Genomic DNA, 129,482 nt, shown 5'->3' with positions numbered 1-129,482 from the left:
GTGTTGGAACGGTTCGGTATGGTTTGCTTTTCCACTAAAGTAAAGTTGGTGGGATAACAACGATTCTCTGACAAATCAGTGGCTTGTAGTGACAAACAGTCAAGGCTGCATGCAAAGGATTGTGGGATATGGTACCGGTACGGCCCTCTTGGAACCACAACTGAGGTGGTACTGTTTAAGCGAGCCGTACCGTTCGGTTCCATGTAGTGGAAAAGCGCTGCCGTACCGTACCGAACCTCTCCAACACCGTACCATGCGGTACAATGCCGTGGAAAAGCGCAATAGCGAGCCGAACCGTTCGGTTCCATGCAGTGGAAAAGTGTCAATAGAGAGGCTGAATCTCCCTGAAGTGGACATAGGCATCAATAAAAACCTGGCAGGGGTTTCTAATCTCTCTCTCTTCTATCTAAAACAAGTTTGGGCTTTATTTTAACAAAAAATATATACAATATAATAAATTAAAAATAATAAAGTTTTGCTTTACCTGAAGAAGCATCCAAGGCATTTTTGGCTCTTGATAATTAAAATTAAGTAGGCAATTCATTCAGAAATAAATTATGATATCACGTACCTGGAATGTGCTTCCATTGGTGGTGCTTGAGTCAGATATGATGTGAATTATAGCGATTCAGAGTTTTCCCTTTGCTTCCAAAAAAAAAAGTGGACCGGCTACAACTAGCAGAACTATATACTTTTGTTACATTTGAAGAACTTTTTTATCTGGCCATTTTTTCTGGTCTAAAGTTTTTAGTGTTAGGGCCAGTTCACACCAGAATGTGGTGTGGGAAACCCAAGTTCCATGCAGTTGCAATCTGCAGCGGGTGTCAATGTTAACCTAACATCACCCCAAACGCAGGATGCAAATGCAGTGTGTTTGCCTGCACAGAGTTGCTTGGTACAGTAGTATCATGATATCTGATTACTGTGCGTTTTTTAAAGTAGTGCATGCACTACTTTGTTGCCGTCTGGAGTGATTTCAGCCCATCAAAATGAATGGGCAGAAATGGGCGGAAATCACACTGGGCAGATCCCATGTGAATTGCACAGGAACGCACAGTGTGGTCCTATGTTTAATGGTGTGAACTGGCACTTAGGCTCCATTCACAGGCAAAATTGCAGCAATCCCAAACTGCTGCACAACGAGCGTTTGGGTACCATTATCGCCCCTTTAAAAATTGCATGAAACTTGTTGCGTTAAAAAGATCAGGAGCTTCTTTTTGGGTGACAAACTTGCGTAGGACAGCCCATTCAAGTGAATGGGCTGGCCCTATGTAACACACAATATTGCATGCAAATTGCTACAAACAAAACAAAAAAAAAAACGCAAGCCGGAAAATTTGTTCCTGTTACGCAAAAGTGTGAACAGGGTCTCACTTTTTGGAATGATGTTTATTACTGTGTAAACTGAGCAGATGTTTTTGAGAATTTTTCATTAAGGATCCTAGCCAAAATCCTTTTATTTTCAGAAATATAGGTTTAATTGTGCTTTTAAATAGAACCTGTCACCCTGATTCTGGCTTCACTATATAGTGATACACTGACCTGAATCAGCAGGCATCCAGTGACGTCTCATAATTCTGAATTTCATCCTGCATGCTTGTTCTAGGGTTGCAAATCACTAGGCAATGATGCCAGGATCAGAATGACAGTACTGGAGCCTGCCGTTTAAGGTGGAACCAAAGTCTCTTTACAAACAACTGCTCAGAGGTAAGGTTTTCTGTTGTCAGAAGTGACATGCAAGTGACATGCAAAGTCCCTTCTGCTGAAAAACATCTTCCTATTTTGTGTACACTGGCTGCGCTGGGAATGGAGTTGGGTGCCGGGATGATGTAACTCCAGCACACATGCACTGGACTATACTATCTACAGTTGCTCAATGGCAAGTCCAGGATGAAGACCAGCAAAAGATGTCAGTGGCTGTGGACATAGTGACAAGGGGGGAGTGCATCACTGAAGGATGGCACTCTAGCAGGTAATTACACAGGAAAAGTGGTAGTAAAGTCTTCTTGGTGACCTTATTATAGACTGTCTATATAATAAGGCTTACCTGTGGTCCCATGAATATCTCCTAAATTTGCACTGTTTAGGAGATATTCCCACTGTATGCAGCTGGTGACGTCACCGGCACATGCGCTCTGAAGGGACGGCATGCTCATTCCATCCCTTCAGAGTCACAAATCTGCTAACGCGCACAGTTTTGCAAAAATGTCAGGGAGTTATTTAATGCTGTTTTTTTTTTGGGCTGCCCTATATGTGACACAGGAAAACTCATAGAAAATGTGCATGCGCTCCGTCACACCTGCTTGGTGTAAACCGCTCATTAAAACCAAGTCACAATTGGCAGCTTCACGCAGGTCTCTTTTACATGGCAAGTGTAGCACTGTCCCTGTAGGGCTTGCTGTATGAGGACTTGTTGGACCTCCTTTGATTACCAGCATACAGTCACTTTGGGTACAGCTCACATATTCATCCTTACTCCCAATGGCTCGTTGCTTAATAAAACAGTCCAGGGGTGTTGGTTTTTAGTATTTATTGTGGAAGGGAATAGTGGGATACTTCAATTGGAACTATATACATTGGATAAGGACAACTCTCACTTGGCCTCACCAGGTTGCTTGTGGAAGCAGTCACACTGCTTAATCCATAATACCACATGTATGGAAAGGGTTAAGTCTCCTTGCTCTTTCTCTCCAGCAGTAGACTTGGTGATCTACATTATTTTTAAGACACTCACTAGCATCCCCTTTACTGATACCCATCCCCTGACTCTTCTAGTTGCAGGGGTGGCCCCCCTCAGGTCAGGCCCCTTGACACAGACCTGTACTCACTGTACCTGCAGATTCAGATCCTTCAGTGTCTTCCCTTTCAGTCAGCTTTACAGGACCAGTTCCTCTCTAGCTCTTTAGGCCCTCAGGTTGACCACCTGAGGCAGCATGGCACCTCTACAGAGGAGGAGGCAGCTGTCCCCTCCCTCTGGGACTCTGCTCTCCAGCTAAAAGACCCCAAGCAAATGTGCTCCTGGCATTTATACAGTATCCCAGCATGCACTGAGACATTTTCCTCTGCCAAATCACCAGGGCAGTATCAAATGCCAGTGCACTCATTTGTCAGGTTTCCTCTCACTGTCCAATATGCCTCCCTGAAACACTCTTTAGACAGACTGAGTTGCACCTGAGCACATTAAGCAGATCCTGCTCTCTGGTAGGCAGAGAACAATATAGATTTACCTGCAATCCCTCTGGTAAGCAGAAAAGATAAAAACTATATTCTCTCTCTAGCACCTACCCAGGAGGGTACTACACAAGTTAAAGTGATATTAACCTCTCACATCGCGCCTCCCGGCTCTTTAAATGGTTTAAGATGCCGGGAGGTGGGGCATGGCTTAAGATCATGTGACTGCCATGATTGGCTGTCACGGCAGTCATGTGATCCAAATACTCCCGATTGCATGCAGCGGTCCAGAGTTTTAAGGTAGACGCTGGTCACTGTGGAGGAAAGCGCGCAGGGCACACGCTCTCTGCACAGCGCTATTGATCGCAATTCATGCAAATATGTGGCCTCTCTCACCCAAACAGGCTTACTCCAGAACCACTGCCCTGCGTGTCCATTCACACACAAAACCGTGGCTTGGCCCCATCCCCTCTCCCTATTAGCTCACTGGATGGCTCCAATGGCTCCTGCTGCTGTGAGTAGTAAGAGTAAAGTCTTCATGCACAACGCTGAATCATGATGGGACTCTGATACTGTAAGTATTAAGGGAATAGGGCACTTCTGTATAGAGAAGGTTTTTTTAGCAGCATAAACTCAAAAGCTTCACTCTGCAGACCCGTTCCATTCAAGCTCACTTACTTCCTCTTCTACATACAGGTACATTTTATGGAAATAGATTACTTTGTTTTTTTAACCCTTACAGAAGCCTGCAGAACAATGACCTCTATTCTCTATCCCACTTTAGACATACACTATACTTCCAAAAGTATTGGGACGCCTGCCTTTACACGCACATAAACTTTAATGACATTGCAGTCTTAGTCCGTAGGGTTCAATATTGAGTTGGCCCACCCTTTGCAGCATTACCAGCTTCAGCTCTTCTGTGAAGGCTGTCCACAAGGTTTAAGAGGGTGTCTATGGGAAAGTTTGATTATTCTTCCAGAAGCGCATTTGTGAGGTCAGGCACTAATGTTCGACAAGAAGCCTGGCTCACAGTCTCTCCTCTAATTCATCCCAAAGGTGTTCTATCAGATTTAGGTCAGGACTCTGTGCAGGCCATATATACAATAACAAGTGCAGTGCTATAATAGCAATATATAAATATTAGTGAAATTCTCAAAAAACATATATATTAAGCATCAATAAAATGCAAGTACTGAGTGTTCCAAAAAGGAAAAACAAAAATCTGTTTATATATGTGAACACAAAGTCCAAAAGTAAAGGGGTTCCAGTGTGCTCAGAGTAATTGTAAATGGCAGTGTAGACAGTCCATGTATAACCCCCACATGTGAATATCCACCACGAATATGGGTATTGTGCTTACTGGAACATATAGACTCAGATACCGTAGTACTGAGTCTATAAGGCGTGTGATCCTGATCCTGGTCACTGAAGCAATTTGAAAAGTCTAACATCACCACCTCCCAATAAGAAAGCTGCTCACTCAATTGTTTTGTACAGTCTAATGGACCATGAAAACACAAAAAGGCCCCCACAAAGTGTAAAACTGTATATATTGTGTTTAAAAAAAAAAAGAAAATTAGAACAATTACATCATAACCAAAAGGTAAAAAGCTTGCGTTAGGGAATCCCCGTAAGACATCCGGCGCATATATATGCGCATGCGCATGGTATTTCCCGAAGAATGACTAACAGGCACGCGAGAATACGCGAACGCGCAGGGACAGTCCCTCATGGTGCCAGACGGGCTATTTAAAAGGGAGCTTAATCCCATTTCCTTTGCTGACTGACCTTCAGCTGTGCCCTGTGTCATGATTGATCCTGCATGTTTTCCCTGTTGCTGACCTGGCATGTTCTTGACCTGACCTTGGTTACTGCCTTGTTGTTTACCCTTGACCCGGCTCTGTTCCTGACTTTGGCTCTGTACATGTCTTGGTACCTCGCTGCCTGCCTGTTGACGACCCTGGCTATTTCTGAGACTCTGCTTCTGCCTCTGATCCTGGCTCCCGGTACTACTCTAGTGCTTGCCTGGCTGTCTGCTGCACCAGCTCTGTACACCGCTGTATATTCCAGCCTGTATGAGTCCTGACAAGCTGCCTATCCAGAATCCTGAGCATAAGTGGAGTGCCCCTTTAGTTTGGACCAGTCCTCCGAACATTACTGCTGTTCCTGCTCCTCTGGTTCCACAGTATCCTCGTAGTTGCATTCCCTGCTGCAGGTTCTGCAATCAACACCCACAGGCACTCGTGTCCCTCCTGTCCTTCGGCACCCTCTGTCTCATCCTCAGTGGGGCCAGGGCGGGAGATATAAGAGGCCGACCTTATTAATTACTTCTCCTATCAGGTATCAGGTATGTGACAGTTTGTCACAAACTCCAATAGAATATGGACTCGATGCGTTTCGTCTGATAGGACATCATCTGGGCAGACCAATTAAGTTCCCCACCCCACTCGCTCATCCATGCCTTTGTGGACCTTGCTTTGTGCACTGGTCCAAATCATTTGGTGGAGGGGGGATTATGGTGTGGAGTTGTGTTTCAGGGGTTGTGCTTGGCCCCTTAGTTCCAGTGAAGGCATCAGCATACCAAGACATTTTAGACAATTTCATGCTCCTAACATTTTGGGAACAGTTTGGGGATGGCCCCTTCCTGTTCCAACATGACTATGCCCCAATGCACCAAGCAAGATCCATAAAGACATTAATGAGCGAGTTTGGGGTGAAGGAAATTGACTGGCCTGCACAGAGTCCTTACCTCAACCCAACAGAACACCTTTGGGAAGAATTAGACTGGAGACAGTGAGCCAGGCCTTTTCCTCCAACATTAGTGCCTGATCTCACAAATGCGCTTCTGGAAGAATGGTCAAACATTCCCATAGACACACTTCTAAACCTTGTGGACAGCCTTCCCAGAAGAGCTGAAACTGTTATAGCTGCAAAGGGTGGGCCAACTCAGCATGTAAAGGCAGATGTCCCAATACTTTTGACAACATAGTGTAGTTAGTTGGTGCAACTTCCAAATGTTTTGTAGTTCATGGGAAAAGAAAGTGCAAGTGCATTTGAATTAAACCAGAATTCCAGCCAAGCTGCTTATTGCACAGTTGAAATATATGGGAGCTGTCTTATAACTGTCTGTATAATATAGCAACCCTTCCACACAGCTAGATAAAGGACTTTCACTACAGCATCAATTCAGCTTGGTCAAGAACACACTCCCAGCCTGTTGATTGGACATTGAAGTGGCAGCAGCACTTAGGTGAGGTCATCACTCTGGTCACTGCTCTCTCCTTCTATCAGCATGTTACCAGTAAGCCAACGTGAGTCTAGTGTTGGCCTCTAGTGTTTTCAGGCCTAGTGCAGTTGCACAGGGTAATACAAGAGACCAATATCAAAGCAGGTATGTACACTAATTTTATTTAAACACACATTTTTTGTTTTTTTTTTTTTAATTATTGTTTGAAGTCAAACTCTGGGCTGGCAGCAAAAATAATAATAATAATGATTATTTATTTAGGAAGCAGTGCAACCCTTTTAAAGCAATCCGGTGATCACAAAGGCTGAATAAGGGTGACATCATACTGCAGAGCAGGCACTTTCACAATGGATGGATGGACACTGATAAAGACAGGAGATGGATGGGTTATCCTACAGCTGTAGTCACTATGTGTGTTTTGGGGCTTCTGGGGCCCTCTAAAAGAAAGTCGGACAAAAAAAAGTAACTTGCACTTTATGTAAGTGCCTACACAAAGTCCTTTCTAACTGGATTCAGCAGGCTTTTCACATTGCCCCTTGCTGTTTCATCTCACCCATTATCTTCAATGGGTGTCAGTATAGCTGCGGTGGACTCTGAGTGAGGGCTATGCATGAAGCTGTAAAAGTAGCTTTTTTTATGCAAGATTAGTTTCACAGCCATTCAGAATAGGAGAATATTGGCAGCTACTGAGATTTACTTAACAGGGCTGCCCAGCATACATAATGAATGCCAGGAGGAATGTTTTGGGTCAGTAAGGCTGGCCATACCTACATAGTTACATAGTTAGTCAGGTTGAAAAAAGACACAAGTCCATCTAGCTCAACCAATAAACCATACATTATACAATTTTCTTGTATAATTTTCCTTTAGATTTACCAAAACCATATAATGGGCTCCATTCACAGAATTAATTTGCATGATTTGTTTAGTTGTCAGGACACATTTTGCCTAAATATTGCATGTGGTTCTGAAACTGCACAATTCACTACACTGTTTAGCCGTATTTACCGAGAAACACTGAAAATGCATGAAAAGGCGTTAAAATACATTCACAAAAGGAAATATTTAAAATAATAAATGCATGTAGAAATTAAGTAGCGGTCTAGGCATGTGGTATTTGTGTACTGGCTGTAAACAACATGGTTGTTAACCACTTATGCCCCGGAAGATTTTACCCCCTTCCTGACCAGGGGGTATTTTGCGATTCGGCACTGCGTGACTTTAACGGACAATTGCGCGGTCGTGCTTACGCTGTACCTAAACTAATTTGATGTCCTTTTTTTTCCCACAAACAGAGCTTTCTTTTGGTGGTATTTGATCACCTGTGCGATTTTTTTGATCATGCGCTATAAACAAAAAAAGAGCGTCAATTTTGCAAAAATAACCACATTTTTCACATTTTTTATATGAAATTCCCCCCCAAAAAAATGTAAAAATCAAAATTTTTTAACATTTTCGGCCAATTTGTTTTATGTACATATGTTTGGTAAGAAAAAAAAAAATCGCAAAAAGCGTATTTTGATTGGTTTGCGCAAAAGTTATCGCATTTATTAACAAAGGGAAAGTTTTTTGTAATTTTTTTTAACGTGTAATGGCAGCGATCTGCGATTTTTTTTGCGGTACTGCGACATTGGGGCGGACAGACCTTGACTGACATTTTTGACACTTTTTGGGTTACCAGTGACATTACTGCAGTAATCAGTGCTATACATATGCACTGTTACTGTAAAATGACACTGGTAGTGAAGGGGTTAACTTTATTTGAGAGGGAGGGGCTGTGTGTGTCCCTAGGGGCGTGATTCTAACGGTGATTGGCTGTGGCTTGAGGTGTAGGAACAGTGATCAACGGTCACACCTACGCCTGCCTTTCTCCCGCTGTCACGGACGATCGTGAGTGAGAGGCGGACATTGGTTCCGCCGCTAACACGCGCGGGGGGGGTCCGTGACCACGCGGGAGCGCGCCTCCCGCGGCGCGCGCTCGCTCCCCAGAACCTCACAGGCTAGTGACGTACCGGTACGTCACTTTGCCTGTGAGGGGCTGACCGCCGCAGTATATGTACTTGCGGCGGTCGGCAAGTGGTTAAGGAGCAGGCAGCTGCCGCGTCCTTAACCACCAATAAGTCATTAGCTGGCAGCGGGATTCCCTGCTGACAGACAAAAGACAAAAAAATTGCTGGCAATTAAAAAATGTGAAAAAAAAGTGTGGGTTCCCCCCCGAATCTATACCGGGTCCTTTGGGTCTGGTATGAATTTTGAAGGTAAACCTACGCCAAAATTAAAAAAAAAAAAAATGGTGTGGGGCCCCCAACCAAATCCAATCCAGGCCCTTATCCAAGCCTGCAGGTCAGGAAAGGGAGGGGATGAGCGAGCGCCCTCCCCTCCTGAACCACACCAGGGGGGGGGGGTTTTGGGACAGAGGGGCTCTGCCCCCCAAAAGCACCTTGTCCCCATGTTGATGGGGACAAGAGCCTGAGGGCTGTTCCCCCCAACCCTAACTGTTGGTTGCCGGGGTCTGTGGGCAGGGGGGCTTATCAGAGTCTGGAAGCCCCCTTTACCAACCCCCCCCATGTGAACGAGTATATGGTACATAGTACCCCTACTCATTCACCCAAAAAAAAAAAAAGTGTAGTGTAAAAAAAAGACAGACAATTTTTGACTTATTTAAAAAAAAAAAAATTTAATGTCATCATGTACAGTGCAGGGCTGTACATCAGATCCTCCTCTTCTCGGGTCCCTCTTTGGTGCTCCTGGCCCCTCCCTCCTGTTCAGTGCCCCCACAGCAAGCAGATTGCTATGGGGGCACACGAGCCGAGCTGCAGCTCCTGGTGTCCATTCAAAGTGACTTTGATTGAAAGCAGTGGGAGCCAATGGCGCCACGCTGCTGTCTCAGCCAATGAGGAGGGAGAGTCCCAGACAGCCAAGTCTCTCTTGCAACATCGCTGGATCTAGATGGACCTGAGGTAGGTATTAGGGGGGCTGAGGGAGGCTGCTGCACACAGAAGGCATTTTATCATGCATAGAATGCATTAAGATGAAAAACCTTCTGCCTTTACAGCCACTTTAACCCTCACAGTGGGTTTTTTTTTTTTTTTTGTGCCTGGAGCTGAGCTGTAATATAAGTCTTTTTTACATTTACGGTGAAGTGTGTTGCCCTCTGAAGAGTTTGGAAAGTTGCTTTCATCAACATTTATTTTGTGCTTTCATTATTTATTACATTTTTTATGCACTTGCACTTTTCATTTGTTGGCAGTGCAACACAATTAGGTTAATTGCTGTTTATATTTTATGTGTGGATATTTAGTGAATGCAGCTGCCTCTGAAAATTTAGACCTTTATATTGGTGACACTTTAGCGCAACTACTTTTGGTTATTTGTACAGAGCTAGATGTTTGCTGGAGCTATATAAATGGCTAAATTAGACCATAGAAATCATTGGTGACGAAACATGTCGGGTGTGGTCTGGAGGATACGATATCACGTACGCCTTAGTTGCTACCCAGCGGTCGGTTACGAGCCATCAGCTTGCTGGAACATATACTGATTTTTACACAAGCTGATCACAAGCCATGCCAAGGTAATTGTTGCTACTACTTTTAATAAAAGTTTTAACATCTAATGGGCTTCACTATGGGAGTATTTCTTTTTAAAAAATTTTGAGTCACCCCTTGGGACCCGTTGCTGACTGCTGCTCTCCACTGGATGATCATCTGTTTATGCTTTGTCCTGGGCATTTCTGACCATTATAATCCACGGTTTCTGCTTATCTGATAAGAGGCGTATGTCAAGAGGGTGTTTTTGGTGGCCGATCCCCTTTGCTGGTTTACATTGCACCTTTTTGGTTGGACTGATTTACTTTACTTTTGGATTGCTCACCATTTATGGACTTTCACCGTTTGTTTTGTTAATTTATACATGCCGATAATTTGCATGCCGGTAACTTCATCATTATGTTTGCATGATTGCACTTTACATATTTCTTTGTTTGATCACATATATTTATAGCACTGCTCATATTTTGTTTTGTAAATGGCGAACATTAAAAAAAATAATAATAATATATCTAACAATAGTGAATAAACAAATTTTAAAAAAATCAATAGTTACAAAATATATATTGCAAAAGGGTTACTAACGTATCCAAAATATTCTAAAAATACAAAAATCTTTAGTAATGTAACAGACAAATCTCAAACATTTACAAAAGCCTTTTGTCCTGGCTGGTGTATTATAAAACTTGGAAAGAGATAGCAGTTGTAGTTGAAAACATACTTGTCACCATTTATGTAATGTGAAATACTAGACAGATTGTTATTCTTATTGTCCTCATATGAACCTGTCTATTGAAAATTCCTTTCGCTATATATTTCTATGGAGAAAAGCTAGACATACCTTGATAGTACAATCTGTGATGTGGACAGCGGTGCAGTCCGGAGTTGTTTGTCCATGTAAGCTGCAACTATTGGGAAAAAAACTACAACACCCTCCACTTCTGTGCCAGCACAGGCTTCAATACAGTATGCAAGTTTGCTGGGGGAAGGGTTTTGTCTTAAAGCTGTAGAAATTTACTAAAGTATAAAAAATTAATAGAAAAAAGCATAATAAATGTAAAGCAATGATAATTATTGTACCAAAGCGGGCATGTTTATACTTCTTATGACTATAATGCTTCATTCAAACAGTTGTAAAAAAAAAAAAAAATGCATAAACAAGTCTTTTTTAACCTCTTCCCACCTACATACGCATATACAGGTGCATCTCATAAAGTTAGAGAATCAACAAAAAGTTAATTTATTTGAGTAATTAAATTCAAAAAGTGAAAAAAATATTTTATATAGATACGTTACACACAAAGTGATATATTTAGGCATTACTTTTATTTTGATGATTATGGCTCACAGCTAGTGAAGACCCAAAATTCAGCATGTCAGAAAATTAGAATATTACATACGACCAATAAAAAAAAAACAGAATTTTTGTAAAATCTTACCTGTAAAATTCCTTTCTCTGAGTCCTCCCACAGTCGCCGCCTCTTCATATTCGTCACATATGGGGTATTAGACTTTGCTCCGAAGGAGTAGCTAGGCAACAGAATATGTTAACATTAAACCTTTTAACATATCCCACCCTCAAGGGGTGGTCCCCTCAGTCAATACCCTCCTACTTCCTGCGACCATATCTCAGTTTCAGTGGAATAGCAGTAGAGTATACAACCAAACCCCAAAAGAGGGGCGGGGGCGGCGACTGTCGGAGGACTCAGAGAAAGGAATTTTACAGGTAAGATTTTACAAAAATTCAGTTTTCTCTTACGTCCTCCGACAGTCGCCGCCTCTTCATATTCGTCACATATGGGGACGTCCCAAAGCAGTGCAAACATGAGGGGTGGGAAACGCATCCGCGCCGAAAGGCAACGCAGTCTCCGCATCAAAGAAAGGAACCTTACCAAAGGAAGGAAACCAGCTGGGCTACAGGAAAAATAATTGCTCAACTGGAGCAACAACCCAGGAAAAGACAAAGAACCAGGGGATAAAAAACTTATCCCAACAGCCAGAGGTCCCCAACAAGGGACCCTAGGGAATTGCCGCACTAAGAACCTTGCGGCCAAAAGAAGCATCCGCCGATGCCTGGACATCTACTTTGTAGAATTTTGTGAAAGTGTGTACGGTCGACCAGGTCGCCGCCTTACACACCTGGGCTACAGAAGCCCCATGACGACAGGCCCAAGACGTACTCAGAGATCTAGTAGAGTGCGCCTTCACAGGCACAGGGGGAACCTTCCCCTGCAAGGCATACGCCTGTTCAATGGTCTGCCTGATCCATTTGGCGATGGTAGAGGCCGACGCCGCCATGCCCTTCCGAGGACCCTCAGGAAGAACAAACAAGGAGTCCGTCTTTCGAAAAGACCCTTATCGCCTGAACAACATCCAAAGAATGTAGTCTCACCTCCTTTGGATGTTTAGGCTTCGCGCACAGCGAAGGCAAGACAATATCCTCATTAAGATGGAATTCTGAAACTCGCTTCGGAAGAAAAGAAGGATTAGGTCGCAAGACCACCTTATCCAAATGAATAACCAGATACGGAGACTTGCAGGACAAAGCCGCCAGCTCCGACACTCTGCGAGCCGAAGTGATCGCAACCAAAAAGGCGACCTTTTTGGACAACAGACAACGAGATCTCCCTGATCTGTTCAAAAGGAGCACGTTGTAACACAGATAGAATGAGATTCAAGTCCCAAGGGGGCAGAGGATCCCTCCTAGGAGGAACCAGATGCCGCAGTCCCTGAACAAAAGTGCCAACCAAGGAGTTGGAAGCCACGGGACGTTGAAACAGAACGGCCAGCGCAGACACCTGACCCTTTATCGTAGCCAGCGCCAAACGCTGATCGACACCTGTTTGAAGGAAGGACAGCACTCAGGAAACCGAGTACGTGCGGGGTGAAAACCCCCTGGACTCACACCAGGCAAAATAGGCCTTCCAAGTACGGTAGTAAACCTTCCCCGAGGAAGACTTCCTCGCGTTGATCAAGGTATGAACGACCTCTGGGGAGAGACCCTTCTCCTTCAGGACCTCGGTCTCAACAGCCAGGCCGTCAAAGCCAGAGACTGTAAAGCAGGATGGTATATCGGCCCTTGAGACAGGAGATCGTCTCGAAGAGGCAGACGCCACGGGGCGTCGACCGCCAGATTCACGAGATCTGCGTACCAGGACCGGCGTGACCAATCCGGCGCCACAAGAATCACCGTGCTGCGTTCCGAGTGTAACCTGCGAAGGAACCTGGACAGCAACTGAATCGGTGGAAACGCGTACATCAGCTTGTACTGATGCCACGGGGCCACTAACGCGTCCGACGCGTCTGCCCGAGGGTCGCGCGTCCTTGCCACGAACCTTCTCACCTTGTTGTTGAGACGAGACGCGAACAGGTCCACATCTGGAAGACCCCACTTCGCGCACAACATCTGGAAGACAGCCGGGTGGAGAGACCATTCCCCCTGATCCAGGGTCTGGCGACTCAGATAGTCCGCCTGCCAGTTCTCCACCCCCGGAATGTGCACCGCCGTTATCGCCGGGACATGAGTCTCGGCCCAAGACAGAATGTCGGCCACTTCTCGAGCCGCTCGGGCACTCCTGGTGCCCCCTTGGTGGTTGATGTAGGCCACCGCTGTGGCATTGTCCGTCTGCACCCGAACCGGGCAGCCCTGCAGCCGGTCCGTCCAGCGATGAAGACAGAGATTTATCGCACGCAATTCCAGAATGTTGATCGGAAGGGAGGACTCCCCCTCCGACCAAGTTCCCTGGGCGGACAGAACGCCCAGAACACCACCCCAGTCCGACAGGCTGGCATCCGTGGTGATTACCGTCCACGAGATAGGACGAAACGACTTGCCCCCGGACACCATTGGGGACTGGAGCCACCACAGAAGGTCCCTTCTGGTGCGGTGACTCAACGAGATTTGAAGATCCAGAGATTGAGGTCGCCCGTCCCACATGGACAGGATCTCCGCTTGGAGACCCCGCGTGTGAAACTGGGCGAAGGGAATCGCCTCGAAGGCCGAGACCATCAATCCCAGACATCTCATGCACGTCCGCAGAGACGAGTGCGGAACGTCCCTGAAGGACCTGACTTCCTCCTGAAGAGTCCTGAGTTTGTCTTCCGGCAGGAAGACCTTCGCCTGCACCGAGTCCAGGATCATTCCCAGGTAGGGAAGACGAACCGACGGACTCAGTGTCGACTTTGGAAAATTTATCGTCCAACCAAACTCCTGCATCGTGACAGACAGGTCCTTCTCCAGACCCTGGCTGGTCGCAGACCGAACCAGAATGTCGTCCAGATACCCCAGGACAGAAATGCCCTGGGCTCTCAATAATGCCAGAACCGGTGCAAGCACCTTGGTGAAAACCCGCGGAGCCGAGGCGAGACCAAAAGGCAACGCCACGAACTGGTAGTGATCCTCCGCAATGGCGAATCGAAGGTACCTCTGGTGACCCTCGAAAATGGGGATGTGAAGATACGCATCCTTCAAATCGATGGAGGCCATGAATTCCCCCGGAACCAGGGCAGCCACCACCGACCGCAGGGATTCCATGCGGAACTTGCGAACCCGCACAGAGCGGTTCAGAGCCTTAAAGTCCAGAATTGGACGAACCTTGCCCTCCTTCCTGGGCACGGTGAACAGATTGGAATAAAACCCCCGAAACCTGTCCCGATGAGGCACCGGAACCACCACTCCCTGAGCCCTCAGGTCCCGCACCGCCAGGTGCAGGTCCCGTAAACGCTCTGGAGACAGTTGAAGATTTGAGGGGAAAAATCTGCTCTCCGCCCGAGAGAGAAACTCGATCTTGTAACCAGATCGAACGATCTCCTGAACCCATCTGTCCCGCACGCGGGCCAACCAGGGTTGAAGAAAACCGAGCAAGCGTCCCCCCACCCCAAAACTGGGTGAGGGCGCCCCTTCAGGCCGCACTGTTATAGGCAGCGGATCCGGACTGACCGGACTTCTGTTTCCCAGACCAGGGCTTCTTTTGAGAGCCTTGACCTTTGAACGGTTTGCCCTTGTAGTGCGACCGAAAGGCACGAAAGGACCCCTGAGGGGGCCGAAAATTAGCATGCTTCTTCCCAGAAGCCCCCTTAGCCTTGGGGAAATGGGGCAAGAGAGTGCTCTTACCTCCGGTGATCCCCTTAATCAACACATCCAAGGACTCCCCAAAAAGGCGAGACCCATCATAAGGAAGATTGGCTAAGGTCTTACGTGAAGATTGGTCCACCGACCAACATTTCAACCAAACCAGGTGGCGAGACAACACCGCCACGCTGTGCACACGTGCAGCCAACGGGACTAAGTCCAAGTCCGCATCACACAGATACATGACACCCTGGTGGATTTGATCCACCATATCCAGGGTCGCCGGCGAGGCCGAATCGGCCACTAGGACGCGCCTAAGCATCTGCGTCCAACTTGCGACAGCCTGGGCCGCCATGAGAGAGGCAAACAGAGCCTTAAGCATAGAACCCGTAACAGAATAAGTATGACGGGCAAGAGACTCCAATCTCCTATCCGTGGCATCACGGAACACTGGGGAATCCTCTGCAGGAATCGCAGTGGATTTGTTTAAAACCGCAATTGCGTGATCCACCGGGGGTGGCACACACCACCGTTCATCAGTGGAAGGCGAGAAAGGATAACGCAGCTTGAACCTACTTGGTACAGCAAAAGGTTTGCGTAGATTGCGTCATTGTTCCTTAACAGCGCGCTGAAAATCATCATTGCAGGGAAAAACCTGCGGCGTCCTGCGTTTTCTCTGCGTCCCATAAGCCGCCAAGGCAGCGGGGGGACACACTTCATCCTGCAAACGCAGCGTTTTTTTTATGGAAGCAATCAATTCATCCATGATTGCAAGCTCTACAGGCGAGCCAGGGGGAGAATTATCAACCCCTTCAACTTCAGCCTCCACCTCGGACCCCACTAGATCCAGGGAGGAGCGGGACCCCGATAAGGAGACCCCCGCCATAACAGCCCCATCACCTTCACCCTCAGAATCAGAGGAAAGAGAAACTCTGGGTCTCTTAGTAGATTGAGCAGCCACCAGCATCTGCACCTGAGCAGCAAGGCCAGCCACAATAGTGGCTAAATCCCCCCCTGGGGGGGAAACAGCGGTCCCCTGGCTTTCCACCAAGGTGGCAGGAAATTTGCCCTTCTGAGAATCCATTGCCCCAATATGAAATGCCGGATAATAAAGGGTTAACTGCCCCTTTAACAAGCGCGGTGAGCGCAGCCCACCGCACCACACACAAGCACAATGAGACCCCCACAGGGACAATAAAACTGACACAGGCAATGGATATAGCAAGAATAGAAGGATAAAACCTGAGGAGACCCTCGCCGCTGCTGCTGCCTCGATCGGTGTACCCAGGAGAAGAGGAAGTGATGAGACCAGGGCACTCTATTAAAGCCTATGGGAGGCTACAAGAAAATGGCCGCCATGCATGTAGAACATGCGGCCGGAGCGATTGTAGGCAAAATGGCGCTGCTTATCGCCGAAACCGCCGCTCCACAGTACAGTAATGCACACATTTCATCCATATATAAAAAACATGGTAGATCGCCGCAGCGATCGCTGTATAGTGCCCAAACATGCCACAAAACATGCCCCACAGCACACAGCTTCTCACACTGACAAAGCTGACACAGATAGTGTCACACAGCTCCCCCCCCCCCCTTGCAGCCCACAGCATGCAGCCGAGTGATAGGGAGACAAACAGTGAGAACAGAGGCAGGTTACACAGTCCCAGACTGACACCCCCCCAGACAGACAGGTCCCCACATAGATACACTTACCTCACAATGGCGTGGGGGACCTGCACAGGCGAACAAGCCGCTGCACATGAGGCAGGGAGAGTCGCATACAAGACGCACAAAATGGGGGTTAAGAAACCGCACAGCGTCCAGTGAGGTAGCCACCTCACCAATCATCCCTGCACCGAACAGGGATGGGTCGTTCACTGTGCCAGGAGCGTTACCTGGCTGAACGCTCGATGGCAGGCTGGGAAGCCACTGACCCACGACCTGCGACCAGGGGGATCAGCCCGAGACCCAGCCCGCATGATCCTCTTCATCAGAAGAACTAACTAATGCTGACAAAAAGAACAGCTAAGTAAAGGTAGAGAGAAAACTCAAACAAAAAATCAAAAAAGAAGAAAGAGTCTGGGGCACAAAGCCCCAGCACAGAGAGAGCCAGCCACTCCTGACAAGCTAGACATTGAAACTGAGATATGGTTGCAGGAAGTAGGAGGGTATTGACTGAGGGGACCACCCCTTGAGGGTGGGATATGTTAAAAGCTTTAATGTTAACATATTCTGTTGCCTAGCTACTCCTTCGGAGCAAAGTCTAATACCCCATATGTGACGAATATGAAGAGGCGGCGACTGTCGGAGGACGTAAGAGAAAAGGATTTTTAATACAGAAATGTTGGCTTACTGAAAAGCATATCCATGTACAGTATAGTATGTATTCAATACTTGGTCGGGGCTCCTTTTGCATGGATTACTGCATCAATGCAGTGTGGCAATGAGGGGCAATCAGCCTGTGGCACTACTGAGGTGTTATGGAAGCCCAGGTTGCTTTGTTAGTAGCCTTCAGCTCGTCTGCATTGTTGGGTCTGGTGTCTCTCATCTTCCTCTTGACAATACCCCACAGGTTCTCTATGGGGTTTAGGTCAGGCAAGTTTGCTGGCCAATCAAGCACAGTGATACCATGATCATTAAACCAGGTATTGATACTTTTGGCAGTGTGGGCGGTGTCAAGTCCTGCTGGAAAAAGAAATCAGCATCACCATAAAGCTGGTCAGCAGAGGGAAGCATGAAGTTCTCAAGAATTTCCTGGTAAAGGGCTGCGCTGACTTTTGGCCAGCAAACTCGCCTGTCCCAAACCCCATAGAGAATCTGTGGGGTATTGTCAAGAGGAAGATGAGGGATACCAGACCCAACAATGCTGATGAGCTGAAGGCCACTATCATAGCAACCTGGGCTTCCATAACACCTCAGCAGTGCCACAGGCTGATCGCTTCCATACCGCATTGATGTAAAAATCCTTTTTTTATTGGTCTTATGTAATATTCTAATTTTCTGAGATACTGAATTTTGGGTTTTCACTAGCTGTAAGCCATGATCATTAAAAATAAAAGAAAGAAATGCTTGAAATATATCACTCTGTGTGTAATGCATCTATATAAAATATATGTTTTTTTTTTTTTTTTTTTATTAAATTACTGAAATAATTTTTTGCTGATATTTTATTTGTTCTGAGATGCACCTGTATATGGCCTCTCAGCTGGTGGGCTTTAAGGCCTGAGAGACCGCATTTATGCGGCCCCGTGTAAACATCTTTCTGTGCTGAAAGCACGTGCCCTGCACACTCCCACCACAGAGATGGGCGGGTACCGGAAAGCTCCAGATGCATACTTGCAATTAAGAGCTTTCCGATCATGTGACCGCTGTGATCACAGCTGGCATTCACGGTGGTCATGTGATTGGAATGCCCGCTTCTATCTCCTGGCATTAACAACCACCTTTTAGGTCCCTTTGATACGGGTGCCTCCTATGAAGAGCGGACAAAGTCACACTCTCCTCCATGGGACAATCAGATGAAAACAGACCACCTGTCCTTTTCCATTGATCCAATCCAGGTGGGGAATAGGATCACCATCTGACTGTTTTTTGGTGGACAGGATCTGATCGGATGGCGGCGGGTGTCCACTGACATCTGCAGCTCCATAGAAGAGACTGGAGAGTCCGATGAGGTCAGCCTGAAAAACTCACAGGCGGACCTGATCAGACAGCCATTGTGAAAGGGGCCTTAAAGGGCTGGGAGGCGGTGATGGGAAGGGGTTAATTACAGACCTGAATACAGCTGTGTTGTTTTTAATAGAGACATTCACACGGGTGCAAAAACATTCACTGCTTTTAGATCCATTACACAGAATCCAAAAATATGCATCTGTGAACATGTGCTCTACCCACTAACAGGTATAAACACATGTATATGCAATTGTGTGTAAAGAAAACCTAAACAAAGGGGAAAATAAAAACGTATGCATACGCATCTTTGGGCGTTTAAATGTATCGATACGTGTCAGGGTGCCAGGAAACCAGACCAAACCAAGATTCAAGTAAAATAAAGCAGTTTATTAGAGCAAACAACAATAAATGAACAGCAAGAGTGAGGAGTGAAATCAAGAACAGCCGTGTCAAGTCCAGAAGCGGGTAGTCCTCCAAGCCGGGGTCGAGTCCAGAAGTGGGTAGTCTGCCAATGACGGGTCGTCTGCCGATGCAGGATCATTTGCTGATGTAGAAATGGAGAGCCAGGAAAGTTGTCAGCCAAGCCAAGTCAAGCACGGAGGAACACAGAGAACAGAAGACTGCTAGCAGTGTTGCACCTTGGAGCACAAACACAAGGGCAAGGACTGCAACCCATCAGGTGATGTATATAGTCAGGTGTGAGACATCATCACTGTGCAACACCCAGGCAGCAGGCAAGTGATGATGCAAACAGGGTTTATAAGAGGCAGCAAGTCTGCGCATGTCCAAGATAGCTGCCAACAGGAAGGCAAGGTAAGACCTTGACAATACATTAGTAGTTTACTGATCATTGTGCAGGAACTTTTTCTCCTAGAAAACGTGTAATAACATTAGTAAGTCTGTGAATGAAGCCTATCCTGAGACAAATCAAATTAACCACCTGATGACCAGCGACATACCGGTACGTCACTGGACTTCAAGTGATTATACTGGGATGATGCCTGGGTTGTGAGTATGCAAAGTGCAATACAAAAAATGTGAGCAAAATAACTAAATGAAATTAAGTGCAAATTTAAGAGGATGGAAGAAAGAAAGAGAAAAAAGAAACAAAGAATGGAAAGGGAACAAGAAAGAGGGGAAAAGAAGAAAATAAAAGAAGAGAGACTGACCGAAGGCCTGCCTCTGCTGCCCACACTCCTCAGTCAGCTGGAAGTTGGAGATACTTAATCCAAGGATAGGCGTGTGCAGTTTTAAAGAGTCATATGTTTGGAATCTAGTTACTTGGCGTAAAATCATCTTTTATATTTCACAAGAAAATTGGGTTATGTATTGTTTTTTTGCATTAAAATTCAAAAAAGTGGAATTTAAAAAAACAACTGTGTTTGAAAAAATGCTGTGCAAATATCTTGTGACATAAAAATTTGCAACACCCACCAAACTATTGTCTAGGGTGCCCTGGAATAATGTCTAAAAATTGTATATACAGTGGGTACGGAAAGTATTCAGACCCCCTTAAATTTTTCACTCTTTGTTATATTGCAGCCATTTGCTAAAATCATTTAGGTTCATTCTTCTTCCTCATGAATGTACACATAGCACCCCATACAGACAGAAAAACACAGAATTGTTGACATTGTTGCAGATTTATTAAAAAAGAAAAACTGAAATATCACATGGTCCTAAGTATTCAGACCCTTTGCTCAGTATTTAGTAGAAGCCCCCTTTTGATCTAATACAGCCAGGAGTCTTTTTGGGAAAGATGCAACAAGTCTTTCACACCTGGATTTGGGGATCCTCTGCCATTCCTCCTTGTAGATCCTCTCCAGTTCTGTCAGGTTGGATGGTAAACGTTGGTGGACAGCCATTTTTAGGTCTCTCCAGAGATGCTCAAATGGGTTTAAGTCAGGGCTCTGGCTGGGCCATTCAAGAACAGTCACGGAGTTGTTGTGAAGCCACTCCTTCGTTATTTTAGCTGTGTGCTTAGGGTCATTGTCTTGTTGGAAGGTAAACCTTCGGCCCAGTCTGAGGTCCAGAGCACTCTGGAGGTTTTTGTCCAGGATATCCCTGTACTTGGCCGCATTCATCTTTCCCTCGATTGCAACTAGTCATCCTGTCCCTGCAGCTGAAAAACACCCCCACAGCATGATGCTGCCACCACCATGCTTCACTGTTGGGACTGTATTTGACAGGTGATGAGTAGTGCCTGGTTTTCTCCACACATACCGCTTAGAATTAAGGCCAAAAAGTTCTATTTTGGTCTCATCAGACCAGATAATCTTATTTCTCACCATCTTGGAGTTCTTCAGGTGTTTTTTAGCAAACTCCATGCGGGCTTTCATGTGTCTTACACTGAGGAGAGGCTTCCGTCGGGCCACTCTGCCATAAAGCCCCGACTGGTGGAGGGCTGCAGTGATGGTTGACTTTCTACAACTTTCTCCCATCTCCTGACTGCATCTCTGGAGCTCAGCCACAGTGATCTTTGGGTTCTTCTTTACCTCTCTCACTAAGGCTCTTCTCCCCCGATAGCTCAGTTTGGCCGGACGGCCAGCTCTAGGAAGGGTTCTGGTCGTCCCAAACGTCTTCCATTTGAGGATTATGGAGGCCACTGTGCTCTTAGGAACCTTAAGTGCAGCAGAAATCTTTTTGTAACCTTGGCCAGATCTGTGCCTTGCCACAATTCTGTCTCTGAGCTCTTCAGGCAGTTCCTTTGACCTCATGATTCTCATTTGCTTTGACATGCATTGTGATCTGGAAGGTCTTATATAGACAGGTGTGTGGCTTTCCTAATCAAGTCCAATCAGTATAATCAAACACAGCTGGACTCAAATGAAGGTGTAGAACCATCTCAAGGATGATCAGAAGAAATGGAAAGCACCTGAGTTAAATATATGAGTGTCACAGCAAAGGGTCTGAATACTTAGGACCATGTGATATTTCAGTTTTTCTTTTTTAATAAATCTGCAACAATGTCAACAATTCTGTGTTTTTCTGTCAGTATGGGGTGCTATGTGTACATTCATGAGGAAGAAGAATGAACTTAAATGATTTTAGCAAATGGCTGCAATATAACAAAGAGTGAAAAATTTAAGGGGGTCTGAATACTTTCCGTACCCACTGTAAGCCAATAGGTGGATCAAGCCTGACTTTTAGTTACACAAAGCTACAGGTTTCCATTGTGCACCGTTTAGCCACTGGCGTCCTAACAACCGATGAGGACGTTAGGCACCTGCACACCCTCATTGTTTGCCTCTCTCCATAAGCCCTGGGGTCAGATTAGCTGAATGAGGGAGAGAAACTGAGGGAGAAGTGAAACACTGGGATACTAGTCAGCACCAGTGTGCAAAGATGTGTATGATTTGGAAAAATAAATAACCTCGAATGTTGGGTGTCCTACATGTGTGGATGCTGCGTTAAGTAAAACAGTTTTATACATTTTAGAATGGGGTGCCTTAAGATTGTGCAGAATTTTAAAGGATGCCTCGACTTAAAAAAGGTTGAGAAACACTGCTCTGGGGCCTCTGCTTTAAAAACAATATATAATGTTTGGGGAAATTTCCTAGCAGAAAAATACTGGTTGTTACACGTAAACAAAAAGTGCAAGAAAATGCCTGGGGGTCAAGTGTACCCAAATGTGGTGTTTTAGTTATAGGTGGAACCTGGTGGTATGAGTCAGCTCCTGGATTTTTGCATGTCTTGGGCACTCTAGTATCTCGTCATATTTCCAAATTCTGCACGTTTTCCACCTGGTAGTTTTATGTGCTCCTTCCAGTTTTGTTCCAGCTCCTCCTGTTGCTTTTGCCATAATATCAATTTTAAAAAAATCAAACAGTGGAATTAGTAACACCTCATAATGGCCACAGCAGCTGTATAGACCCAGGAACAGAGATGCCACCAAATCCAAAAAAAAAATAAAACCCTTCATTCTGCCAATGAGGTGGAATATCCCCCACAAAAACTTGGCAAGAAACAAAATGGATGTAACAAACAACGCATTACATTGATAAACCACATGAACATACAAAGCTGTAAAATGGACCATAGCTAAAGCCTAGGAATCACCAAGTGATTAAAATACAGTCATGGCCAAAACATTGGCACCCCTACATTTCTTTAAGGCTACATTCACACCTGAGCGTAGCGTTTTTTTACCGTGATTTTACCGCTTTTTACAGGCGTTTTTTGTGCAGGCGTTTTTTGATTGAATAGATACCAATGGAAAACGCCTGTAATCTGCCCAAAAAGAAGCTCATGTACTTTGAGCGTTGGGCGTTTTGTATACAGCGTCAAAACGCTCAGATGTGAACAGGGGCCATTGAAATGAATAGGATTTGTCTTGTTGGGCGTTTTGAGAGCTGATCCTAGAGCAGAAAAACTCCCCAAAAACGCCCCAAAATGCCTAGATGTGAACGGAGCCTTAGATAAAGCACCACTTTGCCCAAAAACGTGTTACAATTACAAATGTTTAGGCATTCTCATGTTTATTTCTTTTGTTTATATTGGTATGACACAAAAGAGGAGAAACAAAAAACCAAATCTGACACATTTCACGCAGAACTCCAATATTGGACTGGACAAAATGATTGGCACCTTCTCAAAATTGTAAGAAATAATTGCATTCCAAGTTTGTGATGCTCCAGTTATTTTCAATTAAATTCAACTGTATCAATTAGCAGGTGCTGACATCATAGAAATCACATCGGCAACCAGTTAAAATGGTGAAAAATGTGCTCAACGTTTCTGTTGTCTCTGTGTGCCAAACAGAGCATGGAGAAGAGAAGGAGCAGCAAAGAATTGTCTGAGGATTTGAGAAAACAATTTGTGGAAAAGCATGGACAATCTCATGGTTACAAGTCCATCTCCAGAGATCTTAATGTTCCTGTGTCACTGTGCCCAACATTGTCAAGAAGTTTACAGCCCATGGCACTGTAACTAATCTCCCTGGACGTGGACGAAAGAGAAAAATTGATCAAAGATTGCAACCAAAGGATTGTTCGAATGGTGGATAAGGAACCTTCCAGACAAATTCAAGCTGACCTTCAGGCACAGGGCACAACTGTGTCAGCTTGCACTATACATCACCAACTGAATGAAAAAGGACGCTATAGTAGGAGACTCAGGAAGACCCCACTGCTGACACAGAAACATAAAAAAGCCAGATTGGAGTATTCGAAAACGTACTTGAGGAAGCCAAAAATCTTTTTGGGAGAATGTGCTGTGGACAGACAGAACAAAATTAAAGCTTTTTGGTAAAGTCCATCATTCTACTGTTTTCAGAAAAAGAAATGAAGCCTTTGAAGAAAAGAATATAGTCCCTAAAGTCAAACATGGTTTCACTGATGTTTTGAGGTTACTTTGCTGCTTTAAGCACTGAATGTCTTGACCATGTGCATGACATTATGAAATCTGAAGACTACCAAAAATTCTGGGATGTAATGTAGGGCCAGTGTCAGAAAATTGGGTCTCGTCAGAGGTCATGGGTCTTACAGCAGAACAATGAACCAAAGCACACGTCATAAAGCACCCAGAAATGTTTTAAGACAAAGCATTGGAGAGTACTGAACTGGCCAGCAATGAGTCCAGATCCAAATCCCATAGAGCAAAGTGTGTAGAGATCTCAAACCAGCAGTTGGTAAAAGGAACGTTTCCAATCTGAGACACCTGGAGCAGTTGGCGAAAGAAGAGTGGTCCAGGCCCATTTTGGTGTTCTGCGTGGAATGTGTCAGATTTGGCTTTTTGTTTCTCCGCTTTTTGTGTCATGGGATACAAACAAAAGAAATAAACATGAGAATGCCTAAACATTTGTAATTGCAACAATTTTCTAGGCGAAGTAGTGCATCATCTGACAGAAATGCAGGGGTGCCAACATTTTTAGCCATGACTCTATGTTTTTATAAAAACTTACTATCATACAAGATGACAAAGTTGATCATTTTAAAAAGATCTGTACCTCATAGGTGAAAGTAATAGCCTATGCTAAAAGGATAAGGTTACCTTTTTTTTGGAAAAAATTATAAAATGCACATATTTCTGCAGAAATTTTTTTTTCAAATCAGTAGATCACAGGTGTATTATCAGGCTCCTGCAGACTCAGTACAGCTGTCTGCCCGTACCTCCAATGTGGCCAGACAGATCCTGAAGTCCAGGAAGATCAATGAACTACCAGAGCAGTCACCAGCACCCTCACAGTTCATTGAGAACTACAAGCCATCTACTGCGGTGGAAGATGGTACTTCTAGTTAATTCATCTACAGATATCTGTGAAAGAATGATGCGGCTGTATGGGCAGAGCCCCACATAGCCACACTGTTTTTAAAAAGTGACAGAGGGTGAGGGGAGAAGACAGGCGGAGTATGTTCCACCTAAAATATGGGTGTAAAGTGTACCATCCTCCCAAAGATGAATTTAAAGGAGAAGTACAGCCAAATTTTGTTTGTTCTGCACTCCTTTGACCCCTCTGAGTGGACAGAGGGCTGAATCCTGCAGTTGGCTGACATCACAAAGGCGGTCCAGGCTGGGGAAAACCATATGGTTGGGATTCGCTCAGAACCCTAGACCGGCACCTGGCTCAGCCTCTCAGCAAGCCGCTGAGAGCCTGGGCCAGCAGCTCCTGCCCCCTCCACAGCCCGAAGCTCCACAGAGCTCCGAGAACCAAGTGATCAGTGGTATTTGTTTACTTAGTTATCAGTCTTAAAGCCAGCAGGGGACAAATGCAGCATTAGACCGTTGCTGCATCCTACAAAGTAGTTAGAGAGCAAAAACATTTGAAGAGCCCACCGAGTCATGTTAGGCCTCCCATGATAGACAAGGCTACCCTTTAACCACTTTACCACTGCTCACTGAGCCTCTACTGCGGCAAAGTGGCTCGATAACGTCTGATGACGTAGACCTACGTCGCCAGACATTCCCCTCTCTCGGCTGCGCGCGCCGTCGGAGGCTCGCTCCCGCTGTATTCAGTCACAGCGGGAGTGGGGCCAGGGGAGGACCGGCGGTGAGATCGTCGGGGAATCGAGTGTGGAGATCCGCCCGCTTTGTTTACACAAGTGACAGGCAGGGTCAGATTGCAGGGTTCAGCATAGTCACCTCCCCCCCCCACGCACGTTAGTAAGCACCAGGCATACATTAACCCCTTGATCACCAACGCAGATCGCCGCCATTACTCGTTAAAAAAAAAAAAAACACCAAAAATGACAGAAATATTTCCCTTAGTTAGTAAACGCAATAACTTTTGCGCAAACCAATCAAAATACGCTTATTGCGATTTTTTTTATCAAAAATATGTAGCAGAAAACAAATTGGCCTAAAATGATAAAAAATTTTGATTTTTACATTTTCTTGGGGGGGAATTTCATATAAAAAAAATGTGAAAAATAGTGTTATTTTTTCAAAATTGTCGCTCTTTTGTTTATAGCGCAAAAAGTAAAAATCGCACAGGTGATCAAATACCACCAAAAGAAAGCTCTGTTTGTGGGAAAAAAAAGGATGTAAATTTCGTTTGGGTACAGCGTTGCATGACCGCGCAATTGTCAGTTAAAGTCGCACAGTGCCGAATCGCAAAAAGTGGCCTGGACGTAAGACAGCAAAATCCTCCGGTGGTAAAGTGGTTAATGGGTACCCCAGCAGGTTACCAGAAAAAAATGTGCATACATGGAAGGAGGACCAGACCACAAGATAAAAAAAAAAAAAAGAGTCCAATTTTCTTTACTGTTACTGTGATAAAAGACATCCAACACATTTAAGGGGTCCCCCTTCATCAGGGCTTTCATCACTGCATTAGAAGAATTACTCGCCAGCAGTATCTGCATGAGCGATCAAGATCTTTGAGTCTATTCAAGGTTCACATTTTTAGCTAAAGCCCTTATGATGGGAGAGTTCCTTTGACCTCAGAAATGCATTGGCTGTCTTTTAGCACAATACCAATAAATGAAATTTGATTCCTATCTTTTAGTCTGGCGCTCCTTTCATTTACAGTGCATCCAGAAAGTATTCACAGCACTTCACTTTTTCCACATTTTGTTATGTTACAGGTTTATTCCAAAATGCATAAAATTCATTATTTTCCTCAAAGTTCTACAAACAATACCCCATAATGACAACGTGAAAGAAGTTTGTTTGAAACCTTTACAAATGTATTAAAAATAAAAACCAATTAAATGCTGCAGTTTTGCATTTTAAAGCGCCTTGTTTTATCACGGCATGTACCTACTATTTTCACTGCATATTACTGTACCATGTTTCTTTTGCCTTTAATAAAAACCGTTTTAAAAAAAAAATAAATAAATAAATAAAAAACCAAAAAAAATCCAATGTACATAAACATTCGCAGCCTTTGCCATGACACTCAAAATCAAGCTCAGGTATGTCATGTTTTCAATGATCATCCTTAAGATGTTTCTACAACTTCATTGGAGTCCGCCTGTGGAAAATTAAGTAGATTGGACATGTTTTGGAAAGGCACACACCTGTCCATATAAGGTTCCACAGTTATTAGTGCATGCCAGAGTACAAACCAAGCCATGAAGTCCAAGGAATCGTCTGTAGATCTCCGAGACAGATTTGTATTGCGGCACAGAGCTGGGGAAGGGTAAAGAAACATTTTTGCAGCATTGAAGGTCTCAATGAGCACAGTGGCCTCCATCATCCGCAAATGGAAGAAGTTTGGAACCACCAGGACTCTTCCTAGAGTGAGCTGCCTGGCCAAACTGAGTGATCTGGGGGTCAGGGAGGTGACCAAGAACCCGATGGTCGCTCTGGCAGAGCTCAAGCATTTCTTTGAGGAGAGAGGAGAACCTTCCAGAAAACAACCATCTTTGCAGCACTCCACCAATCAGGCCTGTATGGTAGGGTGGCCAGACAGAAGCCACTCCTCAGGAAAAGGCACATGAAAGCCTGCCAGGAGTTTGCCAAAAGGCACCTGAAGGACTCTCAGACTCTGAGAAACAAATTTCTCTGGTCTGATTAAACAAAGCTTGAACTCTTTGGCCTGAATGGTAAGTGTTTGGGGGAAACCAGGCACAAAAGACAAAGCATGGTGGTGGCATCATCATGCTGTGGGGACGTTTTTCAGTGGCAGGAACTGGGAGACTAGTCAGGATCGAGGGAAAGAGGAATGCAGCAATGTACAGAGACATCATTGATGAAAACCTGCTCTAGAGCGCTCTGGACCTCAGACAGGGGCAAAGGTTCATCTTCTAACAGGACAATGACCCTAAACACACAGCCAAGGTAACAAAGGAGTGACTACAGGACAACTATGTGAATGTCCTTGAGTGGCCAAGCCAGAGCCCAGACTTGAATATCTCTGGAGAGATCTAAATGCCAGGATGCTCCCCATCCAACCTGATGGAGCTTCAGAGGTCCTGCAAAGATAAATGGGAGAAACTGCCCAAAAATAGATGTGCCAAGCTTGTAGCATCATACTCAAAAATACTTGAGGCTGTAATTGGTGCCAAAGGTGCTTCACCAAAGTATTGAGCAAAGGCTGCGATACTTAGGTACATGGTATTTTTTTTTTTTTTTTTATTCAATAAATTTGAAAAGATTTCAAAACAAACTTCTTTCACTTTGTCATGTTGGGGGATTGTTTGTAGAATTTTGAGGAAAATAATCAATTAAATTTATTTTGGAATAGGGCTGTAACATAACATTAATGTGGAAAAAGTGAAGTGCTGTGAATACTTTCTAGATGCACTGTATGCATGTTTTTTTTCTAGTAACCCAAACCTGAACTTCTCTAGGAAAGCATATAGACTGCAATGGACTATCTGCAGTCTCTAATGACATGAAACACCCACAATGCTCTTTGTATACAGAGACCATGTGATTCTAGAAGTTATGTTAAAAGGACTTTAAGTGTAGATCTTTTCAGAAAGGCTTTTTTTCACTATAAAGAGTAATGGTTATAGTTATGGTTTTGGCTTGGCCATGCTGACATGTGCTCCACTGATTCGCGAAAAGTATACATTTTAATAACATGTCTATAAGACCATAAATAGTGAATGCGTCTTATTATGTATTTACTGGAACATTTAGCCCAAAAAAATGAGCACGAAAATCTCACTCACTGATCTAGACTTGACATAACCTCAAGGTACTGATGTCGGGGACGTTGACACTTTATGTTCCATTGGCTACAGTTAATAGTTAACCTTCAAACTGAAGCGTTAGTATCAGGATTGTAAAATCACGTTTGAAGAGTGTGCCGATGACCAGTTCAGTATCGCAATATCAATCCAAATTCTTCTAATCTGACATTTTATAGTCAATAAAGTAATAATACATTGGAAAGCAATTAAAGGTAGTTTTTCTGCTCTTTCCTTCCTTCAAGGGAAAATATACTGTTTACAGAAATTGTTACCATTTAATATTGTAACCTTTATTTGAAAGTCATTTTTGATTTAAAGAGATTTAAAAGATTTTCGTCTGATGTTCCATAGTTTGACTATTGTATTTAAAGCAGAGCTAAACTCTCTCAATCAGCATTAACTATTTTTGATCCTTAAACCTAAGTAAAAAGACAGAAAGGTGCATTAAATTTGCTGGTTTAATTTCTTCAGTTACTTCGTGGTTTCTGGTATTGGCCAAAATGAGGTCATACATCCCAAGTGTCTTCACATCCTTGGGCCTGCATGTCTGAACTAAGGGCAGATGGATTACAGGAAGTCAATGCTACATGAATCATCTGCCCTTAGGCTGGGTTCACACTGGTGCCAATTGAATGCAGGTTTCCCTGCAACCAATTTGCAAGTCAGGAAACTGTGACCGACTCTCAATAGACAGCTGCAAAGCGGTTTTCAGAAGAGTCCAGTGCTTCTTCTGATCTGCTTCAGGTCCGAATTCAGCCAAAAAATTCAGGCCAAAATTGGACCTGAAATGGTGAACAGGGATGCACTAGACCCCTGCTGCGAGCCGCTCCGCACACAGTGTGAACCAAACTTTACTCAAGATGGTCACGGCTAGAAATTCTAAGGGGGTGTTTTTCAACAAAATAAAGCATGGAGACATGGATGGATGGGTGAGTTTGCTGTGAATATTAAAAGTGAATTAAAATGTGATTTTCAATTTGTGGCGCTCAGATACAATTTTGTTCTGCTTTAATATGGATATGTTTAAATGCCTCCACTATTGGTTACCAGTACGTCAGGAAATATCATCATCATCAGCTTAAAGAGGAGCTCCAGTCTCCTGTGTAAAAATTAAAAAAGTCACCAGCTGCAAAAACTGTAGTTACTGACTTTTATTAAACAGCACCTCACCTGTACCAGGATCCAGCGATGTGCTCACCCCAGCCGTTTTTACCTCTCATCTTCTCTCCCAGCATCTTAACTGTGGACACCCAGCTGTGACAGCTTGCGGCTTTACAGCCGGGTGCCCACTGCACATGCATGAGCCGTGCAGCGCATTGTGAATAGTCCCGCAGTCTTCTGGAACCTGTCACTTGTTGCAGAAGACTGCAGGGAGGGAGGGAGAGGGAGAATTTCCGCTTTCCAATCACTTAGGAGATTGGAGCCGAAGTGGGTACCTGTCAAAATCGGGTACCTGCTCCCCCCCTTAAAAAGTGGCATTACTGAAAGAAAAGCAGGGGAGGAAGCCTTAAAGCGGAACTTCCTCTTATGGGTGGAGCTCTGCTTTAATTTGGCTATTTACTGGCCCAATATTTGCAAGAGGTGCACTGGGTTTTGAACACTGGTCAAATGAACAGGGGTAAAACAAACACAAGAGGTAACAGTTCAATTGTGCCCATTTTTGCACACAGATTTCCAATCCTTCATTGGAGTGCAGTGTGGGGGCTGAGAGCATGGGTGGGGGGGGGGGGGGGGGAAAGCATAAGGGGAGCCAGGTGAGCACTAGGGCAGAGAGCACAGGGGGTCTGGAGAGCACTAGCGGGGGGGTCAGAGATAGCACTGGGGGGGGGGGGGCAGGGAGCACAGGGTACTGAGAACACAAGGGGGGGGGGGGGCGGAGAACATGGGGGCCAAAGAGCACAGGTGGACCGGAGAGCACTAAGGAGGGGGGTCAGAGAGCCCTGACCTGAGGTGGCTGGTGAACATGGGGGGAGCAAAGAGCACAGGGGGGCCTAAGAGCACTAGGGGAGGCCCGGAGAGCCCTAGAGGAGGCCCCCGAGAGCACTAGGGGAGGCCCCCGAGAGCACTAGGGGAGGCCCGGAGAGCACTGGAAAGCAGTTGGGGGCTGGAGAGCAGTGGAGGGGAGCCTGAGAGCACGGGGGGGGGGGGGCAAAGAGCACTGGGGGGAGAGCACTGTGGGCTGGAGACGAGTGGGGGCTGCCTGGAGATCAGTTGGGGGCTGGAAAGCAGTGGGGGGGGGAGAGTACTGTGTCCCAGAGAGCACTTGAGGGCTGGCGAGCAGTGGGGGGGGGGGGGCCTGAGAGCACAGGTGGGGGGGGGGGCAGAGGTCATGGGGGCAGTAAAAGGATAGGAGGACCAGCTCCATATACAGTGGAAGAATTAATCTCTCAATGTTTCTCCTGCAGCCCCTGAAGGCCTGCAGGTGGGAGAGAAGAAGGCTTTCAGGGGCTGCAGGAGAAAAAAAGTAGAGATGGTTTCTTCTACTGTACAGTATATGGAGCTGGTCCTCCTATCCAGAGGCACTCACGGGGAGCTGCACTAACTTTCTCTCCTGTCCAGCACCTCCTCCAGATCCCCTTCCTCTTCATGGTCACAGGTCACGTGACCTGTAGTTTCCGCCCCCCCCACCCCCAAGCTCAATGGCCGAGCTGAATTGGCGGCCGGCCGCAGAGAGGCGAAGTGAGTGGCGTAAGAACAAGAACATGTAGCCCCGGCCCACCAGGCAAGTGCCGCTGTGCCCTATGGCCAGTCCGAGCCTAGTTCCAGCACTAGAAAAGGCTTTTGGAGGACAAGTAGATATCCTTCTGCATTGCTCTTAGGGGCATCTGACTTTTTTTTTTAAACGCTTCTAAACTTCCATGGACATATTGGTGTTTAGAGGAGTTTAGAGAGTCAGGGGCATTTAGAGGCAAGAAAAAATACCTACTGCCAATGCATTCAGGAAAAGCAGTATTTTGGCAGAAAAACCGATTGACACATGTGAACACGTGTGAACGATGGACACGTTTATTATTATTTACTTAATTTCAAAACTGAACTCCAGACAGATGCAAAATACATAATTGAAAGCAGTTCTGAATTCATTAATACATCATAAAATGTATTTTTTAACATAAGCAGTAACTGAATATGACTAAATACCAGCCATCCCCGATAAGAAGAGCTCAGGCTGGGAGAAGTAGAAGGACAAGATGTCAATATGGTGTGCTGTAGTGCTCATGTGCGAACACTGAGCATGCTGATAGGATGAGAGAGCAGAGCAACAGAAAGAATGTGCTGCCTCTCCTTTCACTGTCCAGTCACAGACTGAGGAAGAGACAAGATTTGTGTGACTAAAGCCCCGTACACACGATCAGATTATCGAACGATCGGTCGTCCGTTTTTTGTGGCATGCTAATCTGATGTGGAAAGTGAAGAGGTTATTTTCATACAAATTTTCCCGTACGACAGAATTCTACTTCAGAAGTGATGTCATGTGTTGGATTGCTTTGTATGTGTTCTTTGGTCTCTGAGCATGCCTAGTCTTGCTCTTAAGATTTTTTTCTGTCGAAATCTGTACTAATAAGAAGAAAATCGGATATTGTATTACGGACGACAAAAATGTTATAGCCTGCACATCAGGATTTTGTCAGCCGAAAAGTCGCAATCGGCTGTCGAAAGCACCATAATAACAATCCGAAAATCGACAGATGGGTCGCCGGATGAATTTTCCCTATAGATTTTCTTATCGTGTGTACGGGCCTTAAGGCCGGGTTCCCATATGTGCGGCCATGGTTTCCAGCCTGGGGTTCGCTGCATTTCTGTTCGCCGGTTCAGGTCCAAATGTTTGCCTCAATTGGCACCTGAATTGTACCCAAAAATGCACAGGATCCTTTTAGAAACGCCAGTGCAGCCGCCTCGGGCATATGTGAACCGGCTCCATTGAAAACCACATCCAATTCACACAAATGTGAACTTTAGAGTCTCTAGAAATTCTAGAGTCCTGTAACAAGTATGCATATCAAGAGTCACGACTTCACTGGCTGCATGCTGCTTTGGTTTAGTGACTCAGACTACTGAACTCAGAAAAAAACAGATATGCGGTTCTTTTTTTAGAAGGATGTCAGCAACGTCATCCCCCATATTTCACTTAAAACAGGTTTCCTTCAATAAAATGATCCAACAAGACAAATCATGGAATGATCATATTTTTGTAAATGCTTCCATAGTTTTAAAAACCATACAATTCCTGCCTCCTGTTTTAAATTTGTTTGCATTTCATTTTTCTAGAAACATCGAATAAGTCAAAAAGAAAAGAAAATCCCATGCTGCCACCTGCAGTCAATTCAACTAAATGCACGCATAACACACAAAGGTATAAAACACTATTTATTTATTTCTTTTTTTGTGTGTAACTGAAATGTTCAGTCAGTTTTATGTAAAAAAATAAACATAGAACATGTTACAAGGGCAGAAAACCCCACTCACATTTCCTCATATCTGCTGCTAGGCAGACTAGAATATATTAAAAGTTTGTCCCAGTTACCCATTCAGCCTATAACTGGATTATCCACAGCTGCATTTATAGGAAACTGGGTCCATTTAAATCACCAGACAAAGGCAGCTCTCTCCCGCAACATGCGCACTCCAAACCTCTGCCATTCCCTCTGGTATATCCACAGCTCCTGAGTGGTGTCCAGACAAGAAAGGACTGCACCCCCTTTCCAAGCAATCAGCCGTGGGTCCATGTCCTATGGGTATCAACACAGGAAAAAAATTGTTATTTTCCAACAATGGGAACACTACATTAACCACTTAGTGACTGAGGGTAAAACAAATGTTAATGCCCAAGAACAGTTTTGCAACTTGGACGGGTTAGTAAAACAATACATATCATAACAACTACTTTGTGCATCCAGGTGGATTATACCTTGTTTTTTTTTTTTTTCAGGACAAATTGGACTTTAATTTGGTGTTAAATGGTAACAGATATTGCCTGATTTTATTTTTTATTTTTTTTTTTAATCAAAGAAAGACTGGCCCAAAATAGTAAAAAAAAAAGCGGAGTTCCACCCTAAAATTATACTTACCTCCATCTTCTTGCTCCGGGGGTCACCTGAAAAACAAATGGATAATCGCAATTTTTTTTTTTTTTACTTACCTTGTTTAGAAGAAAATATACTTACCTTTCTTCCTCTTCCTCCCCTCGGCGGCCACGGCGATTCGTCACTTCCTGGCATGCAATGATTCCTGGGAGCTGAACATCATCGCTCCCAGGAATCAATGCGCCTGCACCGGCCCCGACGTCAGTTCCGGTGCAGGCGCGTCATACCTTGCTAAACAGCTTCTGGGCATGCCCAGAAGCTGTGCAGGGATGACGCTGCGGCCCCGGAAAAGGCGGCGGGGCCGGTGCAGTGCATCGTGCGACCGAAGAAGACGGAAGAAGACGCAGAAGAGGATCATGCTGGCTTCAAGCTGCCCACACCTGAGATGGCAGCGCTGGACAATACATTTTCAAGGTAAGTATTTCTTCTAAAAGGTAAGTGCATCCCGGGACAGATCAGAGGCTAGCCATTGTGGAATGTACTAGCCCTGACTGTCCCGGGGGTATTTTTATTAAAAATTTCCCAGGGTGGAACTCCGCTTTAAAGTTACATTGTAGTTGAGGTTAAATAAAAACAATAGTCCATCCAGTTCAACCTGTGTAGGTGTGTGTGGACGTATTCATTTCCCATACCCCTGAATGTTTTGATCCTTGAGATGTACGTCCAAGAGTCTTTTAAAAGTAGCTATACTCCCCGCAGTTACTTGTGGCAGAGAATTACACACTCTTGTAGCCCTTACTGTAAAGAACCCCCTGCTTAGCCGGAGGTTAAATCTCTTATCCTCTAAACGCATTGTATGGCCTCGTGTCCTCATGCATTCCTTGCGACTGAATAGTTTTTTTTCTATGCACAGATCCCCGTTGAGGTATTTGTAAATCGCCATCATGTCCCCTCTCAGGCGCCTTCTCCGGGGAGAATAAACCAAGCGCTTATAAACACTCTTCGTAATTAAGGTCCTCCAATCCCCTAATAAGTTTTGTTGCCCTTCTCTGTACTCTCTCCAGCTCCAACACATCCCTCCTGAGGACTGGCGACCAGAACTGGACAGAATACTCCAGATGCGGTCGGACCAGTGATTTATAAAGTGGAAGGATTATAGTCTTATCTCTGGAATACATCCCCCTTCTTTATGCATGCCAATATTCTGCCGGCTTTGGCAGCTGCAGCTTGACATTGCATGCTATTGCTAAGTCTATCTTCTACTAAGACCCTCAGATCTTTCTACATTTTTGATAAGTTAGCTGTATATTTCTTGCTATTACTATAATTTACCAACAAAGAACTCAAAAGAAATTATCTTGCTCCTGGCGATCGTAACAATAGAAACAATGGTGCGGATTTTACATAATTTTTTTCCTGCCTAAAAAAAAAAAAAAAAAAAAAAAAATTGACAACTGACACTGATTTAAAAAAATGTTCTTTTAAAAAAATTCTACCAAAATATACTGATCGTGACTTTGGACACCCAACTTTGACCTTAACACTAAACCTGGCAAACCTCGATCTAGCTATTTTTTTTTTTCCTTGATTTTTTTTATTTATTATTTTATTTTTTACACATATTTGCTTACATATTTGCTCTGCAAGAAGAGAAAGATGCAACATATCACAGGCTCACAGTGAGGCTATTACAGCGATCAGGTGAGAGTCCCGGGTCCAGATCGCTGGTGGGAGCCCGGCCTCTGTGATGGGACCACACCGCACAGAGAGACACACATATGTGGCCCTACAGATAAAGACCCACTTCCCTGAGTCTGCATATGTGTATGGCTGTCAGGAAGGGGTTAACAACGTTTCTCAAAAAAATGTTGAATAATAAATCCAACCAAAAAATAAATCCAAGGAATAAAAATGATAAAGTACACTGCCTGTGATACCTAGGCTTTTCTTATGGCTCCACACCATTGTTTACCTTTAACCCCATCAAATCTCTACAGGAAACTACAGACATCAGCTGCAGAAAGTAGCCCAGTCAGTTTTATTTTTAAGGTTTTTGGGCAGGTTGGTTTCAATCTGTGTCCCTGCGACTCTTGAAAAACCCCTTCTCCTACTGGTCATTCAATATCAGAGTAGAAAATAAAATTTCTTATAAAATCACATACAATCAAGAAGAAAAAAAAATAACTTCTAAAATGTGTTACCTTTGGTCTGGTAATAACCTCTACGTTTTCCACAACTCTTCTAAAGGATGGGGGCATCTTGTTAAGTATTCGGTGTTGCAAAAACTGCTGAGCCTTGTGAAACATTAACCCTCCTCCCACCACCAAGATGGAGCTGTACATCTTCTTTTTGGTGTCATCTGAAGCTAAAAGCAAAGACAAAGAAGTGTATTATTTAAAGTTGAAGATAGAGTCTTGAGAAATAATCTATTTATTTAGCACATATAAATGTATTATTTTTTTATAAACTAAAACATACAGAATTTTTAAACATTTTACAGAATTTTACAAAAAAAAAAAAAAATGGATGATGACAAACAGTTCTGTAAAGCAGACCTTCTAGGCTGCACGCTCTCTGAGGTGGACTGTCTGTGAGAACAAGTGTATGGATCTGAGGCTTCATACACCTTTATACACCAATCGCCTTCTCTTAGAGTAGGGATTCCCAAACTACGGCCCTCCAGCTGTTGCAGAACTACACATCCCATGAGGCATTGTAAAAATCTGACATTCACAGACATGACTAGGCATGATGGGAATTGTAGTTCCTGAACAACTGGAGGGCCAAAGTTTGGGAATCCCTGTCTTAGAGAGAATGAAGAACGAAAAGAGAAAATGAGCACAGCAGCCATGCAATGTCAACATTGCTTGAAATCATTTAGGTAAGCCGTGGAGAAGCTATCTTTTGTGGGAAACCCAAAAAATGCATGCCTTCTGAAAGTCCGCTCAAAGCTAAAGAACTAGAATATACAAGACTGACTGCAACCCAGATACTGACAAGGCCTGTGCTTGCTAACAATAAAAGGTCCTGGTCCAATTCTAGTCAATTCACATTGTTGTAAAACAAGCCCTGATGAAGTGGGTGCTCTTGGACCGCCAAAACGCATTACTTTTTGGATTGAACCCCTGATTTTTATTGGAATAAAGTTGTACCTGGACATGGTGGTGTGGCGCTTCAATTTTTGTTACATTACTTACAAGCCAAGGAGGCCATGTAGATCCTCTGTGGTGTAGAAGCTGCTTGTCCTGAAGAAGGAGCGGTTCACGCATGCTCCAAAACCAGTTACCGCCCCCCCGCGTCATCACGTTCGTGCGGCCCGCCAGTGAGGTATGCGCTTCACTGCTGCCTCTATCTGACCGAGTCCCCTGATTGGTTCTCCCCTAGTGTCATCTCCCGGCTGCTGGCCAGCCTCAGGGACAGAAACACTGTGGACCCGGAAGGACGACGTGCTATGAAGATAGGCGCTTACCTCCATGTAAGTTTTTAATATGCGTGAATAAAATGATTTACATCTGCTACACTGAGTGGCGCCTTTCTCTCTTTTCTGCATATTCGAATATACAGTGATTGTGAAACAAATTTCCATGACTTTTCCAAAACTTTGTGGGTTAAATTATTTTCCAAAACTTTTCTAGGCCTGGAAATTGCCATTTTAAAATTCCATGACTTTTCCGGGTTTTTCAAGACCATACGAACCCTGTCTCTATCACGGTTATGGACAGAGCTCTAATCAAAACTAAGATGCATGGACTAGGAGAGGGCAGGGTCAAAGGCAGCAACATGAAGGTCGATCAGTACTTTCATTCTAGGAGGTCAGCGGTGCAAGAGTGCTGTGCAGGGGACCGTATGCAGTGTTTGGAGCTGCCTGCTTTTCATAAATTGTAAGGCCTTAAAACAATCCCCACTTTCAGAATGTATTCTAATGCAAAATACAGGGGGGCACTAAATAATAGCTTGGTACAATCATTAAAAATGTAACATGTTCTTTAGTAGTTTGGTGGCAAGCAAACCCTGTTTGGGGGGTGGGGGTTAGGAAGAAATAAGAGACTTACCACAACAGTCAATACTATGAAGAATTGCTTTATCCAGTCCTAGAGCTTTTCCTTCAAACTGTGACACCATGCTTTTCCTAGAGAACAATGTGGATGTGGACTCCTCACCATCATTCCCAGGCCCCATACAGTCACTCTGAGATGGTCCCAGGTCTGATTCCAGCATGTGCCCTCTTTCAGAGATATCCATGGCTTGACTTCGAGAATCTTCATACATCCCAGGCTTGGGCATGGCTTTGCGTTCTGCAGCTGCCTTCGAAGACTAAAAAGGTAGCATAAAAAAAAAAAAAAATATGTTTAATATATATATATATATATATATATATATATATATATATATATATATATATATATATAGTGTGTGTGAGAATAATGGCAGGGTTATAAAGTAATGGATACCACAATTTTAATTTTAAATATTAAAGAGCAATTTCAGGGGCGTGACTTGCAGCTCATGAACTAGGACGTGCGCCAAGCTCTCTCCGCCGGTGATCCGTACAATTATCTTGACAATCTGCTCCTGTGCTTGCCACTTCGGACCCTATCTACCTACCGATGATCCCCGATGCTGTACCTCCCCTTTCTGGCTCATTATCTCCTAGGGAAATAATGTTGCGGCGAGGCAAGGAGCTCCAGATGGCAAGGGACCATGTGGGACAAGATGGCGGCCGCCCGCTACGCTCGGCCAGGGAGGCAGCGATGAAGCTTTTTGCCAAATCCACTGGCAAAGATACTCCCATCAAAATATACCCTTACCCTGAGGAGCCTGGTAACTCTACATCCATGCTGACCAAGCCGGATGATACCTGGCCTGAGGATACTGCTGATTTTCCAGCATGGGACACCGTGAGTAATGCAGCCCCTGACACTGAACATGGAGAACACAATATGCCTGCCCCTGAACCTACACTGCGGGACATCCTTACTGCAGTCACAACCTGTAATACAGCCATCACTGACTGATTTAACTTCAGAAATAAAGGGGGTGAAGTTAGAGATTCATTTGGTAAGGCAAGATTTTGTTTTGGACTTTTTGGGTCCTCGCTGATTGTGAGGGCCAAGGTTTGCAACCTGCCTGTCATTCTGGAATACTGCTATTCACTATATTTTTTCTACTCACCTGTGCCATTTTTTTTTCCTACGAGTACCTCATTGCATTTGGTGCGTAATAACAGGCCTCACCATACCTCCAGAGGGGGCACTGTGACTGTGGTTATATTTATATATAATTTTTTATTTGGCTTTTTATCCTTGTGGCCTACTATTCATTTTGTCTTATATGGTATTTGAATCTCTTGCAATTGATAAACCTACTGTTTTTTTTTTTTTTTTAGAGACTTATACACCTCTAAAGTTCACCCTACAGAGGAAAACCTAGAAAGATTTTTAGATCAATGCTCTCTTCCACGGATTAGTCAGAAGGATATCCACGTGTTAAATGCTCCTCTTACACTGGAGGAGCTTTCACTGGCTGCAGCTCAGATGGCTCAAACTGGTGAATTGCCGGAATCTATGAAGAAGGCGATAGTGGTGGCCATCCCAAAGCCTGGTAAAGACCCTCTACAACATGATTCTTACAGGCCTATCTCACTGCTTAACTCAGATGTTAAAATATTGGCTAGAGTTCTGGCTAAAAGACTGACGAGGGTCGTCACTGGACTGGTGCATGTTGACCAGTCTGGGTTCATCCCGGCCAGGTCTACTGCACTGAACATAAGACTGTTCTTAAATATCCAACTTCCAGTGGGTAACCCTGGAAACCGCGCCATTTTCTCCCTCGATGCTGCCAAAGCTTCTGACAGCGTAGAGTGGCGATACCTATGGGCAGTGTTACACAAATTTGGGCTAGGCACCACGTTTATATCCTGGGTATGTCTAGTCTATAATAAAAAATTGAAAGAAAAAAGTATTCACAATAGTGATACCTCTAGCGCTTGCTGTTCCCTAATGGAAATACATATATTTAAATAAGTGCTAAAAATTCATAGTGAAAAATTAAAGAATACAAATATAATAATGGAAATAGATCACTTCAAAATAATTGTCCATCCAGTGTGTAGTGATAATCAATCAACAATTAAATAAATCATTAAAAATTAAAATTAATAAAGTCCAAATCCAATGTGTGTAACTAAAGTGCTGGTGCTTCCTTTCCCGTGAAAATAAATAAATTGCCCACTCACCAGATGCTGTGGGTCCTATATGTCTTATGACACTAGGACCAATCGTGCTTCAATAAGAAAATCCTTTCCAGGTTCGGATTCCCTCTCCCTGGATATGGACAGGCACTGCGGTTAATCTTCCACCATGGGATGAGTCTCCTCCAACCACGGGCCAATGAATGAGATGTAATCCCTGTAAATCACCTCCAATCACAAGCCGTGATGGGGGAATAAATGGATAGTGTGGTATTGTTTTTCCAAATTTTTTATTACACACACTAAAATTAACCGCACACTCAACGGTATAAATCCATAAAAATCCAAAGGGGATAAAAAAACAGGTGTCTTACACTTCCACAGTTCCAATAAAATTGCAGCAAAGTGAGGAAAAAAAACGTGCTCAATCCAAATAGTGACAAACAAACAGGACAGGATCATCATACATGTGTGCTTGGAGAGTGGAGAGCGGTAGTTCCGGTTTGCGTTCCACTCAAGCAACATATGACGACACGGCGTACGTTCCACCTAAAGCGTTTCGTCATTGGTTAGACATCTTCTAACCAATGACGAAACGCGTTAGGTGGAACGTACGCCGTGACGTCATACGTTGCTTGAGTGGAACGCAAACCGGAACTACCGCTCTCCACTCTCCAAGCACACATGTATGACGATCCTGTCCTGTTTGTTTGTCACTATTTGGATTGAGCACGGTTTTTTTTCCTCACTTTGCTGCAATTTTATTGGAACTGTGGAAGTGTAAGACACCTGTTTTTTAATCACCTTTGGATTTTTATGGATTTATACCGTTGAGTGTGCGGTTAATTTTAGTGTGTGTAATAAAAAATTTGGAAAAACAATACCACACTATCCATTTATTCCCCCATCATGGCTTGTGATTGGAGGTGATTTACAGGGATTACATCTCATTCATTGGCCCGTGGTTGGAGGAGACTCATCCCATGGTGGAAGATTAACCGCAGTGCCTGTCCATATCCAGGGAGAGGGAATCCGAACCTGGAAAGGATTTTCTTATTGAAGCACGATTGGTCCTAGTGTCATAAGACATATAGGACCCACAGCATCTGGTGAGTGGGCAATTTATTTATTTTCACGGGAAAGGAAGCACCAAGTTATTAAGGAAGAAGCACCAGCACTTTAGTTACACATATTGGATTTGGACTTTATTAATTTTCATTTTTAATGATTTATTTAATTGATGATTGATCACTACACACTGGATGGACAATTATTTTGAAGTGATCTATTTCCATTATTATATTTGTATTATTTAATTTTTCACTATGAATTTTTAGCACTTATTTAAATATATGTATTTCCATTAGGGAACAGCAAGCGCTAGAGGTATCACTATTGTGAATACTTTTTTCTTTCAATTTTGCACCCGCACTTTACTAGCAGCTGCATTTAATTTATTATCACGTAATTTATTTATTTATATAAATCTAAACCAGGTTATAGATACCACCTCTCTGGCGCGCTAATATACACAGTATATTTTTTACTAGTCTATAATAACCCTAGAGCACGTATTAAAATAAATTACTCCCTCTCAGAGCCCTTCCACTTACACAGAGGTACCAGGCAGGGGTGCCCTTTGTCGTTGTTGCTCTTTGCCTTGGCATTGGAGCCACTAGCGGAAATGATTAGAAACTCACCCCCCTATTGTAGGATTTAAGCGAGGCACTAGGGAAGATAAAATCTCGCTCTACGTCGATGACGCCTTGTTGTATTTGGGAGATACCACAGGCTCTTTGTCAGAAATAATGCAACTTATTGAACAATTCGGGGAGTACTCAGGTTTTGCCATTAACTGGCATAAGTTGGTTCTTCTTACCTTAGACCCACTTAGCGCAGCCTTATCTGATGATTTGTCTCAGATACAAATGGTCTCTTCTTTTAAGTACTTAGGCATAACGGTGTCAAGTGACCCAGAAGATTACATCTCTTTAAATTGTAAACCTTACAAAAATTTAAAAATAAATGTGACAGCTGATGTACACTACTGCTTGCGGTTACCAGATGTGTTAATCTCACTAAAATGATATGGGCACCCCAACTACTTTACATTCTCCATAATTTACCCGTGTGGATACCTAACTATTGGTTCCGTAGAATAGATTCACAGTTCTGAGCCCTCATTTGGAAGAAAGGAATAGCCCGGATAAAACTTGACATTTTACAATACCCTAAAGAGAAGTTTGGAATGGCTGTCCCACATTCACAAACATATTCTTTTGCTGCTCAATTACAGATTGGGACCTGCCTTCCTCTGTAGATCCCTCTAAAGGCCTACTGCTAAACCCACATACTGATTACTCAACATTATCACACATGAAAATTGGATTCCCTGACATCCCTTCCCACTGCCCTACACTTCAACTATTGATAAAGCTGTGGAAATCTGTTAGCCTGTGAGATCCAATCTCTGTCTGTCTTTCTCATACGTCACTATGGAAAAGCAGACTTTATATAGAACTGGAGAGACCTGGAAACTTCCAAACTGATAGCAAGATTGTGGCTTTCTCCGCAGTCCCCTACACATGCACAATGGATCCAGTCGGTGAATAACGTTGTTCGAGAAAACTGGATTTTTGACTTATCGTAAAATCCCTTTCTCTGAAGTTCATTGACAGACGCAGCTCCATATTCTTCTTGACCATTGGGTTATTCTGCCCCCTACAGGAGTAGGACACTAGGCAGGAAAAATCTTTATCACGCCTATGGGGCAGTCCCTGCAGGTATATACCTACACACTCTGCTATAGGATTCCGTTTTGTCGCAAGCAGTGTTTAGAAGAAAAAACCCCATCCCACTCAGAAATAGAGGGGCGGGTGCTGCGTCTGTCAATGAACTTCAGAGAAAAAGATGTTACGGTAAGTCAAAAAATTTAATTTTTGTAAGAACTTACCGTAAAATACTTTTCTCTGAGTCCTCTGACAGTCGCCGCCGCTGCCCCTCTGGTTTTTTGGATCTGGGGGTTATTGCCTTCCAGTACTGCTTGCTACAAACTGAGGACCAGTGTTAACTGGATCAGGATAATGGCTGGAGTCAGCCCCCTAGAGGTGTGTCTAAGTATAGAAAAGTTTTTTATATTAACATTTCTAACAGCCTAGCTTACTCCTGCAGAGGGCGCCATTACCCACTAGTGAAGGCTAATATGGATGGGCGCCGACTGTCAGAGGACGTAAGAGAAATTCAGTTTTCTCTATCGTTCTTTGACAGACGCAGCTCCATATTCTTGACGATTAGGATGTCCCAAAGCAGCATTTGCATGAGGGGTGAGAAAACAACGCAGAAAAGAATGTAATTTCCCAAAAAGGCTAAACTTAGCCAACCGGTGTACATGGAGCTCAACCAGGAACAACTGGAGCTCACCTAGAAAAAACATACACCCTCAAAAGAGAAAAGTTTCTTTTTACACAGCAGCCTGCAAAACCTTGCGGCCAAAAGAAGCATCAGAAGATGCCAATACATCTACTTTTGTAGAAATTTTGAACGTGTACAAACGACCAAGTTGCCGCCTCGCAAACTTGCATTACTGACGCATGATGGCAAAAAGTCCAAGAGGCACTCAGCGCCCTAGTAGACTGCGCCTTCACAGGGAAAGGTGGAACCCGACCATTCAGTGAATAAGCCTGTACCACCGTCTGCCTGATCCATCTGGATATGGTTGCAGCAGATGCAGCCAATCCCTTTCGAGGTCTTTCCGTGAGAACAAAGTCTGATTTCCTGAAAGGTTCAGTAGCCACCAGGTAAACCCTAATTGCCCGAACCACATCCAAAGAATGCAAGGCAATTTCCTTGGGATGCTTGGGCTTAGGACAGAGTGAAGGCAGCCAACGCTGTATGTTAGCCTAGACCAACAAGGCCCACGCCTAGGGCGGCACTTTGCAGGGGGGGGGCGTCAAAAAAGCTTCCCCGCATGAAAAAAAACAGCCTCCTCCTGCAACGCTGTATCTTAGCCTAGCCCAACGAGGTCCAGGCCTAGGACGGCACTTTGCGGGGGGGGGGGGGGCCCTATTACACGGTACTTTTGTGTCAGCAACACAGCTTAGGGTCCATTTACACCAGCCACTGCATTGGTGAAGCCTAAAGAGGAAGGGGTGTAGTTTGCAGATGACAGAGGGGGTCTTAAACAGGCAGGAAGGGGTGTGGCCTTGGCAGTAAGGGGTGGGTCATATTTAAATTAGGGGGTGCATGAGTTTAGTCAGGCCTAAGGCAGCACAAAACCTAAATAAACCACTGTACACAGACTATCTTCACATATGTATAGAGACTCCACGTTTAAAGCTAATATGGTGTATTGCATGCACATTTGATAAGATGTATATTTTGCTATCTGATTTAGTTATAAGGGTGTAACTGATTGTCTGTGCATTATGTTACCTTGCATCTTCTCAATAAAACATTATTTGATTAAAAAAAAAAAAAAAAAAGAAGAGCAATTTCAGGCTGAAACCAAATCTGAGTGGATAATGCTTGCTAACAAAGAATGCAACTGATTTATTCAGAAAGTTCCATCATCTTATATTAGTAGTTTTGTTAACCACTTGTCAACCACCCGCCGGCTTTTTACTGCGGCAGGGAAGCTCGGCTGCGTCCAGTCATGTAGTACTACGTGACTACTGTGTTTAGACACAGCGGGAGGCGGGCCGTGGGAGGAGAGGCGGCGATCGCCGCCTTCCTCCCGTGATCGTCTGGGAAACAAAGAGAAGATCCGCCTGCTTATGTAAACAAAGCAGGCAGATCTTCTCACTGACAGGCAGGGACAGATCAGCAGTTTCAGCTGTGCTGAAACTGCGATCTCTGTGCCTGTAACCTAACCCCCCCCCCCCCCCCACACACACACACAGTCTGTAAGCATTAGGCATACATTTAACCCCTTGATCACCCCCAGTATTAACCCCTTCCCTGGCAGTGTCATTATTACAGTAACAGTGCATATTTATAGCACTGATTACTGTAGTAATGTCACTGGTCCCCCCCAAAAGTGTCAAAAATATCAGTTAGTCTCTCTCAGCTTACCAATTACATTCAAACTTCCAGCAGAGGTCTGAATCAGATTTGGTGGCTGTGAGAAAGGTCTTAATGCCAGTATTTTCTTTTTGATTTATCCGGCTTTCTGTATGTCAGAAACAGTAGATAAGCCTGTAGAAGATGTGTTTTGGGGGGAACACATCCATATCATAAGCAAGGGTTCTCAGTTTACCAACAAAAATAGTGGTATGGACGAGTGACCACAATGCCTGGATATAAACCTCTTGAGCATGTAAGCCAACAGTCCCCAAACTACAGCCCATGGTAAACCATAAATCAGCCCCTGCAATGAGAAGACCCTGTGCCTAAACTTTCCAATAACTACACTGAGAGGAACAGAGAAGGTCTCCATGTTCTAATCTTGATAAAGTAGAAGGCTAGCATAAACAAACCTGGTCCTGTTTGCTTTGTGTGGCCACCAGGTAATGTTCATCGTGAGGATCTTCTGGGTCTCCCGGTGATCGATGTTGCAGACAGGTCATTTTCTGGCCAAAGATTCCAAATGTGGCTGGGTAAAAAAGAGCCATTGGGGCCTACATCATAAGACACACAAAACATGTAGCTAATGAAAAATATTTAACACCTGGCCAAAAAAGGCTAAAGATTTAGAAAACTAACATGACTTAACCACTTGCCTACTAGGAACTTTCATTCCCTTCCTGCGCAGACCAATTTTTAGCTTTCATTTGGTAATATGTAATCACCACTGAGTTTTATTTGTTGCTAAACAAATATAAAAAGACCAAGAGATTTGAAAAAAAAAAAAAAAAACCTTTTTTAGTTTGTTAAAAATGTTTGCAAATAGGTATTTTTCTCCTTCACTAATGTGTGCTGATGAGGTGCTGATGGACCTGCACTGATGACAGCGCCCTGTATACATGTCCCTTGTCACACTTGCCCTTTATCGCCTCTTCTTTCTACACGCTTTGACAGCCCGAGGAAAGTACTGCCGATAACTGGCAAGTCTGTTTACATTGTGATCAGCTGTAATTGGACACAGCTGATCACATGGTAAAGGACCGCTGTGATGAGTCCTTCACCGCGATCTTTGATCAACTGCGTCCAAAGGACACAAGGTTTACAGAGCACGCCGGAGCCAGGGGGGCACACAAAGGGCTCATATGGCAAAAAAAAAAACTGATGGGGTTATAAGCCTCCCTTACTCTATCCAAAAAGAACAAAAAAAAAAAAAAAAAAATTTTGCCTACAGTTCAACTTTAAAGGATAAGTTCACCTTTAGGAACGTTTTGAGGGTGAAACATGTAACATGTTTCCGATGCTGCTGCGGCTGTGCGATCCCCTCCCTGTGACAGCAGTACTGAGAGAAGCTCCCTGTACTAGCGGTCACTTTTTGAAACCAGCCCATCCACACAGCCACGTCATTCATTCACACAACTGTGTTTTGTGAGTGAACTGCAAGCCCCGACATCGTTTGCGACTGTCGGCTTGTAGTTCTCAATAAATTACCAGAGCGCTGTGGAGTAGTGATCAACGGATAATGGTTTTTCGTTGCTGATATTTTGGCCATTGCATATTGGTATCAGCTGATATTTTCATACATTTAAAAAAAATGTATTTATTTCTTTTTTATTACTTGACAGGTACTCTTGTGGAGAGATCTGGGAGTCTAGAAGGCCCCAAACCCCTCCTCTGTGCTTAAAAGCATTCAAAACTCCAAGTTTGGCTGTTTGAATGCTGTCATTTTTTTTAATCTGGCACCAGTACCCGGAAGGGACGTCATGACATCACTTCATTGCTTATCTCTTTAATTTGTACATATGTGAGTGGCATATTCAATAACATTCGTAAACGGAATTATGCTATGTGACATCATTTTATCCTTACTTGAGCAATATTTGGAATATTGGCAATATCAGCCTGTTCCGGGGCTGATACAGATATATCAGGAAAAGTCAATATCGGCCTTGCCGATAATCTGTCGATCCCTACTGTAGAGTGCCATGGTAGTTCGGAGGAGAGCTGCATGGCACCAGCAATCTGCTGATTGTTGGTGTAATGCTTTACAGGCTCCAAAACACATTTTTTTTTAAAAATGCAAAATAAAAAAAAAAAAAAAAAAACGCATTTATTATTTTACTCTAAAAAGCGAACTTATCTTTTAACAAGAAATATTTCACAAAGTCAGCTTGTAAATGTCCTATTTTAACCTCAATTTTTCATAATTAAAATAATATTACGATATTCTGGAAAAAACTAAACAGCTTCTAGGTAGGGTAATAAGTATGAATACATTTATGACAGCACAAAGGCAATTTTACTAATGTGATTCATCCTATATTGTTAATTCCCCTTCCCAAAAATCTAAGTATATATTGAGAACAGTACTGTAAACTTTATGGTTAAATAGGACTAGCTCAAGCACTTCTGAATATATTATATATATATATATATATATATATATATATATATATATATATATATATATATATATATATATATATACATACACACCAATAGTCCTACTGAGGTTTTCTCTGCAAAAGCCCAAAGTTCTCTGTTGCTGTGTTATAATAGTTTCCTATGTACCCAAACATGGAACTCTAACCCTCGGAATAAATTGAGCAACGAGGCAAGTGCGATATTCCTAAAGCGTAACTAAACCCATCAATTTAAAAGTGCCAAAAAACAGTTACATTCCCTGAATGCCAACTGTTACATTTGCTTGCGCTATCAACCAAATTGTCAAACCATCAAAAGGCTGGTGTCATAACTGGTCACATGTGCATCACTATGGCATTGCAGCTCAAAGAGTCTAAGATGGCAGCTTCCTTGGCTGAAGAGAAAAAGAGGGGTCTAGTTCCACTTTAATAAGGAAAAAAAAAAAAAAGGATTAAATTCTTTCAAAGAGAATGTGTTATCAAAATACAAAAAGCCAATAAAAAAAATGTAGCAGATATAAAACCAAGCCACCTCCTGGTATTCTAAACCATGAGTTGTGTCCATATGTTCCAAAATTCTGCAAAGCTTTCACACTTCCTGCCAAAGCTCACCTGCCCTTTTCTGCCTTTAACATTCTTACCAGCTACTGGAGGTAACTCAGATATTACCTGGAATTTCTGGAGCTTTGCATGTCAGAGGAGTTTGAGGTTCAACTAAATCAGAAGGGCTTGTGAGGTACCTGCAGGTTTTTTTTAAATGTTTTTTTATTTAAATGGAACAGTCTTATTAAGAGCTTTTTTTTTTACCTATGCGTGTGTCCACATACAAAAAAAAATAAAAATAAATTATATTATATTTTATACACAGTATATATAGGCAATGCATGTCTTTTCCATTCCATGCATTGTGCCAAGAGTCAGGTATGTTTGCATAGTGCTTGTATGTACGTTAAAGGGGGCATGACAAATGAATTCACTGCACAGCACATAAAATGTATAAAAACAAATAAATGTGACGGATACTGGAGACACCACGATCTCTGACTACTCCCCAGACTCTCCTCAAAATCTTTCAAAACCCATTGACTGGACAAAGAATGCAAGCATAAGTGAATACAGATTGCAAAATACTACTCGAACAATGAGTGCAAAGAAATATCTACACAAACTACAGATTGGTTAATTTTATTTAGAACCAGTCGTTCTTACCTGAAGTTTTTCATCTCCAAGTCTCATTTGGTACAGGAGGGCTGGAGCATCAGGCCGTCTGACCTGAAACTCGTGATCTTTCAGTCCACAGATATCCTGTAGTAAATAAACATGGCTTTATTCTATGTGAAGGCAACCCTAAATCTTTTTTCTCATTGTATACCAATTTCTTGAAGCGATTGTAAAAAGGATCAATTTTTTTTTTTTTTTTAACCAGTTGCCGACAGCCCTAAAACAGATTTACTGCTACAGGGCGGCTACTCTGTGCAGAATCATGTGTATATATATATGCGATTCTGCACTTTCAGATATGGGGCGCAGGTTCGCTGCTTCTGCTCTGATTAGTCACAGCAGAAGCCGGCCCAGTGGGTGCCTGCTAATGGATGACTGCCGGCAACCGCTGAACGGCGAGGAGACACACCGGACAAAGCTCTGCATTGGCAAATGTCCAGTCAGCAGGGATGTGCTAGATTTTGTTTCCTTGCAAAGCAGGGAATAAAATCCAGCACATCCCTTAGTAAAAATAGCACACTGTGTACACAACACTGGTTAGGCACACATTTTACCCTAGATGTTTAACCCCTTCCCAGCCAGTGTCATTAGTACAGTGACAGTGCAGATTTTTAGCACTGATCACTGCTGTACTGGTGAAGCGCAAGTTAGTGTCATATTGTCTGCTGCAATATCCCAGTCCCGCTATAAGTCACTGATTGCCGTTATTACTAGTATAAAAATAAATAAATACAATTCCGAGTATATACACACACCATCGTTTAGAGACACTATAACTTTTGTGCAAACCAATCAATATATGCTTATTGGGATTTTTTTTTACTAAAAATATGTAGCAGAATACATATTGGCCTAAATTTATGAAAAAATTTGATTTTTTTTTTAATTGGATATGTTTTATAGCAGAATGTTTAAAATATTGTCTTTTTTTTTCGTAAAAAAATAAAACCCAATGGTGATCAAATACCACCAAAATAAAGCTCTACTTATGTGAAAAAAATGACACATTTGGTAGCTTTGTAGAACCATGCAATAGTCAGGTAAAGGAACACAGTGCCATATAGCAAAAAAATGGCCTGGCCATGATGGGGGAGGAGAGTAAATCTTCTAGAGGTTGAGTGGTTAAAGCAGAACTATAGACAAAACTTTCTTCATTTTGGATCGATTAAGGGAGGATTTAACCTGTCAGATTTTTTTTTTTCCCGATGTGTGTCCCATTGAGGAGATTTCCCTTCACTTCCTGTCCCATAGCCAAAGAGGAAGTGAGAGGAAATCCTTGCAAATTAATGGAATTCCTTGGAGAGCACCAGAACTAGTGTCCCTAGTGAAAGATTTGTCCTCTATTATTTTTCTGGGGATAACCCAAAATTTGGGATTTTCTTTTACTTTCAATGACAATGGTAAAACATGACAAATAGAGAGGGTAAATCTTAACAGGGACACAGACAGCAATTAAAACTGACAGATGTTCTAATCCCTCTCCACTCTAACCAAAACTGCGAAAAAAAAAAATTTTGCCCTTAATTATACTTTAAATACCAAATATGTTATACTTGCCTGCTCTGTGCAATGGTTTTGAACAGAGCAGCCTCAATCTTCCTCTTCTGTGGTTCCCCGCTGGTGCTCCTGGCTCTCCCCAACCCACTGGCGAGTGCCCACTATAGCAAGCTGCTTGCTATGGGGAAACTATTGCAGGCTCGCACCCAAGCTGGCTCTGTGTGTCCATAGACGTACAAAGCATGGCTCGGTCCAAGTCGTCACTGTCTATGATTGACAGAAGCAAGTGACTCTCACAGCTGTTTCTGAGCCAATAAGGAGAGAGTAGGGATGCACCTAAATTTCGGCCACCGCAATCAACGGCCGAAAATGAGCCTATCCCATTTCGGCCGATAATGGGTTAACAGTGCCGAAATTAATATGGCCGCCGCGAGGAAGGAGGAGGGCGCAGCGCAGGGCAGGTTTTAAAAGTCCCGCCTCTGGCCGGCCGCCCGCCTCTCAATGACGTCCCTACTACTAGATGTGTGCATGAATGAAGGGACATACCAGGCGAGAGGGCGGGGCGAGCCGCCGCTAATAGATAGAACTATGTGATCCTTCCCTGTCAGCTCAGCGGGACTGTGTGTGAAATTCTGTGAATGAGAACTGACCTGACACCGGGTGGGGGGAGCGGCCGCTAATAGCTGTAACTATGTGAGCGCTTCACTTCCTTGTCATGCGGGTATCTCCTGACAGGGAAGTGAAGCGCTCACATAGTTACAGCTATTAGCGGCCGCTCCCCCCGCCCGGTGTCAGGTCAGTTCTCATTCACAGAATTTCACACACAGTCCCACTGAGCTGACAGGGAAGGATCACATAGTTCTATCTATTAGCGGCCGCTTGCCCTGCCCTCTCGCCCGGAGTGTCAGGGAATTGAAGAGAAGTGAAGGGCTCACATAGTGACCGCTATAAGCGGCCGCTCGCCCGCCCGGTGTGTCAGTTCATTCATGTACAGATCGTAGTAGTAGTGACATCACCGGGAGGCGGGCGGCCGGCCAGAGGCGGGACTTTTGAATAATGGACACCGTGACCGGAGGAGCTGAGTGAGTAGGAGAGGGACGCTGAGGCTGATGCGGGGGGGGGGTGATAGCTGAGGATGCTTACCATTGGTATTTGTATCAATTATGCAGCATGAGGGGGTTAATGTATTGTCACTGCTGCATTAGTGACCAACAAGTGGTAGTTAATTAACCCCTTTGTGCTGCATTAGTGCAACCAGTATCAGTACAACCAGTGTTAATTAACACTGATACTGGTTGCACTAATGCAGCACAAAGGGGTTAATTAACTGCCACTGGTCGGTCACTAATAGATGAGTGACCAGCAGTGACAATACATTAACCCCCTCATGCTGCATAATACAAATACCATTGGTAATTAAATCAACCTATTGCCAACCCGTCACAGTACATATACTATGACAGGGTGGCAGCGACAGGTATACGTCGCTGCCTGTTTTTGGCGTATGCCCCTGTTCTATCTATTTTAAAATTATTTGGGGGGAAAAAGTCATTTTCGGTTTCGGTTTTCGGCCAATGGCATCCTGCATTTTCGGTTTTGGCCCAAAATTTTCATTTCGGTGCATCCCTAGGAGAGAGAGAGCAGAGGGTGTCTCTGCTCTCATGCATGGCTCTGAAACGAGATAGACTTGTAGGTTCAACATGAAAAATGTAATTAAGAGTTTTCAGATCAATTGTATTCTTGTAATTATATATATTAGGGTAATTTTACCTGGTCCAGATGTGTGAAAGTCTCTTTAAGTTGCTGCAGGAGAAGGCAGTCAAGTAAGTTAGTTAGCTGGCACTCCCGGTATGGGAATCCTGCTCTCTGCATGAGCCAAAAGAAGCAACGGGTAACATCTGATCCACCATATGCTAGACACAATCTGAAGAATAGAACAGTCAGGTATTTTTTCATTTTTATAATCATAATTATCTACTGAATTTGCATCACTAACTTAATTTAACACTGGCTTTTACTGACCACATTATTTAGCAATGATAGCTTTATTTATACAGTACTTCACATATCAAAATTCCAGAAGTAAGAATAGTTAGCTCTGCCTGACTGCCACCAATCATACATATTCACAATTCAGAAAGTTTGAATCTGAGAGCTTCCTTGAACACATATGAACTACATTTTGTCAGTAGAAATGCCAGTTCCTAGAACTAACCCATTGGGTATGGTAAAAGGATAAAAAAAATAAAAATAAAACAACTTTCAAATAAAATAATCTGATTGCCTGTACTTGCTAAATTATATTCTTGCAAATAAGTCTACATGGGGTTTTCTCTGAGCCAAAACATGGCAGAGAAAAACAGGTGTAGATTTCAATGCTCTGGGCATCTTTAGACCAGAGTATCCATTAAAGTGGAAGTAAGTTTCCATCCATTGTTTGTACCTATAGGTAAGCCAATAATAAGGTTTACCTATAGGTACTGTAAATATCTCCTAAATGTGTGCCGTTTAGGAGATATTTACTGTATTTGCAGCCGATGAGGTCATCAGCGCTGATCTTCTGAAGGATGGCCACTCGTGCCATTTCTTCAGAGCCCTGTGACATCACGCGGCTCCCGGCAACCGGAAGGAAGACGGGTGAAGATGGATGCAGCCTCCAGCGGGGACAATGAAGGCTTTGTTTGCAAGTAAGTTTCACATAATGTGCTAGTATGCAATGCCTACTAGCACATTATGCCATTGCAGGTCAGAAAAAAAAAAAAAAGCAGCGTTTACTTCCTCTTGAAATATGCTGGTTTATAGACACATTGGGGGAGACTTACTAAAACTGGTGCACACAAAATCTGGTGCAGCTGTTCATAGTAACCAATATGGTTTTAATTAAACCATTTCGATGGAGAGGGGTTTTGTCTGGAGCGGTGCCCGCCTGGTTCCTGGTATGGTGAGTAGCTGCCCCCCCCTCCCCCTAGAGGGTTTTAGGGTGGACGTGGGCCCCCCTCCTTGGGACAGTCGGACCCCCAGGTCCCTCTTCTGCCCGCATGCACCCCTCCCTTGCAGAGTCCTTCATCCTGCCCCCCCATTTCCACATACGCTGGGGCTGTTTGAGTGGTCTGGGCACTTCCCTGCAGAAAGGGGGGCAGGGCCCTGACTGGTGATTGCGGCCGGGGGGGGGGGGGGGGGGCGCCGCTGGGTAACGGACACAATTGACTGTGCGGGGTGGGGAGTCTCAACCATCTATCCATGCACTGGAGTCCCTTGTGTCTAGGGTGGAGGTGGCTTGCGGGCGACAGGCTAGCAAAAAGCACCCCCTGCCTTCCCCCGTCTCATGAGATCCTGAATCCGTTTCGGCCATTGCAGACGTGGGTCACCCTGCTGGGTCTGCAACCATGCACCTGAAATCCAGGAAAAATCCAGGAGGAAAAAATGTTCTATCTAAAAAATTGTGCCAGGACCAAAGATCCCAGCAAGGAACTAGGTCCTTACTCCTGAGTAGGCAGAAAAAAAAAAACTGAGTGGCTATAGCAAAAAGAGGGAGTATACCCCTGGGACTGCCCATGGGTGTAGCCAAAAATATTTTCTGCCTAGTGCCCTACTCCTATAGGGGGCAGCATAACCCAATGGTTATGAATACCAGGAGGTGTGTCCGTCAATGAGCGAAAGAGAAACAAACGTGCACCTTTTCTTTTCCCAACATAGTGCACCAAAACACACCAAAGTTTGTTGCATGTGTTACAGCGACACAACAGTATGAATAGGCCATTTAGGTTTCTTCATCAACTCTGTTGGATTATATTCCCTTTAAAATAAACATTTCAGTCCAGAACGGAACCCACATTTCCCCAGCTGTGTCAGTAGTCCAGTAGTTACCTGGTGTTTCTATGAGATATTCCGTCTTCCACACAGCAAACACTGGTTTTCTGATCCCCAATATCAACAACACAGGCGCTACTCAGGCCACTCCCATACACTGCGCACACCGACTCCTGAAGAACTATAACACCTGCAACAGAAAATCCTTCAACATTTAAATCGTATCTAAATCCAAAAAAAAAAAAAAATGTTTTGCAGCTTACCAGCTTAAAAACATAATGGCTGCTAAAGTTCACGTTTTTACTTGCTTCTTTCCCCTTTATTTTACCTGGTCATCTTCCAGGGCAGCTTATGAGAAATATGGAGGCTCCTCCCACCTCGCTGTCCTAAAAGACTACTTGATAGAGAGTAACTGGTAAGTCTAACTCTGGTTATTAAAAAACGACTGTGCAGTTAGCACTGTACGATTGTGGGAACGCTTACTCACTATACTGTATCTATGAAAATAATTTTGTCACCCTAGGCCATGATGGCAAACCTTGGCACCCCAGATGTTTTGGTACTACATTTCCCATGATGCTCATGCAGTCGTAGTTGTAGTGTAGTTGAGCATCACGGGAAATGTAGTTCCAAAACATCTGGGGTGCCAAGGTTCACCATCACTACACTAGGCCATATATCACTTAATTGTACAAGAACGGTGTTTACAGAAAAAAATAACTGTGCACCTAGGTTCCAATTAGACATTCTAAAAGCATGTAAACGGGACTAAATACATCTGAGTACGTTTCTGGCAGATCAACAAATTTCTGTACTTGCAAAGTCTTTAAAAAAGAAGTATGGCTTTGTTTTTTTTTCCAGATACATACTTATCTAGGTGGATGCAGCATCGGTCCAATGCTGCATCGGTCCCCTGGCGCCTCTGCACTGAGAATGGAGCAATCGAACACCCCTGATTTGCTTGGTTCTGACAGCTCCCCAAAGAGAGAGCTGCTGACTGTCAGTAAGCAGCTCTCCGCTCTGCCCCCTCCTCACTCACTGGAGCGCTGGGCTGTGGAGGGACAGGGAACGGCCAGCTCAGGCTTTCATCAGCTCACTGAGAGGCTGAGTAAGGCGTTGGTCCAGGCACCTTGCGGATCCAATTAGAAGAAGGCAACTGCACACCAACTTGAGAGTGATAGTAAATGATAAAAACCTTTTATTGAAAATCCATAAAATCCAAAACGACAAACCAGGGACAGGAGGGCAAAAAACAGTTGACGCGTTTCACAAAACTATGTTCGCTTAGTCATAACCGTTGCGGATCCAGACTTCCATTATCATGAGGACGCAGTGCCTGGACTGACTTCTGTGACGTCAGCAGAGAGTGGGCCAGAGTGCAAAACAAATTGCACTCCTGTGATCCAAAGGAGAAGAACAGCTAAATAAGCTTTGGCTTTACTTCTCCTTTACTTCTCCTTTAAATAGAGTAAACATTGGAAATGTGTATGTATTCCAGAAACGTACAGCATATATTTTATATTGCATTGACACACACTTTAAGCTTTTTGCAATGCCATGATGTCTAAATTAAAAGTAAAATGACAGTTGCTTTAGTTCTGGGATAATAAAGCCATAGGTCTGCCGGTGTCTGAATAACAAATAACCTAAATTGCAAGCAGATAAATGCCAAATTAATGCAATGTAGAGACATAAAAAAAAAAAAAAAAAAATGTTTATTTATATGTAACTAGTGTAAAAACTTAAAAATTTGCGTTTTAGTCTTCTGTAATCCAGTGTAAAGCCAGGTAAAAGTAAAGCCAGCACTAGAGTACATGACAACAGGGGGACACAGCAAAATAAGTGGTGAAAGGATGACCTCATCCGTGTGCTATTGCATTATCATTGGCCAGGGGTGTGTCCAGATCCTTCTGTATATGCAGTGGCTTTTCCAGACCTGGCTTTGTTGTCTGGCTGAGGCAGCTGCATCACAAGGCTGGCGGCACAATTTTAAAAATCTAGCATGTGCAACAGTATTGTTGTCGGGATTTCAATTGTGGCTGTTCAGCATCCATCTGACCGCCAAAAAAATGTGGACAGCTTATTCAACTTCCTTTAGATTTACCTTCCGCTATGTAGTGCAAGGACCTGCATGACTTTATACAAACAAAGTGTTTAGGTTTGACCTCAGGTTATATAGGTTTGGTAAATCTAAAGAAAAATCGTACAAGGAATTGTATAAAATGTATGGCCAGCCTTTGAAGTTCCTATTTAAATTAAAGCTTTATGATCGCCCAAGGTACATCAATATGCAAAAGAAAACACACCCTTACCTGAAAACCCCATCTTTATGAGGACCATATTAACCATCTCTTTTACATGCTGTCTGTTATACATGTCTGGGATAAGTAATATACATCTGTAATACTGTAAAAAAATACAAAAAAAAAACTAGTATTAGAAAGGTTTTAAATCAGTACAGAAAAAGAAAGGGAATTTATCCTCTTTTTAACAAGTTTTAACTAATAGTATAACATATATGCTTAGCCTGATTTTTTTTTTTGTGTAATTAGTAATCATATATTTTTACATGGAGTTATATTTGTTCAATAAATAAAATAGTCAGTTTCCTGTTTTGCTGCTTCTCCTCTTAAAGTAGAATTTCAGATTTACTATTGTTTTAAATATAGTCAGCATGGCTCAAACTAATTAATTTCCAACTAGAACAGTATTACCCCTGGAGCTGGTGTAATAGACCATAGTAGCATTAGCTATATACAGTAAGCAGAGCTGTTTTCTGACAGCAGTATGAGACACTTCCTCTGAGCTGCCAGTTATGGATCAAGTCAGTGAGAGGGCCATAACTGGGACTGGACTCACCAGTATGGTACTCAAAGTAGTGTTCTTTCTACCAATTTTTTTTCTTTATTCTCCTTTTTCAAAATATTATAATTAAAACCCTTTTAATGATATCTTGTCATAATTTAGATTACCAGTTTCAGATATACAACCTATATCTAAGCTCCTGATGAATGGACGGAGGTCCAAGAAACGCGTCGAGCCTACAAAAACTCTTATGTAATTTCAAGTCTGATACAAGTAGAGACTGTGAGCCTACAGGGAGCATGATGTCATATTAAATCTGCTATACCTTTTAGAGATCCTAGTTTGATCCATGTGAAATTGTATTTATTCTTATTTAATGTGAATGTTATAATCCTCTGTATGTGTCCTCATCGGTTGTAGATGTGACTCTTTTTAACAAATTAAAATTTTTTATTTTTCTATTACACAGTCCAGTTGTCCTCACTCAAAGTCCCAAATTTTTTCCTTGGCTTCTCCTCTGCATTTTTGTATATGGTAGGAGACAGTTCTTGGTCTTTTATATGGGCAATTTGATGAGATATAATGATGCTGGTATGATGAGAGGGCCATTTGGGTCTTCTTTTTCTTCCCCGTTTCTGTGTTCTATTAGGAGATCATAAATCAAAGTAGCCTGTGGTAGGAATTGTGCTGCATTAAATTACCTGGCCTTACACCTAGGCGGATTTGATGAAGATTCTGCTGGCTTTTTACCCCAAAATGTAGATGCATTTCTCTACACATATTACTTTTGCTACATAACTACATATATCTTTTGCTACCATCAATGACTTTTGGAATATCCTGAGGCCTGAAATCTGTCCAGGTACACAGATTTGTTTGTATGTAGCATTGATGAGCCCTCTGCCAGCCCTATATGACATTACTGGAAAAGTCACAATTTATTACTCAATTCACCAAAGAGTTCCCTTGTTTATTTGATCCAATTTACAGATTTTTGATAGGTCGCATGAGAGTCTGCATACCTACTGCTCCTGGGTTTTTAAAACTACTAGATTACTCCTTTAACACGATAACCCATACTGCAAGCATATGATGTATAAATGTTACTATGCTACTCCTATATCCTTTCTTTTTAAATATGCAGTGCCTTGCAAATGTATTTGGCCCCCTTGAACTTTGCGACCTTTTGCCACATTTCAGGTTTCAAACAAAGATATAAAACTGTAATTTTTTGTGAAGAATCCACAACAAGTGGGACACAATCATGAAGTGGAACGAAATGTATTGGATATTTCAAACTTAAATAAAAAACTGAAAAATTGGGCGTGCAAAATTATTCAGCCCCTTTACTTTCAGTGCAGCAAACTCTCTCCAGAAGTTCAGTGAGGATCTCTGAATGATCCAATGTTGACCTAAATGACTAATGATGATAAATAGAATCCACCTGTGTGTAATCAAGTCTCCGTATAAATGCACCTGCACTGTGATAGTCTCAGAGGTCTGTTTAAAGCGCAGAGAGCATCATGAAGAACAAGGAACACACCAGGCAGGTCCGAGATACTGTTGTGGAGAAGTTTAAAGCCGGATTTGGATACAAAAAGATTTCCCAGGCTTTAAACATCCCAAGGAGCACTGTGCAAGCCAGAATATTGAAATGGAAGGAGTATCAGACCACTGCAAATCTACGAAGACCTGGCCGTCCCTCTAAACTTTCAGCACATACAAGGAGAAGACTGATCAGAGATGCAGCCAAGAGGCCCATGATCACTCTGGATGAACTGCAGAGATCTACAGCTGAGGTGGGAGACTCTGTCCATAGGACAACAATCAGTCGTATACTGCACAAATCTGGCCTTTATGGAAGAGTGGCTAAAAGAAAGCCATTTCTTAAAGATATCCATAAAAAGTGTTGTTTAATGTTTGCCACAAGCCACCTGGGAGACACACCAAACATGTGGAAGAAGGTGCTCTGGTCAAATGAAACCAAAAATCGAACTTTTTGGCAACAATAAAAAACGTTATGTTTGGCGTAATAGCAACACAGCTCATCACCCTGAACACACCATCCCCACTGTCAAACATGGTGGTGGCAGCATCAAGGTTTGGGCCTGCTTTTCTTCAGCAGGGACAGGGAAGATGGTTAAAATTGATGGGAAGATGGATGGAGCCAAATACAGGACCATTCTGGAAGAAAACCTGATGGAGTCTGCAAAAGACCTGAGACTGGGACGGAGATTTGTCTTTCAACAAGACAATGATCCACAACATAAAAGCAAAATCTACAATGGAATGGTTCACAAATAAACATATCCAACCTCACTGAGCTCCAGCTGTTTTGCAAGGAGGAATGGGCAAAAATTTCAGTCTCTCAATGTGCAAAACTGATAGAGACATACCCCAAGCGACTTACAGCTGTAATCGCAGCAAAAGGTGGCGCTACAAAGTATTAACTTAACCACTTTACCACTAGAGCATTTTGCTGTCTTACGTCTGGGCCACTTTTTGCGATTCGGCGCTGTGCGACTTTAACTGACAATTGCGCGGTCATGCAACGCCGTACCCAAACGAAATTTACGTCCTTTTTTTCCCACAAACAGAGCTTTCTTTTGGTGGTATTTGATCACCTGTGCGATTTTTACTTTTTGCGCTATAAACAAAAAAAGAGCGTTTATTTTGAAAAAATAACAATATTTTTAACATTTTTTTTATATGAAATTCCCCCCAAAAAAGATGTAAAAACCAATTTTTTTTTAAATTTTTGGCCAATTTGTTTTCTGCTACCCATGTTTGGTAACAAAAAAAAAAAAAAAATAAAAAAAAAATCGCAATAAGCGTATTTTGATTGGTTTGCGCAAAAGTTATTGCAATTACTAACTATGGGAAAGATTTCTGTCATTTTTGGTGTTTTTTTTTTTTAACGCGTAATGGCGGCGATCTGCGTTTTTTTTTGCGGGACTGCGACATTGCGGCGGACAGATCGGACCCTTGACTGACACTTTTGGGGGTACCAGTGACATTACTGCAGTAATCAGTGCTATAAATATGCACTGTTACTGTAAAAATGACACTGGCAGGGAAGGGGTTAATTTTATTGGAGAGGGAGGGGTTAATGTATGCCTGGTGCTTACTAACGTGTGGGGGGGGGGGGGGGGGAGGTGACTGAGTGAGTGAGGGACAGATCGGATGTTCAGCTATGCTGAACACTCCGATCTGTCACTCCCTGTCACTTAGGAGATCCGCCCGCTCTGTTTACACAGGCGGGCGGATCTCCAAACTGGATTCCCCGACGATCGAGGCAGAGCAGCGGCGATCGCCGCTGCTCCTCCCCTGGCCCGACTCACGCTGTGAATGAAAACAGCGGGAGCGCGCCTCCGGCGGCGCGCGAGCGCCGCCTACAGGGGGAGGAGTCTGGCGACGTAGGTCTACGTCGTCAGACGATAACGAGCCACTTTGCCGCAGTAGTACTCCGGTACTCAGCGGTAAAGTGGTTAAGGGGGGCTAAATAATTTTGCACGCCCAATTTTTCAGTTTTTTATTTGTTAAAAAAGTTTGAAATATCCAATAAATTTGATTGTGTCCCACTTGTATTTGATTCTTCACAAAAAATTACAGTTTTATATCTTTATGTTTGAAGCCTGAAATGTGGCAAAAGGTCGAAAAGTTCAAGGGGGCCGAATACTTTCGCAAGACACTGTAGACAGGGGAGGTTTTGGTCTTTATATGCGGCACATGGCTATCTATTTTTAATTACAACTTCACTCTTTTTCCTAAATTTGTTTGATGGTAGGCCTCCTCTTACTCTGGTGGCCATTTGCTGTGTCTACACATGTCGCCATATTCATTCTGTGTTCCCACAATTTGGTGGTCCTGGGCCCCCCACACCAGCCGGGGCAACATGACCTGCTGTACATATAATATGGAGAGATGAGTAATCCAATGCAATAGGTACATTCTGATATATCCAGAGTGTTTTAACCACCTCCTATATGGCCACTGTACATTTATGACTGGACAGGAGCAGCGCTGATGCAGATGGATGTACTTGTACATCCTCCTGCACCAGCCCCTTGTGCACACTCTCTAAAGCACACAGGTGTGCCATCTGTGACTGCTGTGTCCACCAATCGTTGTACCAGGCTGCTGGGAACAGCGCTGGTATCGTGTGATAGCTGTGACCAATAACAGCAATCACAGTTAGAGTAGTAAACAAGGCTATCATTTATGACAGCTGAAAAGTGCAAAAATGCCCTGGATTTGAAGGGGGTGAAAATGCCCAGACTTGAAGTGGTTAATAATCCGGGATACAGTATGCATATTAACTCCTAAAGGAAAAAAAAAAATGTAATAAAACCTCATACCTTTAGGTCCTTTAACTGAATCTCTAAGAGTTTCTGTAGGACATGTGACCAGATGGTTTCCAGATCGGTCAGGACAGCTGTTAGTGAGCCCCCTGGTCCACTGTGAACATTAAGTTGGCCCCTTCGAATAGGAAAGTGAATATTGTAGCCTTCTGCTGGATTCACAAATAATGCCTAATGAGACAGAAAAACATGGGCCACATTTATTAAACAAAACTATGGATCCTATGGATGAAGTCAGTATCACAAAATAGATAGATAATGTATTTGTCAGAATACAGATTAACATACCAACAATATAGAATTGCAGGGATCACATTTGGCTTGCTGGCTCAGGGAATATTGGTACAGAGATGAACGCTACACCCAAGGAATTGATTTCTTAGAAGGTAAAAGACCTAGCAAACCTTTCAGGTGCACCATGGTGCATTACTGCATGCACATTCTGAATGGGGTGTCGACTCACCTGCAGGATATTTTTGTCCTATTGCAACATACAAAATTTTTTGTGCTGTGCTAAAAATGTATGTGTTGCCATTTTTAAAATGTATTTTTAATGGCACTGCAATAGACTGTGTATCCTGTGTTATTTACCACCTCTACCTTACAACACTAGGGTCCCAGGTTTGAATCCCCATCAAGGCAATCGCTGCATGGCGTTTGCATTTTTTCCCAGTTTTTTTGTGGGTTTCTTCTGGGTATTATGGTTTCCTCCCACACTCCAAAACATGCCGGTAGGATAACTGGCTCCTGTCAAATTTGGTCCTAGCATGTGTGCATGCAAGCAAAATAGGGACCTTAGATTGTGAGCTCCATGAGGGCAGGGGCTGATGTGAATATACAGTACATACAGCGGGTAAAATACGTATTTAATGCATCACCATTTTTCTAGGTAAATATATTTCCAAAAGGTGCTATCGACATTCTATTTTCACCACACGTCACTAACAACCCATGCAATCCATACCTTAAAAAAAAAAAAAAAAAAAAAATACATTCAGAAATGAGGATATGTGTAATAAAATGGAATGACACAGGTCAATACAAAAGTACACATGAAGAAGGGAAGGTTCAAAAATTAATGGAAAGTTGAGACACCAACTGAGATCTATCAGTAATTCAAAAGCAATCTTGCCCCTTGGCAGTCCAAAATATTATCAGTTGGTTCAGTCTCAACTGATTGGCTATAAAAAGGTCTCTCATTACCAAGGTGTCATGTAAGAAATATCTCATGAAGGGTAAAAGCAAATCGCTATCTCAAGACCATTTTATCCTTATTGTTGCAAAACATACTGGTGGCATTGGTTACAGAAGGATTTCTAAATTTCTGAATGTTTCAGTGAGCACTGTTGGGGCCATAATCTGGAAGTAGAAAGAACACAATTTTACCATAAACCGGCAACGACCAGGTGCTCCTCACAAGATTTCTGACAGATGAGTGAAAAGAGTTGTCCAAGAGCTAAGGACCACTTGTGGAGAGCTTCAGAAAGACCTAGAATTATCAGGTACAATTGTTTCAAAGAAAACAATAAGTGATGCACTCAACTGCCATGGCCTGTATGTACACTCACAGCACAAGACTACATTGCTGAAGAACAAGCATGTTGAAGCTCATTTAAAGTTTGCTGCACAACATTTAGACAAGCCTGTGAAATACTGGGACAGATGAGACCAAAACTGAACTCTGGGTGCTTTAATACACACCATGTTTGGAGGTCAAATCGCACTGCACAACACCCCAAAAGTTTGGCGGTGGAAACATTTTTCAGCATACGGTACTGGAAAACTTTGTGTCATTGATGGAAGGATGAATGGAAATAAAAATCTGCCGCCATCTACCAGGATGATGAAGATGAAACAAAAGGTGGACATTTCAACCAAACAATGATCCCAAACACAAAGCCAAGGAAACTCCTAATTGATTTCAATGAAAATAAAGCTGCTAGAATGGACCAGCCAATCACCTGACTTGAATCTAATAGAAAATCTATGGAAAGAATTAACGATCAGAGTTCATAGAAGAGGTCCATGGAACCTTCAAGATTTGAAGACTGTTTGTGTGAAAAACTGGGCCGAAATCACACCTGAGCAATGCGTGCGACTATTTTCTCCATACAGAACGTGGCTTGAAGCTGTCATTACCAACAAAGGATTTTGTACGAAGTATTAAATACATTTCAGTTAGCTTGTTCAATACTTTTTCCCTGTGTCATTCCATTATTACACTTACACATTTCTGAACTTATTTGTTTTGGTTTCTTTATGTATGGATTGCGTGGGTTGGTTAACATTTCATGCCAATAGCACCTTTAGATATACATTTACCTAAAAAAATGGTGACGTGTTCAATACTTATTCTACCTGCAGTTAACATGCTGTGCAAATTGTTGGCGCTATAAAAAAACCTGGATTAAATAAATAAAATAATGTGTAGCGCACTGGTATGAATGGGCCTCTAATGTATTTGCTCACTATTTGATAACAGGTGTTGGTATAACTATAAAATGTCAGAGCATCTACTTGGATTTGGTTCTTGATCTGTTATTTGAACTTTGATGCAAATGATAGACTGTAGTAGTACAGAGAAATGTAGTTACATTAGAAAAAAAAAAAAAAACACAAGTTGTTGACGTTTTGAGCACACTAGCTTCTTATCTCCTAAGATTTATCTAGACAGAACAACATACCTCTTCACCCACAAGATGTTCAGGTCTATGTGATGTGCTTGTCCACGTAACATCAGAGTTGTGGTCTAATATCGCCGGTCTCATCTGTTTATTGTAAGCACGTGCCTGAAAACAATAAACCACATGAATAACATTTTGGAGAATTCGGTACATGTCAGTCTTTACTTTTTTTTTGCCCTAATCGGAAACTAGGTGGTTTTGCATGGCGAGTACCAACAATCACTAAAATGCCATACACTTAGAGACCTTTCACAATGAGACGCTTCTAAACTGCGCATAAAACGCTAAACGCTTTTGCAGCGCTTTTGAGGCATTTTCTGTGTGCTTTTTAAAAAAATACGTGACTTAAAAACTTCTCCAAAAACCATTTTGAGGAGCTTTTCGGGTGCTACCTATTCATTTTTTGAGGCGCTTTTTTTAGCTCTCCAAACATGCTCCAAAGATGCTGCATACCAGATTTTTCTCACCACACTGCCAGCGCTCTGCCCCAGTGTGAAAGCATTCATTGATTTTATTAGGAAGCAATTTTCGTGAGCTTTTAGGGGCTTTTTTTTTTTTTTTTTTTTTATGCCAAAGCATTTGAAAAAATTCAGTGTGAAAGGGCTCTTAACATGCCAAGGTCATCCTAAAAGAATATTTAAGTCTTTAAGAGCCCTTTCACACTGAAGAGTTTTTCAAGAGATTTGGTGTTAAAGAGGAAGTAAACCCTCCTCTGCAACTTTTACCTATAGGTAAGCCTATGATAAGGCTTACCTATAGGTACTGTAAATATCTCCTAAGCATGCACCGTTTAGGAGATATTTACCTTACATGCAGCCAGTGACGTCACTGGCGCATGCGCTCTGAAGGAACGGTCGCTGGTGCCGTTCCTTCAGAGCCCCGTGCCGTGACCATCGGCTCCCGCACGCGCGGGAGTGACGTCACCGCGGCTCCGGCCAATCAGATGGCCGGATGCCGCGATCCCGGAAGACGGGCGACTGGACATGTCGCCCATCATACAGGTAAGCGGACGGCACGGCGGGGGCTCGTTCTTAGGTAAGCATTTCATAATGAGCTAGTACTAGCTCATTATGTGTTTCTCTTTCATGTCGGAAAAAAAAATAAAAAAATTGTATGGGTTTACAACCTCTTTAAGCTTAACACAATCCACATCACACCTCAATACGCAGACAATAGGAAGAGACCGCCAGTGATAGACTGTCCATCTCTGACACTGAAGAACCCGGAACAGAGGCCAATGTGATTAGCGCTTTCAATGAACATGTTCAGAATCAAACAGGCCAGGAATATATTCGAGATACATGCCTGACAAATATTACTGTCCCACTTGAACCAATCCAAACCATATCTTCATTGTCCATTAAGTATCTGTCTTTCACTCCCAGTGACGGTGAGTACCGTCACATATCTCCCCCCCCCCCCCCCCCAAAAGGTAGACTAACCAGTTACCAGAGCTCCAATCGGTCTGTGCCTGAGTTAGTCGGGTAACAAGTCCCAAAAAGTCAATCCATCATGGCAGCTTCCTTGACAAAGTTCCACATAGCTTGTAAGTTTGTCCTGGCAGGGCACATGGAGCTCTTATAGCCGATCAGTCTGTGGAAGTCTGGTTTGGGCAGGCCAGACTGGGCTTATTGGTCACCCTGTGTCCCTAATAGACACATGGTGACTTACAAATAAGAGGGGCCTAAGGGGCTGAGAGAGGGATTTCCCAACCTCTCTAAAGGTAAGCTGTGTTCCACAGGCCCCCCCAACCAAAGTGACTCCCATCACATCTCTCCCCTTTCAGGAGGAGACTAACACAGGAGGGGATCCCAAACGGATTGACTTTGAAGTTAGTCTGTAGTTCCAGTCCCCTAATGTCTGTGCCCACACAGTACCTCAAACAAATTGTCCTGAACGGAGCATTACTCACCCAGCCAACCTCTGCCTCTCTCGCAGAACATACCCGCTACGGGGGAGAAGCGTGGACTGGCCCTGGAGTCCTTTCAGCCACTGGAGAGAAGACAAGGTGGCTGGGCTCACTCCCTCATGCTGTTGGGGACTGGGCCGACTGCCCAGCACCCCTGGAATATAAAAAAGGAGAAGACTGCAGTTCCATTCACTACCACAGGAACTCCATATTTTGTTAGTTGTGGGCAGAGGCCTGCCGCACTGTGCTCTTCTGCTGGGTTGGTGTCATCATTCTGGGGTGCTGTCTGCTGCTGGGAAGGGAAGTCAGCTGCTCCATCTTCCTTAAGGGCCATACACACTAAGATTTTCTGAAGACTTTTTCCATCAGATTCACCTTTTCTATGTAATGCAAGGGCCTGCCAGATTGCATACAAATTTAAAGTGTTTAGGTTTGACCTCATATTATATGGTTTTGGTAAGTCTAAAGGAAAAAGTCTTCAGAAAATCTTATAGATTGTATGGCCCATTACCCTCATCTGTCTGTTGGGAGAACCTTTCTCTGGTACCGTCTCCCAGGTGCACAGATCCTGGCTTGGGAGGGAAGATAGTTTCCTCCGCTCTGACTGACTGTTAGGGAGGGAGACGACAACCTACTCATCCTTCTACCCCTGGATCCTGATCTGCTGCTAGGGAGTGACCGCCACCTTCTCACCCTGGGCCTCCGGAACTGCCACAGGTGTGGAGCAGAGGTCTTGGACCCTCTGTCCATTATGACCGATGAAGGTATCTTAGCTGGATCAGAAGGCTGATCAGCAGGTTTGTTCCACCGATGTCCCTGCCTTCTCTGCTTCAGATGCAGGATCTATGTGGAGTGGGTTCTTAAAGATGGAATCAGAAAACCCGAGATATCAGTAGGTTAGCAAGGTTGACTGTCTCAACCATGTAGCAATCGTGGCCTATCCTGTCTACCATTTCTTAGGACCAATGAAAGGACTCTGCAACAAGGACACTACTTTGATCAACAAAGTATCTGGCTTAAACACTACTCGATAAGGGAAGGTTATTCCCTGGGCTTAGAAAGCTGGACAGGTATGTACCCAAAGTACACCAAACCTATGACTTCCCTCACATCTGAATATTGGCATGACAGTTGTGAAAATGCTCTATATACTCCAAACTCCCTATACACCTGCACACAATTGCAATAAAATTCGGCAGAAAGGAGCTTGGTAAAAGAATGGTTTTAAACATTCCATAGAGATCAGGTGTCCTTTTGGTACTTATAAGGGATACATTAAGCAGATCCCTACTTCAGATTAAGCTCATAGCAGTAGCAAAACACTTACATTGGCTTGCTACAACCAGTTATGCTAAGAGGGTGATATGAAGGATACATAAAGAAGTGTAAACCTACTGAGTTGGGTATAGGGGTCAGATAGGTTCCGATATTGCGTCCTTAGGCCATAACACTCCTATGAACAAGGTTCTTAAAGAATGAGATTTTATAATCTTCTTCCAGTGTCCTACAACACTACCAGGTTTCAAGCAGAGGGAATGCCTCTGGCATGCCTGAATGTAAGGGACTGAATTTTCTGACATCTGAAGTTCCTGCATTGCCTCCATGTACATGGGAAAATAAGGTCTGAAATAAAAGTGATACATGTATAACTAATTTCACAGATATAAAAGATCATAGATTGTGCGTTACTGATGCACAGCTCCAGAAAATAGATGTAGACAAAGAAAATAAGCATAGACAACAATGTTATGTATTTCTGAAGTAAAGCCAGATAGACCAACACAGAAAAGACACAACATGAACTTCAATGTTCTGTATTTCAAAAGTGCAACAAGCTATGGTTATATAATAAATATAAAATAGGACACAAACTGTCTTCACTGTTGAGTTTTCTGATGTGCAGACAAATGTAAAACAGAAAAGTCACAAAAAAACTTCAATGTTGTATATTTCTGAAGTATAGCAAGATCAGCAATATCAAATAGTTTATATATGCGCTCCTAGGTCGCAGGGTACCTAGGCGCAAAAGGGATGATTATAGGTGCCACATCCTTGATAATGGAATTGCAAAGAAAGAAATTTGGACTTTATTGGCACCAATATTAAAAATGTATATTTTTATTCGGTATCCCCATCCGGGGAGGTATTTGTGGTCGCTGGGTTTGGAGCAAATGTCTGCCTGGACAGACCAGGGTCTCTAGGCATCTGAGGTGTACCCACCTCACCCTCCTCTGTTTGGACCTGAAAGCCTCTGGGTCTTCTCCCATCTGGCCCCTCTATTATTTTGTTATTGGGTGCCCGTGATTCTACCAGGACCTATGTCATATGATGAACTAAATTCCATGTTATTCTTGGCATATGTATTAGGCAGTCTGCTCCAACTACAACACACCTACCCCCTCGTTATTATTCTTTGTAGCCTACCAGGCTCAGTCCATTATAAAGTTTTATCACCTGAATCTCCTTTCAGATGTTTGCTTACACCACGTGCTCCAGAGGAAGCTTACTATGTTAAGCGAAACATGTAGGGCAACTGGGATTTAACTCAACATATGTTTATGTATATTGTACAGACGACCTCCGGAGACGGTTACCACCCCTCTCTATGGCCGCCTTATGAATACTGGTCACTTTGTAATATATGGGACTGCACAATGCCCTGCTGAACGAGACCAGATTTGGATATTTTTACCTTAAAGTTATAAAATGTTTTTTAATTTGCAACTTTCATTAAAAAAAAAAAAAAATATGTGTCAATTCAGCATTAAAGTTCAGCGTCTTCCTGTTTATAGGGTGACAGCTCTAATTTCCGGTCTCCCAGTTACTTTCCTGCATGGTCATCCTTTCACACTGATAGGGACTGCAAGTGGCCATTTTAGCACACATTATGCAAGAATGGTCCGCTGTTGTCACCATGTAAAAACCTGCCTTAGAAATGCCATGCAGCTATCATTAGAGTAGTGTAGACAGGTAGTGGCTGCTAAGAGTCTGCAAGAGATCAACTGCACTAAGAGGCAACAAAGGAAGAAAATAAAAAGGTGAAAACAAGCATTTTAATAAAATAAAACTTTGTTTATGACAAACATTGCTTTAGCAAAGTAAATGTCATTAACTACTTCAGGTCCACCCTATAGCAGTTCTACTGATTAACCGCTCCCGTTCTGACAGGAGGGAAGGCATGGAACTTGTGTCTCTGAAAAGCAGGGACTCGAATCCATGTCTTACCCTAGTAAAAGCACCTCCTGCAGTTTAGAAAAAACACAAGTTACACACACAGTTAACCCTTTGATCACCCCAGATGTTAACCCCTTCTCAGCCAATGTCATTAGTACAATGACAGTGCATATTTTTAGCACTGATTGCTGTGTCCCCGGTTCCGAAAAAGTGTCAAGAGTGTCAGTTAGTGTCAGAATGTCCATATTGCAGTGCCTCTATAAGTCACTGATCACAGCCATTACTAGTAAATTAATAAATAAATAAAAATATCCTATAGGTTGTAGAAGCTGTAACTTTTGCGCAAACCAATCAATATACGCTTACTGTGATTTTTTTTTTTTTTTTTACCAAAAATATGTGGCAGAATACATATTGAACCAAATATATAAAAGAATTTCGATTTTTTTTCATTGGATATGTTTTTTTTTTTTTTTTCAAAATCGTCGGTCTCATTTTTGCTTATAGCGCAAAAAATTAAAACCCGCAGAGGTGATCAAATACCACCAAAAGAAAGCTCTAATTTATTTGGGTAAAAGTGACGCAGTGCCATATCACAAAAAATTGCCTGGTCATAAAAGGGGGGTACATCTTCTGGAGGTCAAGTAGTTAAGGTTTCTTAATTTTCATCTTCAATGAAAAGCTCCTAGGGCCTATGTCATTGGGCTTTAGGTTTGTGCATGGCATCAGTTTGACATTTCTGAGATCGTTCATTCATTGATAAGTGCATTTGACAGGACCTGAAGTTGACCAACTTTCAAGCCCAAGTTGACCTGCTTGAAGAGGGTTTTGCCTTCCCGTAGACTTGACATTAGGGTATATCTGGTGCTCCATTAAAAGTCTCTTTATTGCTAACCTAACCTAATTAGGTTGCTCATGAATGCTACAGTGATCCCGTCTCATGCCTTGGTCATGTGACAACAGAATAGGTGACCAACCACAGGAGATATATGTGGCAGCATCACTGTGCCAGTCACTAACATCTCTCTATGCTGGGTATGCCTGCATAATTTCTAGTTTTAAGTAGACCTAACTGGTTGACACTAAGGCAGGCCATAGACGATTCGAATTTCGTTCAAAAATCGTAAATGGCAGTGTTATCGAACGATTTTCGTATCGTTAGTGTGGTGTGTAAAACGTTCGATTTTCGTACGACAGCAAAAATTCACATATCCAACATGTTGGGTTTTTTTGCGAAAATCGGCCGAATTTCGTATCATTAGTGGGGGAGTTGTATGATTTCGCCTAACAAAACACAGAACAGTAGGGAGTGTGTCCGGTAGAGATGTGGTTAAAAGGCACAAAAAATAGTGTTTTGTCGTACGATTTTCGGCTCACATTGATGGTACACTCGATGATGTGCACGAGTGCCGCTTTCGTTTATCGAACGATAAATCGTACGTAATTCGAATCGTCTATGGCCTGCCTTAGTTTGCTAAAACAATACATCATAGACAATTTAATTTTTTCCATAAAATACTGTTTTCACCTTTTTTTTTTTTTTAAAAGACATGTTATTGAGTTAAAATGGAATGACATAACAAGTAAACAACACTTTTAGGCATAGCGAAGTGCATCAAATGAGAAAAACAAGGGAAACAGCAACATTACATACTGTGAATAGGGTTGTATAAACAAACCACGACACAATCAGACAGTGGAGTATAGGAATAAACAAGATCATCACAAGGCAGGCATTGTAAACCGTTTAGTAAGGAGATGACAACCTTGGCCCCCATACTCATGGTTCAGGGCCGTGGGAGAACATGTAAACAAGAAACCGTTGCAACGTTTATCACGATTGCGTATGATATGGATAAGGCTTCTTCAAGGGCACATGCGGTTCCCCCCACATGTCCGGACACCCCCATGGGGGAACACGCTGTATCCGGGCATAGGGGGCAACCGGCAAACGCGTGTAGGCCGTCTTGGGGTGGGTAATTCCGGAGATATATGTGATTGTTGTTACAATTATAAATTATTTAGTAGGTTGTGTGATTTCATTGCACACCGTTTTGAGGCTTTGCCGCCTGATTTTATTGTGTATAAATTGTATGTCTGTTTTGTATATTTCTTTTTTGTCTTTGAAATTAATGTTTCCTGTGTTTTCCGAATAAAAATATACATTTTTAATATTGGTGCCAATAAAGTCCAAATGTCTTTCTTTCCAATTTTCCAAGATCAGCAATATAACCAATATAAAAAGACAGAAGGACACGAACTTCAGTGCTATGTATTGCTGATGCCTGGCAGGGTATAGTCATGTACCCAATACTAAAACAGAAAAAAATATCAACAACCTTCCAAGCTGCAAATTCCTAATGAGCAATAGGAAACAGTAGTATAGCAAGATTAACCGAAAAGATAAACTTCAAAGTTGTGCATTTCTGATTAGCAACAAGGTACAGTTATATACCAGAAAGACGCAGACAACCTTCAATGTTGTGCATTTATGATTAGCAACAGGGTACTGTCAAAACAGAAACACATGGACAACGTCAATGTTGTGCATTTCTGATTTGCAACAAGGTACAGTCATAACAGAATGACACTGACAGCGTCAATATTGTGCATATCTGATTAGCAGCAGGGTATAGTCATATGGCCAACAGAAATGGCGCTAATAAAAAATAGATGTTGTGCATTTTTGATTAGTAACAGGGAAGTCATAACAGCATTTCTCCTCTTCTGCTGTCCCTCTTAGGGCAATCTGCCCTTTTCTGAACTTCCCTCAGATAAGGCACTTACAAAGCCCTGACTTGCCTGCAGACACCTGTGCTGCCCTTCTTTTCACATAAGGTGGTTCCAAGCAGATTTTGGCTCCTTGCAGCCCGCTGGCTTCAGTATCACTGAAGTCCTATGCCCTCATCCCATAGCCACACGGGTCTGGCGTCTCCACCAGCGCTTACCTTTATTCTGGGTTGCGCTGTGCTCTGCCTTGTGTGCTCTGGTTTTAGAGAGAGGCTTGGAGCACAATGAGTCCTCCGCTTGTTGCTGCTTACATTATCTGGCCGCCCCCTTCACAGCATGGAGCGCTCTGTATGCAGGGGAGGACAGGAGGAGACCCGAGCTGCTGAGCAGAGTACAAGGGAGGGGGACCACCACACTGTGCTCAAACCGCCTGTACAACATCATGAATCGACCAGTGAGAAGCTTGAGGCGTGCAGGTTAGTGCTGCCCTCACCGGGGTACCATCCGACTCTCTAGGTCTTTTGGTGGGGAGCACTAATGGGCACGGATAGGCAGCACTGATGGGCAACACAGATGAGCAGGCACTCATTCATTCAAAGGGTGAAAGCTGAAAACTGGCCTAGGCAGGAAGGAGGTGAAAGTGCCCTGCATTGAAGGGGTTACTATTACATAATAAAGGGCAGCCTACAAAACACCAGAGATTGCCAGACAACCATGGCTTCTGTGCTTGGTACATACCTGCTCTGGCACCACGGGGATGCGTCTGGTCCCATTAGACATCTTTTTGGACCAGATGGCTTGATCCACCATTTTGAGACCATTTTGTCTCTGCTCATTGCTTTCAGGTTTCTAATGATAGAATGACACAAGAAATTAAAATCTGTTATTTTAAACAAAGGGAACCAAACTATGATCTCAGTATGTCATTCCTCATACAGGTTAGTGTACTGTAATCATACATCCCATACAGAATCACAGGGGTGTTCACTATGACAGATGAGAAGACTTACATTCAGGCCGTCTCTGAGCAGCCACCTGTCACAGTGGGTAGGTTGTCCTGGCTGTTTGTGTCTGCGGGCGATGACATGGGGTATACCTGCTGGATGGCTGTCTGTGGCTCTGCCAATGCGCAGTATACTAGAGCCAGGGTTTATCACCACCACATAGTCACTTTGAATGTGCTGTATAATAGAAAGACAAGGAGAATTATACAGAGGAAGGAGATCACTGAGATACACTATACCCCACTGCTATCTGTATAATACTTCCCATAACATCAATCTCAGCGGAAGAAGGTTCCCCCTTGTACTGGGGGGTGGGCGGAGAGGAGGGTACCCCTTGTACTAGGGGGTCGGTGTGGGGGAGGAGGGCCCCCCTTGTACTGGGGGTCGGTGGGGGGGGAGGAAGGCTCCCCTTGTACTGGGGGGGGGGGGCCCCCCTTGTACTGGGGGGGTCAGTGGGGGGGTCCCCCTTGTACTGGGGAGGAAGCCCCCCCTTGTACAGGGGTCAGTGGGGAGGAGGGCCCCCACCTTGTACAGGTAGTTAGTGGGGAGGAGAGGCCCCCCTTGTACTGGGGGTCAGCGGGGAGAAAGGGCCCCCTTGTACTGGGGGTCAGTGGGGCCCCCCTTGTACTGGGGGCCAGCGGGGAGGAGAGCCCCCCTTTTACTGGGTATGACTCGCCCAGGGTTAGCTATGTATGGCCAGCCTGATATACAGAACATATAACACCCCTCCCGGTCACCTCCTGCAGAGGCTCAGGAATGGCGGCGGGGACGATGGGTCTCTTCACCCCGCGCTGCTCCTTTTCTTTCTCCTTCCCGTTCTCCGGTTCTCCCTTCTCCGCCTGGGTCATCGCAGCCACCGGGCTTCGACCGCGCATGCGCCACTGACAAGCGCCGACCAGGAGCTAACCCTAGGACTCAGACAGCAGTGTGTACATGAGAGAGAGGACAACAATACACTATCCCTGGGAACTATACAGCCCATTGGTGGATGAGCGGTGTGTTGCCACAGATAATGGACAAACATAACCTATTCCTTGCATCATAGACAACCATGAATAACCCAGGAACATTCTCACTGGAGAATCCAATTGTGTGCATCCTGTGTGCACGTCACTCTGGCAGTGGAGGAGTTAAGTCTGTCCGGCGCCTCTGTAACTAGGACCGCGTTGCCAGGCTCTCCAGGACACGCCCACAGCGTCCAATCAGCGCCCTCCACCTCCTGTTTGGTGTTCCCGGATTTCCGCAGCTATAGCGGAGACTGAGTCACCATCCGAGGAGGAATCATGGTGTACATCTCTAACGGTGAGCCCTGTGTACCGACCACACACACCACACAATCTCATCGGACGATCTCCTGCACAGTGTGGGGTCCAGTCTGTGCGATCCATCACATCTCTGTCCAATCAGGCCGGACCTTCTACTGCACAGCTGTTATCAGATGGAACGGATCGCACAGACTGGACCAGGTCACTCTACACTGTACAGTCTATTACCCATTCACTATACAATCTGATTGTACAATCTGCATTAGAACTGCCAGCAGCCATGCAGTGTGAGAGCCTGTCCGATCGGATAGAACTTACATGGTATTGTTTAGGTAGATCTCATATTACATTGTACAATCTCTATAGATCAAATCAATCTGATTGTATAGTCAGCTGTAAGTTCACTACGCATGTAACAATCTGATTGTACAATCTTATATAGATCTACCATTAAAGTAGAATTGTAGGCACAACTTTTTTTAATTTTGGATAAATAAATGGAAGATTGTAACCCCTGTCAGATATTTTTTTCTCTATCTGTGTCCCATGGTGGAGATTTCTCTTCACTTCCTGTCCCAAAACCAAACAGGAAGTGAGAGGAAATCCCTGCAAATGAAGGTAATTTCCTGGTGACCCCCCAGGTCAGCAGAACTAGTGTCCCCATTGGAAGATTCCCCTTCTATTACTTTTCTGGGGACAACCCAAATAAAGCTTTGCCTTTAGTTATACTTTAACCACTTCAGCCCCAGAGGATTTGGCTGCTCAAAGACCAGGGCCTATTTTGCGATTCGGCACTGACAATTGCGCGGTCGTGTGACACTGGACCCAAATGAAATTGACGTCCTTTCTTTCCCACAAACAGAGCTTTCTTTTGGTGGTATTTGATCACCTGTGCGATTTTTATTTTTTGCGCTATAAACAAAAAAAGAGCGACAATTTTGAAAAAATAACATTTTTCACATTTTTTTATATGAAATTCCCCCCAAAAAAGTAGAAATCAAAATTTTTTAACATTTTAGGCCAATTTGTTTTCTGCTACATATGTTTGGTAAAAAAAATCACAATAAGCGTATTTTGATTGGTTTCCGCAAAAGTTATTGCGTCTACAAACTACTGGAAAGATTTTTGTCATTTTTATTGTTTTTTTTTTTTTTACTAGTAATGGCGGCGATCTGCGTTTTTTGTTGCGGGACTGCGACATTGCAGCGGACAGATCGGACCCTTGACTGACATTTTTGACACTTTTGGGCTTACCAGTGACATTACTGCAGTAATCAGTGCTATATATATATATATATATATAGATATATGCACTGCTACTGTAATTATGACAATGGCAAGGAAGGGGTTAACTTTATTGGTGATCAAGGGGTTAAATGTATCCCTAGGGGCGTGTTTCTAACGGTGGGGGGGGCGTGGCTTGTGATGTAACCACAGAGACATACGATCCTACATAGCAGGATCGTGTAGTCTCTGCAGTTACATCAGGGAGAATGACAGGCAGCTTTGTTTACATCAGCCGTCTGTCTTTCTCCCTCTCCAGCGGGAGATCGCGAGTGACCGGCAGACATCGGAGCCGCCGGTCACTCGTGCGGGGTTGTTAGTGAATGAGCGGGGGCTGGAGCGCGCCCCCGGCGGCGTGCGCTCGCCCCCTAGAGGCTCGTAGGCGAGCGACGTAGCCCTACGTCGGTTTGCCTGTAGGGGGCTGACTGCCGCAGTAAATAGTCGTGCAGCGGTCGGCAAGTGTTTAACTATATAGAACAAGTGACCGCCTGATAGGATACAAATTGATTTCATGGTTTAGATGGGTGCTCATATTACATAGTGTACGTAATCCAAAGCTGATTGTAACCCTTGGTTTGTAGCATGTTGTACAATCAGATTGTATGGTGTGTGTGATCAGCTTTATGTGTGTAATGGGCCATACACACTATACAATTGTCTTTAGATTTTTTCCTTTTGATTTGCTAAAACCATATAATATGAGGTCAAATCTAAACACTTTGAATTTGTATGCAATCAGGCAGACCCTTGTACTACATAGTTGAAGGTAAATCTAAAGGAAATCTACCAACAAAAGTTGTATAGTGTGTATCCAGCTTTACAGTAGCATCTGCTTTAAGATCCCACCCCTCCCCCCAGCATATGGGTAGTACAGATCTGTATGTGTGGGGGAGATATCAGATCCTATAAATGATATAATGATCCCACTGCTGTCTACCACATCGCTGGCTGGGAGGTTTCTGTCCTTCCAGATTTCCGGGGATCAATGACCCCCCCATACCCCACTGGGGGGACACACTGGTCAGGGCTGGCGGGTGTTGGCCTTTGAAGAGCGATCCACAGTGCAGGCACAGCTGACAGGCATGTACAAAAAAATCCCAGTCAAAAAACTGGTTAAGGCCCGTACACACGTACCGAATGTCGGCCGAACGATCGGCCGTCTTTTGTCCAGGGCTGTCCTGTCGGTTGAAAAGTGCTAAAGACTGCACACGAATTTTGTTGGCCAACAACAGCCGACTGCAGAAGTGATGTCATGTGATGGTTAACTTTCCGTGTGTTTTATCTTCTCTGAGCATGCCCAGTCTTGCTCATCTGCTGTTAGTCGGCCGAATTCTGTACTGACTTGCGAACAATTGGCCGTTCTGGTGACGTCCAACAAAAATTTTATAGCCTGCACAACAGATTCTGTTCAGCCGAAAAGTCGCAGTCGGTTGTCAGAAGCATCATACTAACAAGCCGACAATCGGCCGAGCGGCTGAATATTTACGGCCGACAATCGCTACGTGTGTACGGGGCTTAAGTGAAAAAGGGGGTGTGGGGAACCTATGGGTGCAAAACCATCAAAGAACTAAAAAAAGAGAATAGCAAGGCCATTCAAAAGATAAGGCGATATCCACGCAGCATCATAGGCAGAAAAAAAAAAGTTTGTTCGATAATCAGTAATAAATAAGATATTGTCACACGTATCTGTAAAGAGATCACAAGACATGACATACAAATAGGCTAAAAAAGCACCCAGATGATGATACAGGGTGACTAATGCAGGGGATGCAGCACTCAAACAGCAAAATGTATAATAGAATTCCCACTAGACCAAACTATGGCCCTCCAGTTGTTCAGGAACTACAATTCCCATCATGCCTAGTCATGTCTGTGAATGTCAGAGTTTTGCAATGCCTCATGGGACGTGTAGTTCCCCAACAGCTGGAGGGCCGTAGTTTGAGGATCCCTGCTCGGACTAGACTGTATGACACAATGATAACCAGGAAAACAAGCATAGCTAAAGCAAACCCAAAGAGTAAAGTTAAAAGGCACCATGGAGAGAATATCACTTTTCAAAGTGCCAAGTTCAGTGCGCCAGGTGTGTATCCATGAGATGAGGCACATGACATCCTGCACTTCATTTCACACATATGCAATATGACACGAGTGATGTCAGTTTTTAAATGACAGTCGTGCTGACCAATGAGCACTTACCTTTGCATTGTGATGAATACTCTCTCCGGCGCGGTGTATTGCAATGTACAGACCACCACACCAACCAAAGGGGGCACTATGGCCTACATTTTCACTTTAACATATTAACCTTTTATTCATTTATCTTAAGGCCCCTTTCACATTTGTGCGACTTGTCATGCGATTTGGGACTGAAAAATCACATGACAAGTGGTTCTCCATTATTTCCAATGAGCCCCATTCACATCTGTGCGACTTGAAGTCACCAAAGTAGTCCCTGCACTACTTTTGGCATGATTTTGATGCGTTTTGAGGAAAAGACATTATAAGCGCACTCAAACTTGCATCAAAATCGTGGCAACAAAGTCGCATCAAATCGTGCGACTTTGAAGTCGCACAAGTGTGAAAGGGGACTTAGAGATTTAAAGTGACCCTGTCAATGCTCATAGTCTATATTGTATCATTTTATTTTATGTCATCCTTTCCTTTTTTTCTCAGGACAAGTGTTGGATGGTCAGAGCAGATCACCATGGAGACTTTCCTTTATTACAGATCTGTTCTGGGGAATTACAGACTTTGTTGTTCTATTGTAAGTATTCTTCCAAGTAGTTCAATGTGATTTTTATTGAATTTTGCCAAGTAAGGAATATTCTTCCCACTGACTACCAATGTAAGGGTCATTCTTCCCACTGACCACCAATGTAAGCAGCATTCATCTCACTGACCACCAATGTTAGGGGCATTCTTCCCACTCACCACCAATGTAAGGGTCATTCTTCCCACTAACCATCAATGTAAGGGACATTCTTCCCACTGACCCCCAATGTAAGGGTCATTCTTCCCACTGACCACCAATGTAAGCAGCATTCATCTCACTGACCACCAATGTTAGGGTCATTCTTCCCACTCACCACCAATGTAAGGGTCATTCTTCCCACTAACCATCAATGTAAGGGACATTCTTCCCACTGACCCCCAATGTAAGGGGCATTCAGCCCACTGACCACCAATGTAAGGGACATTCTTCCTCCTGACCACCAATGTAAGGGGCATTCTTCCCACTCACCACCATTGAAAGGCTATTCTTCCCACTAACCACCAATGTAAGGGACATTCTTCCTCCTGACCACCAATGTAAGGGGCATTCTTCCCACTCACCACCAATGTAAGGGGAATTCTTCCCACTCACCACCAATGTAAGGGGCATTCTTCCCACTCACCACCAATGTAAGGGGAATTCTTCCCACTCACCACCAATGTAAGGGGAATTCTTCCCACTCACCACCAATGTAAGGGGCATTCTTCCCACTCACCACCAATGTAAGGAGCATTCTTCCCACTGACCACCAATGTAAGGGGCATTCTTCCCACTGACCACCAATGTAAGGGGCATTCTTCCCACTGACCACCAATGTAAGGGGCATTCTTCCCACTCACCACCATTGAAAGGCTATTCTTCCCACTAACCACCAATGTAAGGGGCATTCTTCCCACTGACCCCCAATGTAAGGGGCATTCTTCCCACTGACCACCAATGTAAGGGGCATTCTTCCCACTGACCACCAATGTAAGGGGCATTCTTCCCACTGACCACCAATGTAAGGGGCATTCTTCCCACTCACCACCATTGAAAGGCTATTCTTCCCACTAACCACCAATGTAAGGGACATTCTTCCCACTGACCACCAATGTAAGGGGCATTCTTCCCACTGACCACCAATGTAAGGGGCATTCTTCCCACTGACCACCAATGTAAGGGGCATTCTTCCCACTCACCACCATTGAAAGGCTATTCTTCCCACTAACCATCAATGTAAGGGGCATTCTTCCCACTGACCACCAATGTAAGGGGCATTCTTCCCACTCACCACCAATGTAAGGGGCATTCTTCCCACTGACCATCAATGTAAGGGGCATTCTTCCCACTGACCACCAATGTAAGGGGCATTCTTCCCACTCACCACCAATGTAAGGGGCATTCTTCCCACTGACCCCCAATGTAAGGGGGGCATTCTTCCCACTGACCCCCAATGTAAGGGGGGCATTCTTCCCACAGACCCTCATGCCAATGTCCTGTGAGCTGAAGATATAATAATTTTTAGCAAGTGTTCCCAAAGACCTGGCAGTTATTTCAAGAGTTCCTCCGTGTTAGAAAGCTTGAGAAAGGCTGCAGTAGACCATGGATATTGTATAGATAGGTTGACAAGAATGAGAGGAAAAAAGAGGAAAAAAATCAATTACCATTACTGTGGCACATCAAAGTTGTGGCTGATGCCATCCAAACACTCCAAATATTTTGCACATGTTTTTAGCATTTGCCTAGTCTTTTTAAAGCTACAACTTACACTATGGTAATTGGCATTCCCATACTGCAGCTGAAGGGTGCTTTAAAGGCTTTGAGCTGCTCAAAGCTTTTGTTAAAACTTCTGTGCCTCTACCTGGTAGTGTGGAAACATGGACTGTTGGTGGTCCCTGAGGATTGTAGTCTGGAAACACTGCCTTATGTAGAGTGCAATGTTCCTCACTATAAAACATGATCTTTATCATCACAGCTCAGTCCACCCAAAGGTTATCATTTTATTGTAGCTGGAGCCTGGTGAGCTAAATCAGCCCCTGTCTTCTCATATGTCCCGAATACAACATTGAACTCTACCTGACATATCTCCCCACCGTGTCATAATGTCCAAAGCAGGCGTGCTGACCTAGGAATTCCATTGGATCTCGGAGTTTGCAAAAAAAGAAACTGTCGGGTGGTTTGAATCTCCAGCGTGTAAATATCATTTTTTAGTGAACTCCCTCTAAAGATGACCCTAAGGCCCCTTTCACATTTATGTGATCTAAAAGTCACGTGATTTTACCACAATTTTGACTGGACTTGAAGCAATGTCTATGTCTTCTGACCTCAAAAAGCATTAAAATCATTACAAAGTAGTGCAGGGACAACTTTGAAGTCGTTGCGACTTGAAGTCGTACAGATATGAACGGTACTCATTGGAAATCATGGAGTACGACTTGTCATGCGACTTTGCAGTCCCAAATCCCAGGATGACCGACATTTTATTCTCCAGAGTCTTTGCTAAAAAAATATATATAATGTTTGGGGGTTCTAAGTAGTTTTCTAGGAAAAAATACTGGTTTTAACGCGTGAACAAAAAGTGTCCGAAATAGGGCTGGGGCTTAAGTGGTTAATAGAAAACTTAAAAAACCAAAGCAGTGCCACGCCAGATCAAAATATGTGCAATCAATAATCTTAGTGTCCATTCACACTGGTACGACTTGTCAGGCGACTTGGTCAGCCTGACAAGTCACGCACCGTCGCTCCCATAGTGTAGTACAGGAGCCGTTCTAATAGGAGTGACACAAGTTGCTCCGACTTAGAAAAAGGGTCCTGTACTACTTCGGGGTGACCTGGAGGCGACTTGCATAGACATTCATTTTATGAAGTCCATGCAAGTCGCGCTGCACGCGACTTCACAGGTCGCCCCCGAAGTCGTGCCGCTGCAGTGTGAATGCGGTCTAATAGAGAATAAAAAGAAAAGTGCTTAAATATTCTATAGTGTAATCAGTCCAAATAATATGTGAGAAGTGGCAAAAAAAGTCCAAATCTTCACACAAGTGTCCACCACTGCCCCTCCGTGAGTGTGTTAATCTCTGACCCAAGAATCACCCCAGGTCATATGCAGCTATACCCCACAGGGGTCAGAAGATGGTAGGAGGGATCGCATACAGGACACCTAGAAGATTTCTAGGATTGGGTTCCATGCACCCCCAGAGAGAGATCCCAGGCATGAAAGGGAAGGCACAAGAAATCCAATGCTCTTCGTTTAGGTAATTTTAATAAAAATCAATGTATTCCCAAAGGAAGCACTCAATAGTGCATATAGGACACAGTCTCCGCAAACCGCTCGAGAGGATGTGACATTCGGCTCCGCCCCTTATACGCGTTACGTCCGCGCAATGAGCAGTGACTTCTTCGGTAAGGGGTCTTTTGACCTCAAAAAGCATTAAAATCATTCTAAAGTAGTGCAGGGACTACTTTGAAGTCGTTGCGACTTGAAGTCGTACAGATATGAACGGTACTCATTGGAAATCATGGAGTATGACTTGTCATGCGACTTTGCAGTCCCAAATCGCAGGACAAGTCGCACAAATGTGAAAGGGGCATTAATGGAAAACTGGTAATGAAATGTTTCATTAAGAGAGGGTTATAACCTACACGTACAGGGGGTGCCCCAACAAATTCACTAAGGTCTGGGAGCTGTGGCTTGAGGCTAAAGACACTGTTGTAGATCAGGATGTTGGTATGCCCTGACCCTGCTCACGGACTGTCCTATTTTAGCTTGTGGTGATGTGGGATCTAAGTGGCCCCTAGCACACAATGGGCCAGAGGCCGTTTGGTGTTATGCGCATTGGTACTTCTGTAGGATGTCTGAGATTTGCACATGCTCTCTCTAAGCAGCATCCATTGTTGGGGGGTTGGTGGTTATAGTTAAGTTATTATTGTTGTTCTTTTGTTTTTGTATTTTTGAGCCTGGGTATGCCCACATGGCTCTGTTTTGTACCTTGTTTTTCCAAAAATACAATAAACAGAATTTTCAAAAAAAAAAAAAAAGAGAGGGTTATAATTCCCCTATTAAGTTTTTCTTTTTTGCCATGTGTGTCCCATTGAGGGGATTTCCCTTCACTTCCTGTCCCGTAGCCAAACAGGAAGTATGAGGAAAGTGTCACCAGAATAAGTGTCCCCATTGGAAGATTTCCCCTCTTTTCCTGTTCTGGTGACAATCCAAAATTGAGGATTTTCTTTCACTCTCAGTGATAACGGTAAACAGGACAAATACAGAGGATACATCTACATAATGGGGCACACACAGCAATAAAAATCTGACAGATGTTCTTATCTCTCTCTTAACTAAAAAAAAGTTTTACCTTCAATTATACTTTAATTCTAATTATAGTAATAAGGTGTTTTGTTTTTTAGTTTTCAGAGCATGGTCAGACCTGATATATCGAGAAGAGGCCAATCAAACTCTGTATCCAGCTCACGGTTCGATGATGGGAGAGGGTATGACTCTTCATATTTTCTGTTATCTCTTACAGGTCGTGATGGTGTAAAGAAAAAATAAAATAGGGGGTACTTGTTAACCACTTAAGCCCCGGAGGATTTTCCTGCTAAACGACCAGGGGGTATTTTGCGATTCGGCACTGCGTGACTTTAACGGACAATTGCGCGGTCGTGCGACGCTGTACCTAAACGAATTTGACGTCTTTTTTTCCCCACAAACAGAGCTTTCTTTTGGTGGTATTTGATCACCTGTGCGCTTTTTACTTTTTGCGCTATAAACAAAAAAAGAGCGTACATTTTGCAAAAATAACAATATTTTTCACATTTTTTTATATGAAATTCCCCCAAAAAAAAATGTAAAAATCAAAATTTTTTAACATTTTCGGCCAATTTGTTTTATGCTACATATGTTTGGTAAAAAAAATCGCAAAAAGCGTATTTTTTTTGGTTTGCGCAAAAGTTATCGCGTTTACGAACAAAGGGAAAGATTTCTGTCATTTTTGTTGTTTTTTTTTTTAACGCGTAATGGCGGCGATCTGCGTTTTTTTTTTTTTTTTTTTTGCGGTACTGCGACATTGGGGCGGACAGATCGGACCCTTGACTGACATTTTTGACACTTTTGGGGTTACCAGTGACATTTCTACAGTAATCAGTGCTATATATATGCACTGTTACTGTAAAAATACACTGGTAGTGAAGGGGTTAACTTTATTTGGGAGGGAGGGGCTGTGTGTGTCCCTAGGGGCGTGCTTTCTACTGTGATTGGCTGTGGCTTGAGCTGTAAGGACACTGATCAACGGATCTACATAGTAGATCCGTGTGATCAGTGTCTTTACACCGAGGAGAATGACAGGCAGCTTGTTTACACAAGCCGCCTGACTTTCTCCCTCTCCCCCGACGATCGCCGAGTGACCGGCGGACATCGGGTCCGCCAGTCACACGCGCGGGGGGGTCCATGACCGCGCGGGAGCGGGAGCGCGCCTCCGCGGGCGCGCGCTCGCTCCCCAGAGCCTCACAGGCTAGCGACGTAGACCTACGTCACTCTGCCTGTGAGCGGCTGACTGCCGCAGTAAATATACTGTGAGCAGTCGGCAAGCAGTTAAAAAAAAAAAAAAAGCTAGGGGGTGGGGGGCACACAGGTATTTGCCGTTTATGCAAACAAAGTGCTGCGCTAATCTGAAATAAATCATATACAACAAAATGAAAATGCAATTGCATACAGTGACCAAAAGTCAATAATAAAATTGTGTGGCATGCAAGTAAAAAAACACATTGATGATCCTGTCCAAATAACATATTAAAAAAAGTTCCATATACAAAGAAGGTAGTTCCAGAGGTGATTTGCAAGAAAAAAAAAAAAATCCATATACTGATCCTCATCTCGATCCAGTGATGTGCACAAGGGCCTCAGCTCTCTGAGGACTCTCCTTCCTTATTGGCTGAGACATTGGCTCCCGCTGCTGTCAATCACAGCAAGTGAGCCCAAGAAGGGGGGGCGGGGCTACTCCGCTGCTCTGTGTGTGAATGGACATGCAGAGGTGCGGCTCGGGAATAAGCCTGCTTGGGTGCCCCCATTGCAGGCTGCTTGCTCTGGGGGCACTCGGAAGGAGGAAGGGGTCAAAAGCGCCAGCAAGGGACCTGAGAAAAGGAGGATCGGGGGCTGCTCTGTGCAAAACCATTACACAGAGCAAGTAGGTCTGACATGCTTGTTATTTACAGTGCCTTGCGAAAGTATTCGGCCCCCTTAAACGTTGCAACCTTTTGCCACATTTCAGGCTTCAAACATAAAGATATAAAACTGTAATTTTTTGTGAAAGAATCAACAACAAGTGGGACACAATCATGAAGTGGAACGAAGCTTATTGGATATTTCAAACTTTTTTAACAAATAAAAAAACGGAATAATTGGGCGTGCAAAATTATTCAGCCCCCTTAAGTTAATACTTTGTAGCGCCACCTTTTGCATGTGATTACAGCTGTAAGTCGCTTGGGGTATGTCTCTATCAGTTTTGCACATCGAGAGACTGAAATTTTTGCCCATTCCTCCTTGCAAAACAGCTCAAGCTCAGTGAGGTTGGATGGAGAGCGTTTGTGAACAGCAGTTTTCAGTTCTTTCCACAGATTCTCGATGGGATTCAGGTCTGGACTTTGACTTGGCCATTCTAACACCTGGATATGTTTATTTGTGAACCATTCCATTGTAGATTTTGCTTTATGTTTTGGATCATTGTCTTGTTGGAAGACAAATCTCCATCCCAGTCTCAGGTCTTTTGCAGACTCCATGAGGTTTTCTTCCAGAATGGTCCTGTATTTGGCTCCATCCCTCTTCCCATGAATTTTGACCATCTTCCCTGTCCCTGCTGAAGAAAAGCAGGCCCAAACCATGATGCTGCCACCACCATGTTGTTTGACAGTGGGGATGGTGTGTTCAGGGTGATGAGCTGTGTTGCTTTTACGCCAAACATAACGTTTTGCATTGTTGCCAAAAAGTTTGATTTTGGTTTCATCTGACCAGAGCACCTTCTTCCACATGTTTGGTGTGTCTCCCAGGTGGCTTGTGGCAAACTTTAAACGACACTTTTTATGGATATCTTTAAGAAATGGCTTTCTTCTTGCCACTCTTCCATAAAGGCCAGATTTGTGCAGTATACGACTGATTGTTGTCCTATGGACAGAGTCTCCCACCTCAGCTGTAGATCTCTGCAGTTCATCCAGAGTGATCATTGGCCTCTTGGCTGCATCTCTGATCAGTCTTCTCCTTGTATGAGCTGAAAGTTTAGAGGGACGGCCAGGTCTTCGTAGATTTGCAGTGGTCTGATACTCCTTCCATTTCAATATTATCGCTTGCACAGTGCTCCTTGGGATGTTTAAAGCTTGGGAAATCTTTTTGTATCCAAATCCGGCTTTAAACTTCTCCACAACAGTATCTCGGACCGGCCTGGTGTGTTCCTTGTTCTTCATGATGCTCTCTGCGCTTTAAACGGACCTCTGAGACTATCACAGTGCAGGTGCATTTATACGGAGACTTGATTACACACAGGTGGATTCTATTTATCATCATTAGTCATTTAAATCAACATTGGATCATTCAGAGATCCTCACTGAACTTCTGGAGAGAGTTTGCTGCACTGAAAGTAAAGGGGCTGAATAATTTTGCACGCCCAATTTTTCAGTTTTTTATTTGTTAACAAAGTTTGAAATATCCAATAAATTTCGTTCCACTTCATGATTGTGTCCCACTTGTTGATTCTTCACAAAAAATTACAGTTTTATATCTTTATGTTTGAAGCCTGAAATGTGGCAAAAGGTTGCAAAGTTCAAGGGGGCCGAATACTTTCGCAAGCCACTGTATATATAAAAAAAAAAAAAAAGCCTTTAATATCACTTTAAAGTGTGTACGAAGTCTAGGACAGAGGAAGATCTCTACTGAAAAGAGAAGAATTAACACAAGGGACATTCCCTGTAAGTTATGTCCCTTGTGCTGATTTTTATTTTTAGCCAAGCTTGGGCTTTAATAACCCTTTTTATATTGTGCCCCAGTCGCGTGCCATTTCCATACATTCTACTAGGCACAGTGAGTCTCCCCCCCCCCCCCCCCCCCATGCCCATGTGACAGAAAGAGAGCATCTCATCTCATGGCCTTTTTCCACAATGTGGAGGATTTAACCCCTTAGGTTCCACAGTGAGTACAACAAGCATGCTTTACTGCATATACACACTGATTTTACTGTTGTGGGTTTAGTAACACTTTAAAGACCAAGTCAGCAGTGACAGTTATTTTTTATTCCAATTTTCCTTAAAGTGATACTAAACACACACTGTTTAATTTACATTGCCCCTTCTATCTCATGTGGATGATGGCACAGTAATTATTTTAATAACAAAACTCAAAAACATCTAAGTACCTTTTTCCTAATCGTTATACAGCTGTCACATGACCCAGCTCTTTCCCAGCCTGTCTGCAGGGAAGCAAAAGCAGGAGAAGGTTCTATTTCTCTGCTGCTGGTCACATGTTCAAAATGAAGGAAAAAAATAACCCTTTGGAATACAAAGTAAAAATAATTAAATAATATCAATAAACTGTTTTGTCATATAAATATATATTTAAAATCAAATCTTTATTATTTTAAGGAAATAACATGGTGTGAGTGGATTTCTGACAGTTACAGGCTGTCTCGTGCCCCTCCAGCCTGTGTCCCAGAATAAGTGGGAGGTGAAGCCACCATTAATCTACATGTAATATCCCGCCCCCATTGTGTTTAGCTGGTTGGTGGGCATGGAGGAGGAGCGAGGGAGGGAGTGGAATGTAATTTATCCCTGTGTATGTGCCCACATGTGTGACTCTATAATCACATGGGCCGCTCAGAAGGGATAGGGAGGAAATGCTCACCATAGAAACTCACTGAAAACTGAGCATGTGCAGAGTTGCCACCACAGCTACAAAATCCCTTGCTGAATAGGGGACAGAAGGTGGAACAGCAGGATCAATCAGTTTTTTTTGCAGAATACAGAACATGAGTGAGCATGAACAGCGTGTAATACACCATTTATTGATAGTTTTTTTATGATGTGGGTTTAGTGACACTTTAAATATTTTCTGAATGATTTCATAGGTTACAGTGATACATATTGCAGCTTTGTCTGAACTCCTGCCATTTTCTGCGGTAATATCCAGTGTTCCCAGTGAATTGAATCCTATTGGTCAGATAAATTATGTGAAAGATGGATGTGCGTGGGTTCAGTTACCCATCAATGTCTTATAATAGCCAGAGACCTAAAGTTTTATTTGGAATGGCATAGCATTTTTTTTTATTGTTTATATTCATCATTCTGCCGTTTCTGATGTCTCTTTTCATTGCAGACCTCCAGGAAATCCACGCCGGAGAATGGGAAGAATCAATCACGGTTCAGGCCCCAGTCCCCCACCAATGGCTGGAGGTGGATGAGGAAGGTATGGTGTTTCTTGAACAAGGCAGGAGTATGAAGAATATTTTTGTTCTTGAAGTGAACCTAGAGACGATGAGAACAATTATCAGGCGTATTGTCAGCTGTTCCCATTCCTGCAGCTTTTGTGGCCCCAGCAAAGTCTGATTAATTTAGTATTAGAAGCCTTTTATCTTTATTAATTTATATACTGTCATCGTCATCTACTGTGGACACTGTACAATGTGTGGCCTCATTTAGATGGGATTACTTATACATGCACCCATGTGATGGCCACAGTTTGGATGCACAGGTGCTTCTCTGTGCAGGCAGGGTCATTCATGTCAATTGGGATGCAGCGGCTGCACAGCCACTGCTCCCGATTTGACATGATTGGAGTGGCTGCATCCCAATTGACATGAATGGGACTGCCTGCATGTGGACGCATGGAACACCTATGCATCCCTTGCATACAAAACACAGCTGTCACACGGATATACGCTTAAGTACGCCTGTGTGAATGAGGCCTATGTGACACAAACAATGTAGGCAATACCTATACAGTGGTGAAAAATAATTATTTGATTCCCTGCAGATTTTGTAAGTTTGCCCATTTACAAAGAAATGAAGGGTCTATCATTTTTATCATAGGCGCATTTTAAGTAATAGAGATAGAAAATCAACCAAAAATCCATAAAAAAAACACGATACAAATGTTATAAAGTAAGTTGTAGTTCAGTGAGTAAAATAAGTATTTGATGCCCCAAACAAAACATGAATTAGAACTTGATGGATAATTCCTTGTTGGCAAGCACAGAGGTAAGACGTTTCTTGTAATTGGTTACCAGGTTTGCACACATCTCAGGAGGGATTTTGGTCCACTCTACTTTACAGATCTTCTCTAAATCCTTAAGGTTTCTTGGCTGTCGCTTGGCAACTCGAAGTTTCAGCTCCCTCCATAAATTTTCTATTGGATATCAGTCTGTAGTCTGACTAGGCCACTCTTTGACCTTAATGTGCTTCTTCTCGAGCCACTCCTTTGTTGCCTTGGCGGTATGTTTTGGGTAATTGTCATAATGGAAAACCCATCCATGACCCATCTTCAGTGTTCTGGCTGAGGGAAGAAGGTTCTCATCCAAGATTTTACAATACATGGCCAAGTCCATTGGCCCTTCAATGCGGCAAAGTCGGCCTGTACCTTTAGCAGAGAAACAGCCCCAAAGCATAATGTTTCCACTTCCTTGCTTGACTGTAGGGATGGTGTTCTTAGAGTCATAGTCCGCATTTTTCTTCCTCCAAACACGGCGAGTCATGTTAATGCCAGAGAGCTCAATTTTGGTCTCATCTTATGTTAGCTCAAATCTTGTCAGGAGGCAATCACGATGATATTACAGCCCTTCAGTTGCTAACCCCCCTTTCTAGATAGTGAATTCACCCTCGTCCGGCCAGGAGTTATGACGACACACAGCACTCAAACTTAGCGCAGTCACAACTCACTTTATTGCAAGTGTAGCTCTTATTTAAGGCATGTTTTGAGCGGGAAAAACTGATCCAAACTGGTTTACAATTCATCAGTCAATAGCACATATCAGACAGAACAGTACATAAAAGGGCCTTTGCTTTCGCCATGCATTTGTGTCAATATGAGGTGTTTTGTTGCAGTATCGGTCCGTCTTGTGTTCAGCTTGTCTGTGTTAATGTAAGCAATTGTCAATTGTTTATGGGTGGTGTCAGTCTCTATGCAAAATGTCTTGTAATCTAAATGCTAAGCCTTAACTCGTTAAGTGTCTGAATGAATGAATGGAAAAGTGTTGAACATGTCAATGTCTTTTCATCTATATGCAAAATACAGCTGTTTGCCGTCCAAGCTGGATGAATGGTTGTCCGTCTAGCTCGTTACGATATAAATGCAAGGGCCCACATTTCATCACAGGATGGGCATAAACTGAAATATATATCTGAAATATCATAAGGCATGTTAATACAATCTTTCATCTTACAACAGCACTTTCTCCCTGCCCTTCTCTGAATCATTTAGATGTTCATTGGCAAACTTCAGATGGGCGGGTATATGTGCCTTCTTGAGGAGGGGGACCTTGCGGGCGCTGCAAGAGTTCAATCCATGGTGGCATATAGTGTTGTTACCAATGGTTTGCTTGGTGACTGTGGTCCTAACTGCGTTGATCGTTCACAAGCTCCTCCCTTGTCGTTCTGGGCTGATCCCTCACTTTTCTCATGATAATGCTTACCTAATGAGGCAAAAAATTGCATGGAGCTCCAGACACTGAGGGCAATTGATGATTATTTGGTATTTCTTCAATTTGCGAATAATCCCTCCAACAGTTGTCTCCTTCTCACCAAGCTTCTTGCTGATGGTCTTGTAGCCCATTCCAGCCTTGTGCAGGTCTACACTCTTGTCCCTGATGTCCTTTGTCAGCTCTTTGGTCTTGGCCATGATGGTGAGGTTTGAACTGAACAAAGAGATTCTGTAGACAGGTGTCTTTTATACACATAATGAGTTGTCCTTAGGAGGACCTTCTTAATTGGACAGGACTCATCTGTGTACCACATGAGCACATACTGTAGCCAGTCTTTGGGAGCCAGAATTATTGTTGGTTGGTAGGGGATCAAATACCTTTTTTACTCCACTGAACTACAACTCAATTTATAACATTTGTATCGTGTTTTTTTTGTGTATTTTTAGTTGATATTCTGTCTCTATCATTTAAAATACACTTATAATAAAAATTATAGACCCTTAATTTCTTTGTAGGTGGGCAAACTTACAAAATCTGCAGGTGATCAAATAATTATTTTCACCATTGTATTCCAACAACTGATATGTATGTACTAGAGATCGACCGGTTATCGGCAAAGCTGATCTATCGGGGGCCGATATGCACTTTCCCCGATAAATTCTGTAATCTGCCACCAAGGTGACCGATTATTGCCGATATTTCGGGAAAGTGCTACTACCGAAGTGATGCCTGCAGCTAGAGGCATCACCCCGGTACCGCCGGCGTCCATAGCCGATGGTCGGTTGACTTGTAATGACAACTGATGCGGCTGAGAAGCCGCTTGGCTGTCATTACAAGGAGCGGGAGGGGACATCCCCCTTTCCGCGGCTCGCCCGGTCTCCCGTCCCACCGGGAGACCTGGGCAACCAGCCTACACGGCCACCGAAGACCCGATCAAAGCCGCATTCGGCTCTGATTGGGTCTCCATGCAAAAACCTGGAAGTGATGTCATGGGTGCCATCACTTCCGTGTACTGTCTTGCGCCAGATTCAAACAAATGACAGCATTCAAAACAGCCAAACTTGACGTTTTGAATGCTTTGAAGTGCAGAGGAGGGGTTTGGGGTCTTTTAAACCCCCCAGATCCCTCCACAAGAGTACCTGTAAAGTAAAAAATTTTAAATGTACAAAAATATCGGCCGATGCCGATATGCATTGACCAAAATATCGGTATCGGCAACGAAAAACCGATATCGGTTGATCACTAGTATGTACCTTCTATCTGTTCAAAGACGTAGGCCTGACACCTTGATGTATAGCATCAGGTAACTTTATTAAACAAAGAGATAATTTTACTCCACAACAAGCTGCTTCCTCTGGTGTGTAAATTTAAAAACTCAGCTTAATTGGGCATCTTTAAGATTTAAGCCAAACTCTAGGCATAAAAAAAAAAAAAACACCAGTCCATACAGGAATGTTTTCATGAAACCACTATCATGGAATTTGAAGAGCAACTACTAGTTTACGTGCCTAATTTTTGACTTGGTATTGCCAATACATCAAAGCTCAGACTGTGAAAGGGGAGTAGCAGCACAAGGAGCCAATCTCTGCTGTGCTGTAGTGGTTACAGCAATAAGCCATAATATTATGACCACTGACAGGTAAATAATAATATGGATTATCGTGTTACAATGGCATCTGAAAGTAGGTGGGATATATTAGGCAGCAAGTGAACCTTTGTCCCTGAAGTTGATGTGTTGAAAGCAGAAAAACAAAATGGGCAAGCTTAACAATTTAGGCGACTTTTACTACGGCCACATTTTAATTGCTAGATGACCGGCGAGAGCAACTTCAAAACAGCAGCTCTTGTGGGATGTTCTCGGTCTCTCAGGACCGACCAACAGTGGTCTAAAAACCAGCAAACCGCCGTCAGGGTCATTTGCACCCAAGCCTCTTAGATGCATGTGGGGAGCGACTGCAGCTCAAATTGCTGCAAAAGTTGTATCTGCTTCCAATAGAAAGGTATCAGAACACACACAGGGCATAGCAATTTGTCGCATATGGGGCTGTGTCTTTACAATGGGCACGTGAGCATCAGAACTGGACCATGGAGCAATGGAAGAAGGTGGCCTGCCTTGCTGAATAATGTTTTCTGTTTCCATCATGTGGACGGCGTGTGCGTTTCTTACCTGGGGAAGAGATGGAACCAGCATGCACTGTGGGAAGAAGGAAAGCCGGCAAAAGCTTAAAGGATCTGCTCCTGACCGCAGATACCTCAGAATACCTTCAGCGATCTAGTGGAGTCCATGACTCAATGGGTCAGGGCTGTTATGGTGGCAGAATGGTGACCTACTCAATATTAGGTGGTTGATCGGTGTAAATCCTAACAAGAAACAGGCTGATAGGAGGGGAAATCAAAGGGACAGAGAGATCAGCTCATCAATCTGCTGATTCTCCTTCACTGTCTTAGGCTGGGACACGGACAAGACCTAGTTGTATTTCCTAACTGCAGTAGAGAAAGGTCAGGTCTCCAGGCTGGCAGGTAGAACTTTGTAAATATCAGAAATGGAAAAAACAGAATATACTGTAAATTGTACATCATAATGTATATTAGAGCAGCACGATTAATCATTAAAAAAAAATTGCAACCCCCCCTTAAACCAATATTTCCACAATTCATGTAACCAGTGCAGAGCCGTTGTCTGCTCAGAGCTGTAAAAACATTTTGACTGCTATTTTTTTTTTATCAACATTGCTCAGCGCTGAGAGATAAAAAGAAACATTGTATCATTTGGTTCTTTTAGATCAAAAGTAAGAACTTTGGTCTGCAATTGAGGTCAGTTTAACTAAGCCTTCTTCTGACACTTGTTGCTTACAAGACAAAATCAGTATTTTTTGCCAGAGACCCTAAAAAGTAAAATGGAGGTCATTGCAATCTTTAATACCACTGTATTTGCGCAGCGGTCTTTCAAATGCAATTTTTTGGGAAAAAGACACTTCAATTATTTAAAAAAAAAAAAACTAAACAGCAAAGTTAGCCCAATTTTTTTGTATAATGTGAAAGATGATGTTACGCCGAGAATCGTGTTTTTTTTTTTTAATTTTTATTCTAAGCAAAAAAAAACGTTCTTCTCATTTTATCCAGAATCGTGCAGCTCTACTGTATATGGATTTCTTCTGTGTATTTGTTGTTTGTGTGGAGTTCAGTTAGACAAAGGAAACCATAAGACAGGCATCCAATGTTGCTTTGTCTTTTTAGCTAACCCATAGTGCTTTAGGCATTTGTCAGAAATGTAATATTTATTTGTAAAATGTTTGTGTGTGTATATATATATATATATATATATATATATATATATATATATATATATATATATATATATATATATATATATATATATATATGTATATGTATATATTAAATGCAGCCTTTTTGTCTTTCAGGTAAACGCCTGCTCCTAAAAGCAGGCATCTAGAGAAGAGCGTGTGCCAGGCAATGGAGACAAGAAAAGGCCCCTTTTTACTGGTCATGTTTTTCTCTATGTGTGCAATACTCTGCAGAAATGCAGATTTATGATGTGGTGCTGGGAATTCCTCCATCAGGATCCAGTACAACTGAATCAGCATATGTAAAACTGTAAATGTCTTATTTTTTTTGTAGTCCTACTTTGTACTGGATTATTAGAGAAGAATATTTTACAAGTAAATGTCCACGCTTGAAATCTAAGCTACGTTTTCTTTTTTTGTAATCTTAAAGCGGATGCTGCAAGTTTTGAATGTGAGATCCCAAAGTGTTTATTATTTTCACGGGGGGGAGGTTGTATGGGGGAAACAGTAAAATGTACCTGTAGGCAGCATAAGTGCCGGTATATACCAAAACTGATTTATAACTGCCTTCAAATATGAGAAATGGAACAAATGGCTTCCTATGGAGTAAACTACACATGTAGTGTCAAAGTAGCAGTTGATCATGCACAATTGGAGCATTGTGTATTCATGAGAGAACGTTTGCTACTGCATGCTATATATGTTATTTTATGTATAGGCAGCCATTTGTTAATGTGTTTAATGCTTTATTGTGACTCTTAGATTTGTTCACACAGGCCTCAGCTTGTATAGGAGCAGTATGTACAGCAAGCTTTGTTGAAGCTTTTAAATTAACCTTTTTCTCCAGTTGGAGTATGTTAAACACAGATCTAAATGGGAGTACTGGTTGTCACTTTAAACAAGTTGCTAGCAGACTTTAACCAAATTTCAAGTAGTTCTGAAGCCTGCTAGCAGCTTGTATAACGCTTTTACTGATATTAACCTAAAGCTTATGTTGGCGGCAGTGTGGACACTTGCCAAGCTCACTGTAGGGAGGCCATCTAATCACTTCCACAATTCCTGGGAGGTAGCGCACCCCCCGTTTTCACCCCACTACCCCCACCATCTATTCTGTGCTCTGCTGCCCCTTGGGGAACAATGTGTAGAGCGGAGGGAGATCAGTAAACGTCTGTTCGCTGATCATCTCTATGGTGAATGCAACGAGAAGCCCGAAAGCAATTCTTCACTTCCAGTTTCAACAAGATATGACAGTGCTGGCTGGGAAAGAAGCTGATCAACCACAATCTGTGCTAGATCAGCTTCAGTGGTGTCCAAAAGTGACATTCTGTAAATAGAACCTGCCATTTCCATTATGCTATCAGATTGGGGGACTGTAAGCACTCAATGTGATAGCAATAAAGTTAAGTAAAAAAAAAAATGATGGTAACAAAAAAAAAAGAAAAAATGCTAGCAGAAAATGTTTAAAGCCCCCTGCCTCCATGTACACGCCCATAGGTTAAAGCCCCCTGCCTCCATGTACACGCCCATAGGTTATAGCCCCCTGCCTCCATGTACAAGCCCATAGGTTAAAGCCCCCTGCCTCCATGTACACGCCCATAGGTACCTGTTTTGGTGCACCTACGCACAAAAACAAGGCTTGAGCATCATATATTCAGTATCCCCATGCACACCACCACTGTAAGGGCATTGAAGCATCGCCTATGGACAGTTTGGGGTACGGTCATTTCATGGGCATGCACAGTTTTGAGTCTAAACAGGTTTGTTTTCTATTTATGCGACACAACCTTCTCATATATTACCAACAGTGGGGTATAATATCGTGCTTGTGTGCACTAGATTTAATTCAAGGGAGTTTTTACCAAAACTATGAGTTTTCTGCTAATATCATGATCTTAAATATTGCAACTGCCATTTTAATCCACAGGGGCTCTGCTTTACATAATTTTCAGCCTAAAATGTGCATTTTAACATGTGCAAAAAATGGCCCTGGCAGTGAAAAGATTGACAACCTTCATTCTGTGCAAAACCTGTGTTTAACATCTTCAAACTGTAGCTGAAGGTTTCTTTAACTCCACTTTCGTGGGGAAAAAAATAGCAAATAAAAAAAAAATAATAATAATCTATTCTAGCATATACAATTGCGACATTTTGTAATTGATTGTTATTAAAAATTACCTTTCCTTTTCAATCTGCAGCTCTGTCATTTTTGGTGAAATGCAATATGGCTACCTGGAGGTGTTCTGTACACAGAGTGTGTACTCTGGGTACAGAACACCCCCCCCCCCCCCCGCCATCAGATATGTAATTTCCTGCTTGTGTGATTGGCTCACTGATTTTCCCAGAAGTCTGCACTATGATACAAGTCAAATTTCCAGCATCCCCTACAACACAAATGTTATTTTTGGTGAGATTTTCCCAATAGGAAATCACATCTAAAGGGATGCAAACCCTGCAATTGTCATCATTAGAGCTTTGCAGGTGCAGCAGCTGTTTGATAATTATGAAACCACTCCCATTAGACTCACTTAGCACATGGACACATACAAGCACACAGGAATTTCTTCGGAATAACAAAAGGTAGGAATCTGCAACAAAGTTTGTCAAAATCCTTGTAATGTACATAAATCACCCAGAGGGGGGAATCCTTTTTTGTCCAAAGAGTGAAGTTACTCTTTAAAATCCTTTTTCTCTTACGTCCTCCGACAGTCGCCGCCCACTCATACAGTCTTCACTTATGGGGTATTGACTTCATCTCCACACAGGAGTTGCCCATAAGTGAAGACTGTATGAGTGGGCGGCGACTGTCAGAGGACTCAGAGAAAGGAATTTTACGGTAAGATTTTACAAAAATTCAGTTTTAATCTGATTTGGTAAATGTTTTGTAAAAGCTCAATGTATACACTGGTTATATACAAACTAAAGCCAGTGTGAACAAAGCCTTTGAGATTAGTTGCTGGTGATTTTAGTAGTATGATATAGCTCCAAAAAATATCCTGTGTGGTTCATGCCTTATTGTTACAGTGATTTTTCATGTTTTGGTAGGTAATTGCTATGTATATCAGTGTAAAAGCATATTTATGTATGTGTTCATTTAGGATTGTTTTAGGCACAGTGGCTTAATGGTTAGCATTTCTGCCTTTCAGCAATGGGCTCCTCCAGTCATGTCCTGGTGAGGACACCATCTGCATGGAGTTTGCATGTTCTCCCTGTGCTTATGTGGGTTTCTTCCCCCACTCAAAAGACATGCTAGTAGGTTAATTAGCTCCTGTCTAAAATTAGCCCCAGTATGATGTTCTACGTAATACTCCCAGGATGGCTACCCCAACAGCAGATAATGCACTTTGAGTCTCCAGGGAGAAAAGTACTATAGATATATAAAATAAGTCCTTATTTCCCCTTTGCTTTCTGCCTTTTACAGGGGAACTATAGTATCTCACAAAAGGGAGTACACCCCTAACATTTTTGTAAATATTTTATTATATCTTTTCATGTGACAACACTGAAAAAATGAAACTTTGCTACAATGTAAAGTAGTGAGTGTACAGCTTGTATAAGTGTCGGTTCACACTACCGCGGCACGACTTCGGGGGTGACCTGTGAAGTCGAGTGCACCGCGACTTCGGCACGACTTGCACGGACTTCATATAATGAATGTCAATGCAAACCGCTCCGATGTCGCCCCGAAGTAGTACAGGAACTACTTTCTAGGTCGGAGCGACTTGAGTCGCTCCTATTAGAACGGTTCCCGTAGCACACAATGGACCGCGACTTGTCAGGCTGACCAGTCGCCTGACAAGTCGCGGTAGTGTGAATGGGCACTAACAGTGTAAATTTGCTGTCCCCTCAAAATAACTCAACACACAGCCATTAATGTCTAAACTGCTGGCAACAAAAGTAAGCACACCCATAAGCGAATACGTCCAAATTGGGCCCAAAGTGTCAATATTTTGTGTGGCCACCATTATTTTCCAGCACTGCCTTAACCCTCTTGGGCATGGAGTTCACTAGAGCTTCACAGGTTGCCACTGGAGTCCTCCTCCACTCCTCCATGACGACATCACAGAGCTGGTGGATGTTCAAGACCTTGCGCTCCTCCACCTTCCATGTGAGGATGCCCCACAGATGCGCAATAGGGTTTAGGTATGGAAACATGCTTGACCAGTCCATCACCTTTACCCTCAGCTTCTTTAGCAAGGCAGTGGTCATCTTAGAGGTGTGTTTGCGGTCCTTATCATGTTGGAATACTGCCCTGCCGCCCAGTCTCCGAAGGGAGGGAATCATGCTCTGCTTCAGTATGTCACAGTACATGTTGGCATTCATAGGTCCCTCAATGAATTGTAGCTCCCTAGTGCAGGCAGCACTCATGCATCCCCAGACCATGACACTCCCACCACCATGCTTGACTGTAGGCAAAACACACTTGTCTTTGTACTCCTTACCTAGTTGCTGCCACACATGCTGGACACCCTCTGAACCAAATAAGTTTATCTTGGTCTCATCAGACCACAGGGCATGGTTTCAGTAATCCATGTCCTAGGTCTGCTGGTCTTCAGCAAACTGTTTTCAGGCTTTCTTGTGCATCCTCTTTAGAAAAGGCTTTCTTCTGGGACGACAGCCATGCAGACCAATTTGATGCAGAGTGTGGCGTATGGTCTGAGCACTGACAGGCTGACCCTCCCACCCCTTCAACCTCTGCAGCAATGCTGGCAGCACTCGTACCTCTATTTTCCAAAGACAACCTCTGGATATGACGCTGAGCACGTGCACTCAACCTCTTTGGTCAACCAGGCCTGTTCAGAGTGGAACCTATCCTGGTAAACCGCTGTATGGTCTTGACCACCGTGCTGCAGCTCAGTTTCAGGGTCTTGACAATATTCTTATAGCCTAAGCCATCTTTACGTAGAGCAACATGTCTTTTTTTTTCAGATCCCCAGAGAGTTCTTTGCCATGAGGTGCCATGTTGAACCTCCAGTGACGAGTGAGAGCGATAACACCAAATGTAACACACCTGCTCCCCATTCACACCTGAGATCTTGTAACCCTAACGAGTCACATGACACCAGGGAGGGAAAACTGCTAATTGGGCCCAATTTGGACATTTTCACTTAGGGGTGTGCTCATTTTTGTTGCCAGCGGTTTAGACATTAGTGGCTGTGTGTTGAGTTATTTTGAGGGGACAGCAAATTTACACTGTTATACAAGCTGTACACTCACTACTTTACATTGTAGCAAAGTGTCATTTCTTCAGTGTTGTCACATGAAAAGATATAATATTAATAAAAATGTGAGGGGTGTACTCACTTTTGTGAGATACTGTATATTCTAGTATTTGCACATATCTATTTTTTCTCCTCAAAAGAGATTTTCAGTTGGACCCAGAGACAGACTTATACAGTAAGGCAGAAAACAGTAGCACATAAATAATTTATTACTGTTCTGACTTCAGTAAATTAATTTGGTTTGATGTTTTGGATCATGCTTTCTGCACAATATCCATACTTTGTTGGTGAGATAACTCCACACAGTTGCCATAGGGGACTCAACTTGATATGAGATTGGATTCTGATTTCATGTGTTTTTAAACGTGTAAATAAAGTAATATTTGTGACAAGCAAACTTATAATGGTTATGTGCTTCTACATTTTTTTTAATAAGCTTTATTGACTGGTTAAAGCTAAACCTCACAAACAATCCAAACAAACCCCTTGACAGAGCTTTACCGAATCAGTCATGCCACCATTTTCTTTTTTCAATAGGCTGATTTTAAAGCCCAACTGCAGGCAAATACAAATTACCCCTTGCTTTGAGGTTGTGCCCACACTGCAGGGGTTAATTGCCTATTTAGGTCTAGGACAGTGATGGCGAACCATGGCACCCCAGTTGTTTTGGAACTACATTTTCCATGATGCTCATGCACTTTACAGTGTAGTTTAGCTTTATGGGAAATGTAGTTCCAAAACATCTGGGGTGCCAAGGTTCGCCATCACTGGTCTAGGAGAACAATAAAAGGAGATATATCTACCTGATCCTCCATGGGTCCCCTCAGCTTCTGCAACCTCACATTCTAGGATCCTGACGTCAAGACCAGAGCAGAGTCCATACTTAGCCTGGCTCTGGATGTGAGGATGCCAATGGACAGTCCACTGACAGATTGTGGTGACGTGCCATCTGCCTGGGGAGCAGAGGATCAGGTAAGTGAAACTGTTTCTCCTTTACCCTAGACAGGACAACTAATTAAGACTCTGCAGAGATAATTTTTTTTCTGCCTGGAGTTAAGTTATAATGCCTAAAATGTACACACACAAACTGTAGGAGGTAACTTGTCAGTGACTGCCTTACTAGTGCTAGTTTGTTAGGTAAAGCAAGGGGGTTTATTGAGCAATCCAGCAAAATCACATAATGAGGCATAGCAGTTTCAAGTTTAGTGAGTTGAACTGGCTCTACATATAGGGGGCAGCAATAGGCAGTTCAAATGTCTCAATGTATACTTACCTCTCTCATGGCTGATGAAAACCTGGAGCTTTTGGGATTGAACAGTTATCAGTGTATCTGCCCATGCTCTACTGACATTACCTATTCTAAGGGCACTGTGGTCTGGTCACATAATCTCCATAGCGACCGGCTTCAGGGTAGAGAAGAAAGCAGCATCACAGGCTGCAATGCCTGGGCACTGACCTCACCCATATACTTACTATGGGGCATCCATTGTTAGCTGTCCCTCCTCTACACTGAAGTCGGCGCAGGAACCCAATCATGTGACTGAACTGGAACACCCTGCGGATAGGTATGCGTACAAATCTTTCCTCTACAGGTTAGTTAGTTTAGAACTAAAATGGGGGAGGAAGGCACAAATTATTTTGCACCAGGGAATGAGACACAATTTGGTAATTGGAACAAAAACACGCAGTTAAAAGATATTACAGGAGAGGGGAAAATAAGGCCATGCCACAAACTCAAAAATAAGGGGGAGAGACTGTGTTTGAATGAATGGAGATATTCCCAGCTAAAACATTTTGTGGAGTCCCTGCCACGACCCATTAGAACTGGAAGGGATTTGAACCTAGTGGTAAAACCTTGTAATCCACAAACAAAAGTAAAACATGGCATATCCCAGATATATAAAATGCTAACTGAATTAGCAGGTCTGAGAAGGCGTCCATTCATAGAGACATGGGAAAAAGAGATAGGAACACGATTAAAAAAGCAGGAATTAACTAGAATACTGAGTGCCATTTGTAGCCTAGCGGTTGATGTAAACACCATTGAAATGAACTATAAATAAAGCCCCGTACACACGTACCGATGGTCGGCTTACAAATGTTCCTCTTTTCTCCCCGGGATGTCGGTGTCTGCTGAAAAGTGCAAAGACAGCACAAGGACAGCACAAGAATTTTGTCCACCGACTGCAGAAGTGATGTCATGTAATGGTTAACTTTCCCTGTGTTTTCTATTTTCTGAGCATGCCCAGTCTTGCAAATCTGCGGTCTGTCGGCCGAATTGTGTACTGACAGGCGAACAATCGTCCGTTCTGGTGTCGGCATACAAATATTTTCATGTTTGCAAGAAAGACTTTTGTCCGCGGATTGTGCGCAGACATCTGTCGGAGGCACCATACTAACACGCGTACAATCGGCAGATCCTTCGTCCACCGACGTTTGTATGCCGACGATCGGTACGTGTGTACGGGCCTTAACTCTCAAGATGGTACACCGGTTAAAGCACAGAAATGCCAACCAGAGAAATCTTCACAATGTTTGAGGGGATGTAATATGAAAGGCACAATGGCCCACATTTGGTGGGACTGTCCAAAGACCCGGGGATTTTGGCAGAAGGTGCAACAACCTATCAGGAAGATTACAGGAGTAAATATCATTGATGACCCATGGGTCTGCTTATTTCAGAAATCAGATAAAAAAAAAAAAAAAAAAAAAACAATATAAAAGCACAATAGAACCAAATTTGATAAATGCAGCAATCCCAAAAAAATGTCCAGAGCAATCCCAAAAAAATGTCCAGATCTGGAAAGTCCTACACTTAGAGACTGGTTTAAAAGAATTGATTATAAATACAACATGGAATTCTTGGGTAGTAGAGAGGAGGACCAGATAGAGACCTTCTCAAATAAATGGAGAAAATGGGCAGACTCCAAAAATACCAGTAGATATGTGGAGGTTTGGAGGGAATAGGGGAGAAGGAGGGTCAGGTACAGACATGGAGGGGGAGGATGCACAAGAGAGAAATGGAGGAGTATGGGAAGAGTAAAGGGGGGGGGTCTGATGGGAGGGAGGGAAATTTATTTTTGTGTCAATGCTTTTTGTATTATTGAATTTGTATTATAATTTGTGTATTTTTGAATCATTTTGAAATCTAATAAAATTATAATAATAATTAAAAAAAACGGAGGAGGAAGCCGGTTTGATTAGATAGGATTAGCCTGGAATTCTACCTTTAAAGTATAACAGAAATACACATTTCATTGTTTCCAGCCTTGGACGGGCTTTACAGAACTAAAAGGGGATTTAATAAACAATATTGCTATGTAAAATAAGGCAGATTTTTAAAGTACAAAAAACCTAACCTAACACTGAACAGCTTAAGTTTATTTCCTTTAGAAATAAGTCTGTGAAAGTTCTCATTTAAAAAGGGTGTAGCGAGAAGTAGTTATCATCTGGACTTGTTGAAATGTTAAAGACATTTCCTCACTTATCGAAGCAGGTTCTTAAAGGGCTGTAAAGTGTCTTCAACATTACAGTCCAACTGAAGTACTAACCGTCCTTTATAAAATAAATAACTATTAGATGCAGTTATTTAAATAGCCACAAGATGGCAGTGTTTATTAAACAGCTGGCTTAGTGAAATAAAGCTTACACCAACCAGCCTTAGCAGTTGGCCTGGTATTCCTATAATAGACAATCCCAAGCACTTGATCCAGGTAGCAAGCTCAAAATATGGAATGAGAAAATGTTTTCAAAATTTAGATTAGATCATTTTTGTTGCATACATTTGAAACCACACTGCACCAAGAATTCTCTTGAAAATGTGGTTGTGAGCTAGAGGGGCCCCATTCACACTATATTACATTTGTGCGATGTGGTTTTCACTAATTCTCGATGGTACCTGAGTAACCTTTGTCTATGAACTTGCATTGAAGTGCAGCTCAATGTGTGACAAAGCACTAATGTGTGTTGTGGTGCATTTCCAAAAATGGCACATGAAAATTTTTTAGAGTGTTTTAGTGCTTTAAGCAACCTATTCAAATGAATGGGCTACCTTAATGCAACATACATTAATGTTTGTGCGAATGCACCAAAATGTTATGAATGGGACCTAAGCGCTGATTGATACTAAAGCGTCCTGTTGCAGGCTGTTAATGCACAAATGTTAACGCGTGTTACACCATGTGTTAATATACAGTGGGTACGGAAAGTATTCAGACCCCCTTAAATTTTTCACTCTTTGTTATATTGCAGCCATTTGCTAAAATCATTTAGGTTCATTCTTCTTCCTCATGAATGTACACATAGCACCCCATACTGACAGAAAAACACAGAATTGTTGACATTGTTGCAGATTTATTAAAAAAGAAAAACTGAAATATCACATGGTCCTAAGTATTCAGACCCTTTGCTGTGACACTCATATTTAACTCAGGTGCTTTCCATTTCTTCTGATCATCCTTGAGATGGTTCTACACCTTCATTTGAGTCCAGCTGTGTTTGATTATACTGATTGGACTTGATTAGGAAAGCCACACACCTGTCTATATAAGACCTTCCAGATCACAGTGCATGTCAGAGCAAATGAGAATCATGAGGTCAAAGGAACTGCCTGAAGAGCTCAGAGACAGAATTGTGGCAAGGCACAGATCTGGCTAAGGTTACAAAAAGATTTCTGCTGCACTTAAGGTTCCTAAGAGCACAGTGGCCTCCATAATCCTCAAATGGAAGACGTTTGGGACGACCAGAACCCTTCCTAGAGCTGGCCGTCCGGCCAAACTGAGCTATCGGGGGAGAAGAGCCTTGGTGAGAGAGGTAAAGAAGAACCCAAAGATCACTGTGGCTGAGCTCCAGAGATGCAGTCAGGAGATGGGAGAAAGTTGTAGAAAGTCAACCATCACTGCAGCCCTCCACCAGTCGGGGCTTTATGGCAGAGTGGCCCGACGGAAGCCTCTCCTCAGTGTAAGACACATGAAAGCCCGCATGGAGTTTGCTAAAAAAACACCTGAAGGACTCCAAGATGGTGAGAAATAAGATTCTCTGGTCTGATGAGACCAAAATAGAACTTTTTGGCCTTAATTCTAAGCGGTATGTGTGGAGAAAACCAGGCACTGCTCATCACCTGTCCACAGTGGCGTAGCGTGGGGGGTGCAGGGGGGGCCGGCCGCACCGGGTGCAACATCTGGGGGGCGCATCCGCAGTGTCACTCTGTCTGACTCTGACATACACAGTTCACACACTGTCTGCGGCTGCCTCTATCTTTAGGCTGGGATATGTCCAGCGCGGCCGCCCTATGGCTGAAAATGGTGGGTCGGGGCGGGGCTGGACTGTGTCTCACCTGTCCATTGGTCAGTGGCGGCTGGTGCGTTGGGGGCGCAGGGGCGCTGCCCCCCATCCATGCACCCGGCCCCCTAATCTATATGCGGGGCGCCGGACGCATGGAGTTCAATGGGATTTTTTTTTTTTAATCACCTGATTAGAGCCAGAGGCTCTAATAGGCTTCAGAAAAGGGTGGACCCGGGGCGCAGAGCAGTGCCCATTATGTGACAATAGCGAATGAAAATTCGCTATTGTCACACGGATGCTCCTCCTGGCCGATCAAGAAGCGGGTCACGCTGGTCATTCTACATTGAAAGGGGGAACGCTGGTCTCTCTGCATTGAAAGGTGGCACGCTGGTCATTCTGCATTGAAAGGGGGCATGCTGGTCATTCTGCATTGAAGGGGGCACGCTGGTCATTTTGCAGTTAAAGGGGGCACGCTGGACATTCTGCATTGAAAGGGGGCACGCTGGTCTCTTTGCATTGAAAGGGGGCACGCTGGTCATTCTGCGTTGAAGGGGGCATGCTGGTCTCTCTGCATTGAAAGGGGGCACGCTGGTCTCTCTGCGTTGAAAGGGGGCACGCTGGTCTCTCTGCATTGAAAGGGGGCACACTGGTCACTCTGCATTAAAAGGAGGCACGCTGGTCACTCTGCATTAAAAGGGGGCACACTGGTCACTCTGCATTGAAAGGGGGCATGTTCGCACTCAATAAAGTGTTTGAAAATAAACTTGCATTTAGATGAATTTTACTTTAATTACATCAGTATTTTCATAACAAACAATACATGTGCTTAGGGGATAAGGGTTTCTTTAACTAATCTAGTGGAAGAGACTCGAGTGCTAAAATCCTGCGGGTTAGGGGGCGCAAATTACTTGCCTTGCCCCGGGTGCTGACAACCCACGCTACGCCTCTGCCTGTCTAATACAGTCCCAACAGTGAAGCATGGTGGTGGCAGCATCATGCTGTGGGGGTGTTTTTCAGCTGCAGGGACAGGACGACTGGTTGCAATCGAGGGAAAGATGAATGCGGCCAAGTACAGGGATATCCTGGACAAAAACCTTCTCCAGAGTGCTCTGGACCTCAGACTGGGCCGAAGGTTTACCTTCCAACAAGACAATGACATTAAGCACACAGCTAAAATAACGAAGGAGTGGCTTCACAACAACTCCGTGACTGTTCTTGAATGGCCCAGCCAGAGCCCTGACTTAAACCCAATTGAGCATCTCTGGAGAGACCTAAAAATGGCTGTCCACCAACGTTTAACCATCCAACCTGACAGAACTGGAGAGGATCTGCAAGGAGGGATGGCAGAGGATCCCCAAATCCAGGTGTGAAAGACTTGTTGCATCTTTCCTGGCTGTATTAGATCAAAAGGGGGCTTCTACTAAATACTGAGCAAAGGGTCTGAATACTTAGGACCATGTGATATTTCAGTTTTTCTTTTTTAATAAATCTGCAACAATGTCAACAATTCTGTGTTTTTCTGTCAGTATGGGGTGCTATGTGTACATTCATGAGGAAGAAGAATGAACCTAAATGAGTTTAGCAAATGGCTGCAATATAACAAAGAGTGAAAAATTTAAGGGGGTCTGAATACTTTCCGTACCCACTGTATGTTGCGTTAAGGCATTCCATTCATTATGTATGGGCTGCCAATGCGCCACAAATCCCTTTTTTAGCCATTCAGAGCACCACGGTATGCATTCACACTATGCAGTAAGCATTGATGTGTTCACCAGTTCAGCCCAATGCATGTTATATGAATGGCCCCAAATGAGTAGGGATGATCGAACGGTTCGGGTCGACCATCGGTTCGACCCGAACATTGGATGTTCGATATTCGGCCGAATACCGAACTTTTTGCGGCAAAAGTTCGGTATTCGGCCACCAGAACCGCCCAAAATGCACTGGGACAGGAACTGGGCTTTAAAAGCCCGTGATTGGCCCAGAAACGTCTGCAAAAGCCAATGAGGGGGCAGGAGTCTCCTAGGAACGTGATTGGAGTGACTACGGGGACCAGAGGCCAATCAGGAGTGAATACGCCCCACACTATATAAGATGGCCCCGCCTAACCCCTAGCACAGTTATCCAGAGCCTGTTGAAGAGAGTTGAAGCAGTTCTGTCTGACTCCTGCTTGCTACACTACATTTCCTACATATCGAGTGGTTCTAAAGCTCCATATAGCAGAATTGTATTTAGCTTACAGCCAGTGTAGTTAGATACAGCGATTGTGCTGGTTCTTAGAGTTAAAAAAAAAAAAAAAAAAAAAACTTAAGGGACAGTGTCAGTCTTCTGCTGTATGGAGCTTTCTATTTAGTGGAAAGGGATATCTAGTGTAGTTAGGGAACTTTGTACTACATTAGTTAGATTTGAAAATTTAGTTTCTGTAGGGAAAGTGTGAGGGTTCTGTTTAGTGAGCACGTGGCACAGTGCTGCTGTATCACAGCAGGTATACGTGCTTGCTAGGCAGCAAAATACAGTGACAACTTAACGCCTGTTGTTCAAAGCGTTAGGTGCACTGTACAAAAGCCTTTGCAACTGTGCGTGACACGCAACTGCTGTGCTGTATCCAGCGACAACTGTGGGTCGCATAGCAGTGTGCGTTTTTCACCGCACACAGTTGCCAACGCATCAGTGACAACCTAACGCCTGTTGTTCAAAGCGTTAGGTCCACTGTGCAAAAGGCTTTGCTACTGTGCGTGAACCGCAACTGCTGTGCTGTATCCAGCGACAACTGTGGGTCGCATAGCAGTGTGCGTTTTTCACCGCACACAGTTGCCAACGCATCAGTGACAACTTAACGCCTGTTGTTCAAAGCGTTAGGTGCACTGTACAAAAGCCTTTGCAACTGTGCGTGACACGCAACTGCTGTGCTGTATCCAGCGACAACTGTGGGTCGCATAGCAGTGTGCGTTTTTCACCGCACACAGTTGCCAACGCATCAGTGACAACCTAACGCCTGTTGTTCAAAGCGTTAGGTCCACTGTGCAAAAGGCTTTGCTACTGTGCGTGAACCGCAACTGCTGTGCTGTATCCAGCGACAACTGTGGGTCGCATAGCAGTGTGCGTTTTTCACCGCACACAGTTGCCAACGCATCAGTGACAAATTAACGCCTGTTGTTCAAAGCGTTAGGTGCACTGTACAAAAGCCTTTGCAACTGTGCGTGACACGCAACTGCTGTGCTGTATCCAGCGACAACTGTGGGTCGCATAGCAGTGTGCGTTTTTCACCGCACACAGTTGCCAACGCATCAGTGACAACCTAACGCCTGTTGTTCAAAGCGTTAGGTCCACTGTGCAAAAGGCTTTGCTACTGTGCGTGAACCGCAACTGCTGTGCTGTATCCAGCGACAACTGTGGGTCGCATAGCAGTGTGCGTTTTTCACCGCACACAGTTGCCAACGCATCATTGAGAAATATGCCTGGTAGACCAAGAAAAGGCATACGTGGCCCTGCTGCGGAAAGGGGCACAGCTTCTAGGGTGTCTAGAGGCAGGGGTGGACGTGGTGGTCAGTCCTCAGCCAGGCCACCATTTGGATTGTTCTCCGGCAGTGGCCAAGCTATACGTCCACAGTATGTACAGGAGGTGGTGGACTATATGAACAAACCCTCATCATCGGCATCATCTGCAACTACAGTGACCCAGGCAGAGAAAAGTGGTCAGTCTTCTGCAGTTGTCAGAACAAATACAGATGAGTCCATGTCCACCTCATGTCCTCCCTTAGACCCAATTTCAGACATGGCAGAGGAGTCAGCTGAGCTGTTTGACCACAGTGTCGGCCATCTACTCCAGCCTGATGCTCAGTCCTTTATGGAGTCTGATGTTGGGTCTGAGTTTGAGGAGGAGGCAGAGCAAACAAGAGGGGAGAGCAGACGGCCCGCTCCATCTAAGGTCGCACCTGTTGTCTCCCAGGCCAGGCCTGATGCTCAGTCTTTGATGGAGTCAGATGTTGGGTCTGAGGTTGAGGAGGAGGCAGAGCAAGCAAGAGGGGAGAGCAGACGGCCTACTCCATCTAAGGCCGCACCTGTTGTCTCCCGGGCCACTATACACACCTCATCTTGCTGGGCCTTTTTTGAGACATCCCATGCAGATAAAACAGTTGCGATCTGCAAGATTTGTAAGAAGGGTATAAAACGTGGCAAAAATGTCAACCACCTGGGTACAAGCTGCCTAAACAGGCATTTGACAACCCACCACTCGGCCCGTTGGCAGGAGCATTTAAAGAACCCACAAAAGGGCCAAAGATTGGTCAGTCGGCCTCCTAGTTCTCCTCGCGCTCCTCCTCATGCTCCATCTGCTCCACCTGCTCCACCTGCACATCAGTCTGTTCCTGGCCCTGCTATAGTCACTCGTCACCTGTTGGCAGCCTCCACTGGCAGGGATGATGATATAGCAGGCAGTGTCGCATCTACCTCCAGCACACCACCAGCTGTATCATCTAGACGCCAAATTTCGATTCCACACATGCTGGAACGAAAAAAAATGTATACTCCCCGCCACCCACATGCCCAGCGTCTAAACAGTAGTTTGGCTAAACTACTGGCTCTGCAACTATTACCATTTAACCTGGTAGAGTCTGCTCCCTTCCGTGACTTCGCAAAATGTGCAGTTCCACAGTGGCAGGTGCCAAGTCGGCATTACTTTTCCCGTAAGGCCCTGCCATCCCTATACCAACATGTGGAAGGCAATGTAGTGTCATCCCTGGCCAAGTCAGTCAGCCGTAAGATACACTTGACGGCTGACACTTGGTCAAGCAAACATGGGCAGGGACGGTACATTTCTGTCACTGCTCACTGGGTGACACTGCTTGCCAGTGGAAGGGATTGTAGCCAGGGCTCGGTGCTGCAGCCAGTGTTGCCCCCACGTCTGCAAACAGCTGGTGGTGTCGCTGATCCGGGTAGATCGATCACTTCTACCCCCTCCTGCTCCTCCTCCTCTACCTCCTCCATGCCCTCCTCTGCAGAATGGTCCTTTGAATATGATGAGATACCACGTAAACGTTCAAAGGGCTATTCTATGTCTCAGGCCAAAAGGTGTCACGCAGTGCTGCAGCTTGTGTGTCTAGGGGACAGGCAGCACACTGCCCCTCAGATTCTTGGGGCTCTGCAGGCACAGGCCCAGAGGTGGTTGACACCACGCCAGCTGCAGCCAGGGATGGTGGTTACTGATAATGGGTCAAACCTCCTGGCCGCCCTTCGTCAGGGAAAGTTAACCCATGTGCCATGCCTGGCGCATGTCCTGAATCTCGTGGTACAGCGGTTTTTGAACTCGTACCCGGGAATGCAGGATGTGCTAAGGATGGCAAGAAGGGTGTGCAGTCACTTCAGGCGGTCGTACAGTGCCACTGCACGTTTGGCCGAAGTGCAGCGCGAGTTTCACCTGCCGGTACACCGCCTCATCTGTGACATGCCCACCCGCTGGAACTCCACCTTGGCTATGCTGCAGCGCCTGTACACGCAGCAGAGGGCCCTCAATGAATACCTATGCGAGTACGGCACCAGCACTGGCTCTGCGCGCCTGGGCTTCTTTTCACCACGGCAGTGGCTTTTGATTAAGGATGCATGCGCTGTCCTCTCGCCATTTGAGGAGGCCACAAGGATGGTCAGCCGGGACAGCGCATGCATCAGTGACACCCTACCGGTACTGTTTTTGTTGGAGCACACTCTGCGTGGCATTATGGACAGGGCACTGGAGGCAGAGCAGCAGGAGGAAGAGGAGGACTTCCTTGCCTCTCAAGGCCCCCTTTATCCTGAGAATCCTGACCCCATTATGCCTAGCTCCCAGAGGCCCGAGCAGGATCCAGGGGTGGAAGAGGAGGAGGAGGACGATTCTGTGGGAACTTTTGCAGGGTTTGAGGAGGAGGAGGAGGAAGACATGCGGCAATCTGCAAGGCCTAGTTTGACTCCCTCGGGACACTTTGGAGTAGTACGTGGCTGGGAGGAGGAGGAGCCCGTTGAAGATAATGTCGTTATGAGTGACCCCGAGGAGTCAGCTTCTCAGGCCTTCGCTAATTTGCGACGCATTGGAAACATCATGCTCCAGAGCCTGCGAAAGGACCCCAGAATCAAGGCCATTAAAGAGACTAACCACTATTGGTTGGCCACCCTACTTGACCCCCGGTACAAGTGTAAAGTCTCGGAGCTTTTCCCATCCACCCATAGAGTCCACAGGATCAAATCCCTTGAGGACAGTCTCAAGAGGAATCTGGTGAACATGTTCCCCGACTCCCGTAGGGTGCAGGGGCGGGGACAACCTACCATGGATTCTACTGGTGGTCACGAGAGGAGCGTTGGAGAAGGCGTGCGGTTGACGGATGCCTTTCGGTCTTTTTTTAGTCCTCACCGCCCAGGCCTCTCAGCTGCCACATCGCATCGACACCGTCTGCATCACATGGTGGACGATTACGTGAGGGCACAAAGTGACACAGAGGGCTTTTCATGTGACGAATCCGATCCACTGGCATACTGGGTCTTAAGATTAGACCACTGGCCAGAACTGGCCCAGTATGCCATGGAGTTGTTGGCCTGCCCTGCTTCCAGTGTCCTATCAGAACGGGCATTCAGCGCAGCAGGAGGATTCGTCACAGACCATCGAACTAGACTCTCCACCGACTCAGTCGACCGTTTGACATTCATTAAGATGAATCAGTCGTGGATATCAAGCTTTGATGCACCTGATGCAGACCTTGTAGACTAGGCTATCGTTGTGATGTGGCAGTTGAGCCTCAGTTTAAGCCTGGACCATGGTGCCACCCTCAAACCCTCCTCTCATTCTCTTTACGTTCACAGAACCTCATTTTGGTTATGACAAAAACGACAATGTTTGCGCACCTGTTCCACAGGTGCACACCTTTACAATTTTTGGGCCTCCTTCAACGCCAGCTCTTTGGGGTTAAGGTGGGGAGGCTATACTAAAACAAAAACGACAATGTTTGCGCACCTGTTCCACAGGTGCACACCTTTACAATTTTTGGGCCTCCTTCAACACCAGCTCTTTGGGGTTAAGGTGGGGAGGCTATGCTAAAACAAAAACGACAATGTTTGCGCACCTGTTCCACAGGTGCACACCTTTACAATTTTTGGGCCTCCTTCAACACCAGCTCTTTGGGGTTAAGGTGGGGAGGCTATGCTAAAACAAAAACGACAATGTTTGCGCACCTGTTCCACAGGTGCACACCTTTACAATTTTTGGGCCTCCTTCAACACCAGCTCTTTGGGGTTAAGGTGGGGAGGCTATGCTAAAACAAAAACGACAATGTTTGCGCACCTGTTCCACAGGTGCACACCTTTACAATTTTTGGGCCTCCTTCAACACCAGCTCTTTGGGGTTAAGGTGGGGAGGCTATGCTAAAACAAAAACGACAATGTTTGCGCACCTGTTCCACAGGTGCACACCTTTACAATTTTTGGGCCTCCTTCAACACCAGCTCTTTGGGGTTAAGGTGGGGAGGCTATGCTAAAACAAAAACGACAATGTTTGCGCACCTGTTCCACAGGTGCACACCTTTACAATTTTTGGGCCTCCTTCAACACCAGCTCTTTGGGGTTAAGGTGGGGAGGCTATGCTAAAACAAAAACTACAATGTTTGCGCACCTGTTCCACAGGTGCACACCTTTACAATTTTTGGGCCTCCTTCAACGCCAGCTCTTTGGGGTTAAGGTGGGGAGGCTATGCTAAAACAAAAACGACAATGTTTGCGCACCTGTTCCACAGGTGCACACCTTTACAATTTTTGGGCCTCCTTCAACACCAGCTCTTTGGGGTTAAGGTGGGGAGGCTATGCTAAACAAAAACTACCATGTTTGCGAACCTGTTCCACAGGTGCACACCTTTACAATTTTTGGGCCTCCTTCAACACCAGCTCTTTGGGGTTAAGGTGGGGAGGCTATGCTAAAACAAAAACGACAATGTTTGCGCACCTGTTCCACAGGTGCACACCTTTACAATTTTTGGGCCTCCTTCAACACCAGCTCTTTGGGGTTAAGGTGGGGAGGCTATGCTAAAACAAAAACGACAATGTTTGCGCACCTGTTCCACAGGTGCACACCTTTACAATTTTTGGGCCTCCTTCAACACCAGCTCTTTGGGGTTAAGGTGGGGAGGCTATGCTAAAACAAAAACGACAATGTTTGCGCACCTGTTCCACAGGTGCACACCTTTACAATTTTTGGGCCTCCTTCAACACCAGCTCTTTGGGGTTAAGGTGGGGAGGCTATGCTAAACAAAAACTACCATGTTTGCGAACCTGTTCCACAGGTGCACACCTTTACAATTTTTGGGCCTCCTTCAACACCAGCTCTTTGGGGTTAAGGTGGGGAGGCTATGCTAAAACAAAAACGACAATGTTTGCGCACCTGTTCCACAGGTGCACACCTTTACAATTTTTGGGCCTCCTTCAACACCAGCTCTTTGGGGTTAAGGTGGGGAGGCTATGCTAAACAAAAACTACCATGTTTGCGAACCTGTTCCACAGGTGCACACCTTTACAATTTTTGGGCCTCCTTCAAAGCCAGCTCTTTGGGGTTATGGTGGGGAGGCTCCGCCAACACCAAAACTACCATGTTTGCGCACCTGTTCCACAGGTGCACACCTTCATAATTTTTACGCCTTCTTCAACACCAGCTCTTTTTGCGCACCTGTCACACAGATGCATATCATTGTAATTTTTTTCCTTACAAAGGCAATTATTGCTTTCATTACCAGCACTTTCATAGGGATATGGTGTCAAGGCATCGTCCGCACCACCAAATGCCCAATTTTTAAGCATCCTTTACTTCTATTCAAAGTCAAGAGACAACAGTATTCATCCAAAACATCTCTAATCTTGTTCACTCTGCACTACATTGTGGCCCCTACCCCTAACCCTCAATGTATCCGTGCATATATGTCTGTTTCTTGTGAGATTTCAAGTTAAAGTGCACCAAACACCATTTTACATGAAATAAAGTGCAATTACATACATCTTTGGACTTCTTGAAACATTTGGTAATAAAAGCCCCATTGTGGAAATACACCCGTTAATTATATGCACATTTAAAGAGACAGCACCTTTTTCCAAAAAAACCTCTAATCTTGTTCCCAGTGCACTGCATTATGTCCCCATCATACACATTGGCTGAGCCGTTGATTAGGAGCAAAAGAAAGGTGCGGTTAAGCAAAAAAGTCATTTTTGAAGGTTTGGTATGCTGTAATTCTGGTTCTGGACATGCTACAGAGCTGAAACTTCACAGGTACAACTTTTAGACCCCCCAGACACTAAATCCAAAGAAATCTCTTTTTTTTTTTTTTTTTTTTAATTTTTTTCAATAATTGGCTATCTATCAAAAACGACAATTTTTAAGAACTTTTTTTTGTGTGATTAATAGTCCCTGGGGCATGACCCAGAACCCTAGGCACTTTTTAGGGGCATTTATTGGGTTTTAGGGCTTAAAAATGGTGTTTTTTGATTACAGAAGTTCGGGTCCCATTGATTTCAATGGGGTTCTGAAATCCGAACCGAACTTTCGTGAAGTTCGGGTGTTCTGGTCGATCCCTACAAATGAGCACCCAGACATTATAAAAATTGAAAAGGTATATTGAATTGTAAAATTGATATGGACTGCAAGCAATCTTTGGTGTTGATTAGAGATGCTGCTAGCACTGTTCACTCCCTTTGCGTGGGTGCAATATAAGTTTAAAAAAATGTAAATTGTGCTGCACAAATCTGTGTATTCTATATAGATTTCATGTGTTTATATAGTGTGTTAAATATCACTGTTTGTGTATGGTGAGACTTTTAATAATATTATTAGCTGTATCAGTGGTGTATTTTGGTTTTGTGCTGCCCTAGACAAGACTAAAATTGGGCGCCCCCCCCCCCTCCCCCTCCTATGTAAATTTTCCCCACCCTTTTTTTAACTGATGTGGCTCCCTCCAAAATTTAAGGACTACAAGTCCTGGCATGAACCCCTAAGATCTCATGAGAGGGGGGGTGGGTGAAGGCGAGAGAGAGGGGGGTGGGTAAGGGGGGTGAGAGAGAGAGAGGGGTGGGGGAGAGAGAGGGGGGGATGAGAGAGAGAGGGGTGGGGAGAGAGAGAGGGGGAATGAGAGAGAGAGGGGGAATGAGAGAGAGGGATGGGGGAGAGAGAGGGGGGGATGAGAGAGGGGTGGGGAGAGAGAGAGGGGGAATGAGAGAGAGAGGGGGAATGAAAGAGAGAGGGGGAATGAGAGAGAGAGGGGTGGGGAGAGAGAGAGGGTGAATGAGAGAGAGAGAGGGGGGATGAGAGAGAGAGAGGGAGGGATGATGAGAGAGAGAGGGGGGATGAGAGAGAGAGAGAGAGAGGGGGGATGAGAGAGAGAGAGAGAGAGGGGTGGGGGAGAGAGGAGGGGTGAGAGAGAGGGAGGAGTATGTGACAACCGTGCAAAGGGAATTGTACAATTAAACACACAAACAACAAATATAAATATCTGATTCCTTACAAATTATATGCAGATGTAGATATCCCAAAAGTATATATAACGGCCGTGCAACAAATAAAGTTCAATGGTGTCACAATAAATATTTATCCAATCCCATATGTGATTTTTCCTGAGTATAATAGTATCACAATAAATTATTGTCCAATCCAATATGCTTTTTTTCCAACAAATGTGTGTTCAACAATAAGGTGCTTCTATATATGGAAGTGTGTCCGATTCACCGGTGCCTAGGGATATCCTGGTAGTGAACAGGCTCGATACCACCTCAATATATTGTGCTCCCCCCTCAGGTGGGTGCCTCACCTTAATGCTCAATTAAGCTCGGTAATTGGAAAGCTTGTGTGTGATCCATATGCTTTGGATCCTGGCTTGCTTCTCCTATGGTGGTGCCGGGGTGCTCATAACTCTCCAGGATGGCTCATGTAGGTGGAAGAAATGGTATCCATAGTGCCAATAATGTTTTGATAAAATATGCCCTTTATTAAATAAAAGTATTGCACTTACATTTATAAGGTGCTTGAAGTGCACCACACTGTATCAGGTACTGCAAATTATAAACCGGGTGTCCAGGCGAGGATCCCGAAATGAGTGTCACTGTGCGCTTAGTGAGCTCCAATACTGCTTGTAGCTGCACACAGACTCCCAGCGTATGGCCCCTCCCCTACGCGTATCGACAAATGGCTCTGTGTGTCCTCATCAGGGAGATGTGGACACGCAGAGACTCACGCTGCACACACCTTTCATACAGCACACATGAACAGAGCTGAGGCTGTCAATCAGCTAGAACTCCCTCCCCTGTCACCATTTTTCTCAGGAAAACTATTCAAAAGTGACTCCTGCTGATAGCAGAGGAATGAAGCAGCAAACAGAAATCACACTTAGTGCTTCGCATTGAAGCAAGCACACACTATAGAAGGATATGCTTTGTTCATATTTGATGTCTGAGGTTTACAACTACTTTAAAACAAATTACTTCACAATAGCCAACATATCACTGGAGTGGCATTAAACATATCAAAAGCATATACCTCATATAACTCATTACCTCATAGCCAGCTAACATATGAATGTGATGCACAGATCTCACATACAGTATATGGTGTAACAGAGTGATACTCTAAAGCCCGTACACACAATAAGAAATTCGGAAGGGAAATTTCGTCCGACGACCGATCTGCCGATTTTTGGATTGTTAGTATGGTGCTTTCGACAGCCGACTCCGACTTTTCGGCTGACAAAATCCTGATGTGCAGGCATTAAAATTTTTGTCCTCCGTCAACACACGTCCGATTTTCATCTAATTAGTACAGATTTCGACGGGGAAAAATCTTATGAGCAAGACTAGGCATGCTCAGAGATGAAAGAACACATACAAAGCAATCCAACACATGACATCACTTCTGAAGTAGAATTCTGTCGTACGGGAAAATTCGTGTGCAGTCTAGAGCACATTCCAACCAATGGACACGCACTCTGGACAAAAGACGGACGACCGGTCGGCGGAAATTTGTAGCGTGTGTACGGGGCTTTACTTATCTTAGAAGATTCTATACATGTAGTTCAGATGTATGGTGACTGCATATTCTCAGTGTTTCACTGTCCTCTTCTTCAAGTGATGAGGAGGTAATATAAATGTTTAAAATCTGTGTTATATCCAATGGTCCAGTAAAGTCCAGACCTGTACCTAATGGGAGCCCACAGGTGTGCCCCCTGAGTGGGGCTGTTGGGAGGACGAGGCCAAAGAGCACAGAAAATATGGCTCAAGAATACCACAATATCAACACATTTTCTTAGGTAACTGAAGTTGCACCCACCAATAGCTGGCTTTCTAGTGAGCCTATGTTTGTAGGGATGAGGAGTTAAAAAAAACTGCCTCTGAGGATCTTATAGGTAGGGGCTGCTGTCAATGGCATTCAAATAGATGTTACCACCAATATCAATAATGTAGTCTGCTTTGCGACCTCCTCCGCAGGTGAGATCTGTGATGAACAGAACTTTTATCACAAGGAACACTACATGTCAGCACATATCCAGAAATCAGCAGCAGCAAGTCAGATGTGATGCCATGCAGTGACCTCTGATCACTATAGAGATAAAGGGAGAATTAAAGTCAGCGCAGTACAGCAAATATAAAGATCTTGAATTTTCTTGCTCTTATACGGCATAATTAAAAGGTGGAACTCCAAAGGGGGTGGGGAGTAGATCTATGCCCTTCCACAGGTATTTTTAACAGCTGTTTTCCACAAGATATGTAAATTAAATCACTGAGGGATTTAGTGTGAATAAAGGTAGCATTAACCCCCCTAAGGAGCTGCTGGAGTGTTGGTTCCTCCTGTGGCCCCAATGATGACCATTCTAACTGGACCAGAAAACTCACTGACAAACCCGTAGTGATAAAGCTGTGTTTTGTACTGTACAAATAAACCCAGTAAGGCACATGTTTCAAACACAAGTCCCGTGGGCCAAATTGGGCCCGCCAGGCCTTGTTATGTGGCTCTTGCACCCATTTTTGTAGCTGGAGTGTAGTGAAATCCACCCTCTGCTCTCACTCCCTGCTGTCTCTTGTTAACAAAGAAGCCTTCTGTATTTACAAAGGACAGCTCTGCTCACAGCAGGGACAGATCTCCATATCTCTGTACGGAACATATCCCATATACAACCGGCCCTTTGAAGGCAACCATACTGCTGATGGGACCCACAATGAAATTGGGTTTCACACCCCTGCTGTAAGGGAAGTTCTTTTTAACCGCTTGCCGCCCGCCCGCCGTCATATGACGGCGGAGCGGTGCGACCATTATCCTGGGCCGCCGTCATATGACGGCGGCACTTTAAGCAGGGCAGGCGCGCGATCGCGTGCGCGCCGCCCTGCACTGCCGGTGTCGGGGTGTCCCCGGGACACCCCCCGTCACCGGCAGGGGGGAAACAGCCAATGGGCGTGGCTGTTTCCCACGTGATCGGCTGTGTTCCAATGACACAGCCGATCACAATGAAGGCGCCCACAAGATGACCGCGCATGCGCGATCGGGAGCGCGCAGCGCGGTCATGTCGGTGGCACTGTGTTCCGTAGGCGGTAGTACCGTAGGCGGTAGTAAACAGTCACTGACAGTGACTGAATCCATTCACAGCCGATCACAAAATGTAAACAAAGAGCAGTAACTGACTGTTACTAGCTCTTCTCTCCTCATACAGCTTCCAGTATGAGGGGAGCAGAGCTAGAAACACTGAGTTACTGCTCTGTGTACCTGCAAAATGTAAAAGCACAGTAAAATCACACAAATAAAAGGTCCCCACACAGTCCTCAGTCCCCCCCCAATGTCACCTGTCACCCAACAGTCACCTCATCAGTGCCCAGAAATTGACACCCATAACGTTCACATGTGAGCGCAGCGATCGCAGGCAGAATCACAGCGATTCTGCCCGCGATCCAGAAATCATTGCAAATCGCGGGACGCCTGTGCGTTGCCCCTGATTTGCAATAGCACCCCAAACGCTGTGCAATGTTGCCGCCATTTCCGCCTGCCGAATCGCGGTAACATCGTGCAAACATCGCATGACGCCCAAAAAAGGTACAAGAGTTTCTTTGGAGCGTCATGCGTTGTTTGCGCGATGTTACCGCGATTCGGCAGGCGGAAATCGCAGCAACATCGCACAGCATTTGGGGTGCTATTGCAAATCACGGGCAACGCACAGGCGTCCAGCGATTTGCAATGATTTCTGGATCACGGGCAGAATCACAGTGATTCTGCCCGTGATCGCTACGCTCACATGTGAACGTAGCCTAAAGTTCACCGGTCACCAAAGACTGCCATCAGTACCGCCGTGCACCATCGCCCGTCACCTGTCACCCATCAGTGACCATCGCCCGTCACCTGTCACCCATCAGTGACCATCGCCCGTCACCTGTCACCCCATCAATCACCGTCACCTGTCACCCCATCAGTCATCGTCACCTTTCACCCCATCAGTCATCGTCACTTGACACCCCATCAGTGATCGTCACTTGTCACCCCATCAATCATCATCACATGTCACCCCGTCAGTGATTGTCATCTGTCACCCCATCAATCATCATCACCTGTCACCTCATCAATCATCATCACCTGTCACCTCATCAATCATCGTCACCTGTCACCCCATCAGTCATCGTCACCTGTCACCCCATCAGTCATCGTCACCTGTCACCCCATCAGTCATTGTCACCTGTCACCCCATCAGTCATCGTCACCTGTCACCCCATCAGTCATCGTCACCTGTTTGCTATATACATGCAATCACTTACTGACCGCCTAACGACTATATGCGTCGGCCATTAAAAGCTAAATACTGGGGTTATGGCAGCAGATAGCCCCCATAACCCCGGTATTTTTTGAAACGGCGGGCGGTCGGCTTTCAGATAAGGGTGGTCCCAGTGGCGGATTCGCCGCGGAATTACCCTTACGGTGCAGGGGAAGAGGTGCCCCCCCCCCCTCCTGCCACGTCCCAGACGTTTTCCCAGCTTACCGGACCCGCCGGCAGCGGGGAAAACTATCCGATCCCGGATCCTCAGAGACAGGAAGTCGAGTGAGGGCAAAATGGCCCTCATTCAACTCTATGGTCTTGGAGGACCGGAGCTACGTCAAAAGACGTTGCCTAGCAACCGGTTTAAAGGGCCGCTTTTTTTTTTTTTGCTTTTTTTTTTTCCTCTTTCAACAATTTTTTTTTTTTTTTCTTTTTTAGTGTAGTTGTGAGGTGTGAGGTCTTTTTGACCCCAGATCTCACAATAAAGAGGACCTGTCATGCCTATTTCTATTACAAGGGATGTTTACATTCCTTGTAATAGGAATAAAAATGATCAAAACATTTTTTTTTTTAAACTGTGTAAAAATAAAAACATAATTAATAAAATAAATAGGAAAAAGAAAAAAAAAAAAAATTAAAGCACCCTGTCCCCGTTAGCTCGCGCGCAGAAGCAAACGCATACGCAAGTCCCGCCCACATATGTAAACGGTGTTAAAACCATACATGTGAGGTATCGCCGCGATCATTAGAGCGAGTGCAATAATTTGAGCCCTAGACCTCCTCTGTAACTCTAAGCTAGTAACCTGCAGAAATTTTTAAAATGTTGCCTATGGGGATTTTTAAGTACCAATGTTTGGCACCATTCTGTGAGCATGCGCAATTTTGAAGCATGACATGTTGGGTATCTAATTACTCGGCATAACATTATCTTTCACATTATGGAAAAAAATTGGGCTAAATGTACTGTTTTCTTATTTTTTAGTTCAAAAAAGTGAATTTTTTTCAAAAAAAATCGCATTTGGAAGACTGCTGCGCAAATATGGTGTGATAAAAAATATTGCAACGATCTCCATTTTATTCTCTAGGGTCTCTGCTAAAAAAAAATATATAATGTTTGGGGGTTCAAAGTAGTTTTCTAGCAAAAAAAATGATTTTAGCTTGTAAACACCAAGTGTCAAAAATAGGCCCAGTCTTAAAGTGGATAAATGGACAACTTTGTGTAAAGCGCTACTTGGATGTGAGGCCTATGTATGTGGCCAGGCTGTGAAAAAGTGTTACACATGTGGTATCGTCATACTCAGGAGGAATAGCAGAATGTATTTTGGGGTGCAAGTTTTGCTATGTACATGCGATGTGTTAGAAATATTGCATAAATGGACAGCTTTGTGTAAAAAAAATGTGTTTTCATTTTCTTTCCACATTTTCCAAAAACTTGTGGAAAAAAATGACATATTCAAAAGACTCATTATGCCTCAAAAATTATACGTTGGGCTGTTTGCTTTCCAAAATTGGGTCATTTTATGGGGGTTTCCATTGTCCTGGTGCTCCAGGGCCTTCAAAAGTGCGATAGGTTGTCAGGAAATGATATGTGTAATTTGTGCTCCTAGAATGCCGGACGCTGCTACTTGGATGTTAGGCCTCTGTATGTGGCCAGGCTGTGAAAAAGTCTCACACATGTGGTATCGCCATACTCAGGAGGAGTAGTAGAATGTGTTTTGGGGTGTAGTTGCAAGTATACATGTGCTGTGTGAGAGAAATAACCTGTTAATACGGCAATTTGTAAAAAAAAAAAAATAAAAAAAAATAAATCTTCATTTTGCAAAGCATTGTGGGAAAAAATTACAACTTCAAAAAACTCATCATGCCCCTTATTAAATACCTTGGAATGTCTACTTTCCAAAAAGGGGTCATTCGGGGGGTATTTGTACTTTCCTGACCTTTTATTGTCTCAAGAAATGAGATAGGCCTTCAGTACATCAGGTGTGATCAAGTGTGATCAATTTTCAATGATTCGCACCATAGCTTGTGGACTCTATAACTTTCACAAAGACCAAATAATATACACTTATTTGGGTTTTTTTTACCAAAGATAAGTAGCAGTATAAATTTTGGCCAAAATTTGTGAAGAAAAATTACTAATTTGCAAAATTTTATGACAGAAACAAAGAAAAATGCGTTTTTTCACGATATTTTCAGTCTTTTTTTATTTATAGCACAAAAAATAAAAAACCCAGTATTGATCAAATACCATCAAAAGAAAGCTCTATTTGTGTGAAAAAAAGGACACAATTTTTGTATGGGTACAGTGTTGCATTACTGAGTAATTCTCAGTCAAAGTGTGAGAGCGCTGAAAGCTGAAAATCGGTCTGGGCAGGAAGGGGGTGAAAGTGCACTGTAGGCAAGTGGTTAAACAGTTTCAGCTAGGGCTGCACGATATTGGGAAAAAAATCACATTGCGATATTTTTTCTCCAACGATATATTGCGATATTTATACCCGCCTCTTCCTGGTGTACATGGTACAGTCGCCTCCCCTCCGTATTTGGTACCTTCTTGGCAGCCTCGGCCCATGTGCGCTCCCTCTGCCTCTTCTGTTTGTCCCTCATGATCGGGCTGTGAAGTCGGTTCTTCCGGAGGGAGGGGGAATCTCTCTGGCTGGGGACAGACGGAAACACGGGAAGTGGGGTAACGCTGGGAGTTGTAGTCCTCTCCACCAGACAGCTCCTTCGCACCGGCAGCACACTCCCAGTACCCACAATACTCTTCCGCCCCATAGCACAGTGAACCAATCACGTTGTGAGTAGCGGCACAGCAAACTAATCAGGTGTGCAGGCACGCGTGATTGGTTCCCTGTGCCGCTGCTCACAGCGCGCTGCTCACTGCTCAGTCAGGAGAGCTCGAGGACGCCGGACTTAACATGTGGGACGGATGTCGGGCTGTATTCTTCTACCTTCACTGTGAGTCCCCAATATCCCATGATCCGGCGATGTGACTATCGCCCACGCCCGCAGCACGATAGTCAATGTTACATCGAATATCGTTCAGCCCTAGTTTCAGCAATAACCGAGTCAACCTAATGTCAAATACTGAAACAATTATAAGAGCAGCAAAGAACAGGCCATTAATTTCCCTTGCTGGCTTTAAAACAGCCGTGCTAGGACATGCTAAGCGAGCAGAAAAGCAATGACTTAACACAATAATAACAGCTTTAACTGAGGTAAATAGCCTTGTAACCTAAAATAATGCAGGTAACAATGCAGACGATCTACTTTGCTGGGACCATGCCTAGCTACTGGAATAATAAAACATGTCTGCCAGCAGTGGGGCCCTTAAATACACATTGGTGCACTCAGCCCCCAAACAAGGAAGCTCCCCACATTGTTCCACATTATCATCAAAGGGTGAATAGGGTGATGCAGTCCCCTTTATCTGTAACTCTCCTGCAGGCAGAAAATTTCCAGTGAAGATTAATAAATTCAATACATATAAGGGAGGCCCATGGCCTCTCACCACTCTAATGCAACATAGATATCCTAATGGCAATCAGTCTCATGAACACTGTCCCCACAGATTGGGTAAAGACAAAGGCGGCTCAGGCTGCTTCTTCCCTAAATGCCTCCTCGTTGCTCACATGTCTCTGGGAGCTAGGCAAGAGGTAGCCCACAATGCCTTGGGCCTCTTCTCTTAAAACTGCACTTGTATCTTCTACCCAGGTTTGCCATTCCCATTCATTTCATGTCCCGGAGTTCTCCCTGGTGGCTAGTGGCATGTTCTGGACTGCAGGCAGTGATATATACCATAAATCACTATTAATAAACTATGGGTCTGAAGTTATAGTTGCAAATTCATTTGCAATTGTTCGCCTTATGAGAGTGTAGTAAACATGGCCTATATTGTGTGAGTGGCAAATATTATTGCATACTTTATCTATGTTTCAAATTGTATACTATGGTGGTTAAGATATAGCTTCTAAACAATGTATTTAAAGTGGAGTTCCGGCCTATTTTGCAACTTTAGTGATTCCTGGAGTGCTCGTTATGTTGATCAACAATTGGGCATTTTTTAAAAAATTTTTTGGGGGTCCCTTACCTTATTTTCAGGGCATTTTTGATTGTACTTCCTCCTTCTCCCCCCTCTGTGGCCACGGCCAGACATCACTTCCTGCTTTGCACTGCATCCTGGGAGCTGTTTGTCATCACTCCCAGGAGGCTGGAATCAGGAAAAACTCCCAGAACTCTCCCTGGAATCAGGAAGAAGGACACAGCAGATTACACTGCGGCTTCAGATGCCCACATCCAAGATGGCCGCGCCCAGACAGCGTTTTTAAAAGTAAGATTTTGACTAAAATTCAATACTGTACACCTTGTAAGTATGAGAATAGCGGTTCTGTAAAGGGCGATGGATTCGTATTATAGGGGTATTTTTAGTTAAAAAAGGTATTTGAGGCTTGAACTCCGCTTTAATGTACTGTACAACAACGAGTATTCATTTCTATGGAGTCAAAACTTGAAAAATATACCTGCCTACACCACCACCACCCCATCAAACCCTGTCAAACAATAAAACGAATATGTTATCATGCCTACATCATCCATAAAAATAAATAATGTCTGCATTAGCAGCGCTCTTATAGAAGAAATAACTCTCCTATGCCTTTAAAAGTCCTTTAGAAGCTCCCAAGGGGTGTCAGTGAGGGTAAACAATATTATTCAAGTGTTTGTGCAAGTGTATTTACTGGGGGAAGTTTTTTTGTGGGTGGTTTTTGAACAATAAATAGTTACTGGATTACGCTATGAGTTATTCATTTCTTTGTGTTAGAACCTATTTGGAGAGGAGTGTTGATGAAGGAGCCTCCATGATCCTGCGGATGACCTAACAAGGGCTTGATTATCTGAGCTTGGGGTTTATCTGGTGTGGAGAGGCGTGTTGGCGGAGACGAGGCTGGATGATCTTTAGGATGATTACTAAAAGCCTATTTTATGTGATCTCTGCTGAGTGTTTAATTCCTAAGGGAGAGGTTTCACTTGGTGTGGTGACGGGCCAGTGACTTCACGTTTGGACTACACTATAGAGTGTTTACCCTCACTGACTCCCCTTGGAAGCTTTTAAAGGACTTTTAAAGGCATAGGAGAGTTATTTCTTCTATAAGAGCGCTGCTAATGTGGACATTATTTGTTTTTATGGATGATGAAGGCATGATAATATGATTTGGATTTAATGTAGCCGCTGCAAATATTACCTAGTAACCATTGTTATTTACAGTGCCTTGCGAAAGTATTCGGCCCCCTTGAACTTTGCGACCTTTTGCCACATTTCAGGCTTCAAACATAAAGATATAAAACTGTAATTTTTTGTGAAGAATCAACAAGTGGGACACAATCATGAAGTGGAACGAAATTTATTGGATATTTCAAACTTTTTTAACAAATAAAAAAACTGAAAAATTGGGCGTGCAAAATTATTCAGCCCCCTTAAGTTAATACTTTGTAGCGCCACCTTTTGCTGCAATTACAGCTGTAAGTCGCTTGGGGTATGTCTCTATCAGTTTGCACATAGAGAGACTGAAATTGTTGCCCATTCCTCCTTGCAAAACAGCTTGAGCTCAGTGAGGTTGGATGGAGAGCGTTTGTGAACAGCAGTTTTCAGTTCTTTCCACAGATTCTCAATTGGATTCAGGTCTGGACTTTGACTTGGCCATTCTAACACCTGGGTATGTTTAGTTGTAAACCATTCCATTGTAGATTTTGCTTTATGTTTTGGATCATTGTCTTGTTGGAAGACAAATCTCCGTCCCAGTCTCAGGTCTTTTGCAGACTCCATCAGGTTTTCTTCCAGAATGGTCCTGTATTTGGCTCCATCCATCTTCCCATCAATTTTAACCATCTTCCCTGTCCCTGCTGAAAAAAAGCAGGCCCAAACCATGATGCTGCCACCACCATGTTTGACAGTGGGGATGGTGTGTTCAGGGTGATGAGCTGTGTTGCTTTTACGCCAAACATAAAGTTTTGCATTGTTGCACCTTCTTCCACATGTCTGGTGTGACTCCCAGGTGGCTTGTGGCAAACTTTAAACGACACTTTTTATGGATATCTTTAAGAAATGGCTTTCTTCTTGCCCCTCTTCCATAAAGGCCAGATTTGTGCAGTATACGACTGATTGTTGTCCTATGGACAGAGTCTCCCACCTCAGATGTAGATCTCTGCAGTTCATCCAGAGTGATCATGGGCCTCTTGGCTGCATCTCTGATCAGTCTTCTCCTTGTATGAGCTGAAAGTTTAGAGGGACGGCCAGGTCTTCGTAGATTTGCAGTGGTCTGATACTCCTTCCATTTCAATATTATCGCTTGCACAGTGCTCCTTGGGATGTTTAAAGCTTGGGAAATCTTTTTGTATCCAAATCCAGCTTTAAACTTCTCCACAACAGTATCTCGGACCTGCCTGGTGTGTTCCTTGTTCTTCATGATGCTCTCTGCGCTTTAAACGGACCTCTGAGACTATCACAGTGCAGGTGCATTTATACGGAGACTTGATTATACACAGGTGGATTCTATTTATCATCATTAGTCATTTAGGTCAACATTGGATCATTCAGAGATCCTCACTGAACTTCTGGAGAGAGTTTGCTGCACTGACAGTAAAGGGGCTGAATAATTTTGCACACCCAATTTTTCAGTTTTTTATTTAACAAAGTTTGAAATATCCAATAAATTTCGTTCCACTTCATGATTGTGTCCCACTTGTTGTTGATTCTTCACAAAAAATTACAGTTTTATATCTTTATGTTTGAAGCCTGAAATGTTGCAAAAGGTCGCAAAGTTCAAGGGGGCCGAATACTTTTGCAAGGCACTCTATGTTCATCTATCTTTGTGGTAAGAATTGGTGTTTTTGTATGTTTTGATATTAGTGAATAATATCCTTTGGCATTGCTTTTTCATAAGCGCTGGGAGGAAGGGACAAGTAGGTTTTAACGGGCCGGTCACTTTCGTTGTTTTTTTATATAATAAAACTAATATGACTGACAACACAGACACGTATGGGTGGCTAGAGTACGTTCAAGTTAAGGGAAGGTAATTATACAGACAAGGTGATGTAAAAAGACCCCGACACTAGTTGAAAATTTCTAAAAGAAAATGCAACAAAGAATTTCTCTTCTTCGTCTCAGCTTACAGAAATGTTGATGAGTGACGTGTTATACAGCCATTGTTGTTTGTCTCTGGCTTTGCTGACTTTTTTGTGAACAATTCTCTTGTTGGTCTCAGTTTGGAAACAATTTTCTTATTTGGGTCCTCCAAATAAAAAGTTTGAAGCTAAACTCCAGGAATTGTTTGTATTGCATACTTACATTGGTCCAGCTTGGCACAATAAATGTATGCAAATTGGAATAATTGGAGTCATTAGGGCTACTACAAGGATAGCTGAAATCTTTCAGGTCCTGATTGGGTTCTGTTATCTTTTTAAATGAATACAAGGATTTTTTCTGATTGGACTAGGTGGATAGGAAGGGCAATGAAGTCATGATCTCCACCTCATACAATAAGAGAATTCCTTGTATTCAATAAAAATAAAAGTTGTTCTGTAAATGGGGGTGGTGCCGATTGAGTGGCATTGTGTTCAGTGTCTAGTGGGGCACAGAATTTGACCAGGATCTGGAGGCAGATTCAGAAGTAGCATTCACTACTATAGTAATTTCCAGTGGCCTATTAGGTTGTGCCAATTTAGACCAATATAAATGTGCAAGATATACAGAAGATGAATAGGAGCCGCACACCAAAGATTACTTCCTTCGAAGTGTTCCTTATTAAACCATCCATACTAAAGCTGCTGCCATAATGTCCCTGCCCAAGGATCCCCTTGCCTGAGACGTTAAAGCTAATTGATCCTTGGGCAGGGAGATCATAAAAATAGCTATATTATGGATGGTTCAATAGAACCACTTAAAAGGAAGAGATATTTGGTGTACTACTAATCTAAGAGATATTATGGCTCCTACTAATCTATTTCTTTTAACCACTTGCCGACCGTCGCACGACTATATACGGCGGCAGTCAGCCCCTCACAGGCAAAGTGACGTATGGGTACGTCACTAGCCTGTGAGGCTCTAGGGAGCGAGCGTGCACGGCCTGAGGCACGCTCCCACTCCCCCCCCCCCCCGCGCGAGTGAGCGGCGGACCCCATGTCCGCCGCTCACTCGCGATCCTCCGGTACAGCGGGAGAAAGGCAGGCGGCTAGTGTAAACAAAGCCCCTGTGTAACAGCACAGATCATACGGTCCTGCTATGTAGGACCGTTGATCTCTGCTGTTACACACACAGCCACATCCAATCACAGTTAGAAGCACACCCCTAGGGACACACCTAACCCCTCCTTCTCAAATAAAGTTAACCCCTTCCCTGCCAGTGTCATTTTTACAGTAACAGTGCCTATGTATAATTAGTAGTAATGTCACTGGTACCCCCAAAAGTGTAAAAAATGTCAGTCAAGGGTCCGATCTGTCCGCCGCAATGTCGCAGTCCCGCAAAAAAAATCGCAGATCGCCGCCATTACTCGTTAGAAAAAAAAAAACAATAAGAATGACAAAAATCTTTCCCTTAGTTACTAAACGCAATAACTTTTGTGCAAACCAATCAAAATACACTTTTTGCGATTTTTTTTTTTACCAAACATATGTAGCAGAAAACAAATTGGCCTAAAATGTTAAAACATTTTGATTTTTACATTTTTTGGGGGGAATTTCATATAAAAAAATATGAAAAATATTGTTATTCTTGCAAAATTGTCGCTCTTTTTTTGTTTATAGCGCATGATCAAAAAATCCCACAGGTGATCAAATACCACCAAAAGAAAGCTCTATTTGTGGGAAAAAAAGGACGTCAATTTAATTTGGGTACAGCGTCGCACGACTGCGCAATTGTCCGTTAAAGTCACGCAGTGCCGAATTGCAAAATAGGCCCTGGTCAGGAAGGGGGTAAAATCTTCCGGGGCTTAAGTGGTTAAACAGCAAGCGGAGATGGTCTTTTTTGAGCCAGAGGTGGTCCACAAACCAGAGCTGCACCACAAGGTGAGGGTCTGGTTTGACTTATCATATACAGTAACTGTGCAATACTAATATTTTCTGAAGTTCAGCTAGATTTCTTACAGAGAATTTGTCAACCAGCCCATATGACTTTCACTTGTCTCCAACTATAGCCCTCTTTGAAGCCCTATTCTCTTTACTCCGTTTCCACATAACTTTGACAAATACAAACACCGAAATACATTTCTAAGCATTGTTCGTTCTTCATGTGCAGTTTCATGTTTCAAGGCCTAATGACTGGGTTTATTTCCTGCCAACTACATAGAGGATTTTCCTATCTTCCCTGCACACTCAGCGTTCCAACACAGCGCCATTCGGCAAGAGTGTGAAATGAAGTGCTATGCTCACTTTAATCGTGAAGGCTTTCCCAGCATCCTAAAACGATTTCATTCAAGGAGAATTCCACTAAACCCATAACTAGATAAGGAGGATGAATCCTCTGGACTGAGAGCTACCTTAGATGTCTAAAATGCAGAGGCAGCGGTTTGTGTTAGCTGCTGGTTACAAGACTTGTGATCATGTTTACAAGCCAATAAGCTACAAAAGAACAGCAAATGCAGCCTCAGGTTTTTTTTTTCTAAATACTTCCTTTTTTTGTTGAGCCTATACCAAGCAGAAATAGCTTGGATACAAAAGCGAATTCATCTTCCCAGGCACATTCTGTTTTCTGTATTTGTCGTCTGATAACCCAGAAATTTAAACTTAGGCTTGTAATGAGAAATTTCTGTTGTGTGTGTAGATCCTTCTTTTAACCACTTGACTACCGCCGCCCGACTATATACGGCGGCGGTCAGCCCCTCCCAGGCAAAGTGACGTACCAGTACATCACTAGCCTGGGAGCGAATAAGGGGCGAGCGCGCGCCGCCGGAGGCGTGCTCCCACCCCCGCCACTACCCGACGCGTGTGACCGGCGGACCCGATGTCCGCCGGTCACTCGCGATCGTCGGGTAGAGAGGGAGAAAGGCAGGCGGCTAATGTAAACAAAGCCGCCTGTCACTCTCCCCTGTGTAAAAGCACAGATCACTCGGTCCTGCTATGTAGGACCGTTGATCTGTGCTTTTACATCACAAGCCACATCCAATGACAGTTAGAAGCACGCCCCTAGGGACACACTTAACCCCTAACTCTCCAATAAAGTTAACCCCTTCCCTCCCAGTGTCATTTTTACAGTAACAGTGCATATGTATAGCACTGATTACTGTAGTAATGTCACTGGTACCCCCAAAAGTGTCAAAAATGTCAGTCAAGGGTCCGATCTGTCCGCCGCAATGTCGCAGTACCGCAAAAAAAAAATCGCAGATCGCCGCCATTACGCGTAAAAAAAAAAAACAACAAAAATGACAAAAATCTTTCCCTTAGTTAGTAAACGCAATAACTTTTGCGCAAACCAATCAAAATACGCTTATTGTGATTTTTTTTACCAAATATATGTTGCAGAAAACAAATTGGCCGAAAATGTTAAAAAATTTTGATTTTTACATTTTTTGGGGGGAATTTCATATAAAAAATGTGAAAAATATTGTTATTTTTGCAAAATTGACACTCTTTTTTTGTTTATAGCGCATGATCAAAAAATCGCACAGGTGATCAAATACTACCAAAAGAAAGCTCTGTTTGTGGGAAAAAAATTACGTCAAATTCGTTTAGGTACAGCGTCGCACGACCGCGCAATTGTCTGTTAAAGTCACACAGTGCCGAATCGCAAAATAGGCCCTGGTCAGGAAGGGGGTAAAATCTTCCGGGGCTTAAGTGGTTAAAGTCTGTCTTCAGCCAAAACCTTGTCCTGGATGGAATAAATAAATGAGAGTATTTCTCTCTCTGAAGTGAGTGTAAATCTCTTGTTAGGAAAGTAATGCCAGTATGCAGAATGGCGCATCTATGCAAATATTCATGTGCAAGCACATGTGGCTCTCAGCTTCATATCACAGGCTGCCAATAGCCCCGCAAGTGCGCATGCGCGCCATTTGTTTAATTCCAGCACCTAATGGGCTATTTACATTGGTCAACTGCACATAGCAGGTGAATGAAAGCTGGTTGAGGCAAGTGTAATGTGCCCATTCCAAGTGAACACAGAGCCCAGAGTGACAGATAGCTGCCAGCCACAGCGGAGAGGCTCAAGGAGAATTGTGAATGAAGATAATGTCACCGGAAGCCAAAAATCACAACATAGGTTTGTTGAGAC

The 129,482-nt window shown here is 43.8% G+C and overlaps 2 protein-coding genes across 2 annotated transcripts; one reads left to right on the top strand and one right to left on the bottom strand.

Moving 5' to 3' along the window:
* Nucleotides 1-33,149: 33,149 nt before the first annotated feature.
* On the bottom strand, nucleotides 33,150-73,594 carry ACTR8 (actin related protein 8). Its single transcript, XM_082264910.1, has 13 exons — nucleotides 73,422-73,594; nucleotides 72,691-72,861; nucleotides 72,419-72,529; nucleotides 63,868-63,972; nucleotides 61,181-61,354; nucleotides 56,330-56,423; nucleotides 54,075-54,207; nucleotides 51,978-52,131; nucleotides 48,699-48,794; nucleotides 45,483-45,623; nucleotides 37,871-38,132; nucleotides 36,020-36,183; nucleotides 33,150-33,524 (listed from the first exon to the last, which is right to left on the bottom strand). Exons 1-13 carry the CDS (start codon nucleotides 73,557-73,559, stop codon nucleotides 33,381-33,383), a joined length of 1,887 nt encoding a protein of 628 aa, XP_082121036.1. The 5' UTR covers nucleotides 73,560-73,594; the 3' UTR covers nucleotides 33,150-33,380.
* A 257-nt stretch (nucleotides 73,595-73,851) lies between these two features.
* SELENOK (selenoprotein K) lies at nucleotides 73,852-93,437 on the top strand. The gene is made up of 5 exons (XM_082265187.1): nucleotides 73,852-73,986; nucleotides 77,907-77,997; nucleotides 82,387-82,470; nucleotides 87,332-87,421; nucleotides 93,074-93,437. The coding sequence occupies exons 1-4, from the start codon at nucleotides 73,968-73,970 to the stop codon at nucleotides 87,414-87,416; spliced, it is 279 nt and encodes a 92-aa protein (XP_082121313.1). The 5' UTR covers nucleotides 73,852-73,967; the 3' UTR covers nucleotides 87,417-87,421; nucleotides 93,074-93,437.
* The last annotated feature ends 36,045 nt before the right edge of the window (nucleotides 93,438-129,482 follow it).

This window comes from Pelophylax lessonae, assembly GCF_965119305.1.
Source record: "Pelophylax lessonae genome assembly, chromosome: 8".
Classification (NCBI taxonomy): Eukaryota; Metazoa; Chordata; class Amphibia; order Anura; family Ranidae; genus Pelophylax; species Pelophylax lessonae.
The sequence above is the reverse complement of the archived record's forward strand: the minus strand, read 5'-3'. Positions and strand labels throughout refer to the sequence as shown.

Bases quoted from the DNA above. Each gene is read 5' to 3' on its own strand.
- SELENOK (XM_082265187.1), top strand. The intron at 77,998-82,386 runs GTAAGTATTCTT...TTTGTTTTTTAG, and splicing joins ACAGACTTTGTTGTTCTATT to TTTTCAGAGCATGGTCAGAC. The intron at 82,471-87,331 runs GTATGACTCTTC...TTTTCATTGCAG, and splicing joins CGGTTCGATGATGGGAGAGG to ACCTCCAGGAAATCCACGCC.
- ACTR8 (XM_082264910.1), bottom strand. From the start codon at position 73,559: ATGCGCGGTCGAAGCCCGGTGGCTGCGATGACCCAGGCGGAGAAGGGA. The intron at 48,795-51,977 runs GTAAAATTACCC...TATTTACTACAG, and splicing joins CTTTCACACATCTGGACCAG to GATATCTGTGGACTGAAAGA. The intron at 36,184-37,870 runs GTAAGTCTCTTA...CTTTGCTTTTAG, and splicing joins TCATAGTATTGACTGTTGTG to CTTCAGATGACACCAAAAAG.